Here is a 144,179-nt window from a genome sequence, read left to right as displayed (position 1 = left end):
AGCATCCTATTGAATAGCATAATTCAATTATTTGGTGTGTGCTGTCCTATTCATTTTTGATGGACTACATGAATTGCATTCTATTCTTTAGAAGAAGAACTTTGGAATGAGCACATTGTTTGCTACTGGTTTACCTGATATATCAAGATGCTATCTCACTGAAACAGACCACCTTCCTGCCTTAAACAGACCATCAAGCTCAGCAGTCTAAATATGATTTGTCTTTTTGAATCCAATTGAATGGAGGAGGATTCATTAAATTGCTTATCTTTTGTTTGTTGTTGCTGGTTGCTTTCAATGGAGTCAGAATCCCCCTTCCCTTCAGTCCTAGATGGCTGGTACTGATACACTCGTTCACAGCACGTCATCTCGCTCTCTCTCTCTCCCTCCCCCTCTCCCTCAGCACGTCAGCTCACACAGAGACCCTGCCAACTCCCTCAATTACAACTGTTATTCCAAGCAGAATAGCATTGAAATAGCACACAACAAACGGCTTATTTCACAAGCAATTACTTTGTTCTCTAGATGCATTCTTTTCTATTCAGAGAGTTTGAACTGATATTGCCGCCTCAACCTCAGTGTGAATGTAGTGGGGAAATGAGGAGGTTAACCTAGCTGGGAGGGAAACAGTGATATAGGGAGAACTACAGTAGAGACGACACCCGGGCAACAGGAATGACTGAATAAATATGTAAAGAATTACCAGGTTGTTAAAATGCCAGTTCCACTGCTCATATGGCTGAACTTGGTTGTAATATACCTGTCACTCGTACTAGGCCTGAGTTACGTACAGATACCAAAACTTCCTGACCTTTGTGAGTGGTCGTAGAGAAAGATTTTCAGCCTGACTTCAGGCCACTTCATAGTTTGTTTATGCGTTGCAGGAAGCAAGGGTGGCCATTGGTACCCGTAGGGAGGAAGTGACGGGAGGAAGAGTGTGTGGTTGTGTGCGTGCGTGTGTCTGCCCCTGCAGCGTTTAGCTTCTGTCCTGAAGCAGTTTAGTTCACTAACTGACCTGTCACTCACAGACTGGGATTAGGCCTGTATTAATAAAGCATCTGAAATAGAAGTGCTGATCTAGAATCAGTTTAGCCTTTTAGATCATAATAATATGGAAAGGGGGGAGTTAGATCAGCAGCCTAGATCAGCACTCCTACTCTGAGACCCTTTATGGATACGGGCTCAGGCTTATCTTCAAGCAAACCGGTATCCAGAAGATTCTGGAGTTCGAATCAAAACACAATCCTCAATAGTTCAGTTATAGAATCCATGTTTGGAATTGTTCCGACAATAAAACAATGTGCACTCTGTGTTGCTAGAGGAGGATGGAAAGTTTGTTGGAGGAGTTGTGTTAGCTAAGTCTTCCCAGCTGATAACAGACTCTCTTTCTGTCCAAACACACAACTCTCTGGGTAGAAACACAGGGGAAAATACCACTGTTCTCCTATATAAAAACAGTAAAAGAGAAAAAAATTGTCTGATAATATGACACTGTTCAGCTAGCACATAGTGTTCTGAGAACAATACTGTGTTTTTCTTAGACCTTGGTAAGAGTGTGGTTGTCCTAAGGTTAAATCGCATACAACCTTCCCACAACTTTTTGGGAATGGGACAGGATAGTTGCTTGGCTTTGGAACATTCTTAGCACATTTAAGGAACTTGACAAAGAAATGTATTTTCTTGGTATTTCATTACTTTAACAGAAATGCTTCCTAAAAGTTCAAACATGGTGACATTTAATATACATTTTGGTAATGGTCTAGGAACATTCTCCAACTGGTTTGATATTGGGAATGTTCTCAAATAGTTCCAAGAACGTTAAGGAACAACGTCCTTCTGTGGGAATTTCAGTAATCCAGCACGTTTCTACAGCTTTCCTCATGGTTCTATTTAAAGTCATGTTCTCAAATTGTTCTGAGAACATTAAGAAAACTTTTCAGAAAAACCACAAGAAAATGTTACTAACATTCAGAGAACATTCTAAGAATGTTATTAAAAAACATATGCAGTCCATTCTGAGCATCAACAGAACTCTCTATCTTCTATCTTGTTAACTGTGTTCAGGTGTGTTGGCCACGCCCATTAATTGACTACACCTGAAATGAATGAGCGTCTGTTTCCTTAAAAATGGGGTCTGTTTGAATAGACTAAAATGAACAGCTTTGAATGAGTAAAAAAAAAACATGGTATGCTAGCTCTGTCCTGGTGGCACAGTGGCCTAATTCAATGTACTGAGAACAGAAGAGCATAGGTTCAAATGTCACTGATGGTGTGCCACAATAAAAAAATGAATGTGTTTGCATGATTAATGCCTAAGCAAGTTAATTGATATGTGTCCTATCTGTGCTTGGAGTTCAGAACAGTTACCTAAACTAGAAGTGTTATGGAAATGTTATCAGAACATTATTTAATTACCTTCAAATAACCTATGATTTCTCTTCTCACAACGTTAATAAAACCTCCCAGGAAAAATTTCAGGGAACCATAGTAAAATGTTCTTAGAACCTCCATGCAACCTAAAAATGTAAGTTCCCACAACAGGCAAAAGTTTCACTTCTGTTTTCAAATGTAAACATTTTTTTTTTAAAACTTTACCAGGCAGGAAACCTATGGCTTCATTTCCAAAACCAATGGGAAACCAAAAACGTACATTCCCACAACTTCCAAAGAACCAAATGTGCTAGCTGGGTACTTTTTTATCCCGATGTATTATTTTCGATTCAGAGATTTTTATCTGATATTGCCTCTCCAGCCTCAGTGTGAGTGTATCTTAAGCAGTGGGGAAATGAGGAGGTTAACCTAGCTGGGAGGGAAACAGTGATATAGGGAGAACTACAGTAGAGACGACACCCGGGCAACAGGAATGACTGAATAAATATGTAAAGAATTACCAGGTTGTTAAAATGCCAGTTCCACTGCTCATATGGCTGAACTTGGTTGTAATATACCTGTCACTCGTACTAGGCCTGAGTTACGTACAGATACCAAAACTTCCTGACCTTTGTGAGTGGTCGTAGAGAAAGATTTTCAGCCTGACTTCAGGCCACTTCATAGTTTATGGGTTGTAGGAAGTAAGGGTGGCTGAGGTACCCGTAGGGAGGAAGTGACGGGAGGAAGAGTGTGTGGTTGTGTGCGTGCGTGCGTGCGTGCGTGCGTGTGTGCATGTGTGTCTGCCCCTGCAGGGTTTAGCTTCTGTCCTGAAGCAGTTTAGTTCACTAACTGATCTGTCACTCACAGACTGGGATTAGGCTCCGCTCAACTCACGTAACCCTCTCTGAGAGGACAGAGGACAGGGCCTGTATTAATAAAGCCCCTGAAAATAGAAGTGCTGATCTAGAATCAGCTTTACCTTTTAGGTAATAATATAGACAAGGGGGACCTGACCCTAGATCAACACTTTCTCTGAGAGCCTTTATGGCAGCGTTTCCCAAACTTGTTCCTCGGGACCCCAAGGGGTGCATGTTTTGTTTTTTGCCCTAGGATTACACAGCTGATTGAAATAATCAACTAATCATCGACGTTTGATAATTAGAATCAGCTGTGTAGTGTTAAGGCAAAAACCAAAACATGCTCCCCTTGGGGTTCTAAGGACCAAGTTTGGGAAACGCTGCTTTATAGATACGGGCCCAGGCCTCTATTCAAGCAAACCAGTATCCAGGAGTTTCAAAACACAGCCCTCGAAAGTGCAATTTCAGAATCCATGGAATTGTTAGGTTAATAAAACAATGTGTACTCTGTGTTGTTAAATGTAGATGGGGAGTTTGTTGGAGGAGTGGTGTTAGTTAAAGTCTTCCCAGCTGATAACAGACTCTCTTTCTGTCCAAACATACATCCACCTGGGTGGAAACACAGAGAAGAATACCACTGTCGTTCTACCCCTGAGCAAGGCAGTTAACCCACTGTTCCCCGGGCGCCAAAGATGTGGATGTCGATTATGGCAGCCCCCTGCACCTCTCTGATTCAGAGGGGTTGGGTTAAATGTGGAAGACACATTTCAGTTGAATGCATTCAGTTGTACAACTGAGTAGGTATCCCCCTTTCCCTTTCCCCTTCACTGTTCTCCCAGCAGGTTGACGTTTATTGTCATGAATCTTGTCCTGGAGGCAGAGCTGAGCGATTTCCACTAGATGGGCCGGCTCAGAAGTCATATATATATATATATATATATAAACATTTATGGAAACAAAAATGAGCTTTTTTGTCTTGATTTAAGGTTATGGTTAGGTATAAGGTTAGCAGTGTGGTTAAGGTTTGGTTCAGTATTAAAATCAGATTGTGGCTATGCCAGCTAGACTACCCTGGAGAGCTGCCTCCAGTACACAAGCCATCCCAATAAATGAGTCTTCCCCATCCTGCATTCTCCTATATCAAAAGAGTTCGCCGGAAAAATAATAGTCTGACAATATAACAATGTCATGGTGTCCTCATTTCAGTTGATGGGACCTAGGACTCCCCATAGCACCCATCTATAGCATCAGTGATGTGATGTTCAAGGCCACATTCAAGGACATGTGACCAGAGCTGACAGCACTGGTTGGTGCAGTGAGATGTCAGATTGACCATGAGAAGGGTTGAGAGGCAGGCATAGCATAGGGGAAGAGAGAGGGATGGGGGAGAGAAAGGGGGAACACAAGGAGATGTCACAGGGATGAAAAGGGAGAGATAGAGGGCTGAGGAGGGGGAGACAGAGGGGAATCCTCTGTGATGTGGTCACAGTGTGGGACACAGATGTGAGGGGTTTGGAATGTGGCCTGACCCTGAGACGCCAAAAGTAGAAGATTTAAAGATAGAGAACGGGAAGAAAGAGAGATCTCTCTCTCTCTCTCTCTCTCTCACTTTTCTTCTCCCCTCTCCAGAGTGATGTGGCGGGTAACTCTAGAAGTGTGTGACAGAGATCGACTCTTTCAGACACAGGGACTTTGGCACCAACGATAGCTGTTAATCAAATAGTCAAAGATGAGCTGGCTCTTTCTCCACGTCTTAAGGTTACCTCTCTCTTCTGTATGCACACAATAGAGCCGGCCCATTGGAGGAAGGCTCTGCATGCCTGCACCTGGGGAGAAAGGCAGGAATGTCTATACACACACTTTAGTAATTGCTAAAAGACTAGATTTATTTTTCCGGAGGCCTTATTACACTTTTTGTCCTCCGTCTCTCTCTTCATACAGTTAAATTCCACCCTTTATCCACTTCAAAGGTATTCCTTGTTGTTTAATGAAGATAGCATGGTCCAATTTAGAAAGTGACTTGTTATTACTAGAACATTCCTCCCCTGGTCATCTGGGGCTCTCTATCTGTTGTACAGGTTACCGTCTGTCCCCATAAGGTGCTCAGCATGGGTCTGCTATTAACCCTTATACTGCCACAACATACAGAGAGCCACACGCAAAATAAGTCATAGCAGAGGTGAAAAAGATGTGGAAACACTGAACAATTGAAAGGGGAGTGTTTTAAACACTTAACAAACAAATGGTGTCGAAGAAAGAAAGTGTAATGCTGCTCCCACTACACATGATCATTAAAGACATGCTCTGGAACTTTGGCGACTATTAAGTCTTTTTTAACCTCCCGCTTTGGGCTGGATGTGTCAATGTGTAGTTCATACATGCATAATCTATGAACAGAACTACTGTCTTACCTCAATTAGCCACAAAACCCCTAGTTTAAAAGCGAAAGGGCCAGCCCCCTAGCAATTAGAGTTCTAGCCAATGAGCTTCAGCCCCTCGCCATTTGAGTGACATCTAGCAAGATGCCTAGCGTTATCCAATGAGGTTACAAGGCGAGCCCAACTTCTCAGTGGACACAGCAGAGTGAGAGAGACAGCAATGATGTTCTGCACACATTTGCACATACACTACTGTTCAAAAGTTTGGGGTCACTTAGAAATGTCTTGGTTTTTGAAAGAAAAGCAAAAAAAATTTGTCCATTAAAATAACATCAAATTGATCAGAAATACAGTGTAGACATTGTTAATGTTGTAAATGACTATTGTAGCTGGAAACAGCTGATTTTTATGGAACATAGGCGTACAGAGACCCATTATCAGCAACCATCACTCCTGTGTTTCAATGGCATGTTGTGTTAGCTAATCCAAGTTTATAATTTTAAAAGGCTAATTGATCATTAGAAAACCCTTTTGCAATTATGTTAGCACAGCTGAAAACTGTTGTCCTGATTAAAGAAGCAATAAAACTGGCCTACCTGGAGCATCAGCCTTTGTGGGTTCGATTACAGGCTCAAAAAGGCCAGAAACAAATAACTTTCTTCTGAAACTTGTCAGTCTATTGTTGTTCTGAGAAATGAAGGCTATTCCAGTTTTATTGCTTTTATAATCAGGACAACAGTTTTCAGCTGTGCTAACATAATTGCAAAAGGGTTTTCTAATGATCAATTAGCATTTTAAAATTATAAACTTGGATAAGCTAACACAATGTGCCATTGGAACACAGGAGTGATGGTTGCTGTTAATGGGCCTCTGTAAACCTATGTAGATATTCCATTAAAAATCAGCTGTTTCCAGCTACAATTGTCATTTACCATATTAAGTGTCTAAATTGTATTTCTGATCAATTTGATGTTATTTTAATGGACAAAAAATGTGCTTTTCTTTCAAAAACAAGGACATTTCTAAGTGACCCCAAACTTTTGAACGGAAGTGTATGTGACGTAGTATGACATTTTCGGGGACCACTTTTGGCTCGTAAGTGCTACTTTCGGAACTACTGGCTAAAAGTATACAAAAGTTCCAGGGCATTTCCTTAATAAAGCTTTACTGTCCACTGAAAATGTGCTATTTGGTCTGAAACAAGGTTTTGTTGGCGGTATGCTTTTGGTCAGTAACATAGTGACAGAGTCCAAATCAATAAAACTGCTTCTTCTTTCTCTGATGAATAATTAACTAAGGTTCCCTCTGGTCAGCAACAGAGAGATGGTCAGGGTAGAGTTATTTGTTGTCATGGTTTACATCATCTACACTATTTAAAAGTCATGCTGTGGAATCTGATCAGAGTGATGTTGTGTTGCCTTTTCAACCTGTTGTCTAATATAAAGTAGCTGGCAGCAGCTGCCACCCTGCCCTGTGTTTAACAGTAACACTGGCACACTGTGCCATAACTCTGGATTAACAGCCTTGGTAAGACAGGCATGTCGCTGCACACCCATTCCACTGACTAATGGATGAGTCCACTGCATCCATTTCATTAGGTGATGGATGAGCCCATTGTGTGGTGAGGCGGGACGATGTTTATGTGGTATCTTTTTTATGACAGGCTCTTTGAGGCTGAGTATTGTGGGTCATTTCATTAGTCTAGGTACAGCCAGACGTCTTAACGTCGGAGGGATCTCTGATGCTGATCTGACCAAAATGAGACATTTCAAACCCAGCACTGTGAAATGTTCAGTACAAATTGTCTTGACGGGTCTGGCTTTGCGTGAGCCTGAGTGAGGAAACAATGTTTTCAGTTTTATACTGAACAGGTTGTCAAAACCTCAGATTTAGGCTGTTCTGTCTGTATATACGTGCATTATTACAATACATCTACACATAGTTAGAGGAACTTTGATACTCCCTTTGTTTTGATACTGCTGCTACTCGCAGTTTATTATAAATACATAGTGACTTTATCCCTACCTACACTACCGTTCAAAAGATTTTGGGGTCACTGAGAAATGTCCTTGTTTTTTGTCCATTAAAATAACATAAATTGATCAGAAATACAGTGTAGACATTGTTAATGTTGTAAAGGACTATTGTAGCTGGAAACGGAAGATTTTTTATGGAATATCTAAATAGGCGTACAGAGGCCCATTATCAGCAACCATCACTCCTGTGTTTCAATGGCACGTTGTGTTAGCTAATCCAAGTTTATAATATTAAAAGGCTAATTGATCATTAGAAAACCCTTTTGCAATTATGTTAGCACAGCTGAAAACTGTTGTCCTGATCAAAGAAGCAATAAAACTGGCCTTCTTAAGACTAGTTGAATATCTGGAGCATCAGCATTTGTGGGTTTGATTACAGGCTCAAAATGGCCAGAAACAAAGAACATTCTTCTGAAACTCATCAGTCTATTGTTGTTCTGAGAAATGAAGGCTATTCCATGTGATAAATTGCCAAGAAACTGAAGATCTCGTACAACGCTGTGTACTACTCTCTTCACAGAACAGCGCAAACTGGCTCTAACCAGAATAGAAAGAGGAGTGGGAGGCCCCGGTGCACAACTGAGCAAGAGGACAAGTACATTAGTGTCTAGTTTGAGAAACAGACACCTCACAAGTCCTCAACGGCAGCTTCATTAAATAGTACCCACAAAACACCAGTCTCAACGTCAACAGTGAAGAGGCGACTCCGGGATGCTGGTCCTCTATGTAGAGTTGCTAATACAAAACCATATCTCAGACTGGCCAATAAAAAGAAAAGATTAAGATGAGCAAAATAACACAAACTGGACAGAGGAAGATTGGAAAAAAGTGTTATGGACAGACAAATCTAAGTTTGAGGTGTTCGGATCACAAAGAAGAACATTCATGAGATGCAGAAAAAATGAAAAGATGGTGGAGGAGTGCTTAACGCCATTTGTCAAGCATGGTGGAGGCAATGAGATGGTCTGGGGCGCTTTGGTGGTGGTAAAGTGGGAGATTTGTACAGGGTAAAAGGGATCTTGAAGAAGGAAGGCTATCACCTCATTTTGCAACACAATGCCATACTGTGTGGACGGTGCTTAATTGAAGCCAATTTCCTCCTACAACAGGACAATGACCCAAAGCACAGCTCCAAACTATGCAATAACTATTTAGGGAAGGAGCAGTCAGCTGGTATTCTGTCTATAATGGAGTGGCCAGCACAGTCACCGGATCTCAACCCTATTGAGCTGTTGTGGGAGCAGCTTGACCATATGGTACGTAAGAAGTGCCCATCAAGCCAATCCAACTTATGGGAGGTGCTTCAGGAAGCATGGGGTGGAATCTCTTAAATTGCCTCAACAAATTGATAACTAGAATGCCAAAGGTCTGCAAGGCTGTAATTGCTGCAAATAGAGGATTCTTTGACAAAAGCAAAGTTTGAAGGACACAATTTTTATTTAAATTAAAAAATCAATCTTTATAACCTTGTCAACGTCTTGACTATATTTCCTATTCATTTTGCAACTAATTTCATGTATGTTTTCATGGAAAACAAGGACATTTCTAAGTGACCCCAAACTGTTGAACGGTACTGTACATGTACAAATTACCTCAACTAACCTGTACCCTCGCACATTGACTCAGTACCGGCACCCCCTGAATATAGCCTCGTTATTGTTATTTTATTGTGTTACTTTTTATTTTATTTAGTAAATATTTTCTTCACTCTTTTTCTTGAGCTGCATTGTTGATTAAGGGCTTATAAGTATGCATTTCACAGTAAGGTTGTATTCGGCGCATGTGACAAATAAAATTTGATTTTATACTTCTGTATGTGATTTACTGCTGCCTTTCAGAATGTGAAAGGGTTGAGAACACCCAAGTTTTAAGGGTGACTTTTATTGACAGTCTGACTGGTTGATTGAAACCTATAGTCATAACAAATTATTTGTCTCTGTCTTTCTTTCTGCCTCCTGTATATACTGCTAGGATCATTGTCACATGGATTTCTTGCAACACGTCTTATTCAGCCCTGACAGACAGCCTCTACTTGAACATCTCCTCTCTATGTGTTACATAATAACACTGTCCCCTACAGCCAAATGACTCCTTTCATTCTCTGTAATGTGGAAATAACTGCCCCTTCACAAGGCACCAGAGTTTGATTTTTGAATAGCATTGAAAAACACCCTTGGGTTTTTCTGACCACATGACCTTACCAGGAAAAACTCAATTAGGGCCTGGTCAGGTAACGGGTGTGTGTTCTCTCTAACACCTATGGAAATCACGGTCCTTTTGAGGATGGTGTTTCCTGTATTTTGATCAACTGGAAGTGGGAGAGTCTGATTACTCCAACATCTCTGACACGCTACTAATTAGACATTCCTCAGCCATGACATCATGGTCATAGGCCTAACCTTTGAGGACATGCCTGGACTCTACAAACCCTTGCATACCGTCAGCACAGCCGATAGAAGAAACATCTGCTATGGCTTCAGAACCTAGCCCAGCCTGGACTCTGTGTGAGCGTGAGTGTGTGTGATTACTCTGTACGGTTTGTTGACAGGCAGAAAGCCTCTGAACTGCTAAAGTGGAGCTATCAAGTTAACAGGCAGAGAAAGGGGGGCACAATGTATGCATAACAAACAAATTCTGAGTGGTGTCTCTACTGTTCTCTACTGTGTGTGTGTGTTCCTACTGTAGTCCATATGGATCCAATCGGTCTGCTCTGTTCTGCTCTGGACATCGGCAGCACGCATACATACCTACTCAGTTAGAACCAGCTGTGTGTGTGTGTGCTACCGTGGGTCTGTGTGCATGTGTGACTATGACTGTTTCCTCACTGGTAATGGCCCCTGATATCTCCAGTGATATGTATTTTGTATTTTCAGGGTGTGATGCGGGTGCTGGGTGCCGGTGCCCAGCCCTGCCCTGGTGCATGTGATGTGGCCCTACATGGATTGGCAGCCTGGGAACAGAGCATAGCACAGCACCACACAACTGATCCTCAGTCAAGCTGGAATGCCAGACATTTGAAGTCAGACGGTAGAAGTTTGACGAAATAGGACCCTGTGTGTAAAGTAAGCCCACAGGGTCAGTGCAGGGAGAAAAAAACCACAGACAGCGCTTCCCGCAAGCCGGCATTAGTGAGTGCTGCTCTGCTGTCTGAGTTCTGGCTTATTGAGACGTAGGACCTAAGAGGTTGCTCTGGCGGGTGTGTACGTGCGTGTGCATGCTCCTCAGGGAGGAGAGAGAGGAAGTCAAACTGCCTCCTGGGACAGTCAGAGTGTCAGTCAGACACACACACACACTCTCATCCTCCCCCTCCTCCCTCTCTCTCTCTCTCTCTCTCTAAGTGGGTGGCGGTGGGATGTCATTACAAGACCATGATAGGACCTGCTGCATAATGCATCCAGCCGTCCTGCTGCTGAGGAACAAATGGCCTCTAGTCAGGATGGAGGGATGAATTATGGATGATAGAGGGATAAAGGAAATGTCACTCTGTGGCAAAAAGTTACAGTTTATAGAAATGTCCCGATGCTACAGATATAGTGCATCATCAAACCAGACTAGAGCATCAAACTAGACTGGAGTATCAAACTAGAGTTAGAGCATCAAACTAGACTGGAGCATCAAACTAGAGTTAGAGCATCAAACTAGACTAGAAAATAAACTAGATTAGAGCATCCAACTAGAGTTGGAGCATCAAACTAGACTGGAGCATCAACCTAGAGTTAGAGTATCAAACTAAACTAGAACTTCAAACTAGAGTTAGAGCATCAAACTAGACTGGAGCATCAAACTAGAGTTAGAGCATTAAACTAGACTAGAATATCAAACTAGATTAGAGGATCAAACTAGACTGGAGCATCAAACTAGGTTAGAGCATTAAATTAGAGATAGAGCATCAAACTAGACTCAAGCATCAAACTAGATTAGCGCATCAAACTAGTGTTAGAGCATCAAACTAGACTGGAGCATCAAACTAGATTGGAGGGTCAAACTAGACTGGAGCATCAAACTAGAGTTAGAGCATCCAACTAGACTAGAGCATCAAACTAGATTAGAGCATCAAACAAGACTAGAGCATCAAACTAGTGTTAGAGCATCAAACTAGACTAGAGCATCAAACTAGATTAGATAATTTAACTGGACTAGAGCATTAAACTAGCCTATTGCATCAAACTAGACCAGAGCATTAAACTAGTTTAAAATATCAAACTAGACTAGAGCATTAAACTAGATTAGAGCATCAAACTAGACTAGAGCATCAAATTAGATTGAATTTCAAATACCATGCAGGTCACTTTGAGTCAGTAAGTAACATGTCCTAGCAGTCAATAACGGACAGTCAGTGTGTGTATTAGCCAGTGTGTTTGTGTGTGTGTGTATGTGTACAGTGGTTCTTCCTTTAAACGTTGTGGCGTACTGCAGCACAGCGTGAGGGGTGCCGCAGAATTCTATGGCATGTTATTTAAGTGTCAGCCATTGTTGCCAGAATTATGCAGTTTACCACAATCTGCCACCATCTACCACAAACGGTCGCAGCATAAGTTCAAAACCTTTAATGGAAGAACCACTGTATGTGTGTCACGGAGTGTGAAAATTGCTGTTTTTGCGTGCCACCGCATACACACATGCACACACACACTCATAAAGCTAATCTTAGCAGCTTCTGTTCTGCTTCCCTTTCTACCTACCTGCAGCTACTAGCCTGCCACCAAGGGGAAAACACTGCCAGTTGTTGAATTAGTCATATTTTTGAGAACGCTAAAACATAACCGAGTGTAGATTCACATGGCCAATTCTATTATTTTCAACATTTTTATGGGGTGGCCAAGAGGGGACCAAGAACCAGTCATAGGTGGCCATGAGAAATCAGAAAACTGTATCACAAATAACTTTGAGACTTGTCTTAAACTACAATGCATTGTACTGAATAACTGTTTCAACTGCTAACTGGTATCTGTACCTAATCTATTCAAATAAATCCATTTGAAAATTAACATAGGGAAAATACTAATTTAGATAAAGTACACTCTTAGAAAAAGGAGAACCCTTTTTGGTTCCAGGTAAAACACTTTTTGGTTCCAGGTAGAACTCCTTTGGGTTCAAAAGGGTCCTACCTGGAAGCAAAAATGTTTTTTCAAAGGGTTCTCTTATGGGGACAACCGAAGAACCCTTTTAGGTTCTAGATAGCACCTTTATTTCTAAGAATGTACATATTCAGTGCTTAATCACTGGCAATTGATAATTGTCAACCTTTGAAAGCAATGATGAGATGGAATGACAGTGCTACTGTGCATTCCTTCTTTTACCCACCAATCTGATTTAGACATGGTTAGATTTGTAAAAGCAATGAGGTGGTAACCTGGAAACCAACAACGCCTTTACTAATTCCCTACTGTAAAGGAATGGAGGAAATACTACTAATGCACAGATTAATTTAGACCTTTTATCTGTGTGGAAGCACCTGCTTTGAATAAATATACAGGTACGTCCAAAATAAAGGAAACACCAGCATAAAGTGTCTTAATAGGGCTATGGGCCACCACGAGCCACCAGAAAAGCTTCAATGCGCCTTGGCATAGATTCTAAATGTGTCTGGAACTCTATTGGAGGGATACAACATCATTCTTTCACAAGGAATTCGATCATTTGGTGTTTTGTTGATAGTCCTAACCATAGCACAGAAATAGAATGCTGATTCTAGGTGGGCTAGATTGATGTCATCTATCTTTTTGCAAAATGGTCGGTCGCAGCTTATAACTGGGTCATGAAACATTTAGGTGGGTCCAGGAACTACTGATGTAATCTGTACTGGTGTTTTTGTTCCCAACACGGCAGGTGGTGAACAGTGATGAACAGGAGTATACAGTGGAGAACAGTGGTGAACAGGGTTGAACAGTGATGAACAGAAGTGAACAATGGAGAACAGTGATGAACAGAAGTAAACAGTGGAGAACAAGCTTGAACAGTGACGAACAGAAGTGAACAGTGAAGGACAGTGGTGAACAGGGTTGAACAGTGATGAACAGAAGTGAACAATGGAGAACAGTGGTGAACAGTGATGAACAGAAGTGAACAGTGGAGATCAGTGGAGAACAAGCTTGAACAGTGATGAACAGAAGTGAACAGTGGTGAACAGTGGTGAACAGTGATGAACAGAAGTGAACAGTGGAGATCAGCGGTGAACAGAGTTGAACAGTGGAGAACAGTGGTGAACAGTGGTGAACAGTGGTGAACAGTGGAGAACAGTGGAGAATAGTGGTGAACAGGAGTGAACAGTGGAGAACAAGGTTGAACAGTGATGAACTGTGGAGAACAGTGGAGAATAGTGGTGAACAGGAGTGAACAGTGGAGAAGAGTGGAGAACAGTGGTGAACAGGAGTGAACAGTGGTGAACAGTGGAGAATAGTGGTGAACAGGAGTGAACAGTGGAGAACAGTGGTGAACAGGAGTGAACAGTGGAGAATAGTGGTGAACAGGAGTGAACAGTGGTGAACAGGAGTGAACAGGAGTGAACAGTGGAGAACAGAGTTGAACAGTGGAGAATAGTGGTGAACAGGAGTGAACAGTGGTGAACAGTGGCGAATAGTGGTGAACAGTAGTGAACAGTGGAGAACAGTGGTGAACAGGAGTGAACAGTGGAGAACAGTGGAGAACAGTGGAGAACAGTGGTGAACAGGAGTGAACAGTGGAGAACAGTGAAGAATAGTGGTGAACAGGAGTGAACAGTGGAGAACAGTGGAGAATAGTGGTGAACAGGAGTGAACAGTGGTGAACAGTGGAGAACAGTGGAGAATAGTGGTGAACAGGAGTGAACAGTGGAGAACAGTGGAGAACAGTGGTGAACAGGAGTGAACAGTGGAGAATAGTGGTGAACAGGAGTGAACAGTGGTGAACAGTGGTGAACAGGAGTGAACAGGAGTGAACAGTGGAGAACAGAGTTGAACAGTGGAGAACAGTGGTGAACAGGAGTGAACAGTGGAGAACAGTGGAGAACAGTGGAGAACAGTGGTGAACAGGAGTGAACAGGAGTGAACAGTGGAGAACAGTGAAGAATAGTGGTGAACAGGAGTGAACAGTGGAGAACAGTGGAGAACAGTGGTGAACAGGAGTGAACAGTGGAGAACAGTGGAGAACAGTGGAGAACAGGAGTGAACAGTGGAGAACAGTGGTGAACAGTGGTGAACAGTGGAGAATAGTGGTGAACAGGAGTGAACAGTGGAGAACAGTGGAGAACAGTGGTGAACAGGACTGAACAGTGGAGAACAGTGGAGAATAGTGGTGAACAGGAGTGAACAGTGGAGAACAGTGGAGAATAGTGGTGAACAGGAGTGAACAGTGGAGAACAGTGGAGAATAGTGGTGAACAGGAGTGAACAGTGGTGAACAGTGGTGAACAGTGGAGAACAGTGGAGAACAGTGGTGAACAGGAGTGAACAGTGGTGAACAGTGGTGAACAGTGGAGAACAGTGGAGAACAGTGGTGAACAGGAGTGAACAGTGGAGAACAGTGGAGAACAGTGGTGAACAGTGGAGAACAGTGGAGAACAGTGGTGAACAGGAGTGAACAGTGGAGAACAGTGGTGAACAGGAGTGAACAGTGGAGAACAGTGGAGAAGAGTGGAGAATAGTGGTGAACAGGAGTGAACAGGAGTGAACAGTGGAGAACAGTGGAGAATAGTGGTGAACAGGAGTGAACAGTGGAGAACAGTGGTGAACAGTGGAGAACAGTGGAGAATAGTGGTGAACAGGAGTGAACAGTGGTGAACAGTGGTGAACAGTGGAAGTTTATAGAGTCATAGAATGTCTGAATGGAATGCACACTGTCGGCTGCTGTTATATGAGCAAGGAAAGAGAATCCCATTCATTTGCACCTCTGACTCCTCTCCCATTCTTCTGCTTTTCTCTGTGTGAAGAATAGGCTACCTCTCGTGGACACACAGCCTCGGCCTCAGCCTCTCAGGGTAGGCTAGAAGGAGAGAAGAAGAATGATCTGGAAGGGTTAGGAAAAGTCTGCATAAATGTATTCTGCATATTTGACCAATTGTACCGCACATTTCAAAAGGAGTCAAATGATGTCTGTCAAAACTCTTGTGTGTGTGTGTGTGTGTGTGTGTGTGTGTGTGTGTGTGTGTGTGTGTGTGTGTGTGTGTGTGTGTGTGTGTGTGTGTGTGTGTGTGTGTGTGTGTGTGTGTGTGTGTTACTATTTCAGTCTGAAGAGCTTCCAGATTGTGTAACTTATAAAGAATAGATTCATTCCAGAAAAGTGGAGAGATGTGAATTGGAAAGATGTGAATTGAAGAATAGGTTCACTTTGTTTGGAGTTGAATGAAAAATCATAATTTTGGCCTGGACACGTCACTGCTTTGTACTTCAGAATTGTTCATAATATGTCATTTGTGTACCCTGTATGAATTCTATCCAAATGCACACAGTAATGCTTGTTATTTTCCATTTGCGTATACAGATGATTACATGGACATTTACAATGTTTGTGGCATTTATTTGAATACAACATGGTAATTTACACAGTAATAACTTATAAACTACTTGCTACCTACATGTCATACAAGGGGAACCTTGTACAGTGGTTTATTATATGGGAAAGGTAGGACTAACAGTAAATACGTATATGTCAGATAACAGAACAATATGTGTATGGGAGCTGTGCTGCAGCACTAGTTCATGACCAAGGTTATTTACTGTTTGTTTCGGCCGGCCACTGTGGCCAGAGAAACTTTAAAAAGACAACTATCCTAACGTGGGTTATTTTATCAGCCAAATATAATGGTGTTAATTGTCCGGGTTTGGCCTGGGCAGGCCGTCATTGTAAATAAGAATTTGTTCTTAACTGGCTTGTCTAGTTAAATGAATTTGTTCTTAACTGGCTTGCCTAGTTAAATGAACACATTTTTTTAACTTGTTTTAAAAACTCAATAATGTTGTGGGTCCAGACCTGCTAACATTGGGTGAATAATAACATGAACACCACACAAGACTTAAGGGCAGGACGTCATCTAAATCAGAGCTTAGACTATTTACTAACCTTGTCTCACATTTGTTAAGCGTTACGCTGGAATGCAGGGGAGTGGCCTTCATAGAAACCAGTGTTAGTTCTTCTTTCCCCAACTTCCCCAACTTCCCCAACTTCTTCTTTCCCCAACTCTGATTGGCTCAGAGTTTAGATAGCAGGTTCTAATTGGTGGAGAGTGTTGATGAGGCCGAATCCAGTTTGCTGAGCAGTGTGTACACAGAGCTGTCTATTCCTAAAGGGTTGTTTAAGGTATTTTCATCTGGTAGAACAAGAATTTCTGCGTCCCATATCACCTGCATAAATATAGTCAAGTTCAGACAAGAGTGTACAGTAGAGTGTGTTCAATACACACACACACACACACACACACACACACACACACACACACACACACACACACACACACACACACACACACACACACACACACACACACACACACACACACACACACACACACCACACACAGCATATGTTTTACTATCCTTGTTGGAACCTCAAATGTATTTCCATCAAAATCCTATTTTCCCTAACCCCTTACCCTAACCCTATACTTAACCCCTAACCCTTATTCTAACCCCAACCCTAATTGTATCCCTAACCCTATACCTAACCCTGAGCCTAAAATAGACATTGTTCTCTTGGGGACCTGGAAAAGGGTGCCATTTGGGACGCATACCTCTAACTGCCTCTAACTGCCTCTAACTGCCTCAAACTGGCTCTAACTGGCTCCAACTGCCTCCAACTGCTTCCAAATGACTGTAAAACCAAATGAAAAACATTTGACCTCAAATGTTTCCAACAACTTTGTTGGATCTAAAGTTTTGTTTATTTACTAAGCTTTATTTTATTAGTTCAGTTGACTGAGAACACATTCACAATTACAGAAATGAACCTGGGTTAGAGATAGTTTTAGTTTATGCAGTCAATAAAAGGTAGAGAATGTGAAACCTGAACCTAGGCAATGCAGAGTGGTAGAGTTGTGATCCACGTAGCATGGTTTGACCAAGCATAGTTTGACCCCCCCCCCCCCCCACACACACACACACACACACACCACAGGATGTTGCTGGCACCTTAATTGGGGAGGACAGGCTCGTGGTAATGGCTGGAGTGGAATGAGTGGAATGGTATCAAATACATGGATTCCATGTGTTTGATACCATTCCATTAGCTCGATTCCAGCCATTCCCCTCAGCAGCCTCCACTGACTCACACACATTCATAAACACATGCACGCACACATACACACAAACACACACATAGTCGTTATGGCGCCACGTTGTTAGGGCTATGTCCTCCTCCTCTGTAATTATAGGTTGGGTTCGTCCCTACCAATCTTTGATCTCTCTCTAGGATTGTGGAGCTGTGTGTGTGTGTGTGTGTGTGTGTGTGTGTGTGTGTGTGTGTGTGTGTGTGTGTGTGTGTGTGTGTGTGTGTGTGTGTGTGTGTGTGTGTGTGTGTGTGTGTGTGTGTGTGTGTGTGTGTGTGCACATGCTTCCAAAAAGCATTTATCTGTCTGTCTATGCATGCATGCGTTAGTAATTTTCAAGCATTCTTTTTATATATAGTATATGTTGTTGCTTATAACTACATTTAAATGTGTGTTTTCCTGTTTGCCCATGTATGTTAATGTATATTCATTCTAACCGTCTTCCCCTATCCTCATCCCCTAAGCCCGCACATCATAATCCTGTCCCAGAGAGGGAGAAGGAAGAGGAGAGCTGGGCCTGTCTCTGTGTCCATCTAGTCTATGTCATGAGGTGTCCGACTTGTGGTTTGGTCTGGCTATCGGAGCCCGGGACTGGACTGAGGAGTGGTTTGGCATGGTCATCGGGGCCCGGGACTGGACTGAGGAGTGGTTTGGCCTGGTCATCGGGGCCCTGGACTGAGGAGTGGTTTGGCCTGGCCATCGGGGCCCTGGACTGAGGAGTGGTTTGGCCTGGTCATCGGGGCCCTGGACTGAGGAGTGGTTTGGCCTGGCCATCGGGGCCCTGGACTGAGGAGTGGTTTGGTCTGGTCATCGGGGCCCTGGACTGAGGAGTGGTTTGGCCTGGCCATCGGGGCCCTGGACTGAGGAGTGGTTTGGTCTGGTCATCGGGGCCCTGGACTGAGGAGTGGTTTGGCCTGGTCATCGGGGCCCTGGACTGAGGAGTGGTTTGGCCTGGTCATCGGGGCCCTGGACTGAGGAGTGGTTTGGTCTGGTCATCGGGGCCCTGGACTGGACTGAGTGGTTTGGTCTGGTCATCGGGGCCCTGGACTGGACTGAGTGGTTTGGTCTGGTCATCGGTGCCCTGGACTGGACTGAGGAGGGGTTTGGTCTGGTCATCGGGGCCCTGGACTTAGGAGAGGTTTGGTCTGGTCATCGGGGCCCTGGACTGGACTGAGGAGTGGTTTGGTCTGGTCATCGGGGCCCTGGACTGAGGAGAGGTTTGGGCTGGTCATCGGGGCCCTGGACTGAGGAGTGGTTTGGTCTGGTCATCGGGGCCCAGGACTGTACTGAGGAGTGGTTTGGTCTGGTCATCGGGGCCCTGGACTGAGGAGTGGTTTAGCCTGGTCACCGGGGCCCTGAACTGAGGAGTGGTTTGGCCTGGTCATCGGGGCCCTGGACTGAGGAGTGGATCAGTGAGGGCTTCGCCACTTTATTATTATGATTGTTGCTATGGCAACCTGCAGATCGGTGAGGGATTCGCTACATACTTCGAGGACTAATCTGGGCCAGAACACAGCAGGTATACTGTACTATACAGACCAGATAGAGGAGAGATTAAATAAAGCAGGTTACTAGACAGCATCATCAGACAGTGTTTGATTACTGATGTCTTGGGACAAGGCTTTGAGAGTTTGAGCATGACATTTTCTTCACACAAAAAAGCATAGCTCCGTAAAACTAATTTCAATCTGGAGCACAATTAAATTTTTAACTTTTCTTCAAAGCTGTGCATTATAAGGGGAATCATATTTCACCTGAGTGTTGTAATCTGTATGGTGCAGGTGATGCACAAGATCGAACACAAGTTGAAGAATTTGGAATCGGCATAAGATAATGTGCCTTCCCAGTCATTTGAAATATGATGGTTATTTTACTCACTGCTCAGCGCCATTTGCTGGTACAAAATGTTCCCCTGAATGTTGAAGGCATCACCTGAATAGATAAGGCATCACCTGAATAGATAAGGCATCACCTGAATAGATAAGGATCACCTGAAAAGATAAGGGGACAGCTGAAAAGATAAGGTATCACCTGAATAGATAAGGGATCACCTGAATAGATAAGGGATCACCTGAATAGATAAGGGATCAGCTGAAAAGATAAGGGATCGCCTGAATAGGTAAGGGATCACCTGAATAGATAAGGGATTGCCTGAATAGATAAGGGATCACCTGAATAGATAAGGATCACCTGAATAGATAAGGGATCACCTGAATAGATAAGGGATCAGCTGAATAGATAAGGGATCACCTGAATAGATAAGGGATCACCTGAATAGATAAGGGATCACCTGAATAGATAAATTTTCACCTGAATAGATAAGGGATCACCTGAATAGATAAAGGATCACCTGAATAGATAAGGGATTACCTGAATAGATAAGGGATCACCTGAATAGATAAGGATCACCTGAATAGATAAGGGATCACCTGAATAGATAAAGGATCACCTGAATAGATAAGGGATCACCTGAATAGATAAAGGATCACCTGAATAGATAAGGGATTACCTGAATAGATAAGGGATCACCTGAATAGATAAGGCATCACCTGGTAGGAAAGAAGACAAAAAGGATGAAGGGGATTGTTCTTATGTCCACACTGTAAAAATCAGCCCACTCTTTTCCCCTCGCCCTATACAATTACCCAACGCTGTTCTTCTCTCGTATCATCCAGAGCTATATTCTACAGTATACAGAGTAATTTGGTAAATGGACTAAACTGAGCTTGACATTTCAAATTGTAACAAGCACCATGTTGAAACCAAAACTCCCAAGCCCATTGTATCCAATGCAAATTAGAGTTATTGTCACTAAACGTTTGGTGCCAACATGAAGTAAAACATTTTGTCCCATCATAATGACAGTGGAAAGAAGGAGAAAGTTTATGTTTTTCCATGTCTGTACAGATACAATCCTCCCACTCCTTTTCCCTTGCCATCTAGGATTACCCAGAAATGTTCTTCTTTTGTGTGTGTTCTTTAATCACGTCACCTTTATGACATGGTTTTGGCTCGGGGAAAACAGTTAAACTCGGACATGGGCTGCATCCCAAAAAGCACCCTATTTCCTATATAGTGCACTACTTTTGACCTAGGGCCCTTAAGGTAGTATAGGGAATAGGATGCCATTTGAAACACAGCCGTTACTCGCTACTCACGGTAGGTGAACTATAGAGAGCAACAGCAGGAAACTCAACCTGGGCTTACATCTCTCTCATCCCCTTCTCTCTCTCTCATATCCCCTTCTCTCTCTCTCAAATCCCCCTCTCTCTCTCTCTCTCTCTCATATCCCCCCCTCTCTCTCTCTCTCTCTCTCTCTCTCATATATCCCCCTCTCTCTCTCATATATCCCACCTCTCTCTCTCTCATATCCCCCCCCTCTCTCTCTCTCATATATCCCCCTATTTCTCTCTCTCTCATATATCCCTCTCTCTCTCTCTCTCTCATATATCCCTCTCTCTCTCTCTCTCTCTCTCTCTCAGAACCGAGACAGGGGAACAGTTTTCTGAGGTGGAGAAGACTGCAATACTCAGTAGAGCAGCTGCAGATCTTCATGTCCATCTCTCATTGGTTAACACTAGAACCACCATAGGCCACTGACGTTTGATTTTGTAAATAAAAAATGTATACCCAAAACATAGCTATGTCCTACTCCTTCCCTGACTTTTTTGTTTGTATTTTACACTGCTTGTTTTTTTCTGAATTTTGAAATCATTTTTTTCAAACCTATCCCTAATGTAGTCCACCAAGACATTGTGGAGGATAGGATGACTTCGTATCCAGCCAGGCGTTAATTCGTCTCTCTCTCCTCACTGAATGAATGACAAATGTATGAATGGGTGATAATTGTGCACCTTAATTCACAATTGAATGAAAAATAGGCCTAACTGAATGATAAGGAGGGTGAAGAGGTTGGTTTTATTTTAGAAAGACAATAGTGTAATGAGTTTGTGTTAGGCCTATTTATCAGCAGCAAATCATTTGACAGCGTGCCTTGTGGGTTGATACTATTCTCTTTCACGTTTTACTTTGTAAAAAGAAGCTGTTATCGGACTGTTTAGTTTACTACAACTCTATTACTATAACCCACTGAAGGGTAAAAAGACCTGTCTCACGACGGTCTAATCCCAGCTCAGCTTCCCTATTATTCTAAGGGAAAGGAAAACATGCTACGTGTTGCAGTAGGCCTTTAGAAAAATGCAAACCATGTCCTTGACTCTATCCAGCAATGCAAATGATGCCAGCCCACTGAATGAATGAAAATGGATGGAATGGGCAATAATTGTGCAAGTTACTTCACAATCTAATTTAAATCAGGTTTGTTGGTGGTTTGTCTGTTATCTGCCCATTCTCATTTGTCTCTCAGCACAATTGTAAATTCAATCCACGGGTCTGTAGTTGTGGGGTCTGTAGCAATGGTTATTGTCCATTATAAACTGGGTGGTTCGAGCACTGGATTCTGATTGGCTGACAGCTGTGGTATATCAGACCTTATACCTCGATTATGACAAAACATGTATTTTTAATGCTCTAAGCACGTTGGTAACCAGTAAACCAGTATATTGGCCATATATCACACCTCCTCGGGCCTTATTGTTTAAATACACTCTATGAACATTGATGATAACGTATGGGTAGGGCTGTAGTTGTGTGAGTGTAGGTGCGTGTGTAAGCATATGCAGAGGAGGAGCTAACATCACACTGCATTCCTGAGATTCAGGTGGGGGCAGGTGTGGCCATACTATGCCATCAGACTTAATCTCTGGGATTACACACACACACACACACACACACGCTCGCTCGCTCGCACGCACACAGAAAAATTTGAGTCATTAAAATGCAGCTGTGTTAGTCTTTCCACCACACCTGGAAAACACATCAGATGGAAACAGAGGTACACACACACACACACACACACACACACACACACACACACACACACACACACACACACACACACACACTCATGCTGTCTCTCTGATGCCTCTGGGATTTATCCAGGGTGGGGTCAGAGTGTCACCATGGGGATTAAGTCATTTAACTCAGAGGCATGGCATGGGTTAAAAATGGGGGATTTAGAACATGTGGGTGCCTTTTGAGTAGTGTGACTTTTTGTTAACATTCTGTCATAAAGCAACAAACTCTTACAGTCTCATGTCAGCATTAGGTCTTAATCCTCAAATCACATTTCGAAGCTGTTCCAAACGTCAAATTTCGAAGTGTTTAAGGTGAAGTTAGTCATTAACTCTGAATTTTTAAGGCTGGGTTAAGTTTAGGCATTACCCCAAAATTCTTAAAGTTAGGCATTAATGGTTAAGGTTTGGGATAGGCTTAAAACAAAAATATAAAAAACAACTTTTTATCGCTGTTGCCCCTAGTGGCTGGTTTCCGTGTCATCTCCCGACGTCCTCAGACATGGATGGACGTCGAATACTGACTTGTATCACTGGTGACCTGCCAGCAAAAAGAGCACATGTTCAACTTAATAAAAACACATTTTCCCATCCCATCTTTCCCCGTAAAATAAAAAAATGAGGGCCTATTAAGTGCCAAATAAAGTAACAGTGTTGAACATAACAGGATTGATGACTTCATCTTAAATCATCCATAAATCCCCTTGTGACAGGGGAAATGGAAGCTTGCTGTGTGCAGGGGCAATTGAATGCAAGCTTCTCAAAAACATTTAAATTGTTTTTTTTTGCCTGTCTATCTGTGGGTAACAGGGTTGATGTGTTATGCTTGACCCGTTCAGTTTCCCACCAGAAAATGGCCAAAAATAGTAGAACCAGGTCACCTGCTTTTATTTGACTATTAGATGTTCAATGGTTCTTTAGATTTTTTTTTTTTATAAAATAAATTGTTCCAGCATATTAAAACTAGAGTTCAGATCGAATAACAGGGTTGACCTTAAAATGAGGGACAATTTATTTATGTTTTCTTTTTACCTTAAAATGAATCACTAATCACATGAAATAAATAAGATTTATTTATTCCATTTTCCATGTGGGCTGTAGTTTAAAGCCATGGTGAAGAGACATGGCATTCCATAAGGGTGTGCCCCTATGAGGGAGAGAGGGAAGGAGGAAGGGAGGGAAGGAAAGAGGGAAGGAGAGAGGGAAGGAGGGAGGGAGGGAAGGAGAGAGGGAAGGAGAGAGGGAAGTAGAGAGGGAGGGAGGGAGGGAGGGAGGGAGGGGGGAGGGAGGGAGGGAGGGAGGGAGGGAGGAGAGGGAGGGAGAGGAGAGGAGGGAGGGAGGGGAGGGAGGGAGGAGAGAGAGAAGGAGGGAGGGAGGGAAGGAGAGAGGGGAGGAGGGAGGGAGGGAAGGAGAGAGGGAAGGAGAGAAGGAGGGAAGGAGGGAGGGAAGGAGAGAGGGAAGGAGGGAGGGAGGGAAGGAGAGAGGGAAGGAGAGAGGGAGGGAAGGAAGGAGGGAGGGAAGGAGAGAGGGAGGGAAGGAGGGAGGGAAGGAGGGAGGGAGGGAAGGAGAGAGGGAAGGAGGGAGGGAGGGAAGGAGAGAGGGAAGGAGAGAGGGAAGGAGGGAGGGAAGGAGGGAGGGGTTAATGATCAGTAATTGGTGCAGGGTTTCTTGCCACCTGACAGGGCTAGATAAATAACAGGGGAAAAAACTCAGAATCATGCTAACAGAGTTTACACACGCACTCCTACATCCTGATTGCTTAGGTCTTTTGTGAAAACACCCTAGTTCTGACAATGACAACTCATTAGGCTAGTGAAGTATGTGGAAAGTTACTAGGGAATGAATTTCAAACAACCTGTAAAAATCTCAAAGTGTGTAAAGAAGCAAAAATATGATCAAATTTTTGTGCACATTATGACCAAAAGACAGTAATCCCTTTCATCTCCTCTTGACAACACTAGCCTAGCGATGACTGTTTTATAGACTTAGGGAGCCATGTCTCTAGGAGTTTGTCTTAGTCATATTACCAATGTAAATGTGTGGAGTAACATTGGGAGCAGCGGGAGGTCAGAGCATACTAGTCAGTCAGGCTGTTCCAGTGTTGGGTACAGGCCAGTGACAGACCTCTTGATATGGGATAGACACCTTAGACCAGGGTTCCCCAACTGGCGGCCCACAGGCCAAATTTGGCCAGCGGGTGGTTTTATTTGGCCCCCCTGTTTTCTGAGCAAAATGTATATATACTATATATACTGTATATATATTTTGTTTTCCATTTTCATTGTTGGACATACATTTTTATTTTTAAACACCCGGAAATCAGGGATTTTGACTTGGGAAAATTGTTCCCAAGTATTTCCACGCATAATAGAGAGACACGTGATCATATACAAATGTAAGCAAGGTTTGAAATGATTATGTTTTAGTCAAATATTATATCTGTTTGGGCTTCTTGCAGTCAAGCCAACATATTATTTGTAATTATGTTCCGGGCGACTGAACATCCGCTCAAGAAGAAAATCACCCCACACCTGAATCTACTTCATGATCCCTGCCGTAGACTGCCTTCCCTCTCCAAACCTGACTAGTAAACTCAGCAAAAAAAGAAACGTCCTCTCACTGTCAACTGTGTTCATTTTCAGCAAACTTAACATGTGTAAATATTTGTATGAACATAACAAGATTCAACAACTGAGACAAACTGAACAAGTTCCACTGACATGTGACTAACAGAAATTGAATAATGTGTCCCTGAACAAAGGGGGGTCAAAATCAAAAGTAACAGTCAGTATCTGGTGTGGCCACCAGCTGCATTAAGTACTGCAGTGCATCTCCTCCTCATGGACTGCAACAGATTTGCCAGTTCTTGCTGTGAGATGTTACCCCACTCTTCCACCAAGGCACCTGCAAGATCCTGGACATTTCTGGAGGGAATGGCCTTAGCCCTCGCCTCTGATCCAACAGGTCCCAGACTTGCTCAAAGGGATTGAGATCTGGGCTCTTCGCTGGCCATGGCAGAACACTGACATTCCTGTCTTGCAGGAAATCATGCACAGAACGAGCAGTATGGCTGGTGGCATTGTCATGCTGTAGGGTCATGTCAGGATGAGCCTGCAGGAAGGGTACCACATGAGGGAGAAGGATGTCTTCCCTGTAACACACAGCGTTGAGATTGCCTGCAATGACAACAAGCTCAGTCCGATAATGCTGTGACACACGGCCCCAGACCATGATGGACCCTAAACCTCCAAATCGATCCCACTCCAGAGTACAGGCCTCGGTGTAATGCGCATTCCTTTGACGATAAACGTGAATCCGACCATCACCCCTGGTGAGACAAAACCGCGACTCGTCAGTGAAGAGCACTTTTTGTCAGTCCTGTCTGGTCCAGCGACGGTGGGTTTGTGCCCACAGGCGACGTTATTGCCGGTGATGTCTGGTGAGGACCTGCCTTACAACAGGCCTACAAGCCCTCAGTCCAGCTTTTCTCAGCCTATTGCAGACAGTCTGAGCACTGATGGAGGGATTGTGCGTTCCTGGTGTAACTCGGGCAGTTGTTGTTGCCATCCTGTACCTGTCCCGCAGGTGTGATGTTCGGATGTACCGATCCTGTGCAGGTGTTGTTACATGTGGTCTGCCACTGCGAAGATGATCAGCTGTCCGTCCTGTCTCCCTGTAGCGCTGTCTTAGGCATCTCACAGTACGGACATTGCAATGTATTGCCCTGGCCACATCTGCAGTCCTCATGCCTCCTTGCAGCATGTCTAAGGCACGTTCACGCAGATGAGCAGGGACCCTGGGCATCTTTCTTTTGGTGTTTTTCAGAGTCAGTAGAAAGGCCTCTTTAGTGTCCTAAGTTTTCATAACTGTGACCTTAATTGCCTACCGTCTGTAAGCGGTTAGTGTCTTAATGACCGTTCCACAGGTGCATGTTCATTAATTGTTCATGGTTCATTGAACAAGCATGGGAAACAGTGTTTAAACTCTTAAGACAGGGTTCTGAAAAAGGGATGTTTATTTTTTTGCTGAGTTTATTTCAGTATCACCGACACATTAAAGAGCAACTGAAGGCAACACACAACTTTTCTGGTAGAAAATGGCTTATGTGTCATCGATATTAGTCAGAAACATTTATTCTAGTATTGACTACAAAGTGTAAATAGGATAATTTTGGTTATAAAGTCAGTCTCGTCCAAATATTTTTTAAATGTCAATATCTTAATGGCTTAAAAACATCAAGCCAACTATAAATTGTAGATATTCATATGCAAATATTGAAAGCATTTAATGAGACAAGTGAAAGATGTGCAACATGAAAATATTGTCCCATTGTGTCCCAATATTGCCCCATTGTGTATTGTCCCATTGCCCCAGAGAGGCTAGCCAAAGTCAAACCAACTTAGCCACGGTCGCACACCAGACGGCTGAAGCTAATTGCCGAAAGACGGTGGCTGGATTGCTAGGTAGTCTAGGCTACTTTCAGACACAATACCTGGTTAGACTTTTTCAAGTTATCTAGAAGGTTGAGTGACTGTAACTGTGTACTCTTATGGCAGAGTAAAAGTACAAACGCTTCCCACATTCGAACACACACAAGAGACATCCACATCAAAGCACGCCTCCAAGACCCAGATCCCTTTCTCAGTCGCATTTCCTCATGAGGAAAATTAAATCCGAGGCTAAATCAGAAAGTTCAGACCCACCTTCAATGGTGTTAATGCCTGTCTGCATAATGAGATAACCACTAACAACTTATGTGAGACCGAGTTGACTTGAAGGTGAGGCTTACAGCATCTCTCTTAGTGGTACAACAGTTTTCCATGTGAAATGGACTTTGAGTTTGCAGTAACACAGTAGCACCTACCTGAGAGAGAATGAGTTGTCCATGGTATTTCGTCACACACACACACACAGTATCAAACAGAGCAGGAGGGTGCATCAAATACAGACCAAATACACACTTGAAGAGATGGGAGACAGACAGTTATTTTTTATTTTATTTTTTACAGTTTTTGATATGCTACTGTCACACTTTGTCACGGGTGTCATAGGGATTGGACCAAAACACAGCGGGAACATGTAAACTCATCTTCTTATTTTATTAAAGAAGGAAAACAAAAGAAACACGTATACAAAAACAACAATCGCCACTAAACAGTCCCGTCAGGTGCACGAACACAAAACAGGAAACAACAACCCACAAATCCCATAGAAAAAAACACCCCTCTTAAATAGGACCTTCAATTGGAAGCAATGAGGAGCAGCTGCTTCCAATTGAAGGTCAACGCAATAAACACCACATAGAAATAGACATACTAGAACTAACATAGAAATAGACTAACAAGAACATAGCCCAACAAACCCCGAAACACTCTAAACAAACACCCCCTGCCACGCCCTGACCAAACTACAATAACAAACAACCTCTTTTACTGGTCAGGACGTGACACACTTGTCCTATTTGATTCAGTGATTTGTGTACTTTCTCCTTACCTTGAGGTAGTGGACTTGCATGAAGGTTTTCTCAGCGTTGAGGAAATGTTTGACCAGGGATGACCCAGACTTACTGACCTGGCCTTTACTCTCCATGTTGAACCTACACACCAGACCGTCAGTCAGTCAGTCAGTCAGTCAGTCAGTCAGTCAGACAGACAGACAGACAGACAGACACAGTCAGTCAGGCAGACAGACAGACACACAAACAGTCAGTCAGTCAGGCAGACAGACACACAGTATCTGTTTACCCTGCTGCTATTTCTTTCTTTCTTTCTTTCTTTCTTTCTTTCTTTCTTTCTTTCTTTCTTTCTTTCTTTCTTTCTTTCTTTCTTTCTTTCTTTCTTTCTTTCTTTCTTTCTTTCTTTCTTTCTTTCTTTCTTTCTTTCTTTCTTTCTTTCTTTCTTTCAATAGGGGGTCTTCCGAGTGGCGCAGCGGTCTAAGTCACTGCATCTAAGTGCAAGAAGTGTCACTACAGTCCCTGGTTCAAATCCAGGCCTGAATCATATCCGGCTGTGATTGGGAGTCCCATATGGCAGTGCACAATTGGCCAAGGGTAGGCCATCATTGTAAATAAGAATTTGTTCTTAACTTACTTGCCAAGTTAAATAAAAAAATAGGCATTATCAGAACCATTTCAAAATGTAAAGTATGCTCCTTTTCCGAAAGTTAAAAGGAATAATCCAGCTACAGATGTAATATCTTAATTTTAGCCAGTTTGCTACAGCAGGACAATAATCCTGCAGCAACAAGAAATGTGAATTATTATGTTGATAATAATTATTGGACATTTTTGTAGGTGTTGATACATTTTTCTTAAGAGAAAATTGAGTCTGAAACTTCAAAGTGGAAATTACAAACTTCAGAAGCCTTTTTAAACCACAAATACACTACACGTTTTAAATGTCCTGCATTGCAGGAAAGTTATTCTGCAACAGGGAGATCAAATTAAGATCCTACATCTGTATAGTCCATTCAGTCAGCAGTGTAACCCCTCTTATTTGTCCTGTGCATTGAACAGGCTGCCATTGTGCTAAAGGTAGGCCACAAATCACATCCAGATTCATAATGTCATTCTATAGTGTTTATACGAACTCACCACGCTACGCTTTGACTTTACTGCCTATGACTCACTGAGCCCAGCCTTCCCAAGAACACACGCACGCACACGCACGCACACGCGCACGCACGCACGCACACACACACACACACACATTAACACACACACACACAGATGAAACAAACACACACGGAGACTGTACACACACAAAAACAATTAAAACAGTAAAGTAAAAGTGATTCCTGCGCTCTGTCTGGCTGTGGATGCGATGATAGTTTCTGTTAAAGTGTATTGATGGTTTAGAGAAGATTAACTCAGGCTGCCATGGGCTTACAGGCAGGCAAGGCAGGTGCCTGGCTAGCTGATCAATACACTCCCCATCACTGGCCATTTCTCTTAGCTCCCTCTCACTGAGGAAACAGGAGGCAAGGCTACAGACATGGTGAAACACACACACACACATTCCACTTGACAACACATAGTATATCTCTGCAAATTACAAAAAGGCGAAACACATACACACACACACAGCACTCATCATGACAACACTGGGTATCTGGGCAATCTATCTACTGATGATGTTACTCCTCTCAGTCATCCGGCCGATTATTTGTGATTATTTCTGGTTACATACAGTAGGGCTGGTCGGCTACCTGATCTGACCACCAGCAGCTAATAGGGCATAAACTGTAATAGGGTGAGTATGAAGGAGGAAGAGAGGAGATGGAGGGGATGGGGGTGGGGGGGGATCAGACTAGAGGAAGTTACATTAGTGTTTTGTCTGCTCAGTGTGGACTACTGAGGAAAATACACTTCCTGGAGTTTACCGGAAACCTCTTCCTAGGGCACTCTGTATGTGTGTGTTCTTTCCTCTCTTATGGCATTAACTGTGTGGAGCTGGTTTCTGAGAAATCTATTTCAGATCCAGTAAATACATGACTCAGGTCTGTTCAGGATGATAACTTTCCTTTACACAATAACCTCTATGAATAACTTCAAGATTACAGTAATTACATTAAGGCAGAATTACATCAAACATGATGACATTGTTACATGTGATTGCAATACCTGGAACAATATCTTTGTAAAAGATAACTAAAAATAGCAAAGGTTGGTTTAACCATGAGAGATTTCTCAAAGTCAGAGATAGGGGAGAACTGGGATAGTAGTAACACTCTCAATATCTCCAATCTGGCACAAGATAGAATGCACATGCTCAGTTTAGTCCTCAACCGTAATGTGAAGAAGTAAGACCCTGTGATGGACTCTGCAGAGTCCTGGAGTAGCAAGCACCATGCTCTACCAGCTGAGCTACAGAGGACCATCACCTGCTTTCTAGTTAGATTCACCAAACTTCTATCAGGTTTATACCCAGTGTGTGTAGATATATTTAATGTACAGTACCAGTCAAAAGTTTGGCCACACCTACACATTCCAAGGTTTTCTTTATTTTTAAAATGTTCTACATTGTAGAATACTAGTGAAGACATCAAAACTATGAAATAACACATATGGAATCATGTAGTAACCAAAAAAGTGTTAAACAAATCAAAACATATTTTATATTTGAGATTCTTCAAAGTAGCCGCCCTTTGCCCTGATGACAGCTATGCACACTCTTGGCTCTTGTTAGTGTATGAAACATGATGGACTGACTGGTTTAAGTGTGTATGATGTAAAATTGTATGTGTATGTGATCCTTTTAATGGAAGGTGAATGTCCATCCTGGATGGACAATAAAGTTGTGTTCTATACTATTCTATTAGCCAGGGAAACCGAAGTCCCATTAAGATAGTGTTTTAGAAAGTTATAACAACCATTTAAATTCAGATCTTGTGTGTGTTTGAGCAATGACATGACAGTAAACTGTAGATGACTACCCAGTGCTGTCTTCTTTCTCTCATGTCTTTTGGACCAATAGAAGTATAAAGAGGGGTTCCTGCAGATACATGAATGCCCACATGCTTTAACACCCCAAATTGCAGTTTGGGCATCCTGACCACTTTTTGGGCAACCTGCCCAAAATCACATAGAAACGTGAGTTAAAGATCTGTCATTCTATTTGAAAGCAAGTCCAAGAAGCGGTAGATCTGTTATATGTGCGCTATTTCTATGCTTCTCGTTCTTAAGTTTCGTTTTTGCGTCTTTTACTTTCGGTTTTGTACACCAGCTTTAAACATCTGAAAATACAATAATTTGGGTTATGGAAAATAAATGTAACTGTGGTTTAGATTGTACAATGATTCTCTACACTATGCATTGCTTGTTATATCACATTAACTGAAATTAGGCAAACTATGAGAATTTTAGCAATCAGGAAATGGCAGACAGATTTCTGCATATTGCACCCTTCAATTCGCTGCTCTGTTTTGCTTGTTTACAGCAGGTCATTTAAAGGGAATTGTCGGAGGCGTTCTAGTATTGTTACATCAGCAACATTTTGAGAATAAAGGTGTTGCCCCCCCCCCCCCCGTCCCCCCCCCCCCCCCCCCCCCGTCCCCCATCTACGCTGCTGCTACTCTCTGTTATTATCTGTGTATAGTCACTTTAATAACTCTACCTACATGTACATATTACCTCAATTACCTCGACACTGGTGCCCCCGCACATTGACTCTGTACCGGCAATCCCTGTATATAGCCCCGATATTGTTATATACGGCTGATCTTTAATTATTTGTTATTCTTATCTCTTACTTTTTATTAGGTATTTTCTTAAATCTGCATTGTTGGTTATGGGCTTGTAAGTAAGCATTTCATTGTAAGGTTGTATTCGGCGCATGTGACAAATACAATTTCATTTCATTTGTTAACATGGCGTCCGTTCTAAAACCTGCCCAACTCTTAATATGGCTCTGCAAGATATTAACAGTTTAAACAGAGCTCTTATCTAACTGCTAGGTGTGCTCTCTCTCTCTCTCTCTTTGTGTGTGTGTGTGTGTGTGTGTGTGTGTGTGTGTACTAGGAGAAAATCAGAAGCTATTACCAGAGTAGACAGCACTCTATGTAACACACAGATGTATAGCTCCCTGGACTATATCCTTACATCTACAGATTACACAGGTTTCACTGTGGAAACCGGATGAGGTATAAAAACACTAGAAACTATGCCGATAAATCAGCAGGAAGAGTCGCCTCTCAGCCTGTCTCTAAATATAACTCTTCTGAAAGGGACAGATAAACTATGGTTCCCTCCTGTGTGTGTGTGTGTGTGTGTGTGTGTGTGTGTGTGTGTGTGTGTGTGTGCGTGTGTGTGTGTGTGTGTGTGTGTGTGTGTGTGTGTGTGTGTGTGTGTGTGTGTGTGTGTTTGTGTTTTCAACTATGTGTGTTCAAATGTGGGTTTGAGCAGTGGCCAAGTGAACTTGAACAAAAACAGCCTTCAGATGAGCTCAAATTGAAAATCCTTAAATTAAATAATGAAGATTTCTATCAGTCCAATGGAGGTGTCGATTACATCTCACATTCCAATGTTCCAACTCGTAAACAAGTCTGCATGGGATTTCTCGTAATGCGACTCTGTGCAGCCAATAGCAATTGTCCGCTTTGGGTATAATGCCAGGAGCCACTTGTGGATTTGACAGCTCTAACACAGTTCCACCTCCGACAATGTCAAAACAACAGCTATGTGGATGTCGGCTAGAGCAGATGTGATTGAATAGATCCCCAAGGGTTTATTTATAAACTCAGCAAAAAATGAAATGTCCCTTTTTCAGGACCCTGTCTTTCAAAATAACTTCACAGATCTTCATTGTAAAGGGTTTAAACACTGTTTCCCATGCTTGTTCAGAGACCCATAAAGAATTAACGAACCGGTGGAACGGTCGTTAAGACACTAACCGCTTTCAGACGGTAGGCAATTAAGGTCACAGTTATGAAAACTTAGGACACTAAAGAGGCCTTTCTACTGACTCTGAAAAACACCAAAAGAAAGATTCCCAGGGTCCCTGCTCATCTGCGTGAATGTGCCTTAGGCATGCTGCAAGGAGGCATGAGAACGGCAGATGTGGCCAGAGCAATGAATTGCAATGTCCATACTGTGAGATGCCTAAGACAGCGCTACAGGGAGACAGGACGGACAGCTGATCATCTTCGCAGTGGCAGACCACATGTAACAACACCGAACATCACATCCGAACATCACACCTGCGGGACAGGTACAGGATGGCAACAACAACTGCCCGAGTTACACCAGGAATGCACAATCCCTCCATCAGTGCTCAGACTGTCTGCAATAGGCTGAGAGAGACTGGACTGAGGGCTTGTAGGCCTGTTGTAAGGCAGTTCCTCACCAGACATCACCGGCAACAATGTCGCCTGTGGGCACAAACCCACCGTCTCTGGACCAGACAGGACAGGCAAAAATTGCTCTTCACTGACGAGTCGCGGTTTTGTCTCACCAGGGGTGATGGTCGGATTCACGTTTATCATCAAAGGAATGTGCGTTACACTGAGGCCTGTACTCTGGAGCGGGATTGATTTGGAGGTGGAGGGTCCGTCATGGTCTGGGGCGGTGTGTCCCAGCATCATTGGACTTAGCTGTGTGTTATAGGGAAGACATACTCCTCCGTCATGTGGTACATTTCCTGCAGGCTCATCCTGACATGACCCTACAGCATGACAATGCCACCAGCCATACTGCTCGTTCTGTGTGTGATTTCCTGCAAGACAGGAATGTCAGTGTTCTGCCATGGCCAGCGAAGAGTCCGGATCTCAATCCCATTAAGCACGTCTGGGACCTGTTGGATCGGAGGGTGAGGGCTAGGGCCATTCCCCCAAGAAATGTCCGGGAACTTGCAGGTGCCTTGGTGGAAGAGTGGGGTAACATCTCACAGCAAGATCTAGCAAATATGGTGCAGTCCATGAGGAGGAGATGCACTGAAGTACTTAATGCAGCTGGTGGCCACACCAGATACTGACTGTTACTTTTGATTTTGACCCCCCCCCTTTGCTCAGGGACACATTATTCAATTTCTGTTAGTCACATGTCAGTGGAACTTGTTCAGTTTATGTCTCAGTTGTTGAATCATGTTATGTTCATCCAAATATTTACACACGTTAAGTTTGCTGAAAATAATCGCAGTTGACAGTGAGAGGACGTTTCTTTTTTTTGCTGAGTTTATTTAAAGCAGACAGTGTTTGAAACGCTCTCTTTATGAAAATGTTGATCCCCAGTTGTAAATATACAGTACCAGTCAAAAGTTTGGACACAGCTACTCATGCAAAGTTCTTTTTTTCTCTTCTATTTTCTACATTGTATATTTCTACATTTCTTCATTCTAAACTATGAAACAACACGTATGGAATCATGTAGTAATGAAAAAAGTGTTAAACAAATCAAAATATATTTTATATTTGAGATTCTTCAAAGTAGCCACCCTTTGCCTTGATGACAGCTTTGCACATTCTTGGCATTCTCTCAACCACCTTCACCTGGAATGCTTTTCCAACAGTCTTGAAGGAGTTCGCAGATATATGCTGAGCATTGTTGGCTGCTTTTCCTTCACTTTCTGGTCCAACTCATCCCAAACCATCTCAATTGGGTTGAGGTCGGGTGATTGTGGAGAGGCCAACACTCTCCTTCTTGGTTAAATAGCCCTTACACAGCATGACGGTGTGTTGGGTCATTGTCCTATTGAAAAACAAATGATAGTCCCACTAAGCGCAAACCAGATGGGATGGCGTGTCACTGCAGAATGCTGTGGTAGCCATGCTGGTTAAGTATGCCTGGAATTCACGAGCAAAGCACCCACATGCAATCACACCTCCTCCTCCATGCTTTACGGTGGGAACTACACATTCGGAGATCATCCGTTAACCTACTCTCTGTCTCACAAGACACAGCTGTTGGAACCAAAAATCTCTAATTTGGACTTATTCCAAAGGACAGATTTCCACCGGTCTAATGTCATCATGTCATCATTGCACTTGATGGTTTTTGTGACTGCACTTGAAGAAACGTTCAAAGTTCTTGACATTTTCCGCATTGACTGACCTTCACGTCTCAAGTAATGATGGACTGTCATTTCTCTTTGCTTATTTGAGCTGTTCTTGCCATAATACGGACTTGGTCTTTTACCAAATAGGGATATCTTCTGTATACCACCCCTACCTTGTCACAACACAACTGATTGGCTCAAACACATTAAGAAGTAAAGAAATTCCACAAATTAACTTTTAACAAGTCACACCTGTTAATTGAAATGCATTCCAGGTGACTACCTCATGAAGCTGGTTGAGAGAATGTAAAGAGTGGTAACTATTATTCCACATGTGTTATTTCATAGTTTTGATGTATTCACTATTATTCTACAATGTAGAAAATTGTCAAAATAAAGAAAAACCCTGGAATGAGTAGGCGTGTCCAAACTTTTGATTGGTACTGTACGTCACGAGCCAAGATGTGTTTGTCCTGCTAGAACCTTATGGCTGTGAGTGATCACACCTTGCTTTGTGTGTGTGCGTGTGTGTGCATGCATCTCTGTGTGTGTGTACGGATGTGTGTGTGTTTGTGCATGTGTTTGTGTCCATGTCTGCGAATATGAGCTACCACACCTGGCCCTTGGTGCCTGCAGTAGAGGACCCGGGGCCCCATTCATTAATGAATGTTTCATAAACAAGTTCAGACCCACAGCAGTGACCTAGGTTTACAAGCGGGGGGGGGGGGGGGGAGGGGGTTCTGCTAAGCCACCATACGGAATTGTTTTAGGACGGTCACACGTGGATCATTTAGCTATTTGGTTTTACATTTTAAGACCCCCTGTAGGTATAAAAACAAAATATAAAAACATTATTTTATAAAATATTTAATTGGGGCTTTACTACTATAGCCCATAGAAATGCATTGAATAAAAAAGTAATAAATGGAAAAACAGACAGTCAACAACAAAAAAATCATAAGGAATGATGTTTTGAAGTGTCTGTCCTATATCTAGGAGATGTAGTATGCTCAGGAAGTATTTTTGTTTTTTGCCACCCTTTTTTTGTTGGCACAAAACTACCTCAATACTGTTTTAAAGGGATACTTTGGAATTTTGGCAATGAGGCCCTTTATCTACTTCCCCAGACTCAGATGAACTTGTGGATACCATTTTTATGTCTCTGTGCAGCTTGAAGGAAGTTGCTAACCAGGGGTAAAAGTAGATTTAATTTCTAGTAGCCTAGGCCCAGTAAATAATGGTCATACCACTTCAAAAATGTGCTCTTGTAGGCTACCTGTTCACGTTGGTCCACACACAAAATCATTTCAGCATCCAAACCCTAACAGTGAGGCCCTTTATCTGTGGACCAACGTGCACCCACAGTTTGATGAATGGAAAGAGACATCAGTTACAAAACCCCTACATTTACTGTAAGGAAATTCTGCCATTATCATTAGGCCTACACTTGCAGGCTGAATTGAAGTGTCCACTGTTGTCCATGCGCGCCTCGATATCGGCCACTCATCTCCACCTTGTCCGCTCATGTCTTGGTAAAAAGTAAGTGTTCTCTGTCACGTCCTGACCAGTATAAGGGGTTATTTGTTTTTGTAGTTTGGTCAGAACGTGGCAGGGGTGTGTTTGTTTAGAGTGTTTTGGGGTTTGTTGGGCTATGTCTTATTTAAGAGGGGTGTTTGTTTAGAGTGTTTCGGGGTTTGTTGGGTTATGTTCTTGCTAGTCTATTTCTATGTTAGTTCTAGTATGTCTATTTCTATGTGGTGTTTGTTGGGTTGACCTTTAATTGGAAGCAGCCGCTCCTAGTTGCTTCTAATTGAAGGTCCTATTTAAGAGGGGTGTTTTTCTATGGGATTTTGTGGGTAGTTGTTCCTTGTATAGCTGTACGCCTTACAGGACTGTTTATCGTCGTTGTTTTTGTATACGTGTGTTTTGTTTTGGTTTTCCTTCTTTCTGCCTAATAAAAAGAAGATGAGTATACACACTCCCGCTGCGATTTGGTCAAATCTATACGACACCCGTGACAGAACTACCCACCACAAACGGACCAAGCAGCGGAGGAAGGAGCAGCAGCAGAGCTCTGTGGAGTCATGGACATGGGAAGATTCTGGATGGGGCAGGACCTTGGCACCAGGCTGGGGAGTACCGGCGCCCTAAGGAGGAGCTGGAGGCAGCCAAGGTGGAGCGAAGCTATTATGAGGCATTACACGCACCGAGAGGCAAGTGTGAGAGGCAGCCCCAAAAAATGTTGGGGGGCACACGGGTAGTTTGGCTGGGCCCAGGGTAAGCCCTAAGCCAACTTCCTGTGTTTATTATGGGGAGAGTTTGGCAGTGAGAGCACCGGTGTATGCGGAAGTGCGCACGATCTCGCCCATGCGCACGCACATTCCGGTGCGAGTGATCCCAGCTCCTCGCAAGTGCCGTGCTAGAGTGGGCATCCAGTCGGGTAGGAGGATGCCTGCACAGCACATCTGGCCACCAGTGCGTCTCCTAGGCCCAGGCTACCCTACGCCTGCTCTACGCACGGCAGCCATCAGGCCTCTGCACAGCCCAGTTTGCCCTGTGCCAGCATTCCGCTCGTACAGGGCTACTATTACCATCCAGCCAGGACAGGTTGTGCAGGAGGTGCGCTCCAGACCTCCAGTGCCTACTCACAGCCCGGTGTATCCAGTTCCTGCTCCTCGCACTAGCCCAGAGGTGAGTGTCTCTAGTCTGGTGCCTCCAAAGCCAGCACCACGCACCAGGCCTCCAGTGTGTCAGCCCAGTCTAGTACATCCTGTTCCCGCTCCTCGCACTAGCCTTGGTGTGTCAGCCCTAGTCTTGGTGTGTCAGTCCAGTCTAGTACATCCTGTTCCCGCTCCTCGCACTAGCCTTGGGGTGCTTGTCTCCAGTCTGGTACCTCCAGTACCAGCCCCACGCACCAGGCCTCCAGTGCGTCAGCCCAGTCCAGCTCGTCCTGCTCCTCGCACTAGCTCTGTGGTGCGTGTCCCTAGTCTGGTGCCTCCTAAGCCAGCCCCAAGCATCAGCCCTTCAGTGCGCAGTCCCCATCCAGAGTGTCCGGCAACAGTGCCCCGTCCAGAGCGTCCGGCAACAGTGCCCCGTCCAGAGCGTCCGGCAACAGTGCCCCGTCCAGAGCGTCCGGCAACAGTGCCCCGTCCAGAGTGTCCGGCAACAGTGCCCCGTCCAGAGCGTCCGGCAACAGTGCCCCGTCCAGAGCGTCCGGCAACAGTGCCCCGTCCAGAGCGTCCGGCAACAGTGCCAGAGCCAGCAGAGACGGCCCGCAGTCCGGAACCGAGAGAGACGGCCCGCAGTCCGGAACCGAGAGAGACGGCCCGCAGTCCGGAACCGAGAGAGACGGCCCGCAGTCCGGAACCGAGAGAGACGGCCCGCAGTCCGGAACCGAGAGAGACGGCCCGCAGTCCGGAACCGAGAGAGACGGCCCGCAGTCCGGAACCGAGAGAGACGGCCCGCAGTCCGGAACCGAGAGAGTCGCCCTGCAGTCCGGAACCGGCGCAGCCAGAGTCGCCCTCCAGTCCTGAGCTCCCAGAGTCGCCTGCTGGTCTGAGTTCTCCAGCAACGCGCCTCAGCCCGAGGTCTTCAGCGATGCATCTTAGTCCAGAGACTTCAGGAGGGGTAATATATAATAACCAGTTAGCGGGGGTGGAAAGGTTAGGTTGGGGAGTAAGGCCGGAGCCTGAGCCACCGCCGTAGTAGTAGGAGGTTGGGGAGGGGGGGGGGGGGTGTAGCACAAGAACCGTCGGTAACGGTGGCCACCCTCCCTTCCCTCCCTTTAGTTTGGGATTATTTTTGTTTAGGGTTTATTTTTTGGTTTTTGTTTAAGGTGCATCTGGGATCTGCACCTTTGGGGGGGGGTGCAGATCCTTTGGGGGGGGGGTAGTTGTTCCTTGTATAGCTGTACGCCTTACAGGACTGTTTATCGTCGTTGTTTTTGTATACGTGTGTTTTGTTTTGGTTTTCCTTCTTTCTGGCTAATAAAAAGAAGGCGAGTATACACACTCCAGCTGTGTTTTGGTCAAATCCATACGACACCCGTGACATTCTCATTGAACCACAATGCAATTTGAAGCATTTACCACCCGGTTTCAAGTCAATTCGCATGCAATTCGCTGACATGCAGTAATGTTAAATAATGGTGTAGTAGCCTATAGTTTTTTTGGCATTTTGAGTTAATTGTGATACACTCACGTTTTATTGGTACAGCGTACCCCCACAAATGTTTTACTTACTTTCACCCCTGTTGCTAACTAGCACTAGCACAATTGCTAACTAGCATTAGCGTAATGACTAGATGGGTATCTGCTAGCATGCTAGCAGATACTCATAGAATTCCAGTCATTGCGTTGGTATGGGCTCGCAAAACTACCTCTAACTTCCTTCATACTGGACACAGAGACATAATAATTGTATCCACAAGTTCATCTGACTATGGTGAAGTCGATGAAGGGCCTCATTACAAACATTTAGAAAAATCCCTTTAAATCAGTACTGGGTTACCTTCAGATGAGGCCCATGACTGTTGTGGGGGTCGTACAGAAAGGCGGAGTCTTATCTTTCCATAGAGTGATACAGTTTGGACACTACATACGTTTTCGTGAGAAGACCGATTTTCAGAATGTCTCCTGGTCTGACAAACAGCACTGTAGCTCTGCCACTTTTCACTGCAGATGTGGAAGGTCGCCATAGGCGGATGTGGCAGATTGAGACGCAGCCCATGCAAACAACGTATATCTCTACCTTAAATCAGGTTTACACAGAGAGATTCCTGGTAGTCTTTCAGCCTACAGTAGCAGCCAATATGTGGTGTTCAATGTTATGTTGCCCTATGCCTATTGGCTACTTAGTTTTTTCAAGCCTGTCTCAAAATACAACACTGCCCCTTTACGACAAAAATAGCTATTTACCAGACTCGCTTTTCGAAGATAGAAATGCACATGTTTGTGCTCCTGTAGAAAGCAATCACTCCCCCATTGTTGAATACAAATGATCTACAACTAGGCTAATAACTCACTAACTATGAAAGGATATGAAAACATTTCCAAATGTGCACACGTCACTACATGTATCTCTCACTTTGATCTCAAAACAAGCTCATCTACTTATGACCGCTCATGCTGTAAAAACAGTTCAAAGTGAATGGCACAGATCAATTTATGACAATAGTCTATTTTCATATAGCCCTACTGCAGCTCTGATTGGTTATGGCACACAGGTATCTGTAGTAGAGCAGTGGTGGCTGCTGGGGGGAGGACGGCTCATAATAATGGCTGGAACAGAGCTAATGGAATGGTATCGAACACATGGAGACCATGTGTTTGTGTTTGATACCATTCCACTCATTCCGCTTCAGCTATTACCACAAGCCTGTCCTCCCCAATTAAGGTGCCACCAACCTCCTGTGGTGTAGAGTACAGACCTGAGTGCTGCCTGTCAATGCAATAGAATCCAACTCAGATGCATTCTGCCTACAACAAAATCTCTTGCATAGTTAGTTTTGCATAATAAGTCTTTCATAGTTTGTTTTCTTTCAGTATGTTGCATTGAAAGTGGCTAATATTTTGTTGATTAGATCACAATTCTCAAAGGGAAACATTGATAGTGTTAACAAATGGGAAAACTCTAGTTGAGTGAAGTTCAGTCTCTTGCTTCTCTGTGCATGCTGATATTTATTTTGCCTGGTGCGACGGGTGTAGCTTAGAGGGAACATTTGTGCACATTTGTGCACAGAGGGAACAATTGTGTACAGATCCTTTCAACATTGGGCCGTGCATTATCATGCTGAAACACGAGTTGATGGCAGCGGATGAATGGCACGACAATGGGCCTCAGGATCTCATCACGTACAGTATCTCTGTGCATTCAAATTGCCATTGATAAAATGCAATTGTGTTCATTGTTCGTAGCTTATGCCTGCCTATACCATAACAGCACCGCAACCATGGGGCACTCTGTTCACAAAGTTGATTTCAGCAAACCACTCACCAACACGACGCCATACACGTGGTCTGTGGTTGTGAGGCCGGTTGGACGTACTGCCAAATTCTCGAAAACAACGTTGGAGGTGGCTTATGGTAGAGAAATAAACATTAAATGATCTGGCAACAGCTCTGGGGGACATTCCTGCAGTCAGCATGCCAATTGCACGCTCCCTCAAAACATAAGACATCTGTGGCATTGTGTTGTGGGTAAAACTGCACATTTTAGAGTGGCCTTTTAATGTCCCCAGCTCATGGTGTACCTGTGTAATGATCATGCTGTTTAATCAGCTTCTTGATATGCCACACCTGTCAGGTGGATGGATTATCTTGGACATGCAGAAATGTTCACTAACAGGGATGTAAACAAATGTGTGCACAACATTTGAGAGAAATAATCTTTTTGTGTGTATGGAACATTTCTGGGATCTTTTATTTCAGCTCCTGAAACCAACACTTTACATGTTGCGTTTAGATATTTGTTCAGTGTATGTTCTGCCATTGTATTTCGTTTAAGCTATTTATGCAGACTGGCTGGATTGACCAGGAAATCCTAAAGTAAGCTGAGTGGTTGAAACGTCTGCAGTAACACTGGTCAGAAAAGACCTAGTGTGCTATAGTGTTGAGGTTGAACTATGGAGCTAGTTCAGTTACTTTTACATTTGAGTCATTTAGCAGACGCTCTTATCCAGAGTGACTTACGCTAGTGAGTGAATACATTTATGTCCTGGTCCCCCGTGGGAATCAAACCCAAACCCTGTCGCCATGCTCTACCAACTGAGCTACATGGGAACAGTTATTCCTCTTTTGGTTCATGTTTTTTAATTGTATTTATTAGAAAAGGCAGATGGAAACACGAGGCAGACACCAGTGTTGTATTTTTCATGACTGTGAAAACATTGTGGTCATGTCTAATACCAATACAACATTATTGAAAATGTGATGCACAAGGTTTGAAATTGGGAGCATTCAAACACTATCTCTCTCTTTCTTCTCTCTCTCTCTCTCTCTCTCTCTCTCTCTCTCTCTCCTCTCTCTCTCTTCTCTCTCTCTCTCTCTCTCTCTTTCTTTCTCTCTCTCTCTCCAAAATTTCTATTTAAGGGCTTTATTGCATGGGGAACATATGTTTACATTGCCAAAGCAAGTGAACTAGACAATAAACAAATGTGAAATGTCTATATTGAGTGTTGTAACGATATGCAAATAGTCTCTATCTCTCTCCCTCTCTCTTCTTGGTGTTCAAATAAGGTATTTTCCTCTATCAGCAGTCACATGACTCATCTCTATTGCATTGACATAAGTGGATATGAATGGTGTTATCCTTCTCTTTTCATTAGGAACTCCCAGCGCATAGATGTCAATTAAGGTCTGACAGCTCTCAGCTCTCTCCTAGTCACAGCGCTCCAACTCTCAGCTCTCTCTACTTGTCACAGCCTTCTAACTCTCAGCGCTCTGTTAGTCACAGCCATCCAAGTCTCAGCTCTCTGCTAGTCACAGCCCTCCAACTCTCAGCTCTCTGCTAGTCACAGCCCTCCAACTCTCAGCTCTCTGCTAGTCACAGCCCACCAACTCTCAGCAAGTCACAGCACTCCAACTCTCAGCTCTCTCTACTTGTCACAGCCTTCTAACTCTCAGCGCTCTGTTAGTCACAGCCATCCAAATCAAATCAAACTAACTCCCAGCTCTCTGCTAGTCAAAGCTCTCCAAATCTCTCCAACTCTCTCCAGCTCTGCAACTCTCAGCTTTCTGCTAGTCACAGCCCTCCAACTCTCAGCTCTCTGCTAGTCACAGCCCTCCAAGACTCAGCTCTCTGCTAGTCACAGCCCTCCAACTCTCAGCTAGTCACAGCCCTCCAACTCTCAGCACCTCTGCTAGTCACAGCCCTCCAACTCTCAGCTCTCTGCTAGTCACTGCGCTCCAACTCTCAGCTCTCTCTACTTGTCACAGCCTTCTAACTCTCAGCGCTCTGTTAGTCACAGCCATCCAAGTCTCAGCTCTCTGCTAGTCACAGCCCTCCAACTCTCAGCTCTCTGCTAGTCACAGCCCACCAACTCTCAGCTCTCAGCAAGTCACAGCACTCCAACTCTCAGCTCTCTCTACTTGTCACAGCCTTCTAACTCTCAGCGCTCTGTTAGTCACAGCCATCCAAATCAAATCAAACTAACTCCCAGCTCTCTGCTAGTCAAAGCTCTCCAAATCTCTCCAACTCTCTCCAGCTCTGCTACTCTCAGCGTTCTGCTAGTCACAGCCCTCCAACTCTCAGCTCTCTGCTAGTCACAGCCCTCCAAGTCTCAGCTCTCTGCTAGTCACAGCCCTCCAACTCTCAGCGAGTCACAGCCCTCCAACTCTCAGCTCTCTGCTAGTCACAGCCCTCCAACTCTCAGCTCTCTGCTAGTCACAGCCCACCAACTCTCAGCTCTCTGCTGGTCACAGCACTCCAACTCTCAGCTCTCTCTACTTGTCACAGCCTTCTAACTCTCAGCCCTGTGTTAGTCACAGCCATCCAAATCAAACTAACTCCCAGCTCTATGCTACTCAAAGCTCTCCAACTCTCTCCAACTCTCTCCAGCTCTGCAACTCTCAGCTTTCTGCTAGTCACAGCCCTCCAACTCTCAGCTCTCTGCTAGTCACAGCCCTCCAAGTCTCAGCTCTCTGCTAGTCACAGCCCTCCAACTCTCAGTTCTCTGTGAGTCACAGCCCTCCACTCTCAGCGAGTCACAGTCCTCCAGCTCTCTGCTAGTCACATCCCTCCAACTCTCAGCTCTCTGCTGGTCACAGCCCTCCAAATCGAACCAACTCTCAGCTCTCTGCTAGTCAAATCTCTCCAACTCTCTCCAGCTTTCCAACTCTCAGCTCTCTGCTAGTCACAGCTCTCCAACTGTCAACTCTCTGCTAGTCACAGCCCTCCAACTCTCAGCTCTCTGCTAGTCACAGCCCTCCAAATCGAACCAACTCTCAGCTCTCTGCTAGTCAAATCTCTCCAACTCTCTCCAGCTCTCCAACTCTCAGTTCTCTGCTAGTCACAGCTCTCCAACTCTCAGCTCTCTGCTAGTCACAGCCATCCAAATCAAATCAAACCAACTCTCAGTTCTCTGCTAGTCACAGCCCTCCAACTCTCAGCTCTCTGCTAGTCACAGCCCTCCAACTCTCAGCTCTCTGCTAGTCACAGCCCTCCAAAGCTCTCCAACTCTCAGCTCTCTGCTAGTCACAGCTCTCCAACTCTCAGCTCTCTGCTAGTCACAGCCCTCCAACTCTCAGCGAGTCACAGCCATCCAAATCAAATAAAACTAACTCCCAGCTCTCTGCTAGTCAAAGCTCTCCAACTCTCTCCAACTCTCTCCAGCTCGGCAACTCTCAGCTTTCTGCTAGTAACAGCCCTCCAACTCTCAGCTCTCTGCTAGTCACAGCCCTCCAAGTCGCAGCTCTCTGCTAGTCACAGCCCTCCAACTCTCAGCTCTCTGTGAGTCACAGCCCTCCAACTCTCAGCGAGTCACAGCGCTCCAACTCTCAGCTCTCTGCTAGTCACAGCCCTCCAAATCGAACCAACTCTAAGCTCTCTGCTAGTCAAATCTCTCCAACTCTCTCCAGCTCTCCAACTCTCAGCTCTCTGCTAGTCACAGCTCCCCAACTCTCTCCAACTCTCTCCAGCTCTGCAACTCTCAGCTTTCTGCTAGTCAAAGCTCTCCAACTCTCAGCTCTCTGCTAGTCACAGCCCTCCAACTCTCAGCTCTCTGCTAGTCACAGCCCTACAACTCTCAGTTCTCTGTGAGTCACAGCCCTACAACTCTCAGCTCTCTGCTAGTCACAAACCTCCAACTCTCAGCTCTCTGCTAGTCACAGCCCTCCAACTCTCAGCTCTCTGCTAGTCACAAACCTCCAACTCTCACCTCTCTGCTAGTCACAGCCTTCCAATGTTCAGTTCTCTGCTAGTCATAGGTCTCCAACTCCCCCAACCACCTCACAATCAATCTACTCTAATGACTACTCCTAATCACCATGATAACTGATCTTAATTACTTCGTAGTGTTCCATTGTCTGGCAATCCTTACCTCCAGGAATTTTCACTGATAAGTTGTCGTCATCCCAACCTCGGAATGCGTCCCGGTCAGTTGATCGGAGAGTTGTGTTTTCTGACACTCGATTGGCGTGTTTTTCTGTGTATGATATGTTGGTAACATTGGCAGAATCTGGATCAATCTGAACCTTTTAGATATAGTCTTTTTGCAGTCCTTCACTTGATCCATTACTCTAAGGTTAACAATACATGGTACTTGAACATGGCTGGAAATAGAAAATGGCAGGCAACAGTTTGGAGACATAATAATAAACAATGACATCCCCACACATCCCAGGAAGGCCAAATGGAATGGGAACTGAGCTGCTGTCTATTTTAGATCACTGTTAGTATGGGTAAGCAGCAAGGTTGTTATAGTAAACTGAAGTTAAAATTAAAAAATAATCCTAAATACAGAATTTAGTAAACAAATAAACAAATACAACTAATATAAAAACACAAAACTATAATAACCTTTGTAAGCAATTTAAAAATGTATACAAATAAAAACGAATATAAAAACACAAACTATAATAACCTTGGTAAGCATGCAGTTTGGGGATGAATCTAGTGTGTCATAACAATTCAATAAGGGCCACCCTCGAGAGCCACCCTCGAGAGCCACCCTCCAGATCCACCCTCCAGAGCCACCCTCCAGAGCCACCATACAGAGCCACTACACAGAGCCACCCTCCAGAGCCACCCTCCAGAGCCACCCTCCAGAGCCACCATACAGAGCCACCATACAGAGCCACCATACAGAGCCACCCTCCAGAGCCACCATACAGAGCCACTACACAGAGCCACCCTCCAGAGCCACCATACAGAGCCATCATACAGAGCCACTACACAGAGCCACTACACAGAACCACCCTCCAGAGCCACCATCCAGAGCCACCATACAGAGCCACCCTCCAGAGCCACCCTCCAGAGCCACCCTCCAGAGCCACCATACAGAGCCACCCTCCAGAGCCACCATACAGAGCCACCATACAGAGCCACCCTCCAGAGCCACCATACAGAGCCACCATACAGAGCCACCCTACAGAGCCACCATACAGAGCCACCATACAGAGCCACCATACAGAGCCACCCTCCAGAGCATTGAATGGACAGCTCATATCCAACGCATTGAGTTTACCTGTGTATTTCACCTATGATTAGATGTGAAAGCTGTTAGATGTGTGCTTGTGAAGGGAAAGGGAACTCACCTCATCAAATGTGTATTATTGTGTTTTCCATAAGCTTTAACTGTCCATGAAATAGCTGAAATTCTAACCCCAAGGCCGGTAACTTAGTTGACTTTAACAAATTGGGGATGCATCAAATTACATCAAATTCAATTTTGAAGGGGGAAAAAAATGCTGGGGGCAAGCCACCATAGATGGATACTTTTTACATTACACTGGCTATTTCTGACTTTTCACCATAAGGCTCAATACACAGAGCTTTAATGTCTAGTATGCACACAATATATACAAAAGTATGTGATACGCCTTCAAATTAGTGGATTCGTCTATTTCAGCCACACACGTTGCTGACGTGTACAAAATCGAGCACACAGCCATGCAATCTCCATAGACAAACATTGGCAATAGAATGGCCTTACTGAAGAGGTCAGTGATTTTCAATGTGGCACCATCGTTTCCAACAAGTCAACTCGTCAAATTTCTGCCCTGCTAGAGCTGCCCCGTTCAACAGTAAGTGCTGTTATTGTGAACTAAAAATGCCTAGGAGCAACAATGGCTCAGCTGCGAAGTGGTAGGCCACACAAGCTCACAGAACGGGACCGCCGAGTGCTGATGTGCGTAACGCGTAAAATCATCTGTCCTCAGTTGCAACACTCCCTACCGAGTTCAAAACTGCCTCTGGAAGCAACGTCAGCACAAGAACTCTTTTGTTGGGAGCTTCATGAACTGGGTTTCCATGGCTGAGCAGACGCACACAAGCCTAAGCTCACCATGTGGAATGCCAAGCGGCGGCTGGAGTGGTGTAAAGCTCACCACCATTGGACTCTGGAGCAGTGGAAATGTGTTCTCTTCAGTGATGAATCAAACATCACCATTTGGCAATTTGATGGATGAATCTGGGTTTGGCAGATGCCAGGAGAACGCTACCTGCCCGAACTCATACTCCCAACTGTAATGTTTGGTGGAGGAGGAATAATGGTCTGGCGCTGTTTTTCACAGTTTGGGCTAGGCCCCTTAGTTCCAGTGAAGGGAAATCTTAATGCTACAGCAGACAATTACATTCTAGACAATTCTGTGCTTCCATCTTGATGGAAACAGTTTGGGGAAGACCCTTTCCTGTTTCAGTATGACAATGACCATGTGCACAAAGCGAGGTCCATACAGAAATGGTTTGTCGAGTTTGCTGTGGAAGAACTTGACAGGCCTGCACAAAACCCTGACGTCAACCCCACCGAACACCTTTGGGATGATTTGGAACGCCGACTGCGAGCCAGGACTAATCGCCCAATGTCAGTGTCTTACCTCACTAATGCTGGTGTCTGAACAGAAGCAAGTCTCCGCAGAAATGTTCCAACATCTAGTGGGAATACTTCCCAGAAGAGTAGAGGCAGTTATAGCAGCAAAGGAGGGACCGACTCCATATCAGTGCCCATGATTTTGGAATGACATGTTTGACGAGCAAGTGTCCACATACGTTTGGACATGTAGTGTATGTGTGTGTTTGAGCTTGTAGCGTGCATCTCTAGTGTCTTTGAGCACTTGGAGTGTTTTTACAAGTGGGGCCAAGGCTATGAAAGGGTTGTGTGTGTGTGTGTCTATCTCTCAGGAGTACAAAAGCCTTGCTATGCAGGGAATGGCAGCAGTTATCTAGGCTGTAAAACAGCTATGTGTGGTATCCTCCAACACAATGGCACTTTACTGCCTCAACGCTCACTACATTCTACCCTTCTCTCTCTCTCTCTCTCTCTCTCTCCTCTCTCTCTCTCTCCTCTCTCTCTCTCTCTCTCTCTCTCTCTCTCTCTCTCTCTCTCTCTCTCCCCCCCCCCCAATAATCACCATGGCAAACACATTAACACACAATACTAGATTAATTCGTACACACACACACATAAACACACAAACACACTGGCAGACAACGTAAGTATTGAACTAGGAATGCTGACATCTTTTGACAGGTCCACAAACAATGCAGCACGTTTCATTTCAGTGTCTAAAGCATTGACAAGATCATAACAACTAAAGTGGTTGCTGTAATAGTGCTATCTCCGACCTAAACCCTGATCGGTCTAACTTCAAAATACATTTCTCAGATAAAAAAAGAGCAAAGTTGTACATTTACCAAGGATTCAAGAATCTTAGCAAGACAAGGACGCCTTGAAATGGGGAGGTAATTAAGATCACAAATATCCACGCCTGCACAAGAGCTGATTTCCATACTTTTTGAATACTCCCTGATAACAATAACAATAAAAAAAATGGTGCGTTATTGGGCCAACAATAGTGGGCGCTGCACACCTCAGCAGACCGGGATCCAATTGGTCAGCACCAGTTGATTTCTTGTTGTCAATTTCTAGCAAAGCATCCAGGATTTATTTTTCTGTAAATAGCCTTAAAGAAAATCATTGACTATAATTCCTATGATCATTCAGCAAGTTTCCCCTATCAGCATCCAGACCATTATCAAGAGATAGCCCGCTGAAATAAAATGGGGATTAAATGCATCAATGATGGCATATTTTTCTGTAATGAGGCCAGTGTCTGCTTTAATGTGTTGTGGGAGAGAGGAGGAAGTAGAGCCCTTCAGGGATTTGAAGGTTTTTCAGAATTTAGAGGGGTTCCCATTAAAATCCAAAAGAGCGGTTACATAATAAACAGATTTAGCCTTTGTGATTTGTCTTAAACAATGATTCCTCAGTTGCTTATTAAAAGCTTGCCAGTCCGGGCCTAAGCCTGTGTTGCTGGCCTTGACCCGAGGATCATCTCTTTTATGAATGACTTCTGATAATTCCGGAGTGCAACAGGCATTCGACTCACCTTTAACCCTTCATTTTTTTTAAAGGAGCATGATTATCCACAATAGTATTGAAGACATCTGAATAAAGGCTGAAAGCTAAGTTAGGTTCAGGGATAGCTGAAGTACAGTCAAGGTCACTAAAATAAAGATCATGTAAAAAATCCTGTTCACTGAAGTTTTCAAAGTCCCTCTTTCTGATGACACGAGGCTGACAGAAACAACAGTGCAATGGTCACTAATATCTTGGGCGAAGCCACCAGTAGAAACATATTTCTCTGGTGTATTCGTTAGAATAAATCAATCTAAAGTTGACTTTGAAGGATCTTTAGGGTTCGGCCGTGTTGGCTTAGTCACCAGCTGGGTTAGGTTTAGATCGTTACACATGTATTTTAGATTGTCTGAAGCCTGCATTTTCCACTCATAATTTAGGTCACCCAGGATAACAACTTCTGATTTAGTAAAAGAAGACAACAAACTATACTGAACAAAAATATAAATGCAACATGTAAAGTGTTGGTCCTATTTCATGAGCTGAAATAAAATATCCCAGAAATGTTCCATATGCACACAAAAAACATATTTCTCTCAAATGTTGTGCACACATTTGTTTTCATCCCTGTTAGTGAGCATTTCTCATTTGCCAAGATAATCCATCCACCTGACAGGTGTGTTATATCAAGAAGCTGATTAAACAGCATGATCATTACACAGGTGCACCTTGTGCTGGGGACATTAAAAGGCCACTGTAAAATGTGCAGTTTTGTCACACAACACAATGCCACAGGTGTATCAATGCGTGTAACACAATGCGTGCAATTTCAAAATCAAATCAAATCAAATTGTATTTGTCACATGCTACGAATACAACAGATGTAGACCTTTGTCACGTCCTGACCAGTAAAGGGGTCATTTTGTTATTGTAGTTTGGTCAGGACGTGGCAGGGGTGTGTTTGTTTTGTGTGTTTCGGGGTTTTATGTAAGTTCTATATTTTATATTTCTATGTTCCTATCTATGTTGTGTATTTCTTGTGTTGGCCTGGTATGGCTCTCAATCAGGGACAGCTGTACATCGTTGTCGCTGATTGGGAGCCATACTTAGGTAGCCCTTTTTCCACCTGTCTTTTGTGGGACGTTGTTTTTGCATTGCTGTGTGTTGGCCTGCAAAACTGTCTAGCTGTCGTTAGTTTTCTTGTTTTTGTTTAAGTGTTCAATAAAAGTAAAAAATGAGCACTCAACCGCTGCGCCTTGGTCCATTCACTACGACGGCCATTACAACCTTACAGTGAAATGCTTACTTACAAGCCCCTAACCAACGATGCAGTTTAAAAAATATGAATAAGAATAAGAAATAAAAGGAACAAGTAATTAAAGAGCAGCAGTAAAATAACAATAGCTAGACTATATGTATGCAGGGGGTACCGGTATAGAGTCAATGTGTGGGAGTACCGGTTAGTCGAGGTAACATGTACATGTAAGTAGAGTTATTAAAGTGACTATGCATAGATAATAACAGAGAGCAGCAGCGGCGTAAAAGAGGGGGGCAAATAGTCTGGGTAGCCATTTGATTACATGTTCAGGAGTCATGGCTTGGGGGTAGAAGCTGTTTAGAAGCCTCTTGGGCCGTACGCACTACCCTCTGTAGCGCCTTGTGGTCAGATGCCGAGCAGTTGCCATACCAGGCAGTGATGCAACCAGTCAGGATGCTCTCGATTGGTGCAGCTGTAGAACCTTTTGAGGATCTGAGGACCATGCCAAATCTTTTCAGTCTCCTGAGGGGGAATAGGTTTTGTCGTGCCCTCTTCACGACTGTCTTGGTGTGCTTGGACCATGTTAGTTTGGTGATGTGAACACCAAGGAACTTGAAGCTCTCAACCTACTCCAATATAGCCCTGTCGATGAGAATGGGGGGCGTGCTCAGTCCTCCTTTTCCTGTAGTCCACAATCGTCTCCTTTATCTTGATCACATCAAGGGAGAGGTTGTTGTCCTGGCACCACATGACCAAGTCTCTGACCTCCTCCCTATAGGCAGTTTCGTCGTTGTCGATGATTAGGCCTACCACTGTTGTGCCATCGGCAAACTTAATGATGGTGTTGGAGTCGTGCCTGGCCGTGCAGTCATGAGTGAACAGGGAGTACAGGAGGGGACTGAGCATGCACCCCTGAGGGGCACCTGTGTTGAGGATCAGCGTGGCGGATGTGTTGTTACCTACCCTTACAACCTGGGGGCGGCCCGTCAGGAAGTCCAGGATCCAGCTGCAGAGGGAGGAGTTTCGTCCCAGGGTCCTTAGCTTATTGATGAGCTTTGAGGGCACTATGGGGTTGAACACTGAACTGTAGTCAATGAATAGCATTCTCACATAGGTGTTCCTTTTGTCCAGGTGGGAAATGTGTATGCTGACTGCAGGAATGTCCCCCAGAGCTGTTGCCAGAGAACTGAATGTGTATTTCTCTACCATATGCCGCTTATAGTGTTGTTTTAGAGAATTTGACAGTACGTCCAACAGGCCTCACAACTGCAGACCAAGTGTAACCACACCAACCCAGGACCTCCACATCTAGCTTCATCACCTGCAGGACTGTCTGAGACCAGACACCCGAATTAAACTGAGGAGTATTTCTGTCTGTAATAAAGCCCTTTCGTGGGGAAAAACTAATTTTGATTGGCTGGGCCTGGCTCCCCAGTTAGTGGGCCTGGCTCCCAAGTGGGTGGGCCTATGCCCTCCCAGGCCCACCCACCCTCCCAGGCCCACCCCTGCCCAGTCATGTGAAATAGATATAGATTAGGGCCTAACGAATTTATTTAAATTGGCTGATTTCCTTATATGAACTGTAACTCAGTAAAATGTTTTAAATTATTGCATCTTGTGTTTATATTTTTGTTCGGTAATAGATTTAAGTGCACAATGAATAGCATTCTCACCTATGTGAGAATGCTATTCATTGACTACAGCTCAGCGTTCAACACCATAGTGCCCTCAAAGCTCATCAAATAGGACCCTGCGTGCATTAAGGTTAGCCGAGGGAGGACGGTCGACCCATATAACAATCATAGATACATTTTTCCCCAGACAAAGGCTTAAAGATAGTAACTAAAATTTTGGGACAAGGGAAATGGATTTCAGTAAACAGACAGAGAAATTATTTTTTATAAGAATGGCCACTCCACCACCTCTACCCTGTCTGTCAGCTCTGAACACATTATTTCCCTCAATATTAATATCTGAGTCCAGAATGTCCCCAGGGATCCACATTTTTGTCAATACCAGAATGTCTGGATTCGTCTGCATAGCCCAGATCTTGATGTAATCCAGTTTAGGAAGTAAACTCCTAATGTTCAGATGCATCAACCCAAGTCCTTTACGATTTGTGACCAAGCACCTCTTTTCAGTCTTACGTAGCGACATTTGAAATTGTGTTTTTTTTATACATTGAATAAAGTACAGACTCAGAGCAAGACAAATATATATCATACACCACAGCTGAGGAACATTGAAAAACTTGTAACCCCACTTTTGAGAAAATGGCCCTTCAATTATTTGGTACACCTACTGGAGAGCTCTTCTTTGTCTACACCCATTCAGCATCGTTCACACCCTCTTAAGCCTTAGCCCCACCCATCTCTTTAAGGATTCACATGTGAGGCCATGTGCTAAACAGAATGAGTAAGGTAGTGTAGTAAACAACCAAAGATTTCAAGACTAAAAGTGGTAAAAATAGTAGCCTACAATAAGGAACAACTCCAGGTAAAATTACACTTTATTTAGTCCTTGGCCTAAATCCTAATCTGACTTTTGTGCAGGTCATGTTGTTATTCTCATTACCGTCTCTGGTAAACACACACTATATGAAATAAAGTCTATGTTTATTTGTCACATTCACAAGATACAGAAGGTGTAAGCAGTACAGCAAAATGGTTACTTCCATATTTGCATAGTAGCAATATCAAAAATAGATAGCGTCCAGGTAAAAATAAGTTATAAATCATTTATAATTATTAGATTATGTTTACCCAGACATACTTGTCTAAATTGATGGGTCATGTGAAATAAATGCTAACCATCCTCCAGCCACATCTAGGTAAGTGGAAGGGTCACTATTGTCCAGACGTATACATGTTCATGAAATACAATAGATGGTCGTAATCACCCCCAGACACACCTGGCTAACTTGATGGGTCATGTGAAAGAGAGGTTATAAGCACCCCACAGCCACGTCTAGCTAAGTGGATGGGGCTCTACAGAAGGCGTAAACGGTACAGTGAAATGATTACTTGCATATTTGCATAGTAGCAATATAAAAAATAGAAAGTGTCAATATAATTTTTTTTAAATAACAAAAAGTATCACTGCCAGTAGAGAAAGAACAAAATAATATACAGTATGTACAAAAACAATATCAATAACAATATCAGCGATACTGGTGATAGACAAGGTGTGTAACCGGTGTGAAATGGCTAGCTAGTTAGCAGGGTGTGCGCTAATAGCGTTTCAATCAATGACATCACTCGCTCTGAGACTTTGAAGTAGTTGTTCCCCCCAGTTGATGTGTACAGAGGGTCCCTGGTTCGAGCCCAGATACGGGCGAGAAGAGGGACGGAAGCTAAACTGTTACATATGCATACAATCAAAGTGGCTGAGCAGCAGGATAAAAAATCTATAGTAGCAGCAACGTATGGTGTGTGTGTTAAGAGAGAGTCATGTGAATGTGCATAGAGGCACTGTAGATAGTCTGGATGACTGGGAACTCGCCCCTAGTGATGAACTGGTCTGTCCTCCCACCATGCATGAACAAGGGAATCTACTATATTCAGAGAGGATCCTGTTTCTGTCCTGCCCTCGTCTTTGGTGATGTCCATGCCCTCTTTGTTGCAAAACTCCCTGATCTTCTCAAAAACATCTGTTTGTCCAGTTGTATCCAGTTGAGGTGGTGATTGTACAGGCAGACCATCTATGGGAGGAAGGACATCAGCGTTGCGCAGCAGCTGAAACCTGGTCCTGAGTGAGTCAAAACGCTCCTTGGCGACAACACCAGGCTCCAGAGCATTGCTGCTGTAAAACCGGAAAATAGAACAATTACTGAAAACACACATCTAGCTAAGTGGATGGGTCTCTATTGTCTAGACCTGTTCATATGTTCATGAAATACAATAGATGGGTCATGGAATTATGTGGCGAAGTGGAGTCTTTTGTTTACACATGTAAATTAGTTAGCTAGCTAGTTAAACAATGGAAGATAATCCCAACCCATACAGTACTAGCAATACAAACCGATTGTCATAGCTAGCCATCATGCATGAAATGCTGTATTACGAATCTGCAGGTAGCTAAAGCTAATCAACTAAGTTAACATTAGGCTATAACTAGTAATGCAAGTTGCTTTCTGAGATACAAATAATATTACTACACAGATCATGTAATCATATGGTGAAGTGAAGTCTTTTGTTTTGACATGTAAGTTATCTAGCTAGCCAAACAATGAACCATAATCCCACCCCATAAAGTACTCGCAATACAAATCGATTGTTATAGCTAGTCACCATGCATGCAATGCTGTAGTATGCTGTAGTATGAATCTGCAGGTAGCTCAAGCTAACCAACTAGGTTCAGTGTTAGCTAACTAGTTAACATTAGACTATAACTAGCCATGCAAATGGATTTCTGCGATACAAATAATATTACTACACAGATTATACACATAACGTTAGCTAGCTAGCTAACAGTACGCTTTAACTTTCTGACAAAATTAGAAACGTATAATATCTGAAAATGTAGCTACACTCTTACCTGTATACATGGATGAACGCTTCTCTCTCTCTGTCACGGATGCCATGGTTGCCCTTAGTTTGAAGATGTAATCCGGAGAGAGGTGTTTTATACAACAGCCTTTTTTTATATCTCTTTTCGACCCCCTCCGCATATTGCAATCAAACTCCAGAATTTTCATACTCTGCTTCAATCGGGCATTCCACTGATTTCAAAACTCTGCCAACTTCTTCTGTGACAACACTGTTGATTGCCGTTTCTTCCCCCATCACTGTCAACAGAAGACTCTACAATGTCTGGTTCACTTAAAATGTTTTTACCTACATCAGGGATTTCCTTATCGTCTGATTCACTTTCAGAGTCAGAGAGAGTCAGCATGGCACGATCATCCTCCAGAAAATAGTCCATCACAACTTTTTCCCACTGATCTTTGTCGATAGTGCCTGCTAAATTCAGAGCAGCAATGTTGTTGAGAGCAATAGCATCACTTTTGCAGTTCTCCATGATATCTTTCAAAAAAGCCATGGTAACAAGGATAATCAACACATACTGAGCAGCTCATGTTATAGACAGAAGTGTGCTACATGGCAGACCAATCTGAACTCATCTCTTGGCATGTCCAGGCCTTCTTTTATCTCAGCCAATCATGGCTAGCGGGAAGGTTTCTGACTTTTCCGTGTTTAAACCAACTAGGCTCGTAATTGAACAATTGTATTCGTACTTACAGCTGGAAAACAAGTTTGTTATTAATGCCCGTGAATGTTCACATGTTCCAGAAGGTATTTCAGCCCCCAAAAAATGCATTTAGATGCTTTTTTAAATGTTTACGTTCAAATGCCTCTCCCGTGAAGTAGTGACGTGCAACATATGACTAGCTTCCTGAAACGGGTCACAGTCAAAGGGAGTCTCCAATTCAAATAAGCTACATTCAATAGGCAGTTGCAGGCCTTGTCTGATGGTTGATATTGACATAGTTGGTATGGCTATAAGATTGCATAGAACTGCACCATTTGGTCTATCCCTATTTGTAATGGAGGAGAGAGTAGAAATTGGAATTACTTTTCCAAGGTTGGCACCATAGAGCCTAAGGCCACAATGAATGTCAGTATGAGGAACTCTCAGAGTAACCAATGGTGGAATGTTATAAACTGACCTACATGGGTTTTGGTTGCCATCGTGCACGGGGTATGGTCGTAGGCAGTGGTGGAAAAAGTACCCAACTGTCATAGTTGAGTAAAAGTAAAGATACCTTAATAGAAAATGAGTCAAGTAAAAGTAAGTCACCCAGTAAATTTTACTTGAGTAAAACTCTAAAAGTATTTGGTTTAAAATATACTTAAGTATCAAAAGTAAAAGTATAATAATTTAAAATTCCTTATATTAAGCAAACCAGATGGCACCATTTTCTTTTCTTTTTTTTTACGGAAAGCCAGGGGCACTCTCCAACAATTCAATTCAATTCAAGGGGCTTTACTGGCATGGTAAACATATGTTAACGTTGCCAAAGCAAGTGAAGTGGATAATATACAAAAGTGAAATAAACAATAAAATGAACAGTAAACATTACACTCACAGATGTTCCAAAATAATATAGACATTACAAATGTCATTATGTTTACACTCAGACATCACTTACACACGAAGCATTTGTGTTTAGTGAGTCTGCCAGATCAGAGGCAGTAGGCATGACCGGGGATGTTCTGTTGATAAGAGCGTGAATTAGACCATTTTCCTGTCCTGCTAAGCATTGAAAATGTAAAGAGTACTTTTGGGTGTCTAGGAAAATTTATGCAGGTACACTATTTTCTTAAAACCTCTTTGGGATCAGTGTCCCTTCCACGGGACGGTTGAGCTAATGTAGGCTAATGCGATTAGCATGAGGTTGTAAGTAACAAGAACATTTCCCAGGACATAGACATATCTGATATTGGCAGAAAGCTTAAATTCTTGTTAGTCTAAATGGACTGTTCAATTTACAGTAGCTATTACAGTAAATAATACCATGCTATTGTTTAAGGAGAGTTCACCATTTTGAATTAGGTACATTTGGGCAGTCTTGATACAACATTCTGAACAGAAATGCAATGGTTCATTGGATGTCTTAAATTTTGCACATACACTGACGCCATCTAGTGTCCAAAATCTAAATTGCATCTGGGCTGGAATAATACATTATGGCCTTTCTCTTGCATTTCAAAGATGATGGTACAAAAAAATACAAAATAACGGTTGTTTTTTTCTTTGAATTATCTTTTACCAGATCTATTTTGTTATATTCTACCACATTCCTTTCACATTTCCATAAACTTCAAAGTGTTTCCTTTCAAATGGTACCAAGAATATGCATATCCTTGCTTCAGGGCCTGAGCTACAGGCAGTTAGATTTGGGTATGTCATTTTTGGCGAAAATTGAAAAAAAGGGGCTTATCCTTAAGAGGTTTTTAAGGAATGTAGTGAAGTAAAAGTAAAAGTAGTCAAAAATATACATGGTAAAGTAAAATACAGATACCCCCAAAAAACGTCTTAAGTAGTACTTTCAAGTATTTTTACTTAAGTACTTTACAGCACTGGTAGTAGGTACCAGGCTCATTGGTTTGAATGTTAATAACAGCAGCAATGCTGGGTTTTTCACTCTCAACAGTTTCCCATGTGTATCAAGAACGGTCTACCGCCCGATGGACATCCAGCCAACTTGACACAACTGTGGGAGTCAACATGGGCCAGCATCCCTGTGGAACGCTTTCAACACCTTGTAAAGTCTATTCCCCGACAAATTGAGGCTGTTCTGAGGGCAAAAGGGGGTGCCACTACAATATTAGGAAGGTGTTCCTTGTTTTGTACATTCGGCGTGTTAGTCTCCAGCATTATTAAGTTATGTGAAAAAATACATCAACTTACAGTGCAGTAAAACCGGAGTTTAAGTTGTTAGAATGTCAGCTTCTATTGCAGTGACCCACCTTCCTGGACAGGTGAGTTTAAATGGGTATAATGGTTTAAAGTGAGTCCAGGGGTTAAATAACAGGTGTTAAAATGGTAAAATATCAGCGGGAGTAAGAGTGGATAAAATCAGAAAATGATCGAGGTATACTACAGTGTGTAGTATAGTATTCTACAACAGTGTGTAGTATAGTAATCTACAGTATACTACAGTTTACTACAGTGAGGGAAAAAAGTATTTGATCCCCTGCTGATTTTGTACGTTTGCCTACTGACAAAGAAATGACCAGTATATAATTTTAATGGTACGTTTATTTGAACAGTGAGAGACAGAATAACAACAAAAGAATCCAGAAAAACGCATGTCAAAAATGTTATAAATTGATTTGCATTTTAATGAGGGAAATAAGTATTTGACCCCCTCTCAATCAGAATGATTTCTGTCTCCCAGGTGTCTTTTATACAGGTAATGAGCTGAGATTAGGAGCACACTCTTAAAGGGAGTGCTCCTAATCTCAGTTTGTTACCTGTATAAAAAAGACACCTGTCCACAGTAGCAATCAATCAGATTCCAAACTCTCCACCATGGCCAAGACCAAAGAGCTCTCCAAGGATGTCAGGGACAAGATTGTAGACCAACACTAGGCTGAAATGGGCTACATGACCATCGCCAAGCAGCTTGGTGAGAAGGTGACAACAGTTGGTGTGATTATTCGCAAATGGAAGAAACACAAAAGAACTGTCAATCTCCCTCGGCCTGGGGCTCCATGCAAGATCTCACCCCGTGGAGTTGCAATGATCATGAGAACGGTGAGGAATCAGCCCAGAACTACACGGGAGGATCTTGTCAATGATCTCAAGGCAGCTGGGACCATAGTCACCAAGAAAACAATTGGTAACACACTACGCCGTGAAGGACTGAAATCCTGCAGCACCCGCAAGGTCCCCCTGCTCAAGAAAGCACATAGACATGCCCATCTGAAGTTTGCCAATGAACATCTGAATGATTCAGAGGACAACTGGGTGAAAGTGTTGTGGTCAGATGAGACCAAAATGGAGCTCTTTGGCATCAACTCAACTCGCCGTGTTTGGAGGAGGAGGAATGCTGCCTATGACCCCAAGAACACCATCCCCACCGTCAAACATGGAGGTGGAAACATTATGCTTTGGGGGTGTTTTCTGCTAAGGGGATATGAAAACTTCACCGCATCAAAGGGACGATGGATGGGGCCATGTACCGTCAAATCTTGGGTGAGAACCTCCTTCCCTCAGCCAGGGCATTGAAAATGGGTCGTGGATGGGTATTCCAGCATGACAATGACCCAAAACACACGGCCAAAGCAGCAAAGGAGTGGCTCAAGAAGAAGCACATTAAGGTCCTGGAGTGGCCTAACCAGTCTCCAGACCTCAATCCCATTGAAAATCTGTGGAGGGAGCTGAAGGTTCGAGTTGCCAAACGTCAGCCTCGAAACCTTAATGACTTGGAGAAGATCTGCAAAGAGGAGTGGGAAAAAATCCCTCCTGAGATGTGTGCAAACCTGGTAGCCAACTACAAGAAACGTCTGACCTCTGTAATTGCCAACAAGGGTTTTGCCACCAGGTACTAAGTCATGTTTTGCAGAGGGGGTCAAATACTTATTTCCCTCATTAAAATGCAAATCATTTTATAACATTTTTGACATGGGTTTTTCAGGATTTTTTTGTTGTTATTCTGTCTCTCACTGTTCAAATAAACCTACCATTAAAATTATAGACTGATCATTTCTTTGTCAGTGGGCAAATGTACAAAATCGGCAGGGGATCAAATACTTTTTTCCCTCACTGTACATAATTATATAGTAAATACTGCAGTATTCTATTCTAAACTGTAGCATTTTTTATGTGTGTTTGTGAATAGCTTGAGTGTGTGTGTGCGTGTGTGTTTATGGGCGTTAGTGACTTAGTCCTATGTGACGCTCTACACACTGCTTTACGTAATGAGGGGATTTTGCCTCTCGTCCATCTCCTCCTCTAATTTCTTCCTCCCTCCCTTCCTCTTCTTTCTCATTGCTGCTCTCATCCTCTTCTTCCTTCTCCTCCTCCTCACTCTCACTCCTGTCTCTCCGAAGTCAAGCCGTGAGTTTTTGTCAGAAAGGAACAAGTGATCTAGCTTTCTCCTTTCCTCCCTTTCTCTCTGTCTCCCTCCCTTCCATCTCTCTCTCTCTCTCGCGCTCTCTCTCTCTCCCTCCCTCTCCCTCCCTTTCTCCCTCCCTCCCTATCTCTCTCCCTCCCTCCCTATCTCTCTCCCTCCCTCCTTCTCCCCCTCTCTCTCCCTCCCTCCCTCTGCTCAACATTCCTCTTTCTCCTGTCCGATCACTCCTCTCTCTCTCTCTCTCTCTCTCTCTCTCTCTCTCTCTCTCTGGTTCACACCCTCCTCTCCTCTCCTCTCCCGATCAGTCTCTATGTGAAGGGAGTTCCGTATGGTTACAGACTCGGCTGGTGGAAGAAGTCAAAGCAAGGTAGGGGCACACACCTCCCCCTCTCTCTTTTCCTCTCTATTTCTTCCCCTATCTCTAGCTCCGTCTTTCTTTCCCTCTCTGTCATGTGTCTTTGAGAAACTCAGAGATTAAGTTGTTTCCTCAGCTGTTTGAAAGACATTCTCACACTCTCTCAGCTCAGTTTATTCTCCCTCTCTCTCTCCCTATTGCTATTTCAGCCTTTCTCTCTCTTTCTCCCTCTCCCACTTGCTCACTCTCTCTCTGTCTCTCTTAGTCACCATGCATACATCTGCTGCATGTTATGAGGTGGTGTCTACTGTAGTATATGAGGGGTCAAACCCTGTCTTTATTATCAAGTCATTTGTGATTGTGGTTTGGGTTAAATAGAGATTGTCTGTGATACAGATAGATATACTGTTGCGTGTGTATGAAAGTGTGTGTGAGACATAGAGCGTGGTAGAGAGGAAGATCTGAATCTTTATCTGGTTTTCTCTTACAGACAGAGCACTCCTTACTGAAGGAAAAACTAAATAACTGTCGAAAAAATGTGTCAGTAGGTGTGTATGTGCGCGTTCTGGCGTGTGTGTGTGCGCATGCACTATGATATATTGATAGATAGAGCTGGCAGTGTGGTAGTTTTAGGTGCTCTTGTCTAAGGCAGTGTGGAAGTATTTAGGTGCTCTTGTCTAAGGCAGTGTGGTAGTATTTAGGTGCTCTTGTCTATGGCAGTGTGGCAGTTTTTAGGTGCTCTTGTCTAAGGCAGTGTGGTAGTATTTAGGTGCTCTTGTCTATGGCAGTGTGGCAGTTTTTAGGTGCTCTTGTCTAAGGCAGTGTGGTAAGTTTTAGGTGCTCTTGTCTTGCTCTTGTCTAAGGCAGTGTGGCAGTATTTATTTGCTCTTGTCTTGCTCTTGTCTAAGGCAGTGTGGTAGGTTTTAGGTGCTCTTGTCTAAGGTAGTGTGGTAGTTTTAGGTGCTCTTGTCTAAGGCAGTGTGGTAGTATTTATGTGCTCTTGTCTATGGCAGTGTGGTAGTTTTAGGTGCTCTTGTCTAAGGCAGTGTGGTAGTTTTAGGTGCTCTTCTCTAAAGCAGTGTGGAAGTTTTTAGGTGCTCTTGTCTAAGGCAGTGTGATAGTTTTTAGGTGCTCTTATCTAAGGCAGTGTGGTAGTTTTAGGTGCTCTTGTCTAAAGCAGTGTGGAAGTTTTTATGTGCTCTTGTCTAAGGCAGTGGGGTAGTTTTTAGGTGCTCTTGTCTTGCTCTTGTCTAAGGCAGTGTGGTAGTATTAGGTGCTCTTGTCTAAGGCAGTGTGGTAGTTTTTATGTGCTCTTGTCTAAGGCAGTGGGGTAGTTTTTAGGTGCTCTTGTCTTGCTCTTGTCTAAAGCAGTGTGGAAGTTTTTATGTGCTCTTGTCTAAGGCAGTGTGGTAGTTTTTAGGTGCTCTTGTCTTGCTCTTGTCTAAGGCAGTGTGGTAGTATTAGGTGCTCTTGTCTAAGGCAGTGTGGTAGTTTTTATGTACTCTTGTCTAAGGCAGTGTGGTAGTTTTTAGGTGCTCTTGTCTTGCTCTTGTCTAAGGCAGTGTGGTAGTATTAGGTGCTCTTGTCTAAGGCAGTGTGGTAGTTTTTATGTACTCTTGTCTAAGGCAGTGTGGTAGTTTTTAGGTGCTCTTGTCTAAGGCAGTGTGGTAGTATTAGGTGCTCTTGTCTAAGGCAGTGTGGTAGTTTTTCTGTACTCTTGTCTAAGGCGGTGCGGTAGTATTTAGATGCTCTTGTCTAAGGCAGTGTGGTAGTAGAGCCATGATGTGACCACACTCTGTAGGGACTGATAGGGTTACTTCTGCGGCAAGGACGTCTCGCTGTGCGCCTATACCTCCACCGCTGACTCGCTGTTGGGGCTTGCGTGTAAGCAGCCGTGTAGATGTCTGTGTTTGTGCGTGCGTGCAAGTCTGTGTATGTGTGTGTGTGTGTGTGTGTGTGTGTGTGTGTCTTTCCACTTAAGCAATGGAAAGTGCGTCTAAAATCTGTTTATAGGTACTAACTCATATCCCTCCCTCCCTCCCATTCTTCCTCCTTTCCCTAGGCAGGTAGTAAAATGGATTGGTGTCAGTCCGAGCGATGGAAAGAGCAGAAAGCGGAAGAGAGCAGAACCCAAAGAAAACTTCAAAGAGGTAGGAGCACCTTTAAATAGACCTCTATCTCACACTCTCATGGTCTCAGTGTGTTCTGTCTGTCAGACACACTGCTTCCCAGTGGACTCTCTCTCTAAGGCTGTCTGCTCTCTCTCTCTTTCTCTGTCCCTCTCTCTGTGCATGTGTACGTGCGAACATGTGTGCATGCTCGCATATGTGCATGTCTTTACCTAATCTGCATGTCACTGGGTTTTGGGTCAAGGTCAGGTATCAGGATCAGGGATTAGAGGTCAGAGATTAGCTGAGGTCAGAGTGCGTGTTAATGAGCAATTCCCCAAGGACAACACACACACACCTGCATCACTAATGAGCAAGAACCAATCTATAACCCACCGAGGGTTAGGCACCTTCAGCCTATATTTCCTGCCTGAGATAATGAACCTCATGGGTTAGCTGCTACTGACCATTTAAAATGGAGGTTTTAGCTTGTCACAATATAGTATAAAACAATATAGTTTAAAAACATGTAGCCCTGGTTGTCCTGAAAAGAAAATGGTAAAACTCTTCATTGTGAGGCTAAATACACTGAATGTACAAAACATTATGAACACCTGCTCTTTCCATGACAGACTGACCAGATGAATCCAGATGAAAACTATGATCACTTATTGATGTCACCTATTAAATTCACTTCAATCAGTGTAGATGAAGGAGAGGAGACAGGTTAAAGAAGGATTTTTAAGCCTTGAGACAATTGAGACATGGATGGTGTATGTGTGGAATTCAGAAAGTGAATGGGCAAGACAAAACATGTAAGTGCCTTTGAACGGGGTATGGTAGTAGGTACCAGGCACACAGGTTTGAGTGTGTTAAGAACTGCAATGCTGCTGGGTCAATAGTTTCCTGATTGTGTCAAGAATGTTCCACCACCCAAAGGACATCCAGCCAACTTGACACAACTGTGGGAAGCATTGGTGTCAACATGAGCCTGCATCCCTGTGGAACACTTTTGACACCTTGTAGAGACCATTCCCCGACAAATTGAGGCTGTTCTGAGGGCAAAAAGAAGTGCAACTCAATAGTAGGAAGGTGTTCCTAATGTTTTGTACACTCAGTGTTTCTCAATGTGCAGGAAGCTGTTCCTAATGTTTTGTACACTCAGTGTTTGTCAATGCCCAAATAATAATTTCTAGTTGAATGAACATATGAGACAATTTGAGGAAACACATGATTTTAAGTTGACTGAATTTCTGCCTAGGTTTTCTCATGTTGGAGCTAACATTGGGCCAACTAAAAATGTTAAGTTCAGGTAGCACTTTGACCGAAAAGTTGAGTAAACAAAAAAGAAGCTGTGGAACCAGTTAATTAACAATATTTACAGTTGAAGACGGAAGTTTACATATGCTTAGGTTGGAGTCATTAAAACTCGTTTTTCAACCACTCCACAAATTTCTTGTTAACAAACTATAGTTTTGGCAGGTCAGTTAGGACATCTACTTTGTGTATGACAAGTAATTTTTCCAACAATTGTTTACAGACCGATTATTTCACTTATAATTCACTGTATCACAATTCCAGTGGGTAAGAAGTTTACATACACTAAGTTGACTGTGAATTTAAACAGCTTGGAAAATTCCAGAAAATGATGTCATGGCTTTAGAAGCTTCTGATAGGCTAATTGACATCATTTAAATCAATTGGAGGTGTACCTGTGGATGTATTTCAAGGCCTACCTTCAAACTCAGTGCCTCTTTGCTTGACATTATGGGAAAATCAAAAGAAATCAGCCAAGACCTCAGAAAATAAAATTGTAGACCTCCACAAGTCTGGTTCATCCTTGGGAACAATTTCCAAATGCCTGAAGGTACCACGTTCATCTGTACAAACAAGTACGCAAGTATAAACACCATGGGACCACGCAGCCCTCATACCCCTCAGGAAGGAGACGTGTTCTGTCTCCTAGAGATGAACGTACTTTGGTGCAAAAAGTGCAAATCAATCCCAGAACAACAGCAAAGGACCTTGTGAAGATGCTGTAGGAAACAAGTAAAAAGTATCTATATCCACAATAAAACGAGTCCTATATCGACGTAACCTGAAAGGCCGCTCAGCAAGGAAGAAGCAACTATTGGATATAAGAGCAACGTCAACTTACCAACATTACGACCAGGAATACGACTTTCCCGAAGCGGATCGTCTGTTTGGTCCACCACCCAGGACAATAGATCGGATCCCAGCAGGCAAACCAAAACAACAGCGCCGCAGAAGGGGCAGACGGAGTGGTCTACTGGCCAGGCTCCGTAGATGGGCACATTTCCCACCGCTCCCGAGTATACTACTAGCCAATATCCAGTCTCTTGACAACAAGGTAGACGAAATCCGAGCAAGGGTTGCCTGCCAGAGAGACGTCAGAGATTGTAACGTTCTCTGTTTCACGGAAACATGGCTCACTCGGGATACATTATCAGAGTTGATACAGCCACCTGGTTTCTTCACGCATCGCGCCGACAGAAACAAACATCTCTCTGTTAAGAAGAAGGGCGGGGGTGTATGCCTTATGATTAATGAGTCGTGGTGTGATCATAACAACATACAGGAACTCAAGTCCTTTTGTTCACTTGACCTAGAATTCCTTACAATCAAATGCCGACCGCATTATCTACCAAGAGAATTCTCGATTATAATCACAGTCATGTACATCCCCCCACGCAGACACCTCAACGGCCCTGAAATAACTTCATTGGACTCTATGTTAACTGGAAACCACATATTCTGAGGCTGCATTTATTGTAGCTGGGGATTTTAACAATGCTAATCTGAAAACATGGCTCTCTAAATTTAATCAGCATATCGAATGCGTGACCCGGGCTGGCAAAATCCTGGATCATTGTTATTCTAACTTCCGCGACGCATACAAAGCCCTCCCTTGCCCTCCTTTTGGCAAATCTGACCACCACTCCATTTTGTTGCTCCCAGGCTACAGACAGAAACTAAAACAGGAAACGCCTGTGCTCAGGTCTGTTCAACGCTGGTCTGACCAATCTGATTCCACGCTTCAAGATTGCTGCGATCACGTGGACTGGGATATGTTCCAGATAGCATCAAACAACAACATTGATGTATATGCTGATTTGGTGAGCGAGTTTATTGGCAAGTGCATCGGTGATGTTGTACCCACGGCGACAATTAAAACCTTCCCCAATCAGAAACTGTGGATTGATGGCAGCATTCGCGCAAAACTGAAAATGCGAACCAACGCTTTTAATCAGGGCAAGGCGACCGGAAACATGACCGAATACAAACAGTGTAGCTATTCCCTCCTTAAGGCATTCAAACATGCTAAGCATCAGTATCGAGACAAATTAGAGTCGCAATTCATCGGCTCAGACATGAGAGGTATATGGCTGGGTCTCCAGTCAATAGTGGACTACAAAAAGAAAACCAGCCCCGTCGCGGACCCGATGTCGTGCTCCCATACAAACTAAAAAACTTCTTTGCTCGCTTTGAGGACAATACAGTGCCACCGACACGGCCCGCTACCAAAACCTGCGGACTCTTCTTGACCGCAGCCAACGTGAGTAAAACATTTAAACGTGTTAACCCTCGCAAGGCTGCCGGCCCAGACGGCATCAATAGCTGCATCCTCAGAGCATGCACAGACCAGCTGGCTGGTGTGGTTACGGACATATTCAATCAATCCCTATCCCAGTCTGCTGTTCCCACATGCTTCAAGATGGCCACCATTGTTCCTGTTCCCAAGAAAGCTAAGGTAACTGAGCTAAACAACTTTCGCCCCGTTGCACTCACTTCTGTCATCATGAAGTGCTTTGAGAGACTAGTCAAGGATCATATCACCTCCACCCTACCTGACACCCTAGACCCACTCCGATTTGCTTACCGCCCCAATAGGTCCACAGACGACGCAATAACAATCACACTGCCCTATCCCATCTGGACAAGAGGAATACCTATGTAAGAATGCTGTTCATTGACTACAGCTCAGCATTCAACACCATAGTACCCTCCAAACTCGTCATTAAGCTCGAGACCCTGGGTCTTGATCCCGCCCTGTGCAACTGGGTCCTGGACTTTCTGACGGGCTGCCCCCAAGTGGTGAGGGTAGGAAACAACATCTCCACCCCGCTGATCCTCAATATTGGGGCCCCACAAGGGTGCGTTCTCAGCCCTCTCCTGTACTCCTTGTTCACCCATGACTGCGTGGCCATGCACACCTCCAACTCAATCATCAAGTTTGCAGACGACGCTACAGTGGTAGGCTTGATTACCAACAACGATGAGACGACCTACAGGGAGGAGGTGAGGGCCCTCGGAGTGGGGTGTCAGGAAAATAACCTCACACTCAACAAAACAAAGGAAATGATCATGGACTACAGGAAACAGCAGAGGGAGCACCCCCCTAGGCACATCGATAGGACAGTAGTGGAGAAGGTGGAAAGCTTTAAGTTCCTCTGCATGCACATCACGGACAAACTGAAATGGTCCACCCACACAGACAGCTTGGTGAAGAAGGCGCAACAGCGCCTCTTCAACCTCAGGAGGCTGATGAAATTTGGCTTGTCACCAAAAACACTCAAAAACTTTTACAGATGCACAATTGAGAGCATCCTGTCGGGCTGTATCACCGCCTGGTATGGCAACTGCTCCGCCCACAACCGCAAGGCTCTCCAAAGGGGCGTGCGATCTGCACAACGCATCACCGGGGGCAAACTACCTGCCCTCCAGGACACCTACACCACCTGGTGTCATAGGAAGGCCCAAAAGATCATCAAGGACAACAACCATCCGAGCCACTGCCTGTTCACCCTGCTATCATCCAGAAGGCGAGGTCAGTACATGTGCATCAAAGCTGGGACTGAGAGACTGAAAAACAGCTTCTATCTCAAGGCCATCAGACTGTTAAACAGCCATCACTAACACTGAGTGGCTGCTGCCAACATACTGACTCACATCTCTAGCCACTTTAAATAATTAAAAATTGGATGTAATAAATGTATCACTAGTCACTTTAAACAATGCCACTTTATATAATGTTTTCATACCCTACATTACTCATCACATATGTATATACTGTACTCTATACCATCTACTGCATCTTGCCTATGCCGTTCGGCCTTTGCTCATCCATATATTTATATGTACATATTCTTATTCATTCCTTTACACTTGTGTGTATAAGGTAGTTGGGAAATTGTTTGATTATTTGTTAGATATTACTGCATTGTCGGAACTAGAAGCACAAGCATTTCGCTACACTCACATTAACATCTGCTAACCATGTGTATGTGACCAATATAATTTGATTTGATTTGATTTGAGAAGCCACTGCTCCAATACCGCCATAAAAAAGCCAGACTATGGTTTGCAACTGCACATGGAGACAAAGATCTTACTTTTTGGAGAAATGTCCTCTGGTCTGATGAACCAAAAATAGAACTGTTTGGCCATAATTACCATCATTATGTTTGGAGGAAAAAGGGGGAGGCTTGCAAGCTGAAGAACACCATCCCAACCGTGAAGCACGGGGGTGGCAGCATCATGGTGTGGGGGTGCTTTGCTGCAGGAGGGACTGGTGCACTTCACAAAATAGATGGCATCATGAGTGAGGAAAATGATGTGGATATATTGAAGCAGCATCTCAAGACATCAGTCAGGAAGTTAAAGCTTGGTCGCAAATGGGTCTTCCAAATGGACAATGACTCCAAGCATACTTCCAAAGATGTGACAAAATGGCTTAAGGACAACAAAGTCAAGGTATTGGAGTGGCCTCAATCCTATAGAAAATGTGTGGGCAGAACTGAAAAAGCGTGTGTTAAAGGAGTGTGCAAGGAGTCCTACAAACCTGACTCAGTTACAGCAGGTCTGTCAGGAGGAATGGGCCAATGTCACGTCCTGACCAATATAGAGGATATTTTGAATTGTAGTTTGGTCAGGACGTGGCAGAGGGTAGTTGATTTATGTATTACGGGGTTTGTTGGTCACTGGTTTATGTTTGTATTTCTATGGGTATGTTCTAGGTTAGTTTTTCTATGTGTAGGTTGGGTGCTGGACTCTCAATTAGAGGCAGGTGTTTCTAGTTGCCTCTGATTGGGAGTCCTATAAGTAGGTGTGTGTTTTGTGGGTAGTTATTTGTTAGCACTGCTTTTGTTGAGCCTGCTACTCTGTTCCTGCCGTTAGTTTGTTTATTGTTTTTTCGTGGTGTTCTCATTTTTATAATAAAGATGTTGAGCACGCAACCCGCTGCGCCTTGGTCCCATTCTATCTTCCACGACAGCTGTGACAGCCAAATTTCACCCAACTTATTGTGGGAGGCTTGTGAAAGGCTACGTGAAACGTTTGGCCCAAGTTAAACAATTTAAAGGCAATGCTACCAAATATTAATTGAGTGTATGTAAAGTTCTGACCCACTGGGAATGTGATGAAATAAATAATTCTCTCTACTATTATTCTGACATTTCAAATTCTTAAAATAAAGTGGTGATCCTAACTGACCTAAGACAGGGAAATTTTACTAGGATTAAATGTCAAGAATTGTGAAAAACTGAGATTAAATGTATTTGGCTAAGGTGTATTTAAACTTCTGACTTCAACTGTAGTTGAAACAACTAGATTTGTATTTTTTACAGTGCACATTGAGGGGCAGCGAAAGGGTCTCTTCCTGTGGGAGGGAGAGTGTGGAAATCAGGCCCATGAAAGAATAGCCAATTACTGCCTGCTTGGCAATGCACCTCAGCCCACCCCACCCCTTACCACCTCCCTCCCCAGGCCTCTTCCCTGTGGCCCATCATCCCTCCATCCCTGCCTCCCTCTCTTTATCTTTTTGTTTCTGTGTACAGAGGGAGCCCCTGGATGGGCCAGGTGTATTTAATATTAGTCCTTCATGTACTTCAAACGCGCCTGCCCCCATCCTCCATCCTCTCCTCCCCCCATCTGTCTGTCACAGGTTTATAAATCACCAAGCAGACCAGCTCTGAAAAACAGAGGATGATAGGAGAGACGGAGAGGGGGAGGAGGGGAGAAAAAAGGTAGAGGAGAGCAGGAAGTGTAGAGAAGACGGGTGATGAAAGATGGGGAGAGGTGATATTAGAGAGGGTGGTCGAGAAGGAAGAGAAAGGTGAAGGGGCAGAGAAGATAGGAGAGGAGAAGACAGTGGAGAGGAGAGAAGGGGTGTGTGAGAAGTGCCTGGATGGTAGTGAAGTAGGAGGAGAAAAGGATGAGAGAATATTTGACTAGAGGATGACGACAAAGGATGAGAGACAAGAGAATGGAAGAGACAAGATGAGACGAGACATTGGATGTCTATCCATGTCCTGCTAGAGGCAACCGTGAGCTCTATTACCATCAAGTAGGGTTGGGCTTTGCAAGGGGGCTGTGGACAGGGGTTGTAGACAGGGGTGGTGAATGGATGGAATCCATGACTCCAGATCAGAAGGTTGTGTGTTTGATCCCAGTGGTGAACACTTGTTTTGTATTTTTTTGGTTTTAACCCTATTCCAAACCTTAACCCTTACCTTAACCATTCAGAATGAGTGCCTAAATGTAATGTTTTAACCATATCCAAAACCATAACCCTTAATTTGGAGCTACTTCACAATTTGACATTTTTAGAAATGGAATGAAACTGTGCAGGAGGAGTCAACCCAGGGAGACAAAAATACTTTGGAGCAACTTAGAAATGTTACATTTGAAGAAATGTGGATAAGTGTCTAATTTTGTAGTGAGAGCCTGTTGATTACGTCATAGATGATTAGTGGTCTACACACACACACACACACACACACACACACACACACACAGACACACACACACACACACACACACACACACACACACACACACACACACACACACACACACACACACACAGAGCGTATAGAGAGAGACCTTAAATAAGGGTTGTTTTAATAGAGCCAGAATGTATTACCTCTTTACTTGCTTTTATGTCCTTTTATGTGCCGTGTGTGTGTGTGTGTGTGTGTGTGTGTGTGTGTGCATACGTGTGTGTGTACTTATATATGTGTTTGTGTGTCTGTTTCTGTCTGTATGTGTGGGTGTGGGTGTGTGTATCAGGGGTCTGCTGAAGGATATTAGTCATGCTCTCATGGTAATGGGCTTCATTTTGTTCTCATTTTCATCTGTGGTCGCTGTAATGAGGGTCTGTCTGCCCCTGCTAATCAGCCCAGGAAACCCTGTAGGCAAAGGCAGTCTGGGTCCGGAGGGCAGCGGCTTTTTTGGCCGTCATCCCAGTCACAGACATTCTCCAGATGCTGTGCAGGATTTTGTACTAGCCCAACACTAAAACACCTGACTCAACTTATAGACGGATAGATTATAATCACCAAGCCCTTGATTAGTGAAATCAGGTGTGTGAGAGTTGGGCTGGAACAAAAGCCTGTATCCCATGAATTGGGATGTTCTATTTTGCTTGTCTGTGGAGCGTCTCCTTGCTGTACACTGCATGGGGAAATGGGGAAAAAGGGTGAAATGAGTCTCCAAGCAGCACAATATCACACAATATCACCTGATTCACACCAAGGTGACGGCATGTCCTATAACTCACATCACTAATCACAGTTTACAGGTTGCCATAGCAACAGGCACAATGCATATCGGTCCCCTCCCTCGGCTGCCTCCTGAAGTCAAGTCAACAGTGACTGTACCACTTCCTGGGTCTAAAAGTACCAAATTAACGTAAGCCTACCTCTCACTCTGATAGTCTTGCTGGAATTGCCGCATATTGCTTACATCTGTCCAATACAGAGCTACACAGGTGCCTAGGAGGTAGTTGGGGGAATGGGGAGGGGCGTTACACAGTTAAGATGAAATTGGCAGGATTTTTTGATAATCAAAGAAAAAAGTGTGACTTGTCATGTCTTCATTCTTGTTGTTGTTTACTTTGACTGCTGATAACCTATATATGACCAAACCCCACCTCTGTAGACTAGGAAACTCCGCCCCCCCCACCTCATTGCAATTGAGATGCCTGAGAGCAGTCCATCAAACATCTGTTTTTCCTTCACTCGTCACCCCCTCTCTCTTTTCCTCTCAGTCCATCCTAGCTCACCAGGGTCTGGATTAGAGTGTGATTTATTGGGGGGGGGGGGGGGGGGGGGGGGGGCTCGGGAGAGTTGCGAGAGAAAGGGGAGCATTTAAGGAAATGGCTGTTTCCGTTCAGACCTCATCACAGATAATGTGGAAGCAGTGGTAGGATTTGGAAATGGAATAGGAGCGAGTGTGTGTGCGAGCGCGTGTGTGCTCCATTAGTCTAACATTGATTCGCCTCTGCATCAGGCAGTGCGGAAGCCTACTAAAGTGTATGTGGTCTGCTGCTACGGCCAGTTAGGACCGCTTTCTGGCTAGAAACCTCTGATTAAAATCACTATGATGTCTGCTGGACCTGTAAAAACACACACACACACACCACACACACACACACACACACCACACACACACACACACACACACACACACACACACACACACACACACACACACACACACACACACACACACACACACACAGTTTTATTGGGTTGTGTTGTCAAGGATACATACACCATCTTCATCAACCTGGCCAAGGCAATCAACGTATTCTTATCGGCAGACTCAACAGCCTTGGTTTCTCAAATGACTGCCTTGCCTGGTTCACCAACTACTTCTCAGATAGAGTTCAGTGTGTCAAATCGGAGGGCCTGTTGTCCAGACCTCTGGCAGTCTCTATGGGGTATCACAGGGTTCAATTCTCGGGCCGACTCTCTTCTCTGTATATATCAACGATGTTGCTCTTAATGCGGGTGATTCCTTGATCCACCTCTATGCAGACGACACCATTCTGTATACATCTGACTCTTCTTTGGACACTGTGTTAACAAACCTCCAAACGATCTTCAATGCCATACAACTCTCCTTCCGTGGCATCCAACTGCTCTTAAACGGTAGTAAAACTAAATGCATGCTCTTCATCCGATCGCTGCCCACACCCGCCCGCCCATCCAGCATCACTACTCTGAACGGTTCTGACTTAGAATATGTGGACAACTACAAATACCTAGGTCTCTGGTTAGACTGTAAACTCTCCTTTCGGACTCATATTAAGCATCTCCAATCCAAAATTAAATCTAGAATCGACTTCCTATTTCGCAAAACAAAGCCTGCTTCACTCACGCTGCCAAACATACCCTCATAAAACTGACTATCCTACCGATCCTCGACTTCGGCGATGTCATTTACAAAATAGCCTCCAACACTCTACTCAGCAAACTGGATACAGTCTATCACAGTGCCATTTTGTCACCAAAGCCATATATACCACCCACCACTGCAACCTGTATGCTCTCGTCGGCTGGCCCTCGCTACATATTCGTCGCCAGGCCCACTGCTCCAGGTCATCTATAAGTCTTTGCTAGGTAAAGCTCCGCGTTATCTCAGCTCACTGGTCACCATAACAACACCCACCCATAGCACGCGCTCCAGCAGGTATATCTCACTGGTCATCCCCAAAGCCAACACCTCCTTTGGTCGCCTTTCCTTCCAGTTCTCTGCTGCCAATGACTGGAACGAATTGCAAAAATCGCTGAAGTTGGAGACTTATATCTCCCTCACTAACTTTAAGCTATCTGAGCAGCTTACCGATTGCTGCAGCTGTACACAGCCCATCTGTAAATAGCCCATCTAACTACCTACCTCATCCCCATATTGTTTTAATTTACTTTTTTTTTGCTCTTTTGCACACCAGTATTTCTACTTGCACATCATCATCTGCACATCTATCACTCCAGTGTTAATTTGCTAAATTGTAATTACTTCGCTACTATGGCCTATTTATTGCCTTATCTCCTTACTCCATTTGCACACACTGTATATAGATTTTTCTATTGTGTTATTGACTGTACTTTTGTTCATCCCACGTGTAACTCTGTGTTGTTGTTTTTTGTCGTACTGCTTTGCTCTATCTTGGCCAGTTCGCAGTTGTAAATGAGAACTTGTTCTCAACTGGCCTACCTGGTTAAATAAAGATTAAATAAAAAATTAAGAAATAAGCATTTACTGGCTTTGGTGGATATCAGTTAAAGCCTGGTGTGTGATTTGGACAATAGAAGCACAACTTCAACTTCCATACATTACTGTATCATTGTCTCATGTCAGATGGCGTCACTCCTCCCGATGCTCCTCCCTCAACCAATCTGTCTTGTAGGACGTGGAACTCACTGCACTCTCGTATGACTCTCAATGAAATTGGCAGAATGACCATCTAACTAAATTATTACAAACATTGTGAAAGTGATTTAATAGTTTACAATTGTGAGAAAATAAAAACAAACCAGTGGCTATCTCCTGCACAAATTCCGTGCCAAGACGTTGGTCGCCAGTGCAGTGACTTAATCAGCTGTTTAGCTAACTGTTATAGCTAGCTAGCTTACTGAGATAACTAGCTAGCTAGTAGGCTAGCTCTTCCTTCACTGACATAAAAAGCATGCTTAGCCCGTTTAAATTACCCTGAAGTTGTAGACATGCCCCCCACAATTAAGAGAAACTGACTGTTATCAGAAATCAGTCCGTAGATCAGCATGTTTCTCCATGATCTTATCATTTGGTCAGCTGAGCACAGCAGCTGACTGAGGAGGCTATTGCAATGACTCGTGGGAGAACAGCTGCTTCAGGAAAACTCATAATGTAAGCTTTAGGGGTACTAGCTACAGAAGCTTGCTAGATAGCTATTGTTGGAAGATTCAACATTGTGTGCAGCACTAAGTAGGTAGCTGGTTGTTTAGCAGCATCGTTTCAGTCAAAGTGCTTTCAGTGACTGGCTCAATGTTCAGAAAATTTATGCTAGCTTTCGTGCTCATAATCAAACTTCAGAAACATAGCTAATTGAAGCACAATAATCCTTAGCTAGATGTAAAATGGTGCGACTAAGACTTCCTCATCAAAAAAACATACGTTGTTTTAGCTTAGATTAATTCAGACAGTTTTGAAATGGAAATTGACAATTTCACTTAGGGAATATTTTCAGAATGCTACAGCAGCCCATTGTAGTCTGACAACTTTTGAATTATCCCATGACCATTTGGGAGATACGAGAGATCAGTGCAGGTGGAATCGACACACTATCTGACGTAAGACAATGTTACTGTATATACTGTATCTTGTAGAGGGAAGGTCAAACATCTATGTGTATGTCTGAAAGACAAAGACTAAATCTATTACTAGACATGTTGACCTCTGCATTACCAGACACTGGGTTATCAGACTGGCGTGAGGTAAAGAATTAAAGAATTACAACTCTACAGTAATTCAGTGGCATGAGGTACGTCCTGACCTTGTCCTTGGTTGGTAGACAGGTCGTGGTATGTGGCATGTGGCGTGCCTGCCTCTGTGATCCCATGTTGCATTTCCATGTACACACAGTAGTCTCCAGACTGTACCGTGACCCACCTGACCAGAGCATGTGAAGTGTTACAGTTAGGAGGAGAGTGGGGACACCACCATGAAGTCATGAGCTTTCAATTATACACATGCACACACACACACACACACACACACAAATACCCTTGCACACACAACCACAAAAGAGTGGATTATCACATTCCACAAAACACTCTAGAGGGAAAGATTCCTCTCAGCTTAGAATCATGAGGTACAGAGCAAGAGCGAGACAAAGAAAGAGAGAATACTACATCATTGTGTGTGTGTGTGTGTGTGTGTGTGTGTGTGTGTGTGTGTGTGTGTGCCTATGGGACTCCCTGTAGTGATGTGTGCCCATCCTGACGAGTCATTTAACGGCTGACAGAGTCGCTCAGTAAAGTGCCACTTTGTGCTTTACGACTCTCCAAGGACAACACACACACAAACAGAGAGAGCGAGAGAAAATGCAGAAACATTTCACTGTCATTAAAATGCAGCTGTGTTAGTCTTTCCACCACACCTGGAAAACACATCAGATGGAAACAGAGGTACACACACACACACACACACACACACACACACACACACACACACACACACACACACACATACACACACACACACACACACACGTGGGTCTCTCCAACATCTCATTCACAAGAGTTCATACCAAACACCAACTGACAAATAAGCCATTGTACTGTATATAGGACAGAGAATGGTTGGGTAAATGACGTGGTGTGTTTTGATAGAGTGGTTGGGTAAATGATGTGGTGTGTTTTGATAGAGTGGTTGGGTAAATTACGTGGTGTGTTTTGATAGAGTGGTTGGGTAAATGATGTGGTGTGTTTTGATAGAGTGGTTGGGTAAATGACGTGGTGTGTTTTGATAGAGTGGTTGGGTAAATGACACGGTGTGTTTTGATAGAGTGGTTGGGTAAATGACGTGGTGTGTTTTGAGTCATTCTCCCTCTAAAGGACCCAGTATTCTGTGGGAAATTGAGTCAAAACTTTCACATAAAACCTAAAGCAGTGATTCAGGCATCACCTCATTCATAGGCTTTCATGGGTACGGTACTGTGTGTGTGTTTGAATGGAGCGGACTAAGTGCTAAAACATCTGTCTGTGCTGGTAATGATCGAGGAGCCGACGGGACCTTCAGACTGCAATTAGCCTCCTCAACTCACACACACACACACACACACACACACACACACACACACACACACACACACACACACACACACACACACACACACACACACACACACACCGAGAGCTTTATGTTACCAGGCCCATAGACGCCAGGGATTATGGAAGCGCCAGCACATGAATCCAGTAACTATACGTCTCTGAGATCTATCTTTGTGTTTGTGCTGGTCCTCAGGCGGTTTAACTCATTGATGATGTCTTTGTTAGTTGGACTAGTTAGGACGGACCATTAGGTGGTGGGCTGGGAGGGGGTTGTGGTGGGGGGGGTTCATTTTCTCTCCTTTTGAATAGTAGCTTTAAACAATAAGAACACCTGCTCTTTCCATAACATAGAATTACCAGATGAATCCAGGTGAAAGCTATGATTCCTTATTGATGTCAATCAGAGTAGATGAAGGGGAGGAGACGGGTTAAAGAAGGATTTTTAAGCCTTGAGATATTTGAGACATGGATTGTGTATGTGTGCCATTCAGAGGTTGATTGAGCAAGACAAAACACTTAAATGCCTTTGAAAGGGGTATAGTAGTAGACGCACCGGTTTGTGTCAAGAACTCCAACGCTGCTGGGTTTTCCACACTCAACAGTTTCCTGTGTGTATCAAGAATGACCCACCACCTAAAGGACATCCAGCCAACTTGATACAACTGTGGGAAGCATTGGAGTCAATATGTGCCAGCATCCCTGTGGAACTCACTCACTCACTCACTCACTCACTCACTCACTCACTCACTCACTCACTCACTCACTCACTCACTCACTCACTCACTCACTCACTCACTCACTCACTCACTCACTCACTCACTCACTCACTCACTCACTCACTCACTCACTCACTCACTCACTCACTCACTCACTCACTCACTCACTCACTCACTCACACGTGTACACACATTCCAAACCATGACCCAATATGCCAGACATGCCACAGAATCCAAGTCTGTATTGAACGCCAGGCTGTTTTGAATATCATGGGTTATTTTCCTCTGTTAAATTGGCTGTGGTTGCATTATGATGTTATACTATGAGAAACTTCGGTATGGATCGCTTCACTAATGAGCTGCCTTCCTCATTTCGAAGTAAACAAGTTTGTTTCACTTACTCAGATTAACAGTCACACACATCACTCTACCAAACAGACTCTGGTAACGTGTACCCATCCACCCTCAAACATGACGTGTACCCATCCACCCTCAAACATGACGTCTACCCATCTACCAGACGGCATCCCAATAACCTCACAGACGTGTGAAAGAGTGAATGAAAACATATTTCTGCTAGAATTGCCTCTGTGTTGTGTTTATAATGTACCTGATGAAAACATATTTCAGCTAGAATTGCCTCTGTGTTGTGTTTATAATGTACCTGATATCAGGGTTGATCATTCTAAAGGACATTTTTAATGCTGCGGGCAGTAAGACAGACAACTTCGGGATTACACAATTGTTTTTGTCCCGCTGATTTTATAAACAGACATCTTTCTATTAATTTGTCATTATATTCCACCTATAAAATCACCTTTATTCACACATAAATCTTGCTTGATCAACTTCATTGTTTATTCATTCCTCTCCTCTCCCAATTTGGGCCATGGGTGTGTTTGTGCTGTGCCGAATGCAGGCTGCATTAATTATAATATGTTTTTAACTATAAATAAATAATAAAGGCATTTCAACTTGTTTTCATTAAAATTAGATTTTTTGGAGTCCAAGTTAATTTTCGCACAGCCCTACAAAAGCAACGAAGGCAAAAACCTAGATACACAGTATGTTGTTTATATAATGAAAGCAAACCTATGCCTATACATTTGCTGCATGCAAATAAAGACAAATGTACCTTTATTTTTATTTAACCAGGTAGTTCCCCTTTATTCAACTAGATCGGTCTAATTGAGATGAAAATTGAATAGATGGAGCAAAAAATGTAATATCATGCAAGCAACATATTACCCACAGAAATGAACGAAAGGGGTGATTTTCGCCGTACGCCGGCTACAAACACAACTGCTCTTGTTTCATTCAACTATGTTGGTTCTTTCCATGTTATTGTGAAACATTGTTTGTTAAAACAGTCGAAAACAATTGATCTCAAACAATATATAGCCTAGCCTAACGTGGCACGCAGGCTACAAACACCCATACTAGTGACTACGGCTTGTCCATATTCTTTTAATGATACCAATATTTTTCACCTCCAAGATTCATATTCTTAAGATGCTGGATGAAACTGCACATGAGGAAGTTATGCAGGCAACCAAAGAGCTCATTATGACTTTGGGCCTTGAGGGCGGAGCCCACTGATGAAGAGCCAGGACCCTCACAGCCAAAGAGACCAACGGTCACATACTGTAAGTTCTCCGATTGGAGCAGATAACCTTACGCCCAAGACAAGACGACTAGAAAACAAATTAAAAGACTACATGTCAGTCAAACTCGATCCCAGTCTAACAACCAGACTTGGCACTGTTTTGTTTTTGTGGCAGGCACAGAGATTTAACTTCCCAACGCTCAGCAACCTTGCCCAGCACGGCTTCTAGAGCCCCCTCCGAGCGGGCGTTGGTGTGTGTGTGAGAGACGCTCCATGCTCAAGCCCTCTGTGAGAAACATCTTCATTCTCCACGGGCATTTAAAGTGATGGATAACAGGCCTATAGCCTAATTCACTATGTTTGTTTCATTAAGAAGTGCCTTTGTGTTTAGCATGAGATGCTTTGTTTTAACATGTAACCTTTATTTAACTAGGCAAGTTAGTTAAGAACAAATTCTTATTTACAATGACGGCCTACCCCGGCCAACCCTAACCCAGACAACACTGGGCCAATTGTGCGCTGCACTATGGGACTCCCAATCACGGCCAGTTGTGATACAGCCTGGAATCGAACCAGGGTCTGTAGTGATGCCTCTAGCACTGAAATGCAGTGCCTTAGACTGCTGCGCCACTCGGGAGCCCGAAGAAACAAACTTAGACCCATACCATCCCACCACAACCGGACCGCAGATACGCACGCCCCGCCGACGCACGTACACACACCAGCCACTAATACCACCACCTAGATGCATCACAGCCATTGTACACTAATGCAGTACTATTTTCAGAGTGCTACAGAACACGCACACACTGTTAGAAGAGTTCTACAGAACACACACACACTGTTAGAAGAGTTCTACAGAACCCACACGCACTGTTAGAAGGGTTCTACAGAACACACACACACTGTTAGAAGAGTTCTGGAGAACAGACACACACTGTTATATGAGTTCATCGGTACACATACTGAATCATCATGATTGAACAACATCCCATCATCTGACGCTTAGAATAAAACAGAGAAGGTATAAATAATAGCTAGAAAACTCACTGAGACATAGAACACTGGCTGGTTGCTTCTCAGGGGGGGCTGGCTGGCTTCACTCTGTCAAAGTAGTAGACAGCACAACAATAGACAGCACAGTAAACCAGGAAAGAGAGACCCCATGCATTTGGGAGTAAAGAGAATGCTAAGTAATCAAATTATACCTTATTGGAGGAGCAGTTCTCAGCATCTCACTTTTCTCTAGCTTAGCACAAAGATTCATAGTTGTTTTAGCTACAGATTATACATATAGGAACATAGTGGAGACAATAGATTTATAGTCAGGCTGAATCATCATAAATATAAATAATAAAAGACTCACTAAAGTAAATTGTAGGGCTTCAAACAAACGTTAACCTGTTAAATTTAATGTAAATACAGAGGATTACCAGGCCTTGTACTCCGAGCATGCGCTGTCCAACTGGCAAGTGTCTTCACTGATATTTCCAACCTGTCCCTGTCTGAGTCTGTAATACCAACATGTTTCAAGCAGACCACCATAATCCCTGTGGCCAAGAAGACCAAGGTAACCTGCCAAATGTGTACCGTTCCGTAGCACTCACGTCTGTAGCCATGAAGTCCTGTGAAAGGCTGGTCATGGCTCACATCAACACCATCATCCCTGAAACCCTAGACCCACTCGAATTTGCATACCGCCCCAACAGATCCAGAGAGGACACAATCTCTATTGCACTCCACACTGCCCTTTCCCACCTGGACAAAAGTAACACCTACGTGAGAATATTATTCATTGACAACAGCTCGGCGTTCAACACCATAGTGCCCTCAATGCTCATCAATAAGCTAAGGATCCTGGGACTAAACACTTCCCTCTGCAACTGGATCCTGGACTTCCTGACGAGCCTCCCCAGGTGGTAAGGGTAGGCAGCAACACATCTGCCACACTGATCCTCAACATGGGGACCCTCAGGGGTGCGCGCTTAACCCCTCCTGTACTCCCTGGTCACCCATGACTACGTGGCCAAGCACGACTCCAACACCATCATTTAGTTTGCCGACAACTCAAAGGTGGTAGGCCTGATCACCGACAGCCTATAGGGAGGATGTCAGAGACCTGGAAGTGTGGTGCCATGACAACAACCTCTCCCTGAACGTGATCAAGACAAAGGAGATGGTCGTGGATTACAGGAAAAGGAGGGCCGAGCATGCCCCATTCTCATCGACAGGGCTGTAGTGGAGCAGGTTGAAAACTCCTTGGTTCCTTGGTGTCCACATCACCAACAAACTATCATGGTCTGAACACACCAAGGCAGTCGTGATGAGGTCACGACAATGCCTATTGCCCCTCTGAAAAGACTGAAAAGATTTGGCATGGATCCTCAGATCCTCAAAAAGTTCTACAGCTGCACCAATCGAGAGCGTCCTGACTGGTTGCATCACCGCCTGTTATGGCAACTGCTCGGCCTCCGACCGCAATGCACTACAGAGGGTAGTGCATACGGCCCAGTACATCACTGGGGCCAAACTTCCTGCCATCCAGGATCTCTATACCAGACGGTGTCAGAGGAAGGCCCTAAAAATTGGCAAAGACTCCAGCCACCCTAGTCATAGACTGTTTTCTCTGCTACCACACGCAAGCGGTACCAGAGCGCCAAGTCTAGGTCCAAAAGGATTCTAAACAGCTTCTACCCCCAAGCCATGAGACTGTTGAACAGCTAATCAAATGACTACCCAGACTATTTTGCATTGACACCCCCCCCCCCCCCATTGACCCCCCTCTTTTTCCTATTCAGCTACTCGCTTTTATCTATTACAGTGAGGGAAAAAAGTATTTGATCCCCTGCTGATTTTGTACGTTTGCCCACTGACAAAGAAATGATCAGTCTATAATTTTAATGGTAGGTTTATTTGAACAGTGAGAGACAGAATAACAACAAAAAAATCCTGAAAAACGCATGTCAAAAATGTTATAAAATGATTTGCATTTTATTGAGGGAAATAAGTATTTGACCCCCTCTGCAAAACATGACTTAGTACCTGGTGGCAAAACCCTTGTTGGCAATCACAGAGGTCAGACGTTTCTTGTAGTTGGCTACCAGGTTTGCACACATCTCAGGAGGGATTTTGTCACAATCCTCTTTGCAGATCTTCTCCAAGTCATTAAGGTTTTGAGGCTGACGTTTGGCAACTCGAACCTTCAGCTCCCTCCACAGATTTTCTATGGGATTAAGGTCTGGAGACTGGCTAGGCCACTCCAGGACCTTAATGTGCTTCTTCTTGAGCCACTCCTTTGCTGCCTTGGCCATGTGTTTTGGGTCATTGTCATGCTGGAATACCCATCCACGACCCATTTTCAATGCCCTGGCTTAGGGAAGGAGGTTCTCACCCAAGATTTGACGGTACATGGCCCCGTCCATCGTCCCTTTGATGCGGTGAAGTTGTCCTATCCCCTTAGCAGAAAAACACCCCCAAAGTGTAATGTTTCCACCTCCATGTTTGACGGTGGGGATGGTGTTCTTGGGGTCATAGGCAGTATTCCTCCTCCTCCAAACACGGCGAGTTGAGTTGATGCCAAAGAGCTCCATTTTGGTCTCATTTGACCACGACACTTTCACCCAGTTGTCCTCTGAATCATTCAGGTGTTCATTGGCAAACTTCAGACGGGAATGTCTATGTGCTTTCTTGAGCAGGGGGACCTTGCGGGCGCTGCAGGATTTCAGTCCTTCACGGCGTAGTGTGTTACCAATTGTTTTCTTGGTGACTATGGTCCCAGCTGCCTTGAGATCATTTACAAGATCCTCCCGTGTAGTTCTGGGCTGATTCCTCACCGTTCTCATGATCATTGCAACTCCACGAGGTGAGATCTTGCATGGAGCCCCAGGCTGAGGGAGATTGACAGTTCTTTTGTGTTTCTTCCATTTGCGAATAATCGCACCAACTGTTGTCACCTTCTCACCAAGCTGCTTGGGGATGGTCTTGTAGCCCATTTCAGCCTTGTGTAGGTCTACAATCTTGTCCCTGACATCCTTGGAGAGCTCTTTGGTCTTGGCCATGGTGGAGAGTTTGGAATCTGATTGATTGCTTCTGTGGACAGGTGTCTTTTATACAGGTAACGAGCTGAGATTAGGAGCAAAAAAGACACCTGGGAGCCAGAAATCATTCTGATTGAGAGGGGGTAAAATCCTTATTTCCCTCATTAAAATGCAAATCAATTTATAACATTTTTGACATGCGTTTTTCTGGATTATTTTGTTGTTCTTCTGTCTCTCACTGTTCAAATAAACCTACCATTAAAATTATAGACTGATCATTTCTTTGTCAGTAGGCAAATGTACAAAATCAGCAGGGGATCAAATACTTTTCCCCCTCACTGTATCTATGCAGTCACTTTACCCCTACCTACATGTACATATTACCTCAATGACCTGGACTACGCTGTACCCCCGCACATTGACTCTATACTGGTACCCCCTGTATATAGTCTCATTATTGTTATTTTATTGTTACTTTTTATTTTATTTTTTACTTCAGTTTATTTTGTAAATATTACAATTTTCTTAAATTTGCATTGTTGGTTAAGGGCTTGTAAGTAAGCATTTACACCTGTTGTATTTGGCGCATGTGACAAACACAAATCAAATCAAATTGTAAATATATATTTCTGCTTAAATAGACATAACCAAAGTAATGATTTTTAATGAGGGGGCCATAAACATTAACTAGTAATGATGCATACTCCAAGAAAGATAAAAATCTCACCTTTCTGGTAAAAATGTTTAGAAATTGCTGAGGTATACTCACTTTTGAGGAAGATAAGGAGAGCCACACACTCTAGGAGCTCAGATGCAATAATTTAATAACCAACGTTTCGACAGACAAGCTGTCTTCATCAGGGTATAATGACAAACACTGCGGGTCACACAGTTGTCTGTAATCATGGCCGGGTGTGGCTTGATGTCATTGGTTAATTTACAGAATAGAACATATAAAAAACATGATTGGATAGCATGCGATCATAGATACATTTTGGCTACATAGGCCTTAACATTTACAATGAATAGCAAAATCACAAGAATCACAAGAATGGCTGAAGATCAAAGTCTACATTGAGACCAAAGGGAGCAAGGGTCTTTAAATTAAAGATCCAGGCAGCCTCTCGTTTTAACAATAAATTGTTGCGGTCACCCACACTCCTAGGGAGGGTGAGGTGTTCAATGCCAATATAATGTAGGGACGAAATCGAGTGGTTCGCTTCCAAAAAGTGGGCCGCAGCTGGGTATGTCGAATTTTTGCACCTAATGATGCTTGGAGACTCGTACTTTTAACCCACGCTTTAACCCACACTTTAACTAGCCTTTTCTTTTTCAAGTGATCTACTCCGCTAGCCAGCACCTCGCCTAAACAGGTGTGTGTTTCTTTCGCCTCCAGAAAACGCACTTTTGAGGACACAAACTATGATGAAATGATGAAAATATGAAATATCCTATATGATGTAGTTCCTATGAGATCAAGAGTGGCAATTGTCTGTCTCTCTCCATGACCCTGTATACATAAACAAATCATCATCACAGTGTCCAATGTGTGTAGAGAGGACCAGTAAAGCAGTACCAGAACAGTGATGATGAAAGGTTATGTGCTATAGCTGTTCAGGGTCATGGAGAGACAGACTTTTTCCATATGGCATCATACTAGTTAGAATTGCAGAACCACTGGAGTGCAGTGCCTGTCACGGCTGTCAAAAGGATCGGACCAAAATGCAGCATGGTTGTAGTTCCACATATTTATTTATCCGTGAAACGTAATGCAATACACCAAATACTTGAAATAACAAAACAACAAACCGTGACGCAGAGATTAGCACACTACTCAAAATATAATCACCCACAAAACCCAGGAAGAAAAACCCCTACTTAAATATGATCTCCAATCAGAGGTAACGAGGACCAGCTGCCTCCAATTGGAGATCAACCCCAAAAAACAACAACATAGAAATAGAAAAACTAGAACTTAAACATAGAAATAGAAAACATAGAAAAACACAAAACACCCCCTGTCACGCCCTGACCTACTCTACTATAGAAAATGGTCAGGACGTGACAGTGCCAGTACAGTAGACTGCAGTAACCGGTATTCTTTGGTTCTGCTATAAGTATTCACACTATTTGTTATCTTTAGCTAGCCTAATATACTGTCACTACTGTTCTATGCTACTGTATTATTTTGCAATAATACATGCTGTTGCATTAGTGTCGATACGCATGTAAAATGAAACAGTCAGTCCTCAAGTGTTAGCGGTTAGAGCGTTGGGCCAGTAACCGAAAATCTCCTGTTTTGAATACCCGAGCCGACAAGGTTAAAATCTGCCCACGTGCCCTTGAGCAAGGCACTTAATGCTAATTTGCTCCAGGGGTGCCATACTTCTATGGCTGACCCTGTAAAACAACACATTTCACTGCACCTGTCCATTGCATGTTTTCTGTTATAGTGGAAGGTTTGTGTTGGTCCTCCATTGTTTGTTATTGGTAGATATGTCCTCTAAGAGATGAGCCAACATGGGCAGGACCAGTCCTGAACATTTAGAACTTAATGAATTTGAACCAGAATGAATCAGACTTTCACAGGTCATGCAGCCTGAGGTGTTAGACATGTTCAATAGTTCCACTAGGAGCTAGGAGGTGACCAGAATAGAAAGGCTGTGGCTCCATGTATAGGATCGACTAGTCACTTTTTTCAATACATTTATAAAAAATGTAATAACAGTAAGATAATAATAAAACATTAATTTAATATTACACATTCAGGCATTCACACAATCACACGTTTAACAAGGTGTTAGTAAAGGCATCTGCATGCTTCCCTTCCGAAACAGTTTGGAACACTTTGTGCATATATTATGATGACATTTTGTGACGTTTTTGTTCGTTTTGGTCTTCGGCAAGGGTTTTATAGGGATTCTTCAGTTAAGTGTTTGTTGTCATTCAACAAGAGATGACTCGTTTTCTTGCACATTTTTTCTGCACCAAAGATCTTATATGATGTAAAATTACGCTACTAAGACCTCCTCTGCAAAAACATCAAAATGAATGACAGATTTATTGAGTTATCTTAGATTAATTCAGACTATTTTGAGGAAGTGTATACTGGCTACGGCGTCTCAACATGGACAAAGAGTACTATTACTGATCTTTCTCATTTTTCAAGCAAAGGTCTTATAAGGGAGTATGCGAGCACATTCGCTTGAGTTCGGCTAGGCGCCATACAAAGTGAAATATGCTGACGCTTTAATGCGTGTGATGGTATGGTGTGATGTATATGGAATGGATTGACAGTTTATAGTTCATGTTGTGAATGTCCCATTTACTGAGAGCAGTCATCTATCTGCTAGTCACTCATTGTCTGTCCCTCCATGCAAAATAAATCAAGAAGCATTGTCTGTGGATGAGACAGTGTGTGTGTGTCTCGTAATCAGGCTTAGCATACCTCGTAATCAAGATTAACATTTTACACACACACACAAACAAAAGGACATCTTGCTGAGAGGGGCCAGAGAAATAAGAGGGTGGGGAGGTATGGAGGGAGGAGAATGACAAACATTAAACAGGGTAATGGAAAGAGAGCGAGAGAGAGAGAGAGAGAGTAACCCTAGTACCTGTAGCAGGGGCTGAGGCGTTTAGCTGGTGGTGCCAGAGAGCTTTTACCAGTCTGTGGTCAGACAGAAATTAAAGGCAATGGAGCGATTGAATGGTTAGTCACACACACACACACACATGAACACAAACACACACACACACACACACGGTTGAGTGGACTTTGAGAAATCACTTTTAGATTTTATAATGTCACAGTGATTCCACGTCTCCATCACCCATAATGCAGAGTGAATGAACGAGCGTTCTGACACACACTCACACCGCTGGAAAGGAGGAAGGGAGGGATGGAGGGATGGAGGGAAGGGGAGAGAAACACACAGCTCATTAAAATACAGATGTGACTTATACCTATACGGATATTTTGGGAGGTGTTTGTCGCAAAAGCATTGATAACAACCAAATCAGTAAACATTACACCCATTGGTAGTACAGATGCATACCATGATAGCAGTGATTAGTAGAAGGTAGGGTTTACTGTAAGTCTCTCTCAATTAGCTTTTTTGGGAGGGAGAGAAATATTGAGAGAGGGGTGGAGAGAGAGAGAACAGGTCAAAGATAAAGAAGCTCTCACTGTCTGTCTGTCTTTCTCGCTCTCTGTCACCCTCTCTGTCTCTGTTTCTCTCTGTTTTTTGTTGTTGTACTTTCTATAGTGAAATAACAGGCAGGTCACCCGTGATACAAGTCAGTTTTCGACGTCCATCCAGGTCTGAGAGTGTCGTGAGATTACGTGGAAATTGACCACTATGGGCAACAGTGAGCACTATCACCTTCAAGTAGGCTTCAGTTTCGGTTTTGCTAGGGCTTTGGTGATGGGGATGGTGGATGTGTGTAAGCATCTCTCTCTGATTCAAATGGCTGGATGATCAAATCTGGTGATAAAAAGTAGCATTTTGAGATTTTTGTTTTAAAAGTTCATCCATGTTTCTCAAATGTCAAATTTCGAAGTTGTTCCAACTGTCAAATTTCAAATTGTTTAAGGCAGCGTTTCTTAAACTCAGTCCTCGGGACCCCAAGGGGAGCACGTTTTTGTTTTTGCCGTAACACTACACAGCTGATTCAAATGATCAAACGTTGATGATTAGTTGATTATTTGAATCAGATGTGTAGTGCTAGGGCAAAAAAACAAAACATGCACCCCTTGGGGTCCCGAGGAATGAGTTTGGGAAACCCTGGTATAAGGTCTAAGATGAAGTTTGAATCCAGCGATAGAAAGTTTCTCAAATTTCAAAGTTGTTCCAAAAGTCAAATTTGGCATTAACTCCAAATTGTTAAGGTTAGGGTTAAGTTCAGTTATTATATAAAATATCAGAAACAACTTTCTATTGCTGGATAGGAACTTGCAACCTTTGGGATCAGAGGAAGACGCTTACGCCCATCCCCCGTCCACAACACCCTAGCAAAACCGAAATCGACTTGAAGGTAACAGCTCTCACTGTTGCCCCTAGTGGCTGGTTTCCGTGTCATCTCCCGACGTCCTCAGACATGGATGAACATCGAATACTGACTTGTATCATGGGTGACCTGGCTGCGCACACATACACAAACGCACACATACATGTACACACACAACCAAATAATGAAACCATGAAACTGTATACCAAATCTATTAATTTTAAATGTGGATTATTTCTACTTGCCATTAACATTCACCTGATGATAAGACAATACGTGATTTTTAAACATTTTTGTTTTCATATAATGGGGGGCCCTGGGATGCCGGTTTGCCTGGTTGGGGTCCCTGGGCAGGATCCCTGGGCAGGATCCCTGGGCAAGAAAAGTTTGAAAAACCGCCTGCCTCAGAGGACCTTAGGGAAATATGCTGGTGATATAAGAAAAATCCAACAACCCTGATACAATTGTGAGTTATACTTTTACATTACCGTGATCTATTGAATGCTCCTCCCACAGATACACACACAGACACAGACACAGACACACACACACACACACACACACACACACACACACACACACACACACACACACACACACACACACACACACACACACACACACACACGTCATCTAGGGACAGCTAACAGCACAATACCAAAGGAAGCTTATGACATGTTTAGCAAACACAGGAAATTAATGTAGTTTCCCTAAAGTTTCCCTGTGTGTGTGTGTGTGTGTGTGTGTCTGTGTCTCTGTGTGTGTGTGTGTGTGTGTGTGTGTGTGTGTGTGTGTGTGTGTGTGTGTGTGTGTGTGTGTGTCTGTGTCTGTGTGTGTATCTGTGGGAGGAGCATTCAATAGATCACGGTAATGTAAAAGTATAACTCACAATTGTATTAGGGTTGTTGGATTTTTTGATATCAGTGGATATTAAATCATGTTTCACTAATGTCCCAAACACCAAATCACACTACAGAATGAATGATGATGGTTCCCCTAGTCCAGCTGTTTTGGGCTGATGAGGCTGAAACCCACTTTTAGACAAGGCTAGATGGGGGGGGGGGGGGGGGGTGGAGGTTATGGTTCATACCAAGCCTCTCTCCGTACCCCCAAGTTTCCATCTTAAATGACCATTACTCTCCAAACCACTCTGAGAAGTGTTTATTTGGGTTCATTTCGGAGTAGGAGTTGTGGAGTGTTGAGAGATGTAGGATATATGGAATGGAAGGATGGATGAAATGTCTCTTTCATGTAGAGGAGTTGAAGCAGACCACAAAGTGCGCACGCACACTCACTCACACTCACAACACATGCACACACACAAACACACGCAGTGTTTGATCTCATGACTCGGTCAGGGTTGAGACTAACAATAGCCCCAATAGTCTTGTGTTGAAAGCATTTCCCCACTAGAGTGGGAAACCTATCCCCTGTCTTGACCCTACACATAAGCTCACGTGAACCACTCACACATATTGTGTGTGTGTGTTCGTGCGTATGCTTGACGAGAGAGAGAGAGAGAGAGAGAGAGAGAGAGAGAGAGAGAGAGAGAGAGGAGAGGAGAGAGAGAGAGAGAGAGAGAGAGATATTAGGGGTTTTATGACCTGATTCCTCTGGCTTTTCAAAGGTTCCCTGGCAGAGAAGAGGATAATGGGTGGGCCTCTCAGAGACCTTTAAATATGGAGGGACTTAACAGTCACCTCTCACAAAATGGAGGGACTTAACAGTCAGCTCTCACAAAATGGAGGAGTGGTGAGGTGAGGAGAGCAAGACAGAAAAACAGACAGAGATGTCAAATTGTCTTTTTACCAAATTACCGTTCAACAGACCATGTATTCACCCTGCACCCCCTAATGAACAAATAAACAAACCAAAACAAAGGCAAAGACTTTTGATGTTTATTTGACGTCAAAAAAGCTATTGATTAAATTTGTAATGAGGGTCTGCTATACAAATTGATGTAAGTGGTGTTGGGGGAAAAACATACAACATTATAAAATCCATGTACACAAACAACAAGTGTGTGGTTAAAATTGGCTAAAACCACACACATTTCTTTCCACGGGGCCATTGGGTGAGACAGGGATGCAGCGTAAGCCCCACCCTGCTAGAATCTGAAGTCAAATTTCTACTGTTTGCTGATGATCTGACGCTTCTGTCCCCAACCTTGGAGGGCCTACAGCAGCACCGAGATCTTCTGCACAGATTCTGTCAGACCTGGGCACTGACAGTAAATCTCAGTGAAAATAATATAATGGTGTTGCAAAAAAGGTCCAATTGCCAAGAACAGAAATATAAATTCCATCTAGACACCGTTGCCCTAGAGCACACAAAAAACTATACATACCTCGGCCGAAACGTCAGCGCCACAGGTAACTTCAACAAAGCTGTAAATAATCTGAGAGACAAGGCAAGAAGGGCATTCTATGCCATCGAAAGGAACATAACATTTGACTAAACAATTAGGATCTGGCTAAAAATACTTGAATTAGTTATAGAACCCATTGCCCTTTATGGTTGTGAGGTCTGGGGTCCACTCACCAACCAACAATTCACAAAATGGGACAAACACCAAGTTGAGACTCTGCATGCAGAATTCTGCAAAAATATCCTCTGTGTACAACGTAAAACACAAAATAATTCATGCAGAAAATATTAGGCCGATACACTCTAATTATCAAAATCCACAAAAGAGGCATTAAATTCTACAACCACCTAAAATTCCCAAACAAAGCCATTACCTACAGAGAGATGAACTTGGAGAAGAGTCCCTTAAGCAAGTTGGTCCTGGGGCTCTGTTCACAAACACAAACAGACCCCACAGAGCCCCAGGACAACAACACAATTAGACCCAACCAAATCATGAGATAACAGAAAGATAATTACTTGACACATTGGAAAGAATTAACAAAAAAACAGAGCAAACTAGAATGCTATTTGGCCCTAAACAGAGAGTACACAGTGGCAGAATACCTGACCACTGTGACTGACCCAAAATCAAGGAAAGCTTTTTGACTATGTACTGGCTCAGTGAGCATATCCTTGCTATTGAGAAAAGTCACCATACAGACCTGGCTCTCAAGAGAAGACAGGCTATGTGCACACTGCCCACAAAATGAGGTGGAAACTTAGCTGCACTTCCTAACCTCCTGACAAATGTATGGCTATATTAGAGACACACATTTCCCTTAGATTACACAGACCCACAAAGAATTTGAAAACAAATCAATTTTGATAAACTCCTATGAGTAGCTCGCGACATGTTGTATTTAGCTCTCATGCTAAAAAAGTTTGGAGATCCCTGTTCTGAGGCCATGTCAATGCATAAATCAGATGAGAAGAACATTTTTTTAGGTCTGGATGTCACGGCTTTCTTCGTCGGAGGACGATATAGCGAAATCATCGTCCGAAAAGGTGGACCAATATGCAGCAGAGTTGGTGTTCATTTTCTTAATTTATTAACAAACGTTGAACACGAAAAAAACAAGAAAACAATAAGCACGACAAATGACAGTTTTGCATGCTCACAAAAACACGCAATGCAAAAACAATCTCCCACAAATACAAGACAAACACACCCAACTAATATAGGACTTCCAATCAAAGGCAACACCAAACAGCTGCCTTCAATTGGAAGTCCACCCCAATTAACTCAACATAGAAACACACTCACTAGACTACACATAGAAATACATAAACATAGACCATAACTCAAAACCCAGAAATAATAAATCAAACACCCTCCTAACTAACACACCACCCTGAACCACATAAAACAAATACCCTCTGCCACGTCCTGACCAAACTACAATAACAATTAACCCTTATACTGGCCAGGACGTGACACTGGAAGAAAACTAACACATTTAAAAAAAATTTGTGTAAATCCTCTTTAATAGTGCATCTGGCCTTTAATTGCGAATCTAGTGAGTGAGAAATGTGCCTTCTAACATGTTGGTTTAGCGATGGTTCTGTACTGCTGCTGTTGCATGTACTTTCAGAATTGTTTGGCGAGCTACTCATAGGTGGGATACGAGCTGCTGATAACTCTCGATCGACCTGATGGGGAACCCTGGTGTAGGCTATACTGTAGTTGTTTGACTTGAGGTTTTGCCAGCCTCTGGTTGTGGATACCATTGTTGGAGGAGTGCAAAATAGGAACAAGACAGGAGAAATGTATTAGAAAAGTTGCATATCTAGGTGTGTGTGTGTGTGTGTGTGTGTGTGTGTGTGTGTGTACAAATACATACACAGTGGCTAACCAGTGTATACAAATACACACACAGACACAGATCAATTTTCATACCAGTCTCTATGGAGCCTATTTGAGAGAACAAGAGCTGGGAAATATGTGTTTCGTCTATCCCAGGGAGAGGCAGGCAAGGCTGGGCACAGCTCACAGCACCGTGGGGGCGTCACTCTGGAGGCCCTTTTTGTATATTATCACATAATACCACATCTCATCATAACACATCATTAATCAACACTATCCCAACAGAGCAAACTTAGAACTGAACATATCTGACATATTCTTCCTTTAATTGTCTCTTTCCAATCTTCCCTATCTTCCGCTGTTCTAGAACTTATTTAGCCATGTATGGAAATAGTCATAAGGCTTTGGGCATCAGCAGAGAATAACTTTAATCAAAGGTGTTCCTTCTTTCACTTGTGGCTGTGTGCTGTTGTTAGATTTAGAAGACTTATCATCTCCCCAAGGTGTGGTGTTTTAATAAGCGCTGTTTTCACTGTCTCTTTCACTCAGTCTACGGAATAACTCCTCCGCCTTCCTCCATCACCGCTCGGCTTCAAAATATAACATTCCCCCAATGTTTCCCTAACATTCCCCCAACATTTCCCTAACATTCCCTCAACGTTTCCCTAACATTCCCCCAACGTTTAACTAAATTCCTTCAACATTTCCCTAACATTCCCTCAATGTTTCCCTAACATTCCCCCAACCATTCCCTAACACTCCGCCTACCTTTCCCTAACATTCCACCAATGTTTTCCTCTAGTATTTTAATAGCGTTCTAGCTGGACCCGAAGACTTTCAGTCTTTGTGCTAAGCTAGTTAGCATTGGCTCATGAAACTACATCTAACTTCCTTCATACTGGACGCAGATAAAAACATGTTCATCTGACTCTGGGGAAGTAGATAAAGGGCGCTGCCAAAATCCATAATCAATGTTTTTCATAAAATACCCCTCAAACAAAATTAAATGTTTTCCGATATGGGTATTGTACTGGAATTGTAATACTGTATGTTGTGGAGGTTGACTTGATGTGTATGGCACGTTTTCCCTTGAATACTGTAGTCGGGATGATGATTATTACAGGTGTTTGTTAGCTGTACGCTTAATGCTTCCCTGTTTGTGTGTGTGTGTGTGTGTGTGTGTGTGTGTGTGTGTGTGTGTGTGTGTGTGTGTGTGTGTGTGTGTGTGTGTGTGTGTGTGTGTGTGTGTGTGTGTGTGTGTGTGTGTGGCGGGTGCATGTGGTCAAGTAAATCATACTGATGTTGTTGATCATGTTGAGACCCACAATTAACTCTTCCCTTCTATTTACAGTGCCTAGGTGATGCCGGAGCAGCTGGTGTTGCTATTGGAGCTTCTGCTGACGGAGGCAGAGCTAAGTGTGACGTCATTGCATACAATCCAGAGAACCTATGATGTACAGAACAAGGACGCTGAGGTAAGACACACACACACACACACACACACACACACACACACACACACACACACACACACACACACACACACCTTATTTTTCATTTGTTCTCACCTCCTATGCAGTGTTTGGTGCTGTGTTATGTTACGTGCACTATACTGTCTAGTATCTACATGATCAATTACATTTTAGTTGAACTGAAGTGAGCATCTTTTGTAGTGATCAATGTAAAAAGACAAACAATCTTAAAGCAGGAATGAAAGACATTTGTATCATAGGATGGGTAAGTGCACTCTGCTCATAATATAACTTCCTATACTGAGAATGTACTTCACTTCTAAGAATAAAAGACCGTAAATAATGCGATTGTATTGACCCAGTCTGGCCTTCGGTGGTCCAGCACGAGAATTTCTTTGCAAAGGCCTGTATAGCCTGCCTGGAGGTAGCAGACCAACAGAGAAACTGCAAAACGACAGTACAAGGACAAATTGGAGTCTCAATTCAACGGCTCAGACACACATGTGGCAGGAACTCCCGACAATCACGGATTATAAAGGGGAAAGCCAGCCACATCGAGGACACTGATGCCGCGCTTCTGGAGAAGCTAAACTGGGTGCTCTCGATCTCCGTGGCCGATGTGAGTAAGACATTCAAGTATGTTAATTCTCGCAGACGGCATTTCAAGCCGAGCCCTCAGCGCACGTGCAGACCCGCTGGCTGGAGTGTTTAGGGACATTTTCAATCTCTCCCTATCCCAGTCTGTTGTCCCCACTTGCTTCAAGATGTCCACCATTGTTCCTGTACCCAAGAAAGCGAAGGTAACTGAACAAAATGACTATCGCCCCGTAGCATTCACTTCTGTCATCATGAAGTGCTTTGAGAAGCTAGTTAAAGATCATATCACCTCCACCTTACCCGACACCCTCTACGCACTACAATTTGCATACCGCTAAAGATCCACGGATGACGCAATCGCCATTACATTGCACACTGCCCTATCCCACCTGAACAAGAAGAATACCTATGTAAGAATGCTGTTCATCAACTACAACTCAGCCTTCAAAACCATAGTGACCTCCAAGCTTATCACGAAGCTCAGGGACCTGGGTCTGAACCCATCCCTGTGCAACTGTGTCCTAGACTTCCTGGCGGGCCGACCCCAGGTGGTGAAGGTAGGCAAAATACCTCTGCGGCGCTGATCGTCAACAAGGGGGCCCCACAGGGGTGCATCATCAATCATTAAGTTTGCCTGATTACTAACAATGACAAGACAGCCTACAGGGAGCCCTGGTGGAGTGGTGCAGGAAAAATAACCTCTCCCTAAACGTAAACAAAAAGAAGGAGCTGATCGTGGACTGAAGAATGCGGGAGGCTGAAGAAATTTGTCTTGGCCCCTAAGATCCTCACAAACTTCTGTAGATGCACCATTGAGAGCATTCTGTCAGGCTGTATCACCGCCTGGTACATCAACTGCACCGCCCGCCCTCCAGGACATCTGCCTGCCCTCCAGGACATCTACAGCAGTTGGTGAGTTAGAAAGTCAAGAAGATCATCAAGGACCTCCACCACCCGAGCCACGACCTGTTCCCTCTGCTACCATCTAGAAGTCGGAGACAGTACAGGTGCATCAAAACTGGGATCAAGAGACTGATAAACAGCTTCTATTTCCAGGCCACTAGACTGTTAAACAGTCATCACTAGCCGACCTCTGCTCAGTACCCTGCCCTGAACCTTAGACACTGCCACTAGCCGGCAACTACCGGTACTCTACACTGTAGAGACTGCTGCTATGTACATTGTCATTGAACACTGGTCACTTTAATAATGTTTATATACAATTTCACCCATTTTATATGTATATACTGTATCCTAGTCATGGCTCATCCTATATAGCTACTGCTGTACACACCACGCTTGTCAAATCAAATTATATTTGTTGCGTGCTTCGTAAACAACAGGTGTAGACTAATCGGTGAAATGCTTCATTACGGGCCTTTCCCAACCAACCAATGTTATGGTTAGTGCTCTGTCCTTCCATGTAAGTGTTGTAGAATGTGTGTGAGATATTTGTGAGCATTTAATGTGCTGTGAAGGATAGTGTGTGAGCACTGGTTTAAACGCAAGCGTGTGTGATTGTGTTTGGAAGTGTGTGAGTGATCATGAATATGTGTGTGTGAATGCATGTGGAAGTGTATGTCTGTGCCTACGAATGAGTGTGTTTGCATGTAATGAGAGTGAATGCGTGACTGTGGCTAGCTTCCTTTCATGTGGGTCTCATGTGATGTGTGTGTGTGTATTTGTAACGGCCATTTGTCGGTCAAGCACATAGGGCACATTGTACCACAGAAGGCCTTGAAGCCCATGCTAGGTTGAAGGGTCGAGAAAGGAAATGAGTATGTTACACCATACCACACCAAGGACACTCCTCATGTGTAGGAGGAAAGGAGAAGAGAGAGAGAGACCTGCAGGGTCGTTTTAGAATCAAATCAAACTTTATTTGTCAGATGCGCTGAAATACAACAGCTGTAGACCTTACAGTGAAATGCTTGCTTACAAGCCCCTATCCAACAAAACAGTTCAAGAAATAGAGCTAAGAAGATATTTACTAAATAAACTAATGTTAAAATAAAATTAAAACATTTAAAAAGTTACAATAAAATAACAACAATAAGGCTATATACAGGGGATACCAGTACTGAGTCAATGTGCGGGGGTACAGGTTAGTCGAAGTAATTTGTACGTGTTATTAGGGGTCACTGGGGGGAGGTCAATGTAAATAGTCTGGGTGGCCATTTGATTAATTGTTCATCAGCCTTATTGCTTGGGGGTAGAAGCTGTTATTAAGGAGCCTTTTGGTCCTAGACTTGGCGCTCCGGTACCGCTTGCTGTGCGGTAGCAGAGAGAACAGTCTGTGACTTGGGTGACTGGAGTCTTTGACAATTTTTGGGGCCTTCCTCTAACACGCCTAGTATGGATGGCAGGAAGCTTGGCCCCAGTGTTGTAATTGGCCATACGCACTACCCTCTGTAGTGCCTTACGGTCAGATGCCATGCAGTTGCCATACCAGGCTGTGATGCAACCGGTCAGGATGCTCTCGATGGTTCAGCTGTAGAACTTTTTGAGGATCTGAGGACCAATGGCGAATCTTTTCAGTCTCCTGAGGGGGAAAAGTTGTTGTCGTGCCCTCTTCATGACTGTCTTGGTGTGTTTGGAGCATGATAGTTTGTTGGTGATGTGGACACCAAGGAACTTGAAACTCTCGACCCTGTCGATGTTAATGGAGGCCTGTTCAGCTCGCCTTTTCCTGTAGTCCACGATCAACTCCTTTGTCTTGCTCACATTGAGGGAGAGGTTGTTGTCCTGGCACCACACTTCCAGGTCTTTGACCTCCTCCCTACAGGCTGTCTCGTCGTTATTGATGATCAGGCCTAACACTGTTGTGTCATCAGAAAATTGAATGATGGTGTTGGAGTCGTGTTTGGCCACGCAGTTGTGGGTGAACAGGGATTACAGGAGGGGACTAACCATGCACCCCTGAGGGACCCCGGTGTTGCGGATCAGCGTAGCAGATGTGTTGTTGCCTACCCTTACCACCTGGTGGCGGCCAATCAGGAAGTCCAGGATCCAGTTGCAGAGTGAGGTGTTTAAATCTCAGCGTCCTTAGTTTAGTGATGAGCTTTGTGGGCACCATGGTGTTGAACATTGAGCTGTAGTCAATGAACAGCATTCTCACATAGGTGTTCCTTTTGTCCAGGTTTGGAAAGGGCAGTGTCGAGTGAGATTGAAGTGGCTTCATCTGTGGATCTGTTGGGGAGGTATGCGAATTGGAGTGGGTCTAGGGTTTCTGGGACGATGGTGTTGATGTGAGCCATGACCAGCCTTTCAAAGCACTTCATGGCTACCGACATAGAAGGATGTAGAGTACTGTGCAGTCAGGTCACATGTGATACAAGTCAGTATTCAACGTCCATCCATGTCTTAGGACGTCGGGAGATGACATGGAAACCAGCCACTAGGGGAAATAGTGAGCGCTGTTACCTAAATCTTAAGGTCTCTGGTGCCAAAGGTTGCATGTTTGAATCCTGCGATAGAAAGCTGTTTTTGATATTTTTGTTTTAAGCCTATCCCAAACCTTAACCCTTAGATTAACCATTCAGTGTTAATGCCCTTACCTTAAGATTTCTGAGTTAATGTCTAGATTTAACCTTAAACACTTTGAAATTTGACGTCTGACAAACATGGATGAACGTCTAATTCAGACGTGAGACTGCGATAGATGGTTTCACTGTGACCTTTACCAGATTAAGCTAGGGAAAGAACATGTTCAGCATTTTTTGTCGAGTTGAGACCAACAGTTATTGTATTTAGTGGTACTTGTCTGTGTATCTGTTTGAATGCCGTCCAGGCACCCTGCTCTGATGCCCTGAGTAACCCCGGCAGCTGGTCCATGTGCTGGGTTGCATTCCTGGGGAGAGCCCTGGAGCTCCCTCTTACCCCTCTCTTACCCCCCCATCAGGCCTACAGGTGTGTGTGTTCATGCTAGTGTGAGCGCATGTGTGTATTGAAAGTGAGGTAAAAAAGATAAAGGAAAACGAGAGAAATATAGAATTGAAATGGCATGTTAGTAAGTGATGTGGTATTACACCTGGTTGCTAAGATAGATAGAATCCTGTTATAAGGGATGTGGTATTACACCTGGTTGCTAAGACAGATAGCCTCCTGTTATAAGTGATGTGATATTATACCCGGTTGCTAAGATAGATAAACTCCTGTTATACGGGATGTGGTATTACACCTGGTTGCTAAGATAGATAGACTCCTGAATAAGGGATGTGGTATTACACCTGGTTGCTAAGATAGATAGCCCCTGTAGTAAGCAATGCGGTATTACACCTCATTGCTAAGATAGCCTCCTGTTATGAGGGATGTTGTATTACACCTGGTTGCTAAGATAGCCTCCTGTTACAAAGTATGTGGTATTACAACTGGTTGCTAATATATCCCCCTATTTTAAGGGATATGGTGTTACACCTGGTTGCTATGAAAGATGGCTTCCTGTTATAACGGATGTGGTTTTACACCTGGTTGCTAAGATGGACTCCTGTTATAAGGGATGTGGTATTACACCTGGTTGCTAAGATATATATACTCCTGTTATAAGGGATGGGGTATTACACCTGGTTGCTAAGATATATAGACTCCTGTTATAAGGGATGTGGTATTACACCTGGTTGCTAAGATATATAGACTCCTGCTATAAGGGATGTGGTATTACACCTGGTTGCTAAGAAAGCCTCCTGTTATAAGGGATGTGGTATTACACCTGGTTGCTATGATATATAGCTTCCTTTTAAAATTGATGTAGCATTACGCCTGGTTCCTAAGATAGACTCCTCTTATAAGGGATGCGGTATTACACCCGGTTGCTAAGATAGCCTCCTGTTACAAGGGATGTGGTACTACACCTGGTTGCTAAGATGGATAGCCTCCTCTTATCAGTGATGCGGTATTACATCTCATTGCTAAGATATCCCCCTCTTATAAATGATGTGGTACTACACATGTTTGCTAAGATAGCCCCTTGTTATAAGTGATGTGATATTACACCTGATTGCTATCATCGTTAGCCTCATGTTATAAGTGATGGAGTATTACACCTGATTGCTATCATCGTTAGCCTCATGTTATAAGTGATGGAGTATTACACCTGATTGCTATCATCGTTAGCCTCATGTTATAAGTGATTGGGTATTATTCCTGGATGGTATGATTGATAGCCTCCTGTTATTAGTGATGTGGCATCACACCTGTTTGCTTAGATAGATAGCTTCCAGTTTTAAGTGATGGAGTATTACACCTGGTTGCAATGATAGATAGCTTCCTGTTATAAGTGATGGGGTATTACACCTTGTTGCTAAGATAGATAGCCTCCTGTTATAAGGGATGGGGTATTTCACCTCGTTGCTAAGATAGATAGCCTCATTTTATATGTGATGTGGCATTACACCTGCTTGCTAAGATCGATATCCTCCTGTTATACGTGATGGGGTATTACCCTTGGTTGCTATGAACGATGGCCTCATGTTGTAAGTTATGTGGCATTACACCTGGTTGCTTTGATAGATAGCAATGTTTATTTTCATGTTTATTTTTATTTATTTTTTATTTCACCTTTATTTAACCAGGTAGGCTAGTTGAGAACAAGTTCTCATTTACAACTGCGACCTGGCCAAGATAAAGCAAAGCAGTGCGACACAAACAACAACACAGAGTTACACATGGAACAAACAAACATACAGTCAATAACACAATAGAAAAAGTCTATATACAGTGTGCGCAAATGAGGTAAGATAAGGGAGGTAAGGCAATAAATAGGCCATAGTGGCGAAATAATTACAATTTGGCAATTAAACACTGGAGTGATAGATGTGCAGAAGATAATGTGCAAGTAGAGATACTGGGGTGCAAAGGAGCAAAAAAATAAAAATAGAAAATAACAGTATGGAGATGCGGTAGTTGGACGGGCTATTTACAGATGGTCTATGTACAGGTGCAGTGATCTGTGAGCTGCTCTGACAGCTGGTGCATGAAGTTAATGAGGGAGATTATGAGTCTCCAGCTTCAGTGATTTTTCAAATTCGTTCCAGTCATTGGCAGCAGTGAACTGGAAGGAAAGGCGGCCAAACGAAGAATTGGCTTTCGGGGTGACCAGTGAAACATACCTGCTGGAGCGCGTGCTACGGGTGGGTGCTGCTGTGGTGACCAGTGAGCTGAGCTAAGATGGAGCTTTACTTAGCAAAGACTTATAGATGACCTGGAGCCAGTGGACTTTGGTGACAAAACGGATGGCACTGTGATAGACTGAATCCAATTTGCTGAGTAGAGTGTTGGAGGCTATTTTGTAAATGACATCGCCAGTGCAGTGGTAAGCTGGGAGGAGGTGCTCTTATTCTCCATGGACTTTACAGTGCCCCAGAACTTTTGGGAGTTTGTGCTACAGGATGCACATTTCTGTTTGAAAAAGCTAGCCTTTGCTTTCCCAACTGCCTGTGTATATTGGTTCCTAACTTCCCTGAAAGTTGCATATCGTGGGGGCTATTTGATGCTAATGCAGTACGCCACAGGATGTTTTTGTGCTGGTCAAGGGCAGTCAGGTCTGGAGTGAACCAAGGGCTATATCTGTTCCTGGTTCTACATTTTTTGAATGGGGCATGCTTATTTAAGATGGTGAGGAAAGCACTTTTAAAGAATAACCAGGCATCCTCTACTGACGGAAGAGGTCAATATCCTTCCAGGATACCCAGGCCAGGTCAATTAGAAAGGCCTGCTTGCTGAAGTGTTTTAGGGAGCGTTTGACAGTGATAAGGGGTGGTCGTTTGACCGCAAACCCATTACGGACGCAGGCAATGAGGCAGTGATCGCTGAGATCCTGGTTGAAGACAGCAGAGATGTATTTGGAGGGCAGGTTGGTTAGGATGATATCTATGAGGATGCCCATGCTTACGGATTTGAGGTTGTACCTGGTAGGTTCATTGATCATTTGTGTGAGATTGAGGGCATCAAGCTTAGATTGTAGGACGGCTGGGGTGTTAAGCATGTCCCAGTTTAGGTCACCTAACAACACATGCTCTGAAGATATTTGGGGGGCAATCAATTCACATATGGTGTCCAGGGCACAGCTGGGGGCAGAAGGTGGTCTATAGCAAGCGGCAACAGTGAGAGACTTGTTTCTGGAAAGGTGGATTTTTAAAAGTAGAAGCTCAAGTTGTTTGAGCACAGACCTGGATAATAAGACAGAACTCTGCAGGCTCTCTCTGCAGTAGATTGCAACTCCGCCCCCTTTGGCAGTTCTAACTTGTCGGAAAAGCTATAGTTAGGGATGGAAATTGCAGGGTTTTTGGAGGCCTTCCTAAGCCAAGATTCAGACACGGCTAGGACATCAGAGTTGGCAGATTGTGCTAAAGCAGTGAATAAAACAAACTTAGGGAGGAGGAACTTATTCAAGAAAGATCCAGTGTAATATATTATACAAATAAATTGAACTGGATGGAATACGGGGAAAAATGCACATTTTTTTTTCAATCTTCAATATAGAGTCACGCATGATTCACCAAATTATATTTTGAAAGAGGAAGAAATTTACTTTAAGAATATGTTTTTCGTTTCCGTCTCCTTCATCTCCACTAACTGAAACTAATTTTATGGATTTTTTCCCCTAATAATAATGTAAAATCTACATCTGTACAGAAAGACTCATGTGAAGGCCAAATTACAGAGGAGGAACTTCTTGATGCAATTGGGGCCTTTAAGGATGGGAAAACTCCAGGGCTGGATGGCATACCAGTGAAAATATACAAAATGTTTTTTTGATATACTCAGAGGACCATTATTAGCATGTTTTAACCACTCCTACATAAATGGTAGATTATCAGACACGCAACAAGAAGGTCTGATATCATTATTACTGAAACAGGACCCAAATGGTATATATAAAGATTCAGTCCATTTAAAAAAACTGGAGACCTCTTACACTTCAGTGTTGTGATGCAAAAATCTTAGCAAAATGCTTGGCGCATAGAATTAAAAAAGTATTGTCAGATATTATTAATCCTAATCAGACAGGTTTTTTACATGGACGATACATTGGAGATAATATAAGACAAATACTGGAAACAATAGAATACTATGAAATATCGGGGACACCAGGCCTGGTTTTCATAGCTGATTTTGAAAAGGCTTTTGATAAAGTACGACTGGAGTTTATATATAAATGCCTAGAATATTTTAATTTTGGGGAATCTCTTATAAAATGGGTTAAAATGATGTATAGTAACCCTAGGTGTAAAATAGTAAATAATTGCTACATCTCAGAAAGTTTTAAACTATCTAGAGGAGAAAACAAGGTTGTCCACTATCGGTATATCTATTTATTATTGCCATCGAAATGTTAGCTGTTAACATTAGATTAAACAATAATATTAAGGGATTATAAATCCCTGGCTTAAAAACGAAGGTGTCATTGTACACGGATGATTCATGTTTACTTTTAAAACCACAATTAGAATCTCTCCATGGCCTCATAGAGGATCTAGATACTTTTGCTATCCTCTCTGGATTAAAACCAAATTATGATAAGTGATATGATATTACGTATTGGATCACAAAAAAAATGCAAATTTTACATTACCATGTAGTTTACCAATTAATTGGTCTGACGGAGATGTGGACATACTCAGTATACAAATCCCAAGATAATAAATGATCTCACTCCAATAAATGTTTATAGAAAGTTAGCATTAATAGATAAGATCTTGCTACCATGGAAAGGAAAATACCTGTCTGTTTGTGGAAAAATCACACTGATTAACTCTTTAGTCATATCACAGTTTACCTATTTGCTTATGGTTTTGCCTACACCTAGTGACCTGCTTTTTAAATTATATGAACAAAAAATATTCATTTTTATTTGGAACGGCAAACCAGACAAAATTAAAAAGGCCTATTTATATAACGAATATGAATTCAGAGGGCAGAAATTATTAAATATTAAAGCATTAGACCTCTCACTAAAGGCATCAGTCATACAAAGTTATACTTAAATACAAACTGGTTCTCTAGTAAATTGGTAAGAATGTCTCATCCTATGTTCAAGAAGGGCCTTTTTCCCTTTATTCAGATTACACCTGCTCACTTTCGGTTGTTTGAAAAGGAAATAATCTCCAAAATATTGTTATTTTTTAAACAAGCCTTAGAAAGTTGGTTGCAATTTCAGTTTAATCTACCTGAAAAGACAGAACAAATAATATAACAAATATTGTGGTTAAACTCAACTATACTAATTGATAAAAAAACATATTTTTCGAAGAAATGTTTTAAAAAGGTATAATTTTAGTGAATGATATAAATAGGACTGGTGGAGTTATGTCACACATACAGCTAACACAGACATATGGAAATGTCTGCTTTACCCAAAATTACAAACAATTAATTGCAGCATTACCACAGAAATGGAAGAAGCAAGTAGAAGGGGAAAAAAGTAAGGAACTTGTATGTCGGCCCTGTATTAAAGAACATAAATGGTTAAAGAAAAGTGTGATAAATAAAAACATACCAATTTCATTTAAGGAACAAAAAACTGACAGCTGTGCCATATAAATTGCAAAATAGTTGTGAAGAGATTTTCAAAGTACCCATTCCATGGCACATGGTTTATGAATTGATACGCCAAACAACGCCGGATTCAAAACTTTGAATTTTTCAATTTAAATTACTATTTCAAAATTCTTGCAACCAATAAAATGTTATATATATATATATATGGGTGATACAATCTTCCCAGCTCTGCATATTCTGCTGTGAGGAGGTAGAGTCATTAGATCATTTATTTTGGTATTGTCCATATGTAGCTTGTTTTTGGTCACAGGTCCAGGAATGGCTGAAGAATTGCAACATTTGCCTAGAACTAACGCTGCAGATAGCAATACTGGGTGATTTGAAAAGCCATAGTCAATCAATCCAAAATATAATAATTATTTTAGCAAAACATTTTATTTTTAATTTACAATCTGTAGAAGCTATGAGAATAGCATCACTGCACAGTTGAAAAATATATGGCAAGTAGAAATCCAAAATGGATGTTGAGAGATAGATGGGAGGGGGTGCATGGAGCTGAAGGGTGGGACTAATAACAAGATAACCAATGTAAAACATATGGGGTCTGTAAAATGTATATAGGTTCAGAAATTTTGTGAAATAGCACAGTTACAAATAGAAATCAAACTGGAAGGACATTAGAAATAGAGGAAGGACTAAAAACAAACAAAATATAACTATTGTAAAATAGATTGTGTCTGTAAAATGTGTATAAGATATATAAACTGAAGGTAGAAGCCTAAGTGTTATTGTTTATTAGTTTACTCCAATTGGGGGAAGGGTGGTAGGATTTGCGGGGAATAATAATAAAGGAATATTCTAAAAAAAGTATGTATGTATTTATAGGTATGTGTATGTATATATGTGTATATGTATGCATGCGTGTATGTATATGGATCTATCTATTTACCCAAAAAATATATGGGGGATTGGAAATGATGGAGACAATTACATTGATGGAAGCAACATTCTTTCCGCAATATTAAGCTTATCCACCCCTTAAATAAAAAAAAATAAAAAAAATAAAATAATAATAAATAAATAAATAAAAACTTAGGGAGGAGGCTTCTAATGTTAATATGCATGAAACCAAGGCTTTTACGGTTACAGAAGTCAACAAATGAGAGCGCCTGAGGAATGGGAATGGAGCTAGGCACTGCAGGGCTTGGATTAACGTCTACATCACCAGAGGAACAGAGGAGGCGTAGGATAAGGATATGGCTAAAAGAATTGGTCATTTAGTACGTTCGGAACAGAGAGTAAAAGGAGCAGGTTTCTGGGCGCGGTAGAATAGATTCAAGGCATAATGTACAGACAAAGGTATGGTAGGATTGTGAATACAGTGGAGGTAAACCTATGCACTGAGTGACGATGAGAGAGATATTGTCTCTAGAGACACCATTTAAACCAGGTGAGGTCACCGCATGTCTGGGAGGTGGAACAAAATGGTTAGCTAAGGCATATTGAGCAGGGTTGGAGGCTCTACAGTGAAATAAGACAATAATCACTAACCAAAACAGCAATGAACAAGGCATATTGACATTAGGGAGAGGCATGTGTAGCCGAGTGATCATAGGCGGTCTGGAGACACGACGATTTAGACAGCTAGTGGGCCGGGGCTAGCAGGCTAGCAGAAGGGCCTTAGAGAGACATCACGACGGAAGAAGTCTGTTGTAGCCCCCCCGTGCGGTAATGTCGGCAGACCAGTCGTGATGGATCAGCAGGGCTCCGAGTAGTAAAAGGGTCCAGGCCAATTGGCAAAATAGATATAGTAGCCCATGAAATTGGCTGATGGACTTCTTCAGCTAACAGTCCGGTATGCTCTAGACAGCTAGCGGCCGTGGCTAGCAGGCTAGCAGATGGGCATTCAGGGGACGTCACGACAGAGGAGCCTGTTGAAAAAAAAACTAGGGCGGATTATGTCGGTAGTCCAGTCGTGATGAATCGGCGGGGCTCCGTATCAACAGTAAAAGGGGTCCAGGCCAATTTGCAAAATAGGTATTGTAGCCCAAGGAGTGGCTGATGGACCTCTTCAGCTACCTAGGAGATGGGCCTAGCATAGGTTAGCCCCAGGCTAATTGGTGCTTTCTTTGGGACAGAGACGTTAGCCAGGAGTAGCCACTCGGATAGCAGCTAGCTAGATGCGATGATCCAGGTGGAAAGGTTCGGAGCTTGCGGTAGGAATCCGGAGATATGATAAGGAAGAAGTCCGATATGCACTGGGTTGAATCGCGCTGTGCAGACTGGAAGGAGTTGTCTGGGCTAAAGGTTAGCTGATGACCGCTAGCAGTGGCTAGCTGACTAGTAGCTAGTTAGCTGCCTAGCTTCTGTTGGGGGTTCCGGTTCTAAAGTAAAGAAAATAGCAGATCCATACCACATTGGGTGAGGCGGGTTGCAGGAGAGTATGTTGAAGTTGAGGTTAAGAAAAATATTTTTTAAATATATGCAAAGAAAAAAATATATAAAAAGATAAATACAGGGGACACGACAAGACGAAGACAAAGACACCTGACTGCTACGCCATCTTGGATAAGTAATGTGGCATTACTCCTGGTTGCTAAGAGAGATAGCCTCCTGTTATAAGTGATGTAGCATTACACCTGGTTGCTAGTGTGCTAGTAAAGTTTCTGAGGTGTACTGTAGAACTAATGATAGATAGGAATGGCAAAAGAAGGTAGAGAATTGGAAAATAAAGAAGAGCGGAAAGATAGTGGATGATATGTCAGATGGAGGGATGTTGACAGACAGAGCGAAAGTGAAGGAAAGAAGAAGGGAGAGGGGATAATGACAGAGGGAAGAGGGAAAAGAGTTAAGCGATAGAGAGGAAAGAGAGGGAAGAGAGAGAGAGGCCATCCGAGGCCTAATTAAGCTCATGTTTATTTACGAGGCTCCAGAGGTAAAGGATGCTTTCAGAGACACTGCCATCAATGGAGTGTTACCCAGCTCTGTTTCTCACTGTTTCTCACGCCCCCACACACAGGTAGAAGGGAAAACAGGCTGTGTGTGAGCGTGTGTGTGTGTTTGCACTCGTTTGTCTGTGCATACATCTGTGTGGGCGTGTGTGGAACATCAATCAAGACATGAGAAGAAAAATAATCCTCCTCAGTATTGCTGCTTCCATCGAGGAGAATGTATCATCTAGTATCTCACAAATCACTCCCATCACACTCGCACACATAAACACGCACACACACACACACACACACACACACACACACACACACACACACACACACACACACACACACACACACACACACACACACACACACACACACACACATACACACACACACACACACACGCACACACACTAACAAGATCTCATCATTGCACCTAGTGGCCTGTTTTGAAAGCATCTCCCAACGTCTTGGGGACCTGGATGAACATTGAATATCGCCTTGGATCCGGAGTGACCTTCCTGCACACACACACACACACACACACACACACACACACACACACACACACACACACACACACACACACACACACACACACACACACACACACACACACACACACACACACACACACACACACACCTAGAGAGGATGAGGAGGGATGATGAGGGAGGCGAGGAAAGGGCCAGTCTCTGAGCTCTCTGGTGACCGTGGTAACAGAGCTGCCATTGATCCTCTGGGAGAAAGGCCAGGCCTTTTCTTACACACACAAACACACACACACATGGACGGACGACACAGAGAGAGAGAGCAAGATTGTTGGCCTAAAATGTTACGTATGGTATTGTTCTTAGTAAATGATTCTCCGTGTCATACTATGACCCTCATGAGTTCTTGCATGTATCTGCGTGCGTGTTGTTTTACTTTCAGGTGAGGCGTTGCTGGTGTGAGCTGCTGGCCAAACACAAACACTCTCAGGCTTATGGAGATGTGGAGCACTTCCTCATTCACCACTAGGTAACGCACACACACTAACACACACACAGTCACATGCATAATATGCAACGCTGACCCTTGTGCAAAAACATGTTGTGTGTGTTTCTGTATGTTCTGTATGTATACTGTACATGTATGTGTGTTTCTGTATGTTCTGTATGTATACTGTACATGTATGTGTGTTTCTGTATGTTCTGTATGTATACTGTACATGTGTGTGTGTGTTTCTGTATGTTCTGTATGTATACTGTACATGAGTGTGTGTTTCTGTATGTTCTGCATGTATACTGTACATGTATGTTCTCTCCAGGCCATGGGTGTTAATCTGTATGGGGAGCTGATGGTTCAGGAGGACTCTAGGCAGCAGGCTCTGGCCAGGCGCTATCTCTCATTGGTCCAGGATGAGAAGGACCAATCAGCTCGCAGAGTGGTGGAGGAGATGGTCGTATGAACTGGCACACAACTGGTACTGACCCGCCTTCTCATAACTATAGGTACTATATGTTTCTGAACATTATTTTGTACAAAGTGATGATGGTACCTTTTCTATTATGTAAAGAACTGGCTGATGTGAGCTCATATTGCTCTGAAACTATTATGTATGATCTCGTCAATACAGTAGATGGGCAGACATGTACTGCCTCTTCATTGTCATGTTTTCTCTAGTTCCTCTGCCACATTTAGATGTTTGTAATGGGTCTTGTTTCATCATTTTGCTCTGAGAGTGATACTGTAAAAAAGTATTTGTGTTGGGTGTATTTTGCCCAGCCTGAAGTGACTTGGCCATCTCTCTCTCACACATTCCTCCTCAAGCGCTGTTAATGTGTACGTACACTACCATTGAAAGGTTTGGGGTCACTTAGAAATGTCCTTGTTTTTGAAAGAAAAGCAAATTTTTTGTCCATTGAAATAACATCAAATTGATCAGAAATACAGTATACACATTGTTAATGTTGTAAATGACTATTGTAGCTGGAAAAAGCTGATTTTTAATGGAATATCTACATAGGCATACAGAGGCCCATTATGAGCAACCATTACTCCTGTGTTCCAATGGCACGTTGTGTTAGCTAATCCAAGTTTATAATTGTATCACTGTTGACGTTGAGATATCCCGGAGTCACCTCTTCACTGTTGACGTTGAGACTGGTGTTGTGTGGATACTATTTAATGAAGCTGCCAGTTGAGGACTTGTGAGGGGTTTGTTTCTCAAACTAGACACTCTAATGTACTTGTTCTTTTGCTCAGTTGTGCACCAGGGCCTCCCACTCCTCTTTCTATTCTGGTTCGAGACAGTTTACGCTTTTCTGTGAAGGGAGTAGTACACAGCGTTGTACGAGATCTTCAGTTTCTTGGCAATTTCTTGCGTGGAATAGCCTTCATTTCTCAGAACAAGAATAGACTGATGAGTTTCAGAAGAAAGTTCTTTGTTTCTTGCCATTTTGAGCCTGTAATCGAACCCACAAATGCTGATGCTCCAGATACTCAACTAGTCTAAAGAAGCCCAGATTTATTGCTTCTTTAATCAGGACAACAGTTTTCAGCTGTGCAAACATAATTGCAAAAGGGTTTTCTAATGATCAATTAGCCTTTTAAAACAATAAACTTGGATTAGCTAACCCAACGTGCCATTGGAACACAGGAGTGATGGTTGCTGATAATTGGCCTCTGTACGTCTATGTAGATATTCCATTACAAATCAGCTGTATACAGATACAATAGTCATTTACAACATTAACAATGTCTACACTGTATGTCTGATCAATTTGATGTTATTTTAATGAACAAAAAAATTGCTTTTCTTTCAAAAACAAGGACATTTCTACATGACCCAAAACTTTTGAACGGTAGTATACGTGTGTGTGTGAGAGAGCTCAGAACGCTGCCTTTTCTGTGGTTTCACAGGAGCGCTGTCAGGATGTGTTTGTCAGGGCAGGAATTTGGGAATGTGTTCCTCAAACAAACTGACAGCAGACGAGGAGAGGAGGAGAGAGGGAGTGAGCGTTTTCAGAGAGAGGGGGAAATGAGAGGACCTAGTCTGCGGTTAGCCCTGTGAGGCTTTTTACTGTGTTTACCCTGACATTTTGTGTGTGTTGTATGTGTAACTGCACTGTCACCCACTTGGAGGGAAGGTGGTCTCAGGCTTCTCATAACAGCAAGGGGTTTATTTGTTACTTCCCTCCCAGCAAGGGGAAGAGAACAAAAATGTATGATTCAGAGAGTGTGAGAGAGAGAGAAGGGGGGGGGGGAGTGAGGACTCTGAAGGAGTAGATATTTTCATAGTGTGGGCAACAACAGGACCACTATAACTTTTCCTAGGAAAGAGAGCCATTCAGACTATCTAGCGAGGTCAATCGTGATATAAGTCAGTATTCGTCCATCCATTTCTGAGGACGTCGGGATATGATGTGGAAACCGTCCACTAGGAGCAACTGTGAGCGCTGTTACCTTGAAGAAGTTTCGGTTTTGATTGGGTGTTGTGGATGGGGATGGCTGTACCTATCTGTCTCTGGCATCTAAGGTTGCATGGTTCAATCCAGGGATAGAAAGTTGTTTTTGAGATTTTTGTTTTAAGCATATGCCAAACCTTAACCCTTACCTTAACCATTCTAAGTTTATGCTTAACCTTAAGATCTCGGAGTTAATGCTTAACTTAGCCCTAACATTAAAAAATCGGAGTTAATGCCTAAACTTAACCTTCCACACTTGTAAATTTGACCTTTGGAACAACTTCGAAATTAACCGTTTGAGAAACATGGATGAACGTCTGATGTGAGACTTTAAGAGCTTGTTGATCTAGCGTACTAGGCTGCGAGGCTCCTTTATCTAGACATAAAGCAAACTCTTTTTTCACTGTACTTGCTCTGGATATCTACATGCTCTGCCTGGTGTAATACCCACAGTCATGACAAGCCCTAGCCATTGCATACACACTGAACAAAAATATAAACACGACATTCAACAATTTCAAAGATTTTACTGAGTTACAGTTCATGTAAGGAAATCAGTCAATTAAAATAAATTCAATAAGCTTTAATCTATGGATTTCACATGACTGGGAATACAGATATGCATCGATTGGTCACAGATGCCTTTTATTTTTTTAAAGGTAGGGGCGTGGATCAGAAAACCAGTCAGTATCTGGTGTGACCACCCTTTGCCTCATGCAGCGTGACACATCTCTTTCACATAGAGTTGATCAGGATGTTGATTGTGGCCTGTGGAATGTTGTCCCACTCCTCTTCAATGGCTGTGTGAAGTTGCTGGATATTGATGTGAACTGGAAGACACTATCGTACACATCAATCCAGAGCATCCCAAACATGCTCAGTGGGTGACATGTCTGGTGAGTATGCAGGCCATAGAAGAACTGGGACATTTTCAGCTTCCAGGAATTGCTTATTATTATATATATAATAGCATTGTTATGCTGAAACATGAGGTGATGGCGGTGGATGAATGGCACAACAATGGGCCTCAGGATCTTGTCACGGTATCTCTGTGCATTCAAATGGCCATCGATAAAATGCAATTGTGTTCATTGTCTGTAGCTTATGCCTCCCCATACCATAAGCCCACCGCCACCATGGGGCACTCTGTTCACAACGTTGACATCGCCCACATGATCCCTTACATGTTGTCTGCCATCTGCCCGGTACAGTTGAAACTGGAATTCATCCGTGAAGAGCACACATCTCCTCCAGAGTGCCAGTGGCCATCGAAGCTGAGCATTTGCTGAACTTGGTTACGACGCTGAACTGCAGTCAGGTCAAGACCCTGGTGAGGATGATGAGCACGCAGATGAGCTTCCCTGAGACGGTTTCTGACAGTTTGTGCAGAAATTCTTCAGTTATGCAAACCCACAGTTTCAGTCAGCAAAACTTTCCAAACTTGAGACATCTGTGGCATTGTGTTGTGTAACAAAACAGCACATTTTAGAGTGGCCTTTTATAGTCCCCAACACAAGGTGCACCTGTGTAATAAGTATGCTGTTTAATCAGCTTCTTGATATGCCACACCTGTCAGGTGGATGGATTATCTTGGCAAAGGAGAAATGCTCACTAACAGGGATGTAAACAAATTTGTACGCAGAATTTGGGAGAAATAAGCTTTTTGTGCGTATGGAAAATTTCTGGGATAATTTCAGCATATGAAACATGGGACCAACACTTTACATGTTGTGTTTATATTTGTGTTCACTACAATATCAGTTAGTCAACTGGATATCTATATTCATGTCTGTCATATCTATTTCTACATCTGTGGTTAAATATGTCATATGGCTGTGACCATTTGGGACACATTATGGTCTTATAACCGGAGGTGCTGCTAAGTACTTGTCCAGATGATGCAGAGACATACAGATACATCCTTCATCAGGCGGTGGCCAAGCAAGACGAGAAGGGTGCTTTCATCCACACACACACACACACACACACACACACACACACACACACACACACACACACACACACACACACACACACACAGCGAGGACAGCTTTGTGTGTGCAGAGGGGTGGAGAAAGGTTTTCCAGGCGAGTGCTCTGTCTGTCTCTACGTGGATAAATCACTTTACACGCACTCTCTGCTGGGGCCACAATTCGTTGGCCCTTCCTGTCACAGTGGCTCTCTGTCTCTGTCCACTACTGTCTGGCCATCATCACTCACTTCCTCAGTACGAATCCACATATAATTTCAGCTTCAGTACAGGCCTAGAATAGAATAGAGTAGAATAGAATAGTCTGCTGCAGTTCTCCCAACCACCCAACCTGGGGTCACAGAACCATTCGTTTTGACTTAATCAATTTCTTTGTATTGACTTGTTCATGTCTCAATCCTTGTCTGACTAAAAGGTAACACACTACACCAAAGAAGAAGGAAGAGACTAGGGCTACAATAACATGGCTGTCTGCCTGTCTGCCTGCCTGCCTGTCTGCTTGTCTGTCTGTCTGCCTGTCTGTCAGACTGCCAGTCCAAGATAACTTTTCCTCCACTTTGTTTTAAAACAGGGGGGGTAGAGATGGACTCCCCGCCTCTCTTCCCCCCCTCCCTCCCTGTCTCTTTTCTTTTCTTTCCCCTGTACATGCCTGTGGAATCCCTTCTGATCCGCTTAATGAGGGGCATATCATCGGTGTAGTGGAGCATAGCGAATGGGAGAGGAGGAGAGAAGGAGAGGGGGAGAGAAAGTGGGAGAGAAGGATAGAAAGCGGGAGAGAGAGATCCACAGGTTTGGCCTTTCATGTCTCGGCTGTGATGGTTCATGGTGTGCTGAGAGCAAGAGCGAGGGAGAGAGAGAGGATTTACAGGTATCACCTTTAATGTTAGGATTCCTGGTACGCTGAGCTAGGGATAGAGAGGAAAAGAGAGAGAGAGAGTAAGAGAGAGAAAGGAAAAGAAAGAAAGAAATAAAGAAAGAGAGAAGAAGAGAGGAAAAGAAAGAGAGAGAGAGTCTCCTGGTCTTTCATGTCTGCTCTGGGAGGGTTCCTGGCGTGCTGATTTGTGCCTTAAGATAAAATCACATTGCCAGGGATTACCACCCAGACCAGACCCTGCCGGTTGCCATGACAACTAGGGGCTCCACCACTCAGCCGCCCACAATAATAAAGTCAAATAAGACATGATGATCTGGGAGGGTGTGTGGTGTGTGTGATGAGGATGAGAGGCCCCACACAGGGGAGAGGGGCAGGAGTGGAAACTTTTTGAGCACATGTGTCTCTATGTGGGTGTCTATGTGTAGCCCCTCCTCATGAAAATCTACTGTACTACTGAATTACTACCCATCACTACACAAGATCTACACATAACCTACTGGTTTTACTACTTGATTGCTATTGAGATGTGTAGTAAACCAGAATTGATTTACGTAGTAATTTAAGTAGTAATGAGTGATAAATTGGGATGTTTCACTTCTGGTGAACACGTATTTCCTACTCGTATCACTACATAATTCTCCCTTAATGATGAGCTTTTGGGTATCTACTACTTAAAATGTACACAATTCATACACGTTCACTATTGAATTACTACGTATTACTGCTGTATGCCTACTCAATCCCTATTGAATTACTACTGCCATTTGTATGTGCAGTATTGTGTCACTACTGAATTGCTCCTGATCCTTCTTCATTTCCTACATAAACCCTTTTAAATTACTATTGAAACTGTCGCATTTACTACAGTTTGCCCATCCAAAATCACTAATGACATCTTGTTTAACTACTGTGTCACTACTAGGCTAGCGTACATTTTATTTCCTCACGTTTTAAACTGTAGGTATATCATCAAACAAGAGATAATACACTTATATAAACAACTGCATTTAAAAAATGTAATTAATGACATATTTCATGACATATGTACACTTTTGTTAATCCCTTTGAGGCCTTGTCTTCATTCAACTTTGATTTAACTATCTTCAGATCCTCTTTTTTTGATGCAGCCACAGTACTCCACCACGTAACCTTTACAAAATAAAGACAAGCACAAGAGACAACCAATTATAAGCCATTTTCAATCACTTAATGTCACATAAGACAAAAGAGAAAAATATTTGATAAACAATGATAATCTTACCAACAATGGCCTCCTCATAATCAAATTTTTTTTTAAACAATGGCCTCAAGTCTTCTTATGCCGAGGGTTAAACACAATACCGTTTTGGCTAGCAATCTTTTTAATCTGGGGTGTGTATGTATCTGCCAGACAGGCAGTGACCTCTCTCCCACCAGGTACAGAGCTTAGCTGATTGGTGAACAGTGATTGATCTCCTCTTTGTTCACAGTGGCTAAGTTCTGCACCTGAGGAGAGCATGACAGCTAGAACCAGACAAAGAGATAAAGGGAGAGAGAGATGGAATGAGAGGATGAGCTGACACCATTTCCCTCCGCTCACACGTCTAAAACATATGAACAGTTTTGCATGCAAGATAAATTCCTCTCTCCTGTCTCTGCATGTCTGAAGAGACCCTACCTACACTGGAGTGGAGATGTACAGTAGGAATTTAGAAGTGTGTGTGTGTGTGTGTGTGTGTGTGTGTGTGTGTGTGTGTGTGCACGCTCCATGGGAATTCGAACTTGGAGTCTCCTTCATAAGTTTGATGTGCTGCACAATTACTAATGAGCCTTGCGTTATGCTCTCCTGCCCATTCTCTGTTTCTCCCTCTCTCTTCTCTCTCGGCACACCTCTCTTTCTCTATTCTCTCTCTCCTCCCGTGTCTCTATGATCTCTCTCTCTTTGGGCAGACTGATGGTGATAGGGATAGGGAGGGCTGGGGACACAGGAGACAGTGTTAATGAGAAATGAGGAGACACAGGCTCTGCTAATGCTGCTGCTCAGTGAGCCACTATGACATGGACCCGGGAGGACCATCTTCCTCCTCCACTTCCTTATCCTCATCTTCCTCCTCTTCCTTGTCCTCTTTTTTTCGAACTCCAAACAGATTTAATCAGCAGCACTAACAAATAGGGATGGGACTCAAAGTGATACTATAGGATTTTGGCAGTGAGGTCCTTTTATCTAGTTCCCCAGAGTCAAACGAATTTGTGGGTACCACAAAGTATACCTTTAAAGATTTTGGGCACTGGCCCACAGGGATAGTAGAACACAATTTCTGCTAGCCCGGGTCCAAAGTCTGTGCTCTGCAATATTTGAAAAGACATTCCACTAGTCGGCGGGCTAGTTGGGCACATTTTCTACTAGCCCGGTCTGAAAAGTACTAGCCTCTGGCTAGCCGGCTAGCTTAATTTCCATCCCGGCTAACAAATATGTTCAAGTCCTATTCGTTAAAACAATATCTATGGTCGATCTTTGCCATTACTACTAACTGATCACACAATGCCATCTCTTATTTGAGTGTGCGATCCGGTACAGAGCATTGTACACAACGATGTTGAACTATTGAGCTCAGACAGTAACTAGCCTAATCAATGGCCCGGGATTCAATCAAATGCGTGTTGTCGTTAAGAGCATTGCACTTGACTTTTAATTAAAGGTAACTATGCTTGCGCCGACCTCCACAGAATATCAGGGAAATTGCCTTTAAAAGCCAGATTGTCGCCAATGCAGTGTGCTGCTCTATAACGTGTTTTTGATTGAATCCCAACCAATGGATCAGAGTGAAAGCATTGAGCTGGAAAGGCAATTGTGGTGGTGGTGCGGTCAGTGGCAGGACGGGAAGTGGTAGGAGGAGAGCTGGTATAGCACTGTCGTCTTTTCTTCCTGAAACAAAATGGCGGTTGTAAGCGAGGACAGATGTGTGAATTAGAAATGAAGGCCATGTGGAGCCTGCCTGTTAAGGACTATATTTAGGGCCTGTTAAAAGAGTAATGACTATGAAAGGCCTGTAAAAGAGAGGAATTACCATCGGTGACAATATCTTAAGCTTGATTTATTACAGCCTAATGGGAGGGAAGTGGGGCACATCAAAGCACAATGAAAACCTTATAGAAAGGTGAAACACAACTTTTTTCACACTAATGCCAGAAGTCAACCTAACTTTGCTCACTTTAATATCCTAGGTTAACCTGACTTTGTTCTCTTTCCATAAGCCTATTGTGAGGTGCCATATTCCTGGTGTGGGACTGTCTAACTGTTTCCCCAGCCAGACTCCAGCACCTCTGACTTGTTATTGGTGTTGTTAATATGGAGCTGAATGCATGAATGGAACTGTGAGAAATCAGAGCCATGTTACTGTTCTTTTCTTAACCGCTTTCAGTGAGACATACAGTACTGTTGCATTGTTGTTGATGATAGGTTCTCAATTCATATTTGGAACAGCGTGAAAGAGACTTGCCTCCCAGAGATGCAGGTGTGTCTCAGCAAGAAAGACAACATTTCATTACAAAATATTGAGGAGAAGGAGAAGGAGAAGAAGAAGGAAGAAGGAGAAAGAGAAAGAGAGGACTATAGAGGACTGTGCCTCCTGTGCCTACTGAGCTGATAACAGTACTACTGAATGACTGGCTCAGTTCAGCAGGAACAGGAGTCCAGCCCACACCAACACCAGATAGACATACAGACAGTCAGACAGACGGACAGGCATCAGAATCATCCTCCAGCCCTGAAGAGCTACACTGATACTATCAGCGGATGCATCCCAAATGACACTGTATTCCCTATATGAGACCGACCGGCTCAATTCGGTTATGTAGCAAAATTAGAAATTGTATTTTTTACATTTTTTACATCCCATGTCTGGAATACACTGCCATCAGACACACATAACTGCACCACATATCACACTTTCACAAAATACATGAAGACATGGCTAAAGGTCAATCAGACTTGTGAACATAATCCCTAGCTGTGTATTGCCACTTTCCATGTTGTCTGTTGTCTGTAGCTTGTGAGGTGTGGAAACACTTTGTTGTTTTTATGGATTTTGTCTTGTTGCTTTTTGTTCTATGTTGCTCTGTCTGTATGCTACATCTTGCTTGTCCTATGTTGCTCTGTCTGTATGCTATGTCTTGCTTGTCCTATGTTACTCTGCGTGTGCTCACTGTTCAATGATTGTCTATATTGTAATTGTTTTTAATAACCTGCCCAGGGACTGCGGTTGAAAATTAGCCGGCTGGCTAAAACCGGCACTTTTACTGAAACGTTGATTAATGTGCACTGTCCCTGTAAAAATAAAATAAACTCAAACTCAATAAACTCAAACATTGGATAAAAGTAGAGACTAGGAGCCAGAAAATGGTATATCATACACTACAGTTGAGGAACAATGGGAAAGTAATTCTGCTTTGAAAGTTGATAAACTTGTAACCTCGATTTTGAGAAAATGGCCTTTGAATGTTTTGGTACTCTACCTACAGGAGAGCTCTTCTTTGTCTACACCCATTCAGCATCGTTCACACCCTCTTAAGATTAAGCCCCACAAATCTCTTTAAGAATTCACATGTGAGGCTATGTACTAAACAAACAAAGATTTCAAGACTAAAGGCTGTGTTATAGTACGGGTGTGTTTGTAAATTGAATCTGGAGTGCCAGAGTGTGCTCTGGGCGTTCGTAAACTCAGAGCGTTGTCAGATTGTCTGTTCGTAAATTCAGAGCATTTTGCTCTCGGAGGAGTAGGGTTGATTCGAGTGTTCTGACCTAACAACAGCAGCCAAGCACCCATGCTAACTGGCTAACATTGACTAAATACTTCCAGACACAAATGAGAGAACAGCTCACTCTGACCATTTTACTCGCCCTAGCAGAGCTGGTTAGGTTGTTTTTATGTTATTCAGAGCATTGGTGACTGCAACTGTGCTGCTGCCAAAAATGTGCTTACGCTTTTTTGCCAACGTTTACTGACACCAGCCATATTCAAAGGGTGTTGAGCGTTCGTAAATTTAGTCAGATATTCTGCGCTCTAGCACACTCAGACGAGAGTGTTCTGAAATCGGAGTAGATAGCCAGAGCGAATTTACCAGCTACGTCTATCGACAGTTGTCACTGTGACATCATAAACATTCTATTGAAATAGTTACTTGCATAGTGGAGTCTTTTGTTTAGACATGTAGCTAGCTAGCTAAACAATTAACCATAATCCCAACTCATAATGTTACTACCCTGAATGAATCTGCACATAGCTAACATTAGGCAATAACTAGCAATGCAAATGGCTCTGAGATACAAATAATATTACTACACAGATCATACATGTAACATTAGCTAGCTAGCCAGCCAGCTAATATTAGCTAGCTAGCTAACAGTACACTTTAACTTGAAATGAAAATTACTTTCTGGCAAAATTAGAAACGTGTAAAATCTGAAAATGTAATTAGCTAGACTCTCTTACCCGTATACATGGATGGACAGTTCTCCCGCTCTGTCACGGATGCCATGGTTGCCCTTAGTTTGAAGATGTAATCCGGAGACAGGCGTCTACATATTTGCAATCTCCCCAGCTATCATACTCTAATTCCACTGATTTCAAATCTCGGTCCTCCAGAAAGTGGAGAGCAACACTTATGCAGTTCTGCTACATGATATGTTTTAAAAAAGCTGGATTAGAAAGGATTACCTACACATACTGACCAGCTCATATTATAGACAGAAGAGTGTTACATGGCAGACCAATCCGAACTCATCCCTCGGCATGTGCAGCTCACTCATTATCTCAGCCAATCATGGCTAACGGGAAGGTTTGCTCACTTTTTCCATGGCTAAACCAACTAGGCTCATAATTTAACAATTGTATTTGTATTTACAGGTGGCATACAAGTTTGTTATTAAGGCACATGAAAGTTCACATGTTCCAGAAGACATTTCTGCCAAAAAACGCATTTTGATATATTTTTTTATTTTTATTTCAAATGGCACTCCTGTGAAGTAGTGACGCGACATATGGCTAGTTTCCTGAAACAAATCACATATAGTGCAGTACTTTTGACCAGAGCAACGTCCCTATATTGTGTGCTATACCTATGGGCCCTGGCCAAAAGTAGTGTACAATACAGGGAAAAGGGTACCATATGGAACGCAGATACTCCCATGACTGTACTATGAATTGCACACCAGCTCTGAAGAGAACAGCCAGCTGTTATTATCTGTTTTGATAGCAGCACTCCTGCTCTTACACTGTTCTCACTTACAGGCTGTCCAGCTGCCCGCCTTGGGACATGAGAGGGAGAGGAAAAGCTGAGGAGTCACAAGGAAGTAATGCTCTCACTACTTCCTCTCCAGACAGGAAGACAGAACCAGAATCCAACTTCTATATGGCTTCATGTCCTTATTTCTTTTCCTGCGTAATCACTGAAGTGAAAGCAAAGATGGTGGATAAACAAAGATGTCCCATTTAGGATGTTTACCAAACAAATTGTCAGTTCCGGTCTGCGTAACGGGGTGGCTCTCCCATAGGCACCAATGTATTATCAGCTGGGTCTGGTCTGCTTAGTTAATTGACTGTATATGAACCAGAGAAAAGTAGGGACTGGGATGTCTTGCTTTCTCTTCAGTCTTTGATTGAACCTGGTCAGAAATATTACACTATACACTCAGTGGCTAGTTTATTAGTTACACACATCTAGTACCGGGTCGGAACCCCTTTGCCTCCAGAACTGCCTTAATTCTTTGGGGGATGGATTCTATGTTCAGATACAGTTTGGCATTCAAACGTTGCTCAATTGGACTCAAGGGTCTTAACGTGTGCCAGCAAAACATTCCCCACTGCCACCAGCCTGTACCATTGAGACCAGGCAGGATGGGGCCATGGACTCATGCTGCTTACGCCAAATCCTTGCTCACCACTGTTGTACTACACCTTTATTTGCTTGATTGTGGCCCTCCTGTTAGCTTGCACGATTCTTTCCATTCTTCTTTTACCTCAACGAGCTGTTTTCGACCACAGGACTGCCGCAGACTGGGTGTTTTTTGTTTGTCACCCTATTCTCTGTAGGAAAAGCCCAGGAGGCCACCCGTTTCTGAGATACTGGAACCGGCGCGCCTGGCACTTGACGATCATACCACACTCAAAGTTGCATAGGTCACTCGTTTTGCCCATTTTAACGTTCAATCAAACAGTAACTGAATGCCTTGATGTCTGCTTTATATAGCAAGCCACAACCCTGTGACTCAACTGTCTGTAGGAGGGCGAACCATTTTCGTGAACAGGGTAGTGCACCTAATAAACTGTCCACTGAGTGTATAGTACACTATATTGGGATGCCCACAGCTATGGAGTGAGAACCTATCCAGTTCTTTTCTCCATGGGTGCTCCAAATAGTGAGGTATTTTTGGGACACAGATTGGTCGTTCCACGAAATGAGTCCCTTTTGGGTAGTGTACTCACATCATTTTAACATTCTGTCATAAAGAGCACATGTCCAACTTAATACAAAATATGTTTTCCATTGCAAGAGTTTCAATTTAAAAAAATACAATAGTATGTACCCATTAAGTGCAAAATAAAGTAACAGGGTTGACTGTAACAGGGTTGACATTTTAAATATTAAATCAGCAATAAATCCCCTTCTGAAAGGAGGAATGGAAGCTTTTTTAAATGCCTTATAATGAATTGCTAATCACATTAAATAAATAATAATCTCCAGAAATGACTTTGCCAAAGCAACAAAAATAACTAGGGCCGCATTCACATGCTCATCGGAACTTCCTATTTCCTAGTTGTGATGTCAACTTTGTTTCATTCATGTGCTTTTTGGTCAGAACAAATTCTTCAACCAATATGATTTTAGCTAGCTTGATAATGTTAATATTTATAAAGTTACCTAGCTTGCTTAACGTTGATGATATGGTCAAATTAGCTAAATTGTCCATATTTATAAGGTTGCAATCTTTTGGTTGAAAAGGTAAGTGGTGAAACGTCACCACTCGGCAACTATATTTTTCAGGCGGAACTAGGAATTTCCGATAACTCTGATACCACGTGAATGCGAGCTTTTCAATGATGGTGAAAATGTGGAGGAACTTTGGGGTTAAAAGATTCAACTCCAGAGGGTGCACAGAGGAACATGCCAAAATTCAGCATTTTGTCACTTTAGCAAACTAAAAAACAGTTTTACTTCAGTTGACATGCGGTCTATATTAAAGGGCACTTCATTTAATATAACATGCTTTTAAAATTCTTAATCAAATCAAATGTATTTATTTATAGCCCTTCTTACAACAGCTGATATCTCAAAGTGCTGTACAGAAACCCAGCCTAAAACCCCAAACAGCAAGCAATGCAGGTGTAGAAGCACAATTGGTGAACAATTTCTACTTAAAATGTCAAAGGGATGCAAAAGAGACTAATTTTGTGGAATGACCCAGATAGTAGATGGAGAAAGACAGACCAGAGTGTGCAAAGCCAGACCATCATGGTAAATTCCCCTAGAGCTGCTCAGTGTGTTTAGTCTGTGGCTGGGATCTGCTCTAAGAGTTTACATGGGAAATACCACCATGAAACGTATGTTTTCATACTATTCACCTTACCTCACTAACTCTAACTCTGTAATCAAGGGTTCTCAAAAATATAGGAATCAAAGAGAAATCCTATTCTCATGGCATTTGTAAACATGAAATGTGGTCTTTTTAATAAAGTGCTGGCTAGGTTGACAAGACATTTATTTTCCTCAGGAAATGAGTCTTGTGACGAATATTTTCTACACTTGATCATGTGGATCTGTCAATAAAAAACATTGTAAAACAATGCACATCTTTTTTTAATTAAATTGTAGATGGAAATGTATTTCAGTGTACACCACAGTTACACAATATACATACATATACTTATTGTTTTAACATATCATTTCATTGTTTTGCCCTAAAAGTGATGTTATGGAACTGTATAATTTCAGACAGTAGTTTTGAGTGGTACTCAGAGGCCATTTTGTATGATATGTTACCTCATAACAACAACATTTTCTGGGGCAATTCGTATGATACAGTGCCTTTGGAAAGTATTCAGACCAATTTACTTTTTCCACATTTTGTTACGTTACAGCCTTATTCTAAAATGGATAAAATAAATACAAATCCTCAGCAATCTACACACAATGCCCCATAATGATGAAGCAAAAACAGTTTTTTAGAAATGTTTGCAAATGTATTAACAATACAACTTAAATACCTTATTTACATAAGTATTCAGACACTTTGCTATGACTCGATATTGAGCTCACGTGCGTCCTCTTTCCATTGATCATCCTTGAGATGTTTCTACAACTTGAATGGAGTCTACCTGTGGTAAATTCAATTGATGATTTGAAAAGGCACACATCTTTCAATATAAGGTCCCACAGTTGACAGTGCATGTCAGAGCGAAAACTAAGCCATGAGGTTGAAGGAATTGTCCGTAGAGCTCAGAGACAGGATTGTGTCGAGGCACAGATCTGGGGAAGGATACCAAAAAATGTATGCAGCATTGAAGGTCCCCAAGAACACAGTGGCCTCCATCATTCTTAAATGGAAGAAGTTTGGAACCACCTAGACTCTTCCTAGAGCTGGCCACCCAGCCAAATTGAGAAATCGGGGGAGAAGTGCATTGGTCAGGGAGTTGACCAAGAACCCGATGGTCACTCTGACAGAGCTCTAGATTTCCTCTGTGGAGATGGGAGAACCTTCCAGAAGGACAACCATCTCTGCAGCACCACCAATCAGGCCTTTATGGTAGTGGCCAGACGGAAGCCACTTCTCAGTAAAAGGCACATGACAGCCCGCTTGGAGTTTGTCAAAGGGCACCTAAAGACTCTTGGACCATGAGAAGCAAGATTCTCTGGTCTGATGAAACCAAGATTCAACTCTTTGGCCTGAATGCCAAGCGTCACGTCTGGAGGAAACCTGGCACCATCCCTACGGTGAAGCACGGTGGTGGCAGCATTATGCTGTGGGATGTTTTTCAGTGGTAGGGACTGGGAGACTAGTCAGGATTGAGGCAAAGATGAACGGAGCAAAGTACAGAGAGATCCTTGATGAAAACCTGCTCCAGAGCGCTCAGGACCGCAGACTGGTGGTGACGGTTCACCTTCCAGCAAGACAACGACCCAAGCACACAGCCAAGACAAGGCAGGAGTGGCTTCGGGACAAGTCTCTGTATGTCCTTGAGTGGTCCATCCAGAGTCCGGACTTGAACCCGATCCAACATCTCTGGAGAGCCCTGAAAATAGCTGTGCAGCAACGCTCCCCATCCAACCTGACAGAGCTTGAGAGGAACTGCAGAGAAGAATGGGAGAAAGTTTGTAGCGTCATACCCAAGAAGACTTGAGGCTGTAATCGCTGCTAAAGGTGCTTCAACAAAGTACTGAGTAACGGGTCTGAATACTTATGTAAATGTGATATTTCTGTTTGTTATTTTTAATAAATTAGCTAAAATTTATAAAAAACTGTTTTTGCTTTGTCATTATGGGGTCCTGTGTGTAGATTTCTGAGTATTTTTTTTTTTAATCCATTATAGAATAAGGCTGCACCGTAACAAAATGTGAAAAAAGTCAACGGGTGAATACTTTCCAAAGGTACTGTATGTTACAAATCCAATTTGTACAATATTTGTTGTGCTTAAGATCCCGGACTGCATCTTTAAGTCAGCCAATGTACAGAATCTAAAAACCACAATGACTCAGATCAGTTTACAGACCATTACTCAGATTGTATTACACACATTTGAAATATTTACATATTCATAATCAGAGTTGAAGGGTTGTCATGGTTTGTATTCAATACCATCCAGTATAGTTGCTGTAGAGACATTCTGTCAGTAAACATAACAAGAGTTCCATGTCATTCCCTTCAACACACAAATGATGTTTCTCCATGTGTGTATAATGTGAGGAATGTGTTCTGAGACAGTTATATGAGTGGGAAGGTTAGGACACGTTTTATGACTTGTTGCCCTTGCGTGGCTAAAAGTGTGTCTTGGTCAATGTTCCCGCTAAGCTGCGTGCCAGCCTGGCCACGCAGCTCCTGGAGAAGTCCCGTGCAGAAACACACAAGATTGAACTTCACTAAAATGTACACTATCTTTCCTGGCTTAAAACAGATAACATTTTCACTCTACTGTGTTCATTGGGATTGAATCAACATAATTACAGTCCCTTTCAATGCATCAAACCAAATCTAACTTCAAGACAGAGTTGGTGATTTTGTTGTAGGCTGAGGAGCGCATCAGAGTAGCTCTTTCTATTTCACAGGCATGAGCTGTTTTTCCATCACCCATGGTCAGAGAGTAGCCTAGATCAGAGTAGCCACTGGTTTTGCCTCGGGACCCAAACAGGTTCTCTCAGTCGCCACCCAATATTCGTATTGTGAAAAATCATCTCCAAAATACAATCTGTAAAACTATTTATAAGGCTATATTGATATTAAATGTCGCAATTATATGACAACTGAACAACATTCCCACCTCTTGCATTGTCAATAATAAAAATGTCCCCGATTGTTGATGAAGAGTTATAAACTCACTGGTTTGAGGCCACAAAATCAACCAACTTGGAGCTGCTAATAGTTAGATCTAAAAATTAGCAATGTGTGCACATTTGTTGATACTCTTTGCTAGTTAGTGAGTTACTAGGCCGGTTATAGCAAATTTGGGTCAGCAATAGGAGAGTGATTCCTTCCTACAAAATCACAAAACTTTGACATATCTAACTCTTTGAAAAGCGAGTCAAGGGAGCTTTTTTTGTCTTAAAGGGGCAGTGTCCTATATTGAGACAGGCTTGAATATGCAAATAAGCCAATAGGCAGAGGGTAGAATGCATTTTTGTATGATTCTCTATATGGTAATAATAATGCAAAACAAAAATGTAAAGTGGTTTCTTGCTTCTTGCATTATATAACACAATGTAGCCTCTGCCGAGTCCCCCAAAAAACGGATGTTCCGGTTTTCATGAGACATGGAAAGAGAGCCTGTGATGTGACTTCCGCTTTTGGATGTTAACAAGGCGACGCTCCATCTTAACTCCTCCTCCCCATCCACATTTCCTGGATTTAAGTTTTTTTTCATCTCGTCAAGACCAGTATTTAGTAGGGAATCTAGTTCCAGGCCTTCCTTTTTACGACTGCTACGTTAGGTTAAACACATCACCTATTTTGGCCAATTGTATTACAAATTTATAAACGGATTTGAGGTTTCGGAAAACATCAGTCCTAAAACGGCTCATGTCAAGCCATGCATAATATTTAGTTAAAGTCTCATGGAATGTAGGCCTACATTGAACACCACATATTGGCTGTTGTAGGCAATATCAATAAGTTAACAGCTATATCTATGTGGAAATATGATGGTATTTGCTCCACTGGTTTTGTTGATAGGTCACTCTGACAGGACTACATTATGCTCAAATAGCCACAATAGCATATTGGACACTGTCTGAATTTGTAACTTAAAGCGGGTACGGCCTCAGTGGTTACAGTTAATGCGCACTGGACGTTGCACCTAATACTCGCAAATTAAACTTCCCCTAAAAAGAAAGAATTTTGCTGTGCACATTTTCGGGGAAGGAAACATTGATCCTGGTGTGTGTATGTGTCTAGTTGTGACTGTTATCACAGTGGTATGTCTCTATGTCCTCTCACCGTTATAGTATGTGGAGCGTCTGTGCGAGTGTATCTTGTCAGAGTCATAGCGTCTGGTTGGTGGAGCAGCCTAGCACAGCTGTGTGTGCATCCTATCGCTGTATAGCGGCTGAGAGTCTGTGTGTGTGTCGTGTGGAACCATGTGTGTGAGTGTGTGTGTGTTGTGTTGTACCGTGTGTGAGTATCGTGTTGTACAATGTATGTGAGTGTGTCTGTGTCGTGTTGTACCGTGTGTGTGTGTTGTGTTGTACCGTGTGTGAGTGTGTGTGTCGTGTTGTACCGTGTGTGTGTGTCGTACCATGTGTGTGTGTGTGTTTTGTGTTGTACCATGTGTGTGAGTGTGTCGTGTTGTACCGTGTGTGAGTTGTGTTATACCATGTGTGTGAGTGTGTGTGAGTCGTGTTGTACCATGTGTGTGAGTTGTGTTATACCATGTGTGTGAGTTTGTCCTGAAGAACCATGGTCCTGGGATGAACTCTGTCAGTGAGGCTGGAGGAAGATCTCACTCTGTTTAGTCTGAGCTCAACCATGGTGAGGACACTGCTTCACGGACCAGCCCTGACAGCTGCCCTACCTGAAACACACACATCACACACACAAGCGTTAAGGTATGTAAAACAAGGCAGAAAATGTGTTCACATAACGGTGATGCCATCATGTGTCTAGAGGGATAGAGAGAAAAAAACAGGTGTTTTGCAGTGTGTGTGGGTATGTGTGTGTTCGCCCTGTACACTATCTCCTTTGCACCACTGTGGGAGAAAACTGCAAAGTCTACAAGGAGGCTGACGACCAGTAGCGAGGCCAGAGACGGCTACTGGGAGCAGGCTGACATCAGCTCGGCCAATGACTGCAGTCAGTCAGCAGGAAGGGGAGGAGCTGAGAACAGGAAGGGTGACCTGAGGTGATCCCAGGCTTCTCTGGCTGCCACCTGGAGAAAGAAAGAAAGTAAACTACCTTCAGCTGGAAACTAGAGTAGAAAAAAGAAGCAAAGTTAACAACACTGCAGATTCATTCTCATCATACAAGTCTTGTAGTTTTTCAAGACGAGGGCTGGATGGGAGTAAAAAAAAGAGTGAACCATAGGGGTCTCTCTCTCTCTCTCTCTCTCTCTCCCTCTCCCTCTCTCTCAAACTCTCCCCTCTCTCAACCTCTCTCTACCTCTCTCAAACTCTCCCTCTCTCTACCTCTCTCTACCTCTCTCAAACTCTCCCTCTCTCTCTCTACCTCTCTACCTCTCTACCTCTCTCTCTCTACCTCTCTACCTCTCTACCTCTCTCTCTCTACCTCTCTACCTCTCTCTCTCTACCTCTCTCTCTACCTCTCTCTCTCTCTACCTCTCTCTCTCTACCTCTCTCTCTCTACCTCTCTCTCTCTACCTCTCTCTCAACCCAGACACACCCTCAGAGTGGGATCTATACCGTATCAGTCAAATCAAATGTATTTATATAGCCCTTCTTACATCAGCTGATATATCAAAGTGCTGTACAGAAACCCAGCCTAAAACCCCAAACAGCAAGCAATGCAGGTGTAGAAGCATGGTGGCTAGGAAAAACTCCCTAGAAAGGCCAAAATCTAGGAAGAAACCTAGAGAGGAACCAGGCCATGAGGGGTGGCCAGTCCTCTTCTGGCTGTGCCGGGTAGAGATTATAACAGAACATGGCCAAGATGTTCAAATGTTCATAAATGATAGTAATCACAGTGAACAGGTCAGGGTTCAATAGCCACAGGCAGAACAGTTGAAACTGGAGCAGCAGCACGGTCAGTCTCCTTCACCCCCTCTTTCTTTCTCCTCTCCCTTTCTCTCTCGCTCTCTTTTTCCCTCCACTCCGCTCTTCCCTCCTAACCTGGAGAAACTATATATTATTAATCCATCTATCTATTGGGCGAGCAATGCTGAAACCAACCAGGACAGGTCAGCCAGGACAAGGAGGTGGTCATCTGTTGACGGAGTTGACACCAGTAACCCCCAAGCCATAACTTCTTCACATATTCTCACATGGGTTTAACAATGGTGGAAACTCTCTCCAGCCAATGTTCATTCCAATCATATGCTTTCAAATCCATGACGGGGAGTGTGTAAGTGCACACTGTGTGGAGCATGGGGACGCACAGAATGTCTCTATCCAGCCAGCCAGTACATACCAGCTGCTGTGTCCTGTGGTGCCCCCTGTTGGCTGGTGGTAGAAGGTTAAGAGCCACAGCAGAGGGCCACAGTCCTGGGTTCTGGCTGAGACCAGTAGCTCGCTGGCCACCTCCACCCAGTCAGCGCACTGCACCAGCAGGAACCAGGCCTCAAACACCCCACACTGACCCCAGGAGGATGGGAGGACAACGCACACACACACACACACACACACACACACACACACACACACACACACACACACACACACACACACACACACACACAATTAATTAAACTAGCACCCAACCTTTATCTGAGAGATAGAGAGAAGGCGGGAAGAGAAAAGGCATGGTTGAGAAAAGGGAAAGAGAGTTTCAGAGGAAGAAGATAAGTAAGACAATGTGAGAATGAAAGGGGAGAGAAGGTAGATTGTAAAATAGAGTGAAACAGAGAGAGGGGGGAGAGAAAGGGAGGTAAGGTTAGAAAGAGATTGGTAGACACTAGAGTTCAGACAGCTGCACTTGACAGAGTTTTAGATAAGAGTCAGGACAAGAATCTCTCTCAGATGTCCTTAAATCCATCATTAGATTCCCTCTCTTCCTGCCTTCTGCTTCATAACTTTTAACAGCACCCCTCAGAAGCCCCTGGCAGCTGTGTCTCTGTTTGGAAAACTCTGTCCCACCACTGGCTGGGAACGGCTGGGAATTCCGCATGGCGTTCCAGAATGGAGCGGTCTGGATAATGGTTCGAGTTTGAAGCCACAGCTGGTGGGCAGCAAGTCAGCCATTCCAATCCCCAGACTGGATCACCATCTCTCTATTCTCAGTGCTGCCTCTCTTTCTTCCTTTCTCTCTCTGGTACTGCTTTCTATCAATCCCTGGGCTGGGCCACCATCTCTCTCTCACTCTGTTCTCAGTGCTCCCTCTCTTTCTCACAGCAATATTCTCCCTCTGCTCTCTAGCTAACAGGCTTTACTAATCCGGTGAAACCATAGCACAGAGTAGTGTGTTCTGACTCAGTTGGGAAAATATCCTGCAAACCAACATGTTAGCAGCAGACTAAAGAAAACAGAGCTGAGGTGCTGAAGAGAACATGCATACTAGGAACTGAAGAGATATAGCTCCCAAAACATGAATAACTCCCAGACACACAGATAATAATCAACTTTAAAAATGAAGTAGAATGTTGCACAGTCTATTAAATATTTATACTTGTTCATATTTATTGCCAGATTGCTGAAGTTGGTTCAGTCTCTCTGTGCCTGACTAATGAAAAGCCCACGTTAATGCTCTCTCACCTGATCCTCTTCATCTGCTTCATGTTCCTCAGTGAGTCTCTGTAGAGATGCAGTGACCCTGGCTAGGAGTTCTGGCCACGCCTCCTGGGACATCTCTGGAGAGAAGGAAGATAGTGAGAAAAGGCACGACTCACAGTTAGAAAACTCAACGTTTCTTCTTTCAACCATGAGATGATGTCAATTGGATGCATGCATGTACGTAGGAAATCACACACTCAGTCAAGCATGCACACACACACACACAGCGCGTAATGATTCATCTTGTGTGTTGACAGGTAGCCAGCGTGACCGTATATGGCTCTGCTAGATGTCAATAAGCCATGCCTCCAGGTAGTGTGGTTTGGCCACACTGATAACACTGCTGTATTAAGCCTGATCACTTACACACCTCAGAACATTCAACATTCCCATACAGCCTGCTATGTGACAGTATTACATACCGTTCAAAAGTTTGGGGTCACTTAGAAATGTCATTGTTTTTGAAAGAAAAGCTTCAAATGGCCAGAAACAAAGAACTTTCTTCTGAAACTTGTCAGTCTATTCTTGTTCTGAGAAATGAAGGCTATTCCATGCGAGAAATTGCCAAGAAACTGAAGATCTCGCACAGCTCTGTGTACTACTCCCTCCACAGAACAGTGCAAACTGTCTCTAACCAGAATAGAAAGAGGAGTAGGAGGCCCCGGTGCACAACTGAGCAAGAAGACAAGTACATTAGAGTGTCTAGTTTGAGAAACGGACGCCTCACAAGTCCTCAACTGGCAGTTTCATTAAATAGTACCCGCAAAACACCAGTCTCACCGTCAACATTGAAGAGGCGACTCCGGGATGCTGGCGTTCTAGGCAGAGTTCCTCTGTCCAGTGTCTGTGTTCTTTTGCCCATCTTAATCTTTTCTTTTTATTGGCCAGTCTGAGATATGGCTTTTTCTTTGCAACTCCGCCTAGGAGGCCAGCCTCCCGGAGTCGCCTCTTCACTGTTGACATTGAGATTGGTGTGGAATAGCCTTCATTTCTCAGAACAAGAATAGACTGACGAGTTTCAGAAGAAAGTTAATTGTTTCTGGCCATTTTGAGCCTGTAATCGAACCCATAAATGCTGATGCTCCAGATACTAAACTAGTCTAAAGAAGGTCAGTTTTATTGCTTCGTTAATCAGTACAACAGTTTTCAACTGTGCAAACAAAATTGCAAAATGTTTTTTCAATGATCAATTAGCCTTTTAAAATGATAAACTTGGATAAGCTAACACAACATACCATTTGAATACAGGAGTGATGGTTGCTGATAATGGGCCTCTGTACGCCTATGTAGATATTCCATAAAAAAAACTGCCGTTTCCAGCTACAATAGTCATTTACAACATTAAGAATGTCTACACTGTATTTCTGATCAATTTTATGTTATTTTAATTGACAAAAAATGTGCTTTTCTTTCAAAAACAAGGACATTTTTAAGTGACCCCAAACTTTTGAACGGTGGTGTACACAGTGTACAAAAGATTAGGAATACTTTTGCCCTCAGAACAGCCTCAATTCGTTGGGGCATGGAGTCTACAAGGTGTCAAAAGCGTTCCACAGGGATGCTCGTCCATGTTGACTCCAATGCTTCCCACAGTAGTGTCAAGTTGGCTGGTAGTGGATCTCTACTCTGAACAGCTCGTTCCATCTCATCCCACAGATGATCAATTGGATTGAGATCTGGTGACTGGGCAGGCCACTGCAGGAAGCTGAATTCACTGTCATGTTCGTGGAACCATTCCTGGACAATCCTAGCCTTGTGGCACGGGGCATTATACTACTGAAAAAATGTATTTGCAGACGGACACACTGCTGCCATGAAGGGATGCACCTGATTGGCGATGATGTTCAGATATCCTGTGGCATTCAAATGTTGCTCCACTTTTATCAAGGGGCCCAATGTGTTCCCTGAAAACACACCCGATTTTGTGATAAAAGCAGATATATTGAGTACAATAAATGGTAACCAAGGATAAAGCTCAGTTACTGATGATCTTGTGAGTATTGATGATGATAGTCAGGAATTAGTAACTACTTCACCTTTTCCAATCACATATTTATTATAATGTAGCTGTGACACACATATGTTATACATAACAGTTATTTATCGGGGCTCCCGAGTGGCGCAGAGGTCTAAGGTACTGCATCTCAGTTGTAGAGGCCTTACTACAGACCCTGGTTCGATTCCAGGCTGTTTCACAACTGGCTGTGATTGGGAGTCCCATAGGGTGGTACCCAATTGGCCCAGCATCATCTAGGTTAGGGTTTGGCTGGGATAGGCCAATATTGTAAATAAGAATTTGTTCTTAACTGACTTGCCTAGTTAAATAAAGGTTAAATAAATAACATTTGTGAGACACAGAAAGCCATTAATTCACTCTGAGGTTAAGCTTATTTACACATAAGAATTCACACACACAGGATGCGTCATTAGTAAGCTCTGGGATGTGTGTGCGGAAGATCTTCAAGGACACACTCCTGAAACGACACATGCAAACACACATACACACGATGTGGATTTTGATTCAGAGGAGTTGGGTTAAATTTGGATGACACATTTGGGCTGAATTAATTCAGTAACTGATTAGGTATCTCCTTTCCTTCCAGTTGAGGCAACAGAAAAGCAAGCCTAAAATATACAGAATGTGTCACAGTGCCCTCTAGTGGAGTTAGCAACACATCTCAAAACCACAACTGTACACACCAAACTGAGCACAGGCATCTGATTCCCAGCCCTTTTCCCACTGCTAGAGAACTAACTATCACTGTGGACAGTATTGATGGAGGTCCCTTATAGCTGGAGGTGTGGCTGTACAGTTCTATCTCATGATCTGTAGACGATAAGGGTAAGGGATTAAGTGTGTGTGTGTGTGTGTGTGTGTGTGCGTGCATCTACTGGTGGATGAGGCTACCTGTGAGTGTTGTATCTTCCTATGCACCCATGAGTTTCCCAGTCCAATTGCCAGAGGTTCCATGGCTATACTATTGATTCTGTTTCTATGATTACCGTACCTGAGGTTGCAGGGCTGCCAGTTGCCTGAGGAAGCAGAGGGTGAAGGTGTGGACAAAAACATATCAGCACCTCCAACATCTTCCTGCAGCTATGGACCTACATAGAGCAGAGCAGGACAGAGCATAGCAGGACAGAGCAGATCAGAACAGGACAGAGCAGAGCAGGACAGGACAGAGCAGAGCAGGACAGAGCAGAGCAGAGCAGGACAGAGCAGAGCAGGACAGGACAGAGCAGGACAGAGCGTAGCAGGACAGAGCAGATAAGAACAGGACAGAGCAGAGCAGGACAGGACAGAGCAGAGCAGGACAGAGCAGCGCCGGACAGATCAGAGCAGAACAGAGAAGAGCAGAGCAGAGCAGGACAGGACAGGACAGGACAGAGCAAGACATAGCAGAGCAGAGCAGGACAGAGCAGAGCAGGACAGAGCAGGATAGAGCAGGACAGAGCAGAACAGGACAGGACAGAGCGGGACAGAGCGGGACAGAGCAGAGTGGGACAGAGCAGAGTGGGACAGAGCAGAGCAGAGCAGGACAGAGCAGAATAGGACAGAGCAGAGCAGGACAGGACCGAGCAGAGCAGGAAATAGCAGAGCAGAGCAGGACAGAGCAGAGCAGGACAGCGCAAAGCAGGACAGAGCAAAGCAGGACAGAGCAGATTAGCGCAGGACAGAGTAGAGCAGAGCAGGACAGAGCAGAGCAGGACAGAGCAGGACAGAGCAGAGCAGGACAGAGCAGAGAAGAGCAGGACAGAGCAGAGAAGAGCAGAGGAGAGCAGGACAGAGCAAGACATAGCAGAGCAAAGCAGGACATAGCAGAGCAGCGCAGAGCAGAGCAGGACAGAGCAGAGCAGAGCAGAGTAGAACAGGACAGAGCAGAGAAGAGCAGGAAAGAGCAGAGCAGGAAAGAGCAGAGGAGAGGAGAGCAGGACAGAGCAGGACATAGCAGAGCAGGACAAAGCAGAGCAGCACAGAGCAGGACAGAGCAGGAGAGAGCAGAGCAGAACGGGACAGAGCAGGACAGAGCAGAGCAGGACAGATCAGGACAGATCAGGTCAGAGCAGAGCAGAACAGAGCAGAGAAGAGCAGGACAGAGCAGAGGAGAGCAGGACATAGCAGAGAAGAGCAGAGCCGGACATAGCAGAGCAACGCAAAGCAGGACAGAGCAGTCGAGAGCAGAACGGGACAGAGCAGGAGAGAGCAGAGCATAACAGAGCAGGACAGGACAGAGCAGCACAGAGCAGGACAGAGCAGAGCAGAACAGAGCAGGACAGAGCAGACCAGGACAGAGAAGAGCAGGACAGAGAAGAGCAGGACAGAGAAGAGCAGGACAGAGAACAGCAGGACAGAGCAGAGCAGATTAGCACAGAGCAGGACAGAGAAGAGCAGGAATAGCAGGACAGAGCAGAGCGGGACAGAGCAGGACAGAGCAGAGTATAGCAGAGCAGGACAGAGCAGAGCAGAGCAGGACAGAGCAGAAGAGAGCAGGACATAGCAGAGCAGAGCAGAGCAGGACAGAGCAGAGCGGGACAGAGCGGGACAGATTAGAGCAGAACAGAGCAGGACAGAGCAGAGCAGGACAGAGCAGAGCAGGACAGAGCAGAGCGTGGCAGAGCAGGTCAAACTACCTGTCCCAGGGGAAAGACACACACACAGTGCTCAACACACACAGCGCTCACTTGATAAACAAGATACCAGTACATGTACTGTACCTACCAGTGAGTAATCAAATTGTTTACAGTAGAAGTATTGTTTATATCTACTTTATTCACTTTTCAGACTGAAGAGTCCGTATGGCTCACCTGAAGGTGTCGTTCACAATTAAGAATATGGAGTCATGCTAGGAGCAGGCTTTTGGCTGAAACACACAAACACGGTTAAATATCAGGAATGGCCTGCCTATACACATGGATAAATGTACACTTGTCACAGTCATCGTCGTCTGACGAGGAGAAATCATCGTACCAAAACGCAGCGTGGTAAGTGTTCATGTTTATTGAAATGACTGAACACTAAAACAAAAATAACGAAGGGAATACTGACAACAGTTCCGTCAGGTGCAAAACACTAAACAGAAATAAACTACCCACAAAAGCCCTGTGGGGAAAAGGCTACCTAAGTATGGCTCCCAATCAGAGACAACGATAGACAGCTGTCCCTGATTGAGAGCCATACCCGGCCAAAACAAAGAAATACACAAAACATAGAAAACAGAACATAGAATTCCCACCCTAGTCACACCCTGGCCTAACCAAAATAGAGAACAAAAACCTCTCTATGGCCAGGGCGTGACAACACTACATGATCCAAAGCACGTAGACACCCCTTCAAATTAGTGGATTTGGTTATTTCAGACACACCCGTTGCTGACAGGTGTATAAAATCGAGCACACAGCCATGCAATCTTCATAGACAAACATTTGCAGTAGAATGGCCTTACTGAAGAGCTCAGTGACTTTCAACGTCATAGGATGCCACCTTTCCAACAAGTCAGGTTTGTCAAATTTGTGCCCTGCTAGAACTGCACCAGTCAGCTGTAAAGGCTGTTATTGTGAAGTAAAAACATCTAGAAGAAATAACGGCTCAGCCAAGAAGTGGTGGGCCACACAAACTCACAGAACGGAACTGCTGAGTGCTGAAGGGCATAGCGCTAAAAAATCGTCTGTCCAAAAATTGTCTGTCCAATACTCATTACTGTTGACTAACCCCGTTCGTAAAAATTTGTGCAACCATGGCATTCAACGAGGCTGCAATGAAAACTATTGGGACTGTAGTGTTGGCATCATAATCTGAGGTGTGAAGTATGTTTCAAGCGTTGATTAACATGGCAATGGCCCGATAGTATTGGAGAAAAGTTACAAAACTGACCCCTCTGACGCTGTACGTTAAATTGTGTCATGACTTAAATTGTGTCATGACGTAACGTACAGCACACATAATGCAACTCATTCTGTGTCATACAGTGGCTTGTGAAAGTATTCACCCCCCTTGGCATTTTTCCTATTTTGTTGCCTTACAACCTGGAAAAAAAATAGATTTTTGGTGGATTTGTATCATTTGATTGATTTACACAACATGCCTACCACGTAGAAGATGCAAAATATGTTTTTATTTTGAAACAAACAAGAAGGAAGACAAAAAAACTGAAAACTTGAGCTTGTGTAACAATTCAACAATTCAACAGCAATTTTAAGTCATACCACAGATTCTCAATTGGATTGAGGTCTGGGCTTTGACTAGGCCATTCCAAGACATTTAAATGTTACCCCTTAAACCACTTGAGTGTTGCTTTAGCAGTATGCTTAGGGTCATTGCCCTGCTGGAAGGTGAACCTCCGTCCCAGTCTCAAATCTCTTGAAGACTGAAACAGGTTTCCCTTAAGAATTTCCCTGTATTTAGCATCATCCATCATTCCATCAATTCTGACCAGTTTTCCAGTCCCTGCCAATGAAAAACATACCCACAGCATGATGCTGCCACCACCATGCTTCACTGTGGGGATTGTGTTCTCAGGGTGATGAGAGGTTTTGGGTTTGCGCCAGACATAGCGTTTTCCTCAATGGCCAAAAAGCTATATTTTAGTCTCATCTAACCAGAGAACCTTCTTCCATATGTTTGGGGAGTCTCCCACATGCCTTTTGGCTAACACCGAATGTGTTTGCTTATTTTTTTCTTTAAGAAATGTCTTTTTTTCTGGACACTCTTCCTTAAAGTCCAGCTCCGTGGAGTGTACGGCTTAAAGTGATCCTATGGACAGATACTCCAATCTCCACTGTGGAGCTTTGCAGCTCCTTCAGGGTCATCTTTGGTCTCTTTGTTGCCTCTCTGATTAATGCCCTCCTTGCCTGGTCCGTGAGATTTGGTGGGCGGCCCTCTCTTGGCAGGTTTGTTGTGGTGCCATATTCTTTCCATTTTTTTTATAATGGATTTAATGGTGCTCCGTGGGATATTCAAAGTATCGAATATTTTTTATAATCCAACCTTGATCTGTACTTCTCCACAACTTTGTCCCTGACCTGTTTGGAGAGCTCATTGATCTTCATGGTGTCGCTTGCTTGGTGGTGCCCCTTGCTTAGTGGTGTTGCAGACTCCGGGGCATTTCAGAACAGGTTTATTTATACTGAGATCATGTGACAGATCATGTGACACTTAGATTGCAGGTGGACTTTATTTAACTAACTGTGTGACTTCTGAATGTAATTGGTTGCACCAGATCTTATTTAGGGGCTTCATAGCAAAGAGGGTGAATACATATGCGCAGACCACTTTTCTGTTTTACATTTTTTGTTGTTGAAACAAGTAGTTTTTTTCATTTTACTTGACCAATTTGGACTCTTTTGTGTATATCCATTACATGAAATCCAAATAAAAATCTATTTAAATTACAGGTTGTAATGCAACAAAAAGGAAAAATGCCAAGGGGATGAATACTTTTGCAAGGCACTGTACATCCTGTCTCCACCAGGTGTAGCGCTTCTCTCGCAGATTAAAAACAAGAAAGGGACAGTGACAGGATAAGGGTGGATACCTAGTCAATTGTATAACTGATTGCATTCATTTTTTGCGTCATCACTGCAAGCAATCATGACTCTCAAAAGCCATGACAGCCGCCATTTACTTCTGAATATAACTTTAGCGCCTCCCGAAGACCCTGATTCAAATTTGATACAAACCTTCAAATACAGTTGAAGTCGGAAGTTTACATACACTTAGGTTGGAGTCATTAAAACTTGTTTTTCAACCATCCACAAATGTCTTGTTAACAAACTATAGTTTTGGCAAGTCGGTTAGGATATCTACTTTGTGCATAACACAAGTCATTTTTTCAAGAATTGTTTACAGACCAATTATTTCACTTATAATTCACTGTAACACAATTCCTTTGGGTCAGAAGTTTACATACACTCAGTTGACTGTGTCTTTAAACGGCTTGGAAAATTCCAGAAAATTATGTCATGGCTTTAGAAGCTTCTGATAGGCTAATTGACATAATTTGAGTCAGTCGGAGGTGTTTCAAGGCCGACCTTCAAACTCAGTGCCTCTTTGCTTGACATCATGGTAAAATCAAAAGAAATCAGCCAAGACCCCAGAAAAAGAATTGTAGACCTCCACAAGTCTGGTTCATCCTTGGGAGCAATTTCCAAATGCCTGAAGGTACCACATTCATCTGTACAAACAATAATATGCAAGTATAAACACCATGGGACCACACAGCCGCCATACCGCTCAGGAAGGAAACGCGTTCTGTCTCCTAGAGATGAATGTGTTTTGGTGCGAAAAGTGCAAATCAATTCCAGAACAACAGCAAAGGACCTTGTGAAGATGCTGGAGGAAAGAGGTACAAAAGTATCTATTTCCACAGTAAAACGAGTCATATATCAACATAACCTGAAAGGCCGCTCAGCAAGGAAGAAGCCACTGCTCCAAAACCGCCATAAAAAGCCAGACTACGGTTTGCAACTGCACATGGGGACAAAGTTCGTACTTTTTGGAGAACTGTGCTCTGGTCTGATGAAACAAAAATAGAACTGTTTGGCCATAATGACCATCGTTATGTTTGGAGGAAAAAGGGGGAGTCTTGCAAGCCAAAGAACACCATCCCAACCATGAAGCACGGGGGTGGCAGCATCATGTTGTGCGGGTGCTTTGCTGCAGGATGGACTGGTGCACTTCACAAAATAGATGGCATCATGAGGTAGGAAAATTATGTGGATATATTGAAGCAACATCTCAAGACATCAGTCAGGAACTTCTAGGGGCTAGGGGTCCCACTAGAGGGACAACTTCCGGTGAAACTGGAGGGCGCACAATTCAAATAAATAATCCTAAATATTATGGATTTTATGCATTTATGTACATATAATTGTCTTATATCGGCTGAAAGCTTAAATTCTTGTTAATGTAACTGCACTGTCCAATTTACAAAAACATGCCATGCGATTGTTTGAGACTTAGCCACACATCAAAATATTTTTCCACCAGCACAGGTTTCATACATTCACATATAACGATAAAATATTCACTTACTTTTTGAATATCTTCCTCTGATTTGTCATCCAAAGGGTCCCAGCTATAACATGTAGTGTCTTTTTGTTAGATAAAATCTTTATCTACATCACAAAAAGTCAGTTTAGTTAGCGCCATCGATTTGACTAATCCACTCGTTCAACATGCAGAGAAAAGAATCCCAAAATCTACTCCAAAGTCTTGAACATAGACTACTGAAACCCTGTGGAAGCCATAGGAATTTTCAATAAGACCTTTCTCTTGAATTTCTAAGAGGATGGTCTCTCAAAGAAAAAAATTCTGGTTGGTTTTTCTTTGGATTTTCTCCTACCATATCTATTGTGTTATATTCGCCTACATTATTTTAACATTTCTACAAACTTCAAAGTGTTTCCTTTCCAATGGTACCAAATATATGCATATCCTGGCTTCAGGGCCTGAGCTACAGGCAGTTTACTTTGGGAACGTCATTCGGGCAGGAAGTGGAGAAAAAAGGGTCCTAGTTTAAAGCTTGGTCGCAAATGGGTCTTCTAAATGGACAATGAGCCAAAGCATACATCCAAAATTGTGGCAAAATGGCTTAAAAACCTGTTGGGGCTAGGGGGCAGTATTTTCACGGCCGGATAAAAAACGTACCCGATTTAAACTGGTTACTGCTCTTACCCAGAAACGAGAATATGCATATAATTAGTAGATTTGGATATGAAACACTCTACAGTTTCTAAAACTGTTTGAATGGTGTCTGTGAGTATAACAGAACTCATATGGCAGGCCAAAGCCTGAGAAGATTCCATGCAGGAAGTGCCCTGTCTGACAATTTGTTGTACTTCTAGGGCATCTCTATCAAAAATACAGCATCTCTGCTGTAACGTGACATTTTCTAAGGCTTCCATTGGCTCTAAGAAGGCGCCAGAAAGTGGAATGAGAGCTCTGCAGTCTCTGGGCGAAAAACAGCAGGAGTGTTTGTGAGTGGTCAGGCAGGGAACACTGACACTGGAGTGCACACGTACGAGAGGACTCCATTTTTTTCTTTCTCTCTTTGAACGAATACAACATCGCCCGGTTGGAATATTATCGCTATTTTACGAGAAAAATCGCATAAAAATTTATTTTAAACAGCGTTTGACATGGTTCGAAGTACGGTAATGGAATATTTTGAAATGTTTTGTCACGAAATGCGCCCGCGCGTCACCCTTCGGATACTGACCTCAACGCACGAACAAAAGGAGCTATTTCAATATAACTATGGATTATTTCGAACCAAAACAACATTTGTTGTTGAAGTAGAAGTCCTGGGAGGGCATTCTGACGAAGAACAGCAAAGGTAATCCAATTATTCTAATAGTAAATCTGAGTTTGGTGAGGGCCAAACTTGGGGGGTGTCAAATTAGCTAGCCGTGATGGCCGGGCTATCTACTCAGAATATTGCAGAATGTGCTTTCGCCGAAAAGCTATTTTAAAATCTGACACCGCGATTGCATAAAGGAGGTCTGTATCTATAATTCTTTAAATAATTGTTATGTATTTTGTGAACGTTAATCGTGAGTAATTAAGTAAATTCACTGGAAGTTTGCGGTGGGTATGCTAGCTCTGAACATCACATGCTAATGTAAAAAGCTGTTTTTTGATATAAATATGAACTTGATTGAACAAAACATGCATGTATTGTATAACATAATGTCCTAGGAGTGTCATCTGATGAAGATCATCAAAGGTTAGTGCTGCATTTAGCTGTGGTTTGGGTTTTTGTGACATATATGCATGCTTTGAAAATGGCTGTGTGATTATTTTTGGCAGGGTACTCTCCTGACATAATCTAATGTTTTGCTTTCGCTGTAAAGCCTTTTTGAAATCGGACAATGTGGTTAGATTAATGAGAGTCTTGTCTTTAAAATGGTGTAAAATAAATAGTCATATGTTTGAGAAATTGAAGTTATAGCATTTATGAGGTATTTGTATTTCGCAGCACACGATTCCACTGGCTGTTGAATAGCAAACGTCCCACCTTGCCCAGGGAGGTTAAGGACAACAAAGTCAAGGTATTGGAGTGGCCATCACAAAGCCCTGACCTTAATCCTATAGAAAATTTGTGGGCAAAACTGAAAAAGCGTTTGCGAGCAAGGAGGCCTACAAACCTGACTCTGTTACACCAGCTCTGTCAGGAGGAATGGGCCAAAATTCACCCAACTTATTGTGGGAAGCTTGTGGAAGGCTACCCGAAAATAAATCACAAGAACTGTTCGTCGGGAGTTTCATGAAATGGGTTTCCATGGCCAAGAAGTGGAACACAAGCCTATGATCACCATGCGCAATGCCAAGCATCGACTGGAGTAGTGTAAAGCTCGCTGCCATTGGACTCTGGAGCTGTGGAAATGAGTTCTCTGGAGTGATGAATCACTCCTCACCATCTGGCAGTCCAATCTGGGTTTGGCGGATGCCAGGATGATGGTACCTGCCCGAATTCATAGTGCCAACTGTAAAGTTTGGTGGAAAAGAAATAATGGTCTGGGCTGTTTTCATGGTTCGAGCTAGGCCCATTAGTGTCAGTGAAGGGAAATCTTAATGCTACAGACAATTCTGTGCTTCCAACTATGTGGCAATAGTATGGGAAAGGCCCTTTCCTGTTTCAGCATGACAATGCCCCCGTGCACAAAGCAAGGTCCATACAGTAATGGTTTGTCGAGGTTGGTGTGGAAGAACTTGACTGACCTCAACCCCATTGAACACCTTTGGGATGAATTGGAACGCTGACTGCGAGCCAGGCCGATTCACCCAACCTCAGTGTCCAACCTCACTAATGCTCAACATCTAGTGGAAAGCCTTCCCAGAAGAGTGGAGTCTGTTATAGCTGCAAATGATCCTATATGAGAGAGAGAGAGAGGGAGAAAGAGAGAGAGAGAGAGGGTGAGAGAGAGGGGGAGAGAGAGGGAGGGAGATAGAGAGACAGGGTGAGAGAGACAGAGGGGGAGAGAGAGGGAGAAAGAATGAGAGAGAGAGGGTGAGAGAGACAGGGGGAGAGATATAATCTGCAGGTCATCATTTTTGATTGCATAATGTTGTCTCATTATCCTTTATCACCCAAAACAACCATTTCACAATTTGCCAATACCATCTGACAACCTCCAGAACTTCGTAAATCCATCCCAAATCAGCAACCATCTCACAACCCCCCACATTAAAAATATTCCCCAAATTCCTTCAACCCGTCATCTTATTATGCCAAAACCCCAGCAACATTTCTGCAACATCACTATCATCCCATATCTAAAGACAAGGAAGACCAGGCAGGAGTAGTGTGAAGTTGCCCCTAGACACTAATCAACTGTCAGTGTTACCTCCAATTCCACTAATGGTTAAAGAGTATTTCGAAAGGATAAGCTGATCCTTGCTTGGTGACTAACTTGTAGCAGACACCTAATGGGAGGTGGTCTTTGTAAAAGTAACTAGTCCCCTCTAGTGTTCATCTTGTGTCATTGCACCATCCTACCCCAGACCCACTACATCCTTTTTTTCTCTTCCCATCCTCTAACTCTTATGGTCATGACACATGAGACATATTTATAATGTAGTAGGTCGCCTCTACTCCATTTAGCTTAGCAAACGAGAGATCAAATACGACAATCCTGGAGCCATATAAAAGGTGTTAGTGCGTGTGTGTGAGCGAGCACACGTGTGTGTGCTTGTGTGTGTGTGTGTGTGTGAGAGCGTGTGCACGCGTGAGGACAGTTTTCTCTAGTGAAAACAGATGGGTTTTTATCATCCTCCTCTTTCCACTAATACTTCAAGGAGGGTCAATTACAGCACGTCCAAACATCCTGTTGTTGGCAGCCAGACCCAGGAAGATCCTGTTTATTGTTATTGGACCTCCATCTCAGGGAGAGGATGAGGAGGGAGAGGAGGGAGAAAAATCTCAAAACAGGAATGTGATACTAATTCCATGTTTCCCATTTTTGATTGCAGTTTAAACAACTGAGGGAGAGAGGCGAGCCAGTCAGCTACTAAACCTATCACACACACGCACACACACGTGCAAAGACACACGTGGACAAGCGGGCACACACACATGCACAAATGCGAACACACACATACACATGGGCTCGGACACACAAACACACACACAAAGTCTACACACATCTCTATCGAGACAAAGTGGAGTCGCTATTCGGCTCAGACACGAGACGTATGTGGCAGGGTCTACAGACAATCAAGGACTACAAAAGGAAAACCAGCCATGTCGCGGACACCGACGTCTTGCTTCCAGACACGCTAAATACGTTCTTTGCCCGCATTGAGGATAACACAGTGCCACCGACGTGGACAGCTACCAAGGACTGTGGGCTCTCCTCTCCGTGGCCGACATGATTAAGACATTTAAACGTGTTAACCCTCGCAAGGCTGCCGGCCCAGACGGCATCCCTAGGCGCGTACTCAGAGCATGCGCAGACCAGCTGGCTGTGTGTTTACAGACATATTCAATCTCTTCCTATCCCAGTCTGCTGTCTCCACCAGCTTCAAGATGGCCATTGTTCCTATACCCAAGAATGCAAATGTTACTGAACTAAATGACTATTACCCCGTAGCACTCACTTCTGTCATCATGAAGTGCTTTGAGAGACTTGTCAAGGATCACATCACCTCCACCTTACCTGTCACCCTAGACCCACTTCAATTTGCTAACACCCCAATAGGTCCAGAGACAATCCAATCGCCATCACACCTCACACTGCCCTATCCCATCTGGACAACGGGAACACCTATATAAGAATGCTGTTCATTGACTATAGCTCAGCATTCAACACCATAGTACCCTCCAAGCACATCATTAAGCTCGAGGCCCTTGGTCTGAACCCCGCCCTGTCCTTGACTTCCTGACGGGCCGCCCCCAGGTGGTGAAGGTAGGAAACAACTTCTCCACTCTGCTGATCCTCAACACTGGGTCCCCACAAGGGCGCGTGCTCAGCCCCCTCCGGTACTCCCTGTTCACCCACGCCTCCAACTCAATCATCAAGTTTGCAGACGACACAACAGTACTACTACTACTACTACTGATTACCAACAACGACGAGACAGCCTACAGGGAGGAGGTGAGGGCTCTGGGAGTGTGGTGTCAGGAAAATAACCTCTCATTCAACGTCAAAGAAATTATCGTGGACTTCAGGAAACAGCAGAGGGAGCAGCCCTCATCCACATTGATGGGACAGCAGTGGAGAAGGTGGAAAGTTTTTAGTTCCTTGACGTACATATCATTGACAAACTGAAATGGTCCACCCACACAGACAGTGTGGTGAAGAAGGCTCAGCAGCCCTTCTTCAACCTCAGGAGGCTGAATAAATGTGTCTTGTCACCTAAAACCCTCACAAACTTCTACAGATGCACAATTGAGAGCATCCTGTCGGGCTGTATCACCGCCTTGAACGGCAACTGCACCGCTCAAAAACCAAAGGGCTCTCCAGAGGGTGATGCGGTCAGCACAACGCATCCCCGAGGACACCTACAGCACCCGATGTCACAGGAAGGCCAAAAAGATCATCAAAGGACAACAACCACCCGAGCCACTGCCTGTTCCCCCTGCTATCGTCCAGAAGGCAAGGTCACAGGTGCATCAAAGCTGGGAACGAGAGACTATTAATAGCCATCACTAGCATAGAAAGGCTGCTGCCTACATACAGACTTGAAATCACTGGCCAGTTTAGCAAATGGAACACTAGTCACTTTAATAATGTCACTTTAATAATATTTACATATCTTACACTACTCATCTCATATGTATATACTGTACTCTATTCTATACTATCTATTGTATCTTAGCCTATGCCGCTCCAAATTGCTCATCCATATATTTCTATATTCTTCTCCATTCCTTTACTTAGATTTGTGTGAATTAGGTATTTGTTGTGAAATTGTTAGATATTACTTGTTAGATATTGCTGCACTGTCGGAACTACGTAGAAGCACAAGCATTTCGCTACACCCGCAATAACATCTGCTAAACACGTGTATGTGACCAATAAAATTTGATTTGATTTGATCCAAACAAAAAAGAAAGCTATGTGGAACCCAACATAGGCCTCCCTCGCTGTTAATGACTTACGACAGACGCAGCCAACCAGATGGACTCAAACAAACCAAGCTGGAGCTGTGTGTGTGTGTGTGTGTGTGGTGTGTGTGTGTGTGTGTGTGTGTGTGTATGTGTGTGTGTGTGTGTGTGTGTGTGTGTGTGTGTGTGTGTGTGTGTGTGTGTGTGTGTGTGTGTGTGTGTGTGTGTGTGTGTGTGTGTGTGCGCACTAGAGACAGGCGATATGGACAAAAATCCATATAGCGATACCATTCAACAACAAAAAATTGTGTTAATGATAAAATCACAATAATGCATGATTAAAAAAATGGTGAGGGAAGTGCCAGAGCTGGGCGATACGGACAAATAGGCATAT

The 144,179-nt window shown here is 43.4% G+C and overlaps 1 long non-coding RNA gene across 1 annotated transcript; it reads left to right on the top strand.

Moving 5' to 3' along the window:
* Positions 1-60,080: 60,080 nt before the first annotated feature.
* On the top strand, positions 60,081-121,438 carry LOC106580560 (uncharacterized). Its single transcript, XR_001322907.3, has 6 exons — positions 60,081-60,500; positions 62,551-62,638; positions 93,149-93,272; positions 107,237-107,323; positions 107,613-107,796; positions 118,886-121,438. It is a non-coding gene; the product is annotated as an uncharacterized LOC106580560 (long non-coding RNA).
* The last annotated feature ends 22,741 nt before the right edge of the window (positions 121,439-144,179 follow it).

Source organism: Salmo salar, chromosome 20 (genome assembly GCF_965601325.2).
Source record: "Salmo salar chromosome 20, fSalSal1, whole genome shotgun sequence".
In the NCBI taxonomy this organism is placed as follows: domain Eukaryota; kingdom Metazoa; phylum Chordata; class Actinopteri; order Salmoniformes; family Salmonidae; genus Salmo; species Salmo salar.
This window is presented reverse-complemented; position numbering and strand designations above follow the sequence as displayed.